Genomic DNA, 143863 nt, shown 5'->3' with positions numbered 1-143863 from the left:
AGGAGAGGGACTCATAACGAGGTCAAGGACACATCATCGATCGCCACATCATAAAGCTGACTGGCAAAGAGAAAAAGAGGGGGGGAGCGAGAGAGCGGCGGGGGTGGCGGGAGGAAAAGGGGGGGGGGGGGGGGAGAGAGAAGGGGGGGAGAGATGCCGCGCGGCTGTGGAGGCGAGGGTGGAAAAAGACGGGGCAGAGAGGGGGGAGAAGGAGGGGTGGAAGGGGGTTAGAGTAGAAAATAAAATTACCAGAAAGAGAGAATGAAAGAGGGGGGGGAGAGGCACGGACAGAAAGAGGGTTAGAGGGAAATTGAATTAGATGGAATCACGGCTGAACGGATGAATTCTGTAATAGAACACACAGAGGGTAACTGGCACCAGTCCTCCAATAGTGGTAACTCACTCCCTGTCTGTCAATCAGCTCCCACCCTAAGGCAGAGGCTGGCTTCCCGCATTCATCTGGTAATCCCAACCCCTCAATTCTCCACACCTCTCTCTCTCTCTCTCTCTCTCTCTCTTATACCCAGTCCATTTTAACTCTTTCACCCTCTCTTCCACTTTCCCCTTGTTTTCTTGCTGCTGTCTAAACGCTAAATGATCGGAGACGAGGGCGCACCGTCACCGCTTCATCTAAACTCCTGCTCTAAAAATACACTCCTCCCCGCGGAAAGGGTTAAGTCGAGGACGCCGAGAACTGCTACTTTTTCATTAGACTGTATTATCTGTCTCTCTCTTCCTCTGTCTCGCTTGCACTCGTCGCCCGTGACGTCGGTGTCACTTTCTCCTTCTGTCTCTCTCTCATCCCACTTTCATCTGAACCTTGTCGAGAAACGGTGGAGAAACAAGCGTTGCGTTCAGTTCCCCCTCCGCCTAATTAATTTTGCTGTGTTCCCCTCCGCTTTCGTCTTGCATGTTCATTAGGTGAAATGTTCAAATGTTCCTTCTCTCTTGGTGTCTGGAAGAAAGGGAAGACTTGGCGCAGCTCGGGCTTTTATCCCCGCCGTCCGTCAATTTCCCCCTAGATTATCCTAAGGCGACGTTCGGAGCTGAAGTTTTTCCGCCCTAATCTGTGCTTTTCCCTCTGTTCCCTCACTTCCTCTCTATAGGACGCCTGTTTCAAGGGAGATCTAAATTGGCAGGGTTGTAATTTTGTGAGCAGATAAATGAGTGTGAGAAGAGATAGGAGGGGTGTTGTATAGAAATGGGCTTCCTGGCGCAGAGTGATCCCTCCAGGCCTTGACGCAGTCATTTAACTCTCTCTGATATTCTCTCAGCATGGACTTATTACAGTCTTTTTCCTCCCCAAAGTGGAAACTAGTCTGCTAACTAGACCGTGGTGATTTGTACACGGAGAACTCAGGCAGGTCGTGAAGCTCAATTTGATTGAGTGACGTTATTTGTTACGTGAGTTTAAACAGTTGCCACACTGCAGGATCAATAGATTTGTCACTGGTGGTAGACGGCCCATTGGTTTGTGTACACAGTGATGGGGCAGCCTAGGGTTGGAAACCACATGGTTATATTTCAAGCTTTTGCAATCCAAATAGAAGGTTTAACACACTTCACCAAGTGAAATAGAGCACAAAGTAGGTGGTTTTTAGGGTGTACTATATTACCCAGCTGCTACCACTGGGCCCCATTCCAGATGAAAAATAAGTGTCTCCAGGCAGGCCACGGGTTTTCCAACAGTAGCTGTGTGTAAACATCCGCTATGTCCAGAAGCATTAATCTAAACCGAGATTAAAACCCAACCAAAAACTTTGAAAGACCGCTGTGATTGGTTGATGGCTATTACCCTGCGTTGTAGCAGCTAAGCCCATAATCAAGGCGAACATGAACAGATAATCTCGATATGTCTTTGCGGACCCCTGCCCACCAGCTTAATCCCCAGATTTAGAATCTCAGATTCGGAATCCTGGATGATTAATCCCATATTGTGGATGTTGTTCCCTGCAGGGGACCCTCCGCCGGGTGACCTTCTCAGTAGTCAGCCAGCCCCAGGACGGCGGTTGCTATGACAGCGGCCTGGAGGACTCGGGGACGCCGAGCAGCAAGAGTTCATCAGGGCCACGGCTGGGGGCCCTGCCGTTACCGGAGGAAGGCTATGAACGGACCACACCGGAGGGCAGTGTGGGGGAGGAGGAGCATGTGGAGAATGGTAAGGACACACACACACACGTGCACGCATACAAGCACACACACACACACACACACACACATACATATACACACAAATCAAAGTGAACAACCAATAAAATTCACATAAATCCAATGAATTGAAAGTGAACTCACAGAAAAGCAAGGTCAGGAGGCTCCAAAATACATGCGCCAAAATACATATTTTGTTGCTCAAGGCTGTATGTATACTGTGAAAGGGTGACACGTGTTGTTTACACACACACGCACACACTCAGGCGCACACACACACACAGTTACACTGAGACCCTGACAACAAGAGCCCTCATTGATGTTTTTCATGTGCTTTAGGCAGAGCTTTCTCTCCTGATGTGATAGGACTGCGGTTTCTAGAATTGAGCAATTACTGTGTGTGTCTTTATGTGTGTGTGTGTGTGTGTGTGTGTGTGTGTATGTGTGTGTGTATAGGTGTGTGCGTGTGCACGTATATGTGTGTATGTATGCGTATGCGCACATGTGTGTGTGTTTGTGTGCGTGTGTCATGTGATGTGCTTTTGAATACTAGCAAATGGGTGAAGGTATGTTGTGTCAGTGCTTTACACCTGGCCTTGGCTTCATTGTGCTGAAGCCCAATCAGTAATCTTCCCTTTCACCAAAGAAACAGCTTTTTCCTCTCTCTCTGGGTTTTTGTGACTCACTTCTCAAGGATGGAGAGAGGCAAAAAACACATTATTTTTTCCTTTCTTTTTTATTTTCTTGTTGTTTTTTTTCTTCTTCTCTGTATAAGGCCATGTCAGAGCTGGAGCAACAGCGGTCAGTCGTCATCAAGGTCACCGCGTCCTTGGTGACTGACTGTACTTCTGTGGCTGTAAATCTTCTTCAAGTAAAGGGCCGAAGTGTTTGTCATGGTCAAATGGAGAGGACTTAAAGAGAGAATTCATCATTTGTGTAATTGTTTGTTTGGTTACATCTGGTGCTGGTTAGTGTGTAGGCAACAAAATCAGAATCAGTTTTCAGAATGTGGCTCCTTTTGAATGCTTCAAAAATAATTCATTATTTAAGTTTAATGCAACTGAAGCTGAATTTAGATTGTGAGTAGATTTTTTTCAGCTGCTCAGGAGATGAGGATAGAATGTATTAATCAATACCTTTATATCTAGTTGCATAACACTTGCACCCTTCCTCAAATCTCTATTTCCTCTCTTTATTGTTAACTTTTAATTCATCTCTGTCCTATTAACACACACACATAACATGGCCTGCTGTAAGTGCATCGTCAGTTTTTGCAATTGACAGAAAAGCCACACATACCTCATCTATCATCATCATAATTATTGCATCCATTTTCCACTGTGTCAATATTATTTTGTAAAAGATTGGTTTACATAAAGAATCATCACTGACCTTTGACACTTGACCCTGTAAGACATCAGCATCTGGTCTCTGGTGGCCTCACTAACCTCTAGCTCCAACACCCAGGGGATGTAATGGGGCCAGTGTGGAACTTAATCCCTTCCTTACATGTGAAGATCCTTAGAAATATGTCATTCAAAGTTATGGTAATTATCTTATCTTTGACCTCGTTAGTCATTTGGTTTGACCTCACCTCACCTTTCATCTAATGCTGACCACTGCTGGGATTTGTAGGAAACATTTGTGTGATTTCACTGAAATCAGCAATTTCTGATCCATTTTGTTCTAACAGCACTTTGCCTGTCTCTCTTGCTCCCTTCAAATTTAATCTTTTCCTTTATACCCTTTATCCCACATCTTCCTTACCCAACATTCATCTCATCTCCCCTGTCGTATTCTTTCACCCCTCTGCTCTCTCTTCCTACTACTTTGCCCCCTTATCTCCTTCCTTCTATCCCTATCTATCTAACTTTCTTTCTCCTGTGTTTGTCCTACACTCTTTTCTCTCTCTCTCTGTCCAGATGCCAGACAGTTGCCAGACGTAGCTCTGACAGGAAAGTGTACCAGGGAGTGTGATGAGTTCGGCCACTCGGACACTTGCTGGATGCCCGTTCGCCCGTCACCTCGCCAGCGCCAGCGCCACGGCAGCGACCCCCCGCGGCTCTCCACCTTCGCACCGGGAGACGACAACAATAATCTCCGTGGTAATGACCAAGAGAGCGACAGCGAGAGCGCCGGCAGCGCAGGGAGCTCCGAGCCCGGGGTGGTCGTCGGCGGAGGAGGTCAGAGGTTACCCTTAGCCAACGGGGATCCTCTCGGCACCCTGGGGAGTGGAGACCGCAACAGGAACATGGGCGACCACAACCGTAACCTTCTGAACCGGAAGATGACCTCGGCATCCTATGACACGTTTAGCAGCGCAGGCTTTGGGAGGCGCCAACAAGAAGAGGATGGAGGGGAAGGCCAGAACCCGCCCGAGGTCATACCACTGACGCGGACAGGAGGGGACTACAAGACCACGTCCTGCCTCACGTTGTCACGCCGCGAGGTCTACCTGTGACGGCCCTGCGATGGAGCGACCCGCCCCACCGCTCCCTTTTCACAGAAGGAGGGATCGGTCCGTGCTGGGTTAAGACTCTACTGGCAAGAGTATGCAGACGTCAAGAGAGTGCACAAGGCCTTTTAAACCTGTGAAGATGTGAAAACGTCAGAAAAGACGTTTTCCAAAAGTCATATATCAAATTGGAACTTTTGGATTCTGACTAATATTTATAGGAACTTAAACTTACGCGAGTGATGGATCAACTCTTGGGAGCGCTCAGACCAGGAGTACTTTCTAACCTGAAGTCTTTTTATAGCTACTAGTGAAGGTTGCCCATGGGCAAAGATCCTCTTATGCCGATGTGGAGGAGGACAACTTCATCTCCTCATCTTTTTACCTGAATCCAATGCATGCCTGACCTCCTGCCATAGGGGGATCTGTGTGAAGAAAACAGAGATGGAGTATGACTAAATGCTGATGCCATAAACGCCTCAGCACAAATGAAAACTTTCACTGAGGTTACAGCAAGCATGATTTGGACTCAGCTGGTGAACCAGATGCTGAAAAACCGTTGTGGTCTTATCCAAAATGGATGAAAAGAAGTGACGGGTCATTGATTGAGTTATTTGGATCTAATTCATACCAATCAAACTTTCTTATGCCTAATCAACACTATAATAACATGAGGCAAGGATATTAACCAATCAACATAAAACTGCAAAGACCGTGAGAATCTAAGTCATAAACAGAATATCAAAGTACCAACAAATATGGCCTCTGTACAATAACAAAAAAGGAAAAAAAACACACTGATCTCCAAAATCAGGCGTTTTTTCCTAAAAATGCATAGTGGAATCAAGAGGAGAAAAAAAAGACTTTTTTACAGTAATCAACTGTAACCATTCGGAATACAAGGTCCTCATACGTTGTCAGTAGTGCCACAGTATTCCAGCGTGTGTGAAAAAATAATGTTAATAATGTTGATCTTTTTGCCTTCTCACCCAGTCTGTATGTACTGTATATATGTGTGTACTGGAAAAAATGGCAGTGTTATTGCTCAACTGCTGTCCACCGTTGCAGAGCACGCTAAGGTGCTGATTTCATTGCTCGCCTACAGTATTCTAACAGATGCATCCAGTGTTCATGTATCATAAATGTTCCTTCACACACACACACACACACACACACACACAAGCATGTAAACACAACTCATACAGTGCATTTACAGATCATGAACATACATACGGCCACACAGTTTATGACATGATTTAGTGGCCATGTAACATAAAGTATATAATACCTTGCATTACCATATATACAGAAACATTAAACACACACACATACACATACACACACAGTGCACATAAAGCACATTAAAACATAAGTACAAACAGAAACCCACATACAGTACAGATATACGCAACTTCATATGCACTATGTGTGTATGTGCTCTTAATCATAATTTTAACATATTGCCTCTCATAGAACTAGCTGTAGCATTTTGCCTGCTCCCTCCAGCCAGTATTTAAACATGAAATGTATTTAAATAATTATTCATCTTTCTGACTGCTATGTGGGGTTACATTAAAGGGAATTTCGATGACATCTATGTAATGATAGACATTTTCGGAATATGAAATATTCCACATACTGTAAGTAGGACTCATAGAAAAACCAAATTTCTGTAAAAAAACAAAAAAACAAAAACAAAAAAGGACTCTGCATGAAAGAAAGATAATGCTAAATTGTTTTGTTTTTTTAAAACCACACGCCTTTTTGGATACTACGCCTATTTGGATACATGTGTACTGTATGTGTGTGCTCATGGGGAAAGGGAGATAATGATGGGAGCGAGGGAGTCGGCTTCAGTGGTTCAAATTGTTCCTGCTTTATCAGGGAGAGAGGATAGGGTAACCTTGGGCCTTTCTTTCAGTTTCCAGTGCCTGGATCTGGCACGAAGGGTGCCGCAGGCTGAAAAAAGAACACAATGTAGTGGGAGCGTAGAGTTCTGTTGCTATCCTTTTCACCATACAGTGCCGACCTGAACACGCCCATACTGCTGTGCTGGCCCACACAGATAACAGACTCCTTCTTCACATTTGTCCTTCCCAGCAGCTACAGTATGACTCCAGACACACTCTGCTGCACTGGGCTGGAGGGTGGGTGTGGATCCAGGCCAGCACATCTTAATTCCCATCATCAGTGTGTGGTTCAGTGGTGTGATAGGGATAATAGGGTTAGGTCGTCCCAGTAGTCTTAATGAGTTTCCTTTCTCCTCTCCTCCTCCCTTGATCTGCACTGATCTCATTAATGTCTGGATAGGGGAATGTAACACTGCTGAAAATTGCCAGTGAGTGTGTTTCTTCATTTGCCTGGTTCTTACGGATCAGATGAGGAGGAGGAGACATGCCATGTTAAGGAAGCACTGTAATTTAGGTCATAGATCCTTGTAGAGCATAGAGTCTAGAGCCTATAGAGTTAGCCAGCAGCTGTTGCGTTTAGTACACACCAACACTCAGGTAAGATGTGCCACAATGCTTAACCTACTAACTAACTACCCTGTGGTTTTTCTACATGGCCACACACACATTCACACACTGTTGCTGCTTCTCTCTCGCTTCACACAAACACAATATGTTGTGTGGCCACAGTGGTATTGTGGTGACCAGGAGTTGGGTGTACCATGACCCCTCCATTCATTATAGCCAGTGGTAATTCGGGTGATAAGTGGGTGTACCCTATGGGGTGGATATACTGTGTATACCCTCAATTACACTTTTTTGTGCCCAGCACTCTTTGTCTTGGTTTGGCTCACTGATCCACTCCCAAAGCCCCCATCAACCCTACAAAGCCCCAACATGGCTGTTGACTGAGCTCTGTTACTGGTGGACTGTGCTGAGGATGTACCAAACTCAAGGCCTGACATACTGAGTTATTCTATTCATGGAGTCTTGTAGATGAAATCTAGCGTGAGATCAAAGGGATTGGTCAACTGATCACAACACAGGGTCTGTACACTGAGAGACAGACATACACACACACACACTCTTAGTCATTAGTCTTAGTTTGTAGGATAGGTGTGTCTCAATCCCTTGACTCCAGAGAGGTCCTGAAGAACTGAGGCCAGTTCATAAGTTTTGTGAGAGAGACTCTTGATACAACCCTGCCTCTTCAAAGTGGCAGATATTTCTTCAGACTGCTGTTTTATGGCAGTTCCATTATGGCACCTTTCAAACCCTCAGATGGACTTGGGGGAACCTGCTGTACATGAATCTGTGTGGGTATGTATCTTTTTTTATACTGCACGTTTAAACAAGAATATGTTTCAGTCTACTGCAAAACAGAGAGGGGAGACAGAGAAAGAAGAGTGTAACGTCTGTGATCTATCATCCACTAGTCAAGACATTTTTAAAAATGGACACTTCAAGGGACATCAAGTACTTGTCGTCCCCCTCCTGCTGTTACCATTATAGCCATGTACAGATAAAACTACGCTGTAGAACAGAGAACTGGGAAACCATAACAGACAATGGCATGCTTAAGGTCTTCAATTCTGCACTTAAAAAGAAAATGAAAAAAACTTTTATTTTTATTTTCTCTTCTTTGTTTTCTTTTCTTGTGGGGCTGGCTGTGTTTTTGCTGCTCCCTTCCTGTAATTACTTAATGAACTAATTGCATTTGCTATGACGAGGAAGAAGGGGAGTTGTCGACGAATGGTTTGGTATGAAGATGAATCATGTAAAAGTTTGACTTTGACATTAAAAACTTCAAACACTCTTGTGTCAATATGTCTTCTTATTTTTTTTTTTTATATGAGGCTATCTACTTTGTCATTCCCTGTCTCTTAGCTCTCACACAGTAGACACTATGTTAAACAACCTTTTCCCATTACACAACACTACAGCAGTTAGGGCACATACAACAACAAAGTATTCAGTATCAAGCATTCATCAATATCAGTTTCAGATGACCAGTTATCAGACAGCCAGTCCACGCACATCAAACACTTTCAGACAAAATCAGTTGTGATGCTCACCTATTCACACCAGCATTTTCACACCCTTATCTAAAATGATCCACCCAGAGAACTAAAATACTTCCATTTGACAGGTTGACACCCTGATCACTCTTAATGTAGTTATGCAGTAATATTAATTGTCACCTGGTTAACCCCAGTATTAACTAGAATGTCACTCTAAATACCTCTGTTTACTACCTGTAAAACGCGCCACAATCCATCAATTCTAAAAAGTAAATTAGAAGTGGATCCTGCAATAAGAAAATTTAAAAAATGTGTAGGTGATGCAGAGTTAGACTTAACACAAAATGGTTCTGAGGTATTAACTACTGGCAAGATTAGTGTGAAGGACTCTAAATGTCAAAAGTCATGCAATCCTCATTTCATTGTCTCTAGCATCCAACATTGACACCATGTGGGCATAAGTTAGTATTGCTTCATTTTTATTGTTCCAAATGTTCATTCTGTACCATTATGAATATTATTTTGAGCTGTTTTCCCATGAGCCAGTTACTATATCTTATCATTTGTCTAAAGATTCACCTTAATTGAACTAAAGTAAATTATCAGCAGATACAAATACTGTATATGTTTCCAAAATGCTGCTAATATCGCTGAGCAATACCTACATTATCTTGCATGTTCAGTATAACAGCCATTTAGTTTAAGCCCACAGCAGGAAGACATGGCTGCCAGTAAAGTTTATAGCTCAGCATGTGATAAGGCCTGGCTAAGATTCGACTGTAATGAAATACAATGTGACACAATCTGGAAAATCATTATTTATGGGTCTGAGAGAGCTCTAGTCATATTTCAAATTTTAAGGAAGAGTAAAATCAGATCTAAAAAATGGATAATGGATGGATAATATGCTTAGGTGTGAATCAGAGAGAAAAAATGAAGAAGCTGTGGCTTGTTGAATGGCTCGCTGAATGTTGCTATGCATACTATTTTCAAGGCTTTTCAGACTATCTTAGTAGAAGTCTATGGTAGCCATGCATTTAATGTAGAACAAAACTTTAACATCAACCACTATCAAACCAGTGTTCACTATCAACCAAGTCATTTTTACATAAGACCAGGCAGCTGACATGCACTTTGTACAAATGTGTACAGCATCGGTTAATGCTGGCAATCATTTTCCAAACTAATACAACTCAATATTCAGATCACAGGTAGAGGGCGCAATGAATTAAGCTGTTTGAGAGAAGACTTGAATCTTAAGTAATCTGCCCAGTGGAGGAAACATGTTTAAAATACAGGAGAAAAAACTACAAGAATGTAGCACATTTCATTTGTGGTGATTATTTGATTCTTTGTTGAAGAATTTTTAACTGTTTTTCAATTAAAATATACTGTATTTGTTATTGTATCGTGTGATGGCCACCAACAGTATACAGTATATGTTATTGAGCTTTAGATGGAATGTCAGTTCATGGACTGTAAGGCCATATAAGCTGTTTGTATCCTCAGTATCTGCAATTAGCAAAAACGACCACAGTAAATTGAAATGACAATATTTGTCACATTCTTTAAGAAGCTATTTTCAAATAAAAATTGCTTTACAAATTACTGACTGTGGTTTTAGGTCTTCTGGTAAGAATTGAGTGGATGTTATTATCCCCAAGGGCGAAATTGTTCTGAAGCCTGCAATAAAGTCATAAAAAACACACATCAAAGTAAAACATTAAACCACGCAATAAAAGGTATTAGCAACCTGCCTTGACACATCAACAGCATCAAGTATCAAATCAATCAAGGTCCAACCATAAGTCACACCTTTTAAGTAGGGACCATAAAAGGCTTTGTACATAAATCACATGGCTTCACAAGATAAATGGACAAGAAGCTGTTTGTACTGCAAAAGCTCAAACTCTTTTAATTCAATTCCCACTGGATATACCCACATTGTATTGATTTTGTAAAGGCAGAGGGAGATGCTGAGAAGGAAACAGTTCTTTTTTCAATGAACATTGTGCTTAAGTATAATTTCGAATTGCCTTCATGTTAACAGAGAGATGACCTTGGGCTTACTATCATGGCTTCAAAGTCAACTGACATAATCATATAACATGCTGAAATTTCTTGCTTATCCTGACATGAGGAAATGTGTCCAGTCCAGTCAATTAACATATAGAGCAGGGTGCTCCAGCACTCTCCAAAGAAACATTCAACATCACAACTGTTGAGAATACAGTCACAGATCTGATCAATTCTGTCAGAGTGCTGTGATCTTCTGTTCAGGATACCTTTGCAGCAGAGCGGTAAACATTCCTTTTCTCATTGATATGCCAATCTGCTAAAGTGAGATTTGGTCCTCCCTGTCATCCTCCATCATCCTCAATCATGTTTTTTCATCTTTTCATGGCCACATCAGCCTGAACTCATCACAGCAGTACCATCAGCATGAATTCCTGGTGAAATTGCAGCAAATAACATAAAAACCAATACACTGTTTTCCTGGTAAAGGTTTTTTTTTCCAAATATGTATAAACCTGGTCAGAGTTTAGCTTAGTATTTATTCAGATGTACTTGCTCTGAGAATACCATATTTTATCATTGCTTCTGTCACTGAAGCAATGAATCGCCTTTTTTACATTGACAATCAGCGAGGAAGGTGGTATCATACACATTAAAATTGTCTAACCCCCAACTGCAACCCTTTATATTCACCATAGACAAACAATAAAAAAGAAGAAGAGTTATAATGGCCATTGATATTGCTGATTGGTTTATGCCAAATTTCATTGATTGGACTCAGCTGTGATTTTTTTTTATTATTTTTTTTTATCAAAATTGGGTTATCCACATGTCCCTAATCTTTAAATGTCACTCAAGGGAGCACTCTTGGTCCACTGTCTTCTTATTATATGTTAATGACATGAAACCTCCAGGTTCTCGTGACCTCTTTCTTTATGCTGATAATTCTGCATTACTTACACACACACAAAGACAAAAGTGTGATAGAAGACACCTTGAGTTCAGAGCTTTTGAAATTCAGAAGATGGTTAAGTGACAGTAAGCTGTCTCTTCATCTTGGGAAGACCAAGTCTATCTTATTTGGATCTAAGATTAAATTTAAGAAATCACCTGGTTTTAAAGACTTAGGTGATACATTGATTACTGAGAAGGTATGGGTACATTATCTTGGTTGTCATTTAGACAACATTCTTTTTGGAGTGAGTATGGCACACAAAGTGCTTTCCAAGATCAATAACCGGGAGACCTGCCATATTAGGGAAACCCCCAAATACTGGCGACAGGAACACCATTGGGGAAAGTAACCTCTTACATGTCGCCACAAAACCATAACGCATCATTAATTTATAACCTTATGACATTAAAAATTGACAAAAACAAATTGGGGCTCTGCTAAAAGACCATAATGCACTTACTTCAGACGAATTCACACCATATGAGCCTATAAAGAAATATAGATGCTTTTTGGACAAACGATGGGCAACAAAGACGCTATTTAGTTGTAGACATTCTTCTGACACGAAATATTATTATTAGAGGGATTTCTAATTTGCTGTAGACTAGGCCTGGAAATCAACTGAGTGTAAAGGCAATTTTTACTTTATTTCACCACTTTGCCATCGAAGTCGGCATTCCCCACTGTCTCCAAAATGTGCACACACATGGGTCAGTTTCTGTAGCTGTACGCACATTCTCACCACAAGTGAGCTTTTTTTAATAATCTGTGTGAAGTAGCGCCTGCCGTCCATCGCTAACCCGTCTAACTTGAAGAATACGCAGAAATGCATAGAAAAACAGAATTTCTGTGGCGCCTGCCATCTCCACATTTGCATACATTGCAGGAAAGAAGGAATTTCTATCTGGCTAACGGAGACGCATCGATGTGGCCAGGTGTAAATGGAATGCGGATAAATCATATCTGGATACTATCCGGATAAGGGACGCATGAAATGACAAGTGCAAATGGGGCCTTAGTTTCATCAATAAACAATCAGCAGCATTCAAGATATTGTATTGTAAGGCCATCCTTAGCCCAAATAGTGCAATTTTTAAAAGGCCTACATGAAGCAATGACATACATCATATGTCCCTAAGTTTCATTAAAAAAAAAGTAAAGTCAAAGATATTGTGTGACAATTATATTGTATACTGTATAGACAACTACACAATAATGAATAAACATTGGCTCAATGGCATCCAAAATGTTGTGCATGATGGACGAACAGATGGACGGACAGATTGATGAACAGACAGGGACTGATCCATAGTATCCATATATTATCTGTTAGGTTAGGTTAGGTTATATAAAATGAAGCATCATGTGGGGTTGATGTTTCCTCCTGGTGGAGCATCAAGCTGCTCTGACCTCCTCATTCAACAGTGTGGAAGTCTGTGGCTGAAGGAGGACACATGATGGACACACTCACTCTCACACACACACACACACACACACACACACACCAGAGTTAGTTATGATTCTACTTCTTCTTGAATCTGCAAAGGCACATACATGATAACTATTACAGTAGCTGAAACACTGAAGTTCTAACAGTAGCCTATGTATTTTGCTACTGACACTAGCCTGTAGCATTACTGCACAGATTCGGCAGAGGCTTCATTTGGCAAACTACTAGCAAAGCACTAATGTGACGCTAAGGTTAGATAGCTTTTAAATAGCATTTTAAGATGTTAACAACAGTTTACAAGCTTAGCTAGCAAATATCAGCTAGCTAGCTAGCTTCAGGCTAGCTATAAATAGCTGATCAAACTAAGTTGGATATTCACATACAAAATGTAATAAACTGTCCAAAATCATGTCTCCAACATAGTGTACCATTGTAGTATGTTTGTCCAATCCAATGTGGGTAAACGTAGCCTCTGTAGCAGCACAGCAAGAAGCAGAGAACAGTGCAGGGAAACAAACACACCTCAAGCTAGCGCCTGGTGGTACGCATGCTCCCTCTAGTGGTACGCGGAGGAATGTCCGAAATATTTTTTAAAAATGAAATAAAATTTATTTAAAAACATATAATACTATCAAAATACTACTAGGAATGAAAATACCTTAACCAATTGAAATGGGATTTAAAATTTCCTGTAATATTTTTGTTTCAAAACAAAATAAATGTTTGCACGCGCTACTACCGGGAGTAGCGCGTGCAAACATCCACGATTAGCTACAAGCTAAACTGTGATGGCAAGATAGTAAGCGGAGGTAGCTAAAATGATGAATGGTTCAAAAACACTGCAATCGTGGCTCCAAACGGGAACTGGAAGAGAAGTGCGGATCAGGAGGAGAATATTTCAAGCAGCCCTGTAGAAACTGAAGTGGACAACAGTGAACTGAGCACAAGTGGCTACTTCAGCAGCGCCAGTGAAGTCTCCACAGCACATGCTAGCAGCAAACAGCGCAAAACAGTAAGGAAATATGACTCGAGTTACATAAATTTGGATTCAGCTGGAGCGGGACAGAGGAAGAGCCCAGGCCACAGTGTGTGGTGTGATGTTCTTAGCAATGAATCCATGAAACCATCGCACCTCAAACGGCATTTTACAACCAAACACACAGTGCTGAAAGACAAACCAGTGGATTTTTTTCCAAGAAAACGTGATGAACTGAAGCAGTCCAAGTCCATGATTCAATCCTGTGTTACACCCGTAGCCAAAGCACAGGAAGCTTTGTATCATGCCAGCCTCTGCATAGCCAAAGCCGGTAAGCACACAACTGGCCAACAACTGCGTGTCCACCATTAGCCAAAGAGATGACACACATCATGTGTGGGGAGAAGAACTACAGCCGAGCACATATTCCAGCTCCTGAACGCGTTTGTCCAAGAGAATGGACTAGAAAAAGTGTGTTGGAGTCTGCACGGACGGCGACCGGGCTATGACAGGTCGCCACAGCGGAGTAGCAGCTTGAATTCGCAAGGTGGCACCCGAGATGCGATGGACTCACTGCAGCATCCATCGCGAGGTGCTGGCGGTGAAGAAGATGCCTGATGAATTGAAGTCTGTGCTGGACTCGGCTGTGAAAACTGTGAACTTTATTAAGGCCCGACCGATGCATTCTCGCCTGTTCCATGTGCTCTGCGATGAGATGGGCAGGGAACATGTCCAACTCTTGCTTCATACGGAAGTAAGGTGGTTATCAAGAGGGAAGGTGCTTTCGAGGCTTTTCGAATTGCACGGAGAGGTCCAAATGTTCTTACAGGACAAAAGCTTCCCCTTATCAGATGTTTTCGAAGATACTGTGTGGCTCAGTCAACTGGCATACTTGTCGGACATTTTCTCACGTTTAAACAAACTGAATTTGGGACTACAGGGACTCTCCATCAATGTTTTTGATGTGCAGGACAAAATCAACGCAATGCTGAAAAAGATGGAGTTGTTCAAAGTCAAGGCAGGTGATGTTTCAGCTTTCCCCACTTTGGAGAGTTTTCTGTCTGACAACGACCTGACCCTTGATGATGGAGTCAGGGACAACATCGTTGCACACCTCGTCTTGCTTGACAACAGTTCCGCGAATATTTCCCAGTGATGGCCGAAGCGAACAAATGGATGAGAAACCCGTTCAACATCGAAACCTCTGAAATGCTGAAGGACTTCACTGTTGGTGAGCAGGAGAGTTTAATAGAGTTGTCTTGCGACAAAACATTGAAGTCTGCTTTCAGAAAGCAGTCGTTGTTGGACTTTTGGATAAAGCAACACAGCAAATACCCTGCGCTTTCGGACAAGGCCGTGCGCTTTCTCCTTCCTTTTGCGACCACATATCTGTGCGAGAAAGGCTTCTCTTCACTTGCCGTCATAAAAACGAAATACAGAAGCAGGATGGATGCTGAGCCAAACCTGAGACTGAAGCTGACCTCGATTGACCCAGTCATCGCAGGACTGTGTTCGCAGAGGCAGGCGCACCCTTCTCATTAGGCTTATGTAAGTTGTCAATAGTCACCAACATGCTGTGTGTGTGTGTGTTTGAATGAAGTACAGTTGTTATTCTTCATGTTCTCACTTGCTGTATGTGTGTGTGTGTGTGTGTGTGTTTGAATGAAATCCAGTTGTTATTCTTAATGATCTCACTTGTGTGTGTGTGTGTATGTGGGGCTGCCTCTTGCGTTGTATGAGAGTTGTATGGAAGAGTTTAAGTGCCAGTTCTAGTGCTACCCCTTTGTACAGCGTGGCTGTGGCTGACAAAAGTCAACAATAAATAATATTCTTATTAGGAATAAATTTGCCTCCTGCGTGAACTGTGCGTAGCTGAATAGGGTAGGCCAATACGCTACTGTATTTTAATGTCGGTCATAATAGTAGTACTTGGAGAGCCAAATATTTTCTGAGGTGGTACATGGAGTAAAAAGTTTGAGAACCACTGGTCTAAAGCATGTGCCATGTAAACGTGATGTCCTGGGTTTGAATCTGGTCCAGTACCATTGTTGCATGTCTTCCCAGTCTTTCCTGTCTCTCTTTACTTTGATCTGTCCAATAACGGCAAAAGTACCAAAAACATACTCTTAAAAGAAGAAAAATGAATGTCAGAGCTGTGATATAGGATTTGGCGATATTCTGAAAGACAACAAAAGCTAAACAACTGTTTTTTAATTTGAATGAAGACCAGCAACACACATTAAATGTTTATATGCTTAGTTGAAAAAGGAAACAATCTATAATGGTTGAGCTATTCATCATAGTTAAAGAATCCTCAATACAAACCTAAAGCCTAAACTAATGGGTAGCCTCAGCACCAAAAATGAGAAAAAAAAAAAAAAAAAATAGTAATGGGTGTATGCTGTGCTCCCTCTTTAATTGATTGACTATTGACACAAATATCGATAACAGGCAAGTGCTTGTATTTGCTGTATTTTGTGGCTGTAAGTTTTGTTGACATTAGTAATATTTGACAACAATACAGTAAAACAGACCAATGTGATATGCAATGGGTTAGAATGCTCTAAAAGCCTTGTTCTCCATCTACAAATCAAACTCTTCAAGAATGTAAGCGAAAATTTCCCAAATTTATCTGGCCAAAAAATCCAGATTGGGCATTTTGTTGGTAATTGAAACTGAAATATTTGGTTCAGTGGTCAAACCTATCTTATGTAAATGTAAGGTGCTATTTAAAGCTCTAAACTGACTTTCAGATCTTTCAAACTTTCAAAACAGTCTTTGTGCCTGTAGACTCATACATGTGTATTGAAACACTTGGGTATAGCTCTGAAACCCTCACTTTAGTATTGATTTACCATGTTCTGTGTTTCAAAACCAAAATATTGTGTTTAAAGTGCTCCCAAACACTGATATTAGTGTTTCAACTTGAGCCGCACCTAAACACCAATCCTAGTGTTTCAATGGCTACATAGCACTGCTCATGGTGTTTCAGAACCTGATAAATGCTGTCTCCTTATTCCCCCTTCTAACACAATGTGACAATATATTATCATGTGGAGAAAAGGTAATTAAATAGGTTTAAAATAACCAGGCTACTGAAAGATGAAAATCAATACAACCACAGTACATTTTAATAAAGTGCAGGAAGTTAAACAGGAACAAATCATGCACTGTTGGTAATGTAAGCCTCAACTCTTCAGTGTTTAGTCCATTCTACAGTGCCACATTAAAATGCTAATATGATACTGTCACTATTGTAGACACCATCAGTGTCTATCAGTGACACTATCAGTGTTGTCTGGAATTATCATTCCAAATAAGACAGATATAAACCTGGCCATGTTACATGGCCATACAGAGTAGCTGGGCCCAGCTCAGAGATGCAAAGAACATAAGGGGACATCAGCGATAGAAGAGCAGCACAGCTGCCTCAGTAATTTGCCTGGATGCACTCCATTCACTGTGGGTCCCATAGCCATTCCAGTCAAAGGAAGTGAAGTCTCCACATTGTAATGGTGCAGCCTCAGGGAAGTGTCCTCCTCCACCAATACAGAACTATAAAAATACACATACACAGCCTTGTGTTATATTGTTGATATATTTGCAAAGACATTCCTCTGTCTTACATCAGTTTTGGTGTAACCTTAACCCTCAACTCCTACATGCCTAACCTTAACCTAATTTGGTAATCAGTACAGTTGTGAGGATTTCAGGACTTCAGTAGAGTTTAATTCTGTACACACTCACCTACACACACACACACACACACACACACACACACAACATGCATGCACACAAGGACATACTTTTCTGTTGTAATATCTGCCATTAGTGACCTACTGCAACAAAGTAGTCACATAAATTGACTCTCACATGTTCAATATGGCATCCTGTTGGTCTGGTCCCAGAGCAGATGGCAGTGGCAGCACGCTCAGTGTTGATAGCTCTGAAGGTGATGTAGCCTGGGGTAAACTGACCTGTAGGAGAAGCACAAAAAATACTTTTCAGATTCAGTCTAGGGCCTGTATGTTTTTAAATAAAGATGCTCGAAGCTAGATACAAAGAGCTTTCACTGGGCAGATCACATGAGCACAGAAACCTGCACATTACTACAGTGCATTAGTACACATTTTCTCAATATTGTACCAAGATCACAGCTGAAGACAAGAGCACCCCATAGGCTATCTACTACACACAACATGATCATTTTAAATTCTATTACCTCTCGCATTGGGTCCATAAAACATCTTTGTGGTCTCTGTATTTCCATGATCATATATGATAGGGAAGGATGGTCCATTGTTGGTGAGGCAAGACCCTATATTGTATCTCACTGGGTAACGCTTTACATTGAAAAAAGAAATGTTAGTACTATTTTCCTACAGCAATCACAGTGAAGCATTGAGAGCTATATAAAAATTACACTCCAAGCATTAAACTAATAATAACGCCAATAACTGTTTAAGTGTAGCACTTTTACCAGTATTACTAAGTGCTGTAAAATAAATGGGACCAAACCAAGTGGACCTTAACAATATAATATTAACAGGCAATCAGCTGTAAAAGAAAATATATATATATATATAAATATATTCAAAAAACAAAGCTTGTACTACTGGCTCCATCCAGGCCTGCTCAAAAGAATAGAAATACTGCAGTTTAAAGGAATAGTTCATCCAGAAATGAAAATTCAGTCATTATCTACTCACCCCCATGCCAATAGAAAATTGTATAGTTTGTTAGTCCATACAACAGTCCCGGAGCTTCCCAGTTGAAGTATGTTGTGGCGGTCTCCAAAACAACTGAAGTTGCTGGAGACCTATCTTCACAGTTCAAAAAGTAACCTTGTCAACATGTGTTAATGAAATAAGGATTCTTCAGGTTTCTTCAAGGCTTTTTTTAATCACTAATGTTTGATGTCCAAATACAAAGTAATTGGTTTAAAACAGTATTTCTACCTATTTTCAAATTTTGAAGGCTAAATGGCCAAGCCGGAAGTCTTGTTGCTGCTAATTCGAGCTAGTGTTACCTATCGAGGCCGGGGTGTGCACAAATGTAACGTATTTTGAAATCAACAGCTAGAGTGGCAGTTTCAGCTAAATAATGGTATAAATGTTGGTCAACTGCCACACTGCAGTTGTTTTGGAGAAAGCTGCATTGTACTTCTTCCGGGGATCTCCAGGACTGTTTTATGGACTAACAGAGTTTACCGATTTTCTTCTGGCATGGGGGTGAGTAGAAATTTATCCCTGTTCCTTGAAAAAAAACCACAAAAGCTCAAGCCTTGCAAGTCAACTCAACAGTTCATCTAAGGTTATGTACAAGTGGAGAATGTATTGATGCACAGTAGATCTTACTGAAAAGAGTGTGAAGAGGTTTCCCCCATATGTGGGTAAGAAGCGGCTGGCTGTGTGGTACCGTAAGATGGCTAAGCTTCTCCAGTTATCCAATGGGCTGTTGTTGGGAACATGCCACACTGACATATCTTCTGCCGCTAAGTCATAGTAACCAGGATTCTGGGAAAGAAATGGAGCAAGTGAAGCAACCTTCCCTGTGTACTTTTTCTTTCAACTGCAATTCAAGCATTGATGTTTTTTTTTTCCATGAATTATGTTAACCAAAATGAAATCAGAAAAACACAAGATTATTTAGTCAGGAACCATCTACTGTACCTTGAAGTCATCAGAGGTGGCACTTTCTGCCGTTCCAAAGATGTTTCTGTTGGCCCAGTTCCCATCTCCGTGTGGCAGATTAACGTTGTTACCCTGCTGGCTGGACCAGCGGTCACCCAGTGTACATTTGCCATACATGTTGTTCTCATGTACGCTCGCCACCAGGGTCCAGCCACCGCCTGCAGTGGTCATGTCACAGAAAGTCTGGTAGACCGTGCCATGAGCAGTGGTCAGATAGTACAACCCATCTAAAGGAGTGAAGACATGGATGAGTGTGCAGTATTTTGTGGCATGAAAAAGATATAACTGACCGGATCAAACACCTAAACAACAACAATGCAATAACATGAGATTACTGCACCTGTGTTAACACTGGATTCATCTTTTAGTTGTTTGCAGCTTCTGGGTGCAGCACCTGCACAGAAAAGGTCAGATTCTGATTCATGGTATTCTAGCATCACCACCCTGTCCACATGTACAACAAGTGTTTGTCAGCTCAGTCTAAAAGGTAGGTTTCTATTACGATGTGTATTTGTATAAAACATAATTTAATGATTACAAGCAGGAGAGCAGACAGTATCAGGGAAGTTATAGAGATAGATGATGAAGTGCTGTAGGTTAATGCCTTACCTGACACATGGTGTATGGTCAGGGAAAGGACAAAAAAGACGATCCAAATTGCCATGATGACTGAGGAGACCAAAAACAAATCTAAATATCGGTTACAACATTCTGACCCCACATTTAGATGTTTCAACATTATTTTAACTTTACACTGCTATATATACTAAACATCAGTTTGATCCAATTTTGTGTGACTTACCTGGATAAATAGGATACTCAGACAAAGACAAACCAGAGCTTTCTGTACTTGCTCTTCTTCTCGCTATACTCTGTATTGTTCTCTGACTGATGGTTTATCTAAGAATGGTAAAAAACGAAACAGTGGCAGCATATGTTGTCACACCACAACTCTCCTCCTGTGGACTTTTCCCAACTCACCGCCCAACAAATAGGAAGTGGCCTGACACAGTTGTAAAGAACAATAAAAGGCAATATAATGAGGAGTGTAAATGTAAAGTAATAATAATAATGATAACAAGAAGGCAATATAAGAAGGCTTGTAGTTTGCAAAGGGCAACAGAAAATACAAAACAACTTTTCCTGATGGCAGTCAGTATAGTCATTTTGGTGAGAAACCATTGCATGTGTGTCTGTATGTCTCTGTGATGGAATCTTTTTTTCCCATTCTTTTTTATTTTTTATTGCACATTATTACAAATAACAATAAAGACAAATAACAACGACAACAACAATCAACCCACCCCCCACAACAGTAAACATAGATGCAACCAAGCAGACAAACAAACAAAAACAAAAAAACACAGCTAAGTAGCCTAAGTATACAGAGTATACAGGGTCAGGTATACAGGGTCAGGTCAGAGTCTCTCTAGGTACGACCACAAGGGTGACCATGTCCTCCAGAATATGTTTGATTTCTGATGCAAGTCATAAGTCAGTTTTTCCAGGGGTAAAAAGATCAAGGCCTGTGACAGCCACATACTTGTAGAGGGTACTTGTGGAGTAGACCATAACAATGGTATACATTTTTTAGCTAGATAAACCAGAATATTTAACAAACACTCTGTGTCTTTGTCAAAGATCGTAACTGGTTCATACAGGCTTGAACTCATAACAAATTGTTTTCCTATAATGTTTTGAATGGTTGAGTGAACATCTTTCCAATAACTTTGGATCTTGTCACAGGTCCAAAATGAGTGGATAAGAGTACCTGCATGATCATAATAGCCTACTTTGTTCTTCTTGAGAGAAGAACACAAATGTTAATCCATTTCATTCCCATACCCATTTTTACAGTCTAGGCTACTTGAAAATGTCAGCGGTATATATTGAGGCCTGTATAATCCCACAATTACTTACTCTGTGGCATTTATTGTTTGGTTATTTTATTATTTTCTGCTATTTCTATTGATTCTTTTTATAATTATCACTACCTTGATTGGCAGAGTAGAGCCAATCAAAGCAGAGCCAGTTGTCAGTTACAAGGATGGACATTTATCTTGTCATGATTTGTTGAATCTTCTGTTTGAACTGTGTTGAACTTTGCCTCTTCCACTCTGTCTCCATTTCACAGTTTCCCTCTCTCTGAATAAAGCAAAGTAAAACACAGACATAATAAAAATGTTTTTCAGTGCAACATAGAACAGTGCTTCCTGCAATGCAGCTTCCTTGTTGGAGTGAAATTACTTTAAACTTCAGGTACAAAGTTTGGTGTAATGGTGCAGAGACCATAAAGTTTTATGATTGAATAATATATCTGTTCACTTCAAACATTCTTGGCTGCAGTAACTATTTTTTTTTTTTTTATTGCAAGGAAAATGTACAAAACAATGTAGGGAAAGAGTAAACCAAAATACAATAAAAATCAACCAACAATGGTGGATATGTAGTTGTAGCACAAAAGAAAATAATAACAAATACACACAATCAAAATTTCAACACAATAATCACAAAGGCACAAGCAAGGTATGAGAAATTAGGCTGCAGTAACTATTACTAATATATTACTAATGCAGGAAACATACAAGATAAAAGACTCTCACAGTATAATGGCTGCCACTGTATTTTGTGAAGATAACATCTGCAGGGGAACAGTTTTGGCAGAGGGTTGAGGAAGTACAGTTCTGTTTGCAAACACGTGGAGTTGATGGAAATAGCATGAGGGGAAAAAATTTAAAAAAAAAACATGATCCAGTCCTGATTATGGGACTCTCTGTAATGCTTGATCTTTGGTCTTTGTCTCCCTCTCTCTCTTCATAGCTTGGTTTATTTTTAGAGCAACTTGGTTTTGGTGGTATGGAGGGTTTTAAGGGCCGAAACTAAATATATAAATACATAAATAATGATATAATTAAATGCTTAAATAAATGAATAAATATATAATTATATAATAAAATGCTTCAATAAATGAATAAATAATTATGTGATTTAATGCTTAATTGTCACCATAAATAAATCACAAATTAAATGAGACATCAAATTTATAAATGTTAAATTTATTTGTATATTTATTTATTTATACATTTATTTATGTATTTATTTATTATATATTTACATTTGTATATGTATTTATTCATTTGTGTATTAATTTATTTATTTACTTATTCATTTATTCACACATTTATTTATCTATTTATAATTGTATTTATTACTTTAATTTATCCATAGTGTAACTTGCTGCAGCGAAATAAATAAATCTGTTAACTTCATCCATCAAAAGTAAGGGGGCGGGTTAAAGCCTCTGATTGGTGAATGAACAGTATTACAGACCCAGCAGGCTTAACCAGTCGATCGAGCTCTCTTTGATCGAGCTATGAGTTGTTCAGCTACAGCCTACATATCTACCATTGTAGCACACAAGATTTCATTAAAGCCAGGGTAGGCAACTTTATTTTACTGTTATTTGGCCAAAATGTCATATCATTATCATTAGATTAGACACACCACGTATGAACAGTGAGGCAGGAAAGACCGCTTTCAGTTTTTACGCTCCTGATAGATGGAATATGCTGCAGGACTCTCTTAAACTGGACCGATTTGTTTCTATGGAAAATTTCAGGGCGCTTTTAGAGGATGCATTATGTGGAGATTGCACGTGCTTCTCATAGTCTTGTTGTTATTTGAACCTGGGAATTTCATGTGATTTTATATTGTTTTATATGTTTTTTCTGTTTTTTTGTATTTTTTGTTTTTTGTACTGTAATGTTTGTAATGTGTTTTTATCTTGTGCTGTAATCAGGGCGTCCTTGAAAAAGAGAGCTTGCTCTCAATGGCCCTCCCTGTATAAATAAAGGTTTACATACATACATACATTATGTCATATACCTCCCTCTATCTATAATTCAAGCACTCTGAGAGAAAATCGGGCCTCTATGTCTGTCCCTGGCTCTGTTATCCTAATCGCCAAACTCACAGCCATTGGCCAAAATCTCACAGCTCACGGTAAGCCTCAACCAATCAGGAGAGCTCTTCCGGGGTGAGTGTTGCTGCCCCTCATGCGCGTTCCCAGCCATTGCTTAAAAGCCGACCTGCTAAGCTACAAGTTCAGTGATAGCGAGAACGTCTTGAAGACGAATGCCCAGCTTGCTGAATTTCTTCTGGACAGGTAACTAGTTATGTTATTTTGCTATATTATCTAGCTATTTTATCTTGTGGTGTGACTTATATACGTTGGTAGTAATAAGTGGAAACTGCATAAACAGGCGCAAGTGTTTGGAACGGCTTTGTGTTAGCAAGTAGCCTGGTAGCACATTTGTACGTCAGCACAGTAGCATTGGTTTGTGCTTTTATTTTGAGTGACCGTGCTCCATTTTTAATAATGTAAACAGTACGTTGTAATAGGTAAGCAGCTGTGCTAGTTAGTAACAGCTAGTCAATGTAGTAGCAACTTCTTGGCACTAAACAACTGTTTTGATGTCTTCCAGTCAGGATTTCGGCCACACCACAGCACTGAGACTGCCCTTGTTAAGGTCGTCAGTGACATCCACTTAAACACAGACAGCGGCAGAATTTCAGTCTTAGTATTACTGGGTCTCAGTGCTGCATTCGACACGGTCGACCACAACATATTACTAGACTGACTGGAAAACTGGGTGGGACTTTTCAGCACAGTACTAAATTGGTTTGAATCCTATTTAAAGGACAGGGACTACTTTGTGTCTATAAGTAATTACACATCTGAGCGGACAAAAATGACATGCGGAGTTCCCCAAGGCTCCATTCTGGGGCCTCTTCTATTCAACATCTACATGCTTCCACTGGCTCAGATTATGGAAAACAACAAAATATGTTACCATAATTATGCAGACGACACACAAATTTACATAACCATATCGCCAGGGGACTATAATCCCATACAACGCTGCGTAAGTGCATTGAACAAATCAATGACTGGATGTGTCAGAATTTTCTTCAATTAAACAAAGATAAAACTGAAGTAATTGTTTTTGGAGCCAAGGACGAACGATTAAAAGTCAGTGCACAGCTTCAAACGGTAATGTTAAAAACCACAAACCAAGCCAGAAATCTTGGAGTAATCATGGACTCAGACCTGAATTTCAACAGCCACATTAAGACAATTACTAAGTCAGCCTACTATCACCTTAAGAATATATCAAGGATTAAAGGACTTATGTCTCAGCAGGATTTGGAAAAACTTCCATGCGTCCATGCGTTTATCTTCAGTAGACTCGACTACTGTAACGGTGTCTTTACAGGTCTCCCAAAAAAATCGATCAGACAGCTGCAGCTGATTCAGAACGCCGCTGTTCAAATCCTCACTAAGACCAGGAAAGTGGATCACATCACTCCAGTTCTGAGGTCTTTACACTGGCTTCCTGTCTGTCAAAGAATTGATTTCAAAATACTACTGTTGGTTTATAAAGCACTGAATGGTTTACGACCAAAATACATTTCTGATCCTCTGCTACGTTATGAACCATCCAGACCTCTCAGGTCGTCTGGGACAGGTCTGCTTTCTGTCCCCAGAGTCAAAACTAAACATCGAGAAGCAGCGTTCAGTTTTTATGCTCCACATATCTGGAACAAACTCCCAGAAAACTGCAGGTCTGCTGCGACTCTCAGTTCTTTTAACTCAAGGCTGAAGACTTTTCTGTTTGCCGCTGCCTTTTATGACATCAAATAACTATTCATCTCTCACACTGCACTGTAACCTTTATTCTTGTATTTTACACCTGTCCTATTCTATTTTAGCCTATTTTTTTTGGTTTTTATTCTCTTTTATTCTCTTTTATTCTTAGCTCTTTAATTAACTTTATATCTCTTTGCCTTTTATTTGAATTGTATCCTTTTCATTTTGTCTCTGTCTTTGCTTTTAATGTTTTATGTAAAGCACTTGGAATTGCCCTGTTGCTGAAATCTGCTATATAAATAAACTTGCCTTGCCTTGCCTAGCCTGCTGGTAGAGACAAAGCTAGCAGAGCTAGCACCATAGCTGGTTAGAAGCAAAAGCAAAGACAAACCGATCTGTACCGGGAAGCGAGTTTGAGCAGCTACGTTGTGAGCATGTAAAGGATGGGCAAGACGTTAGAGTACACATTTGAGCCTTCTTGAGCTGTCCTGGGTCTAAACGATATCAGTGAGGGAAACCGCTGAGATTCCAATAACTTTCCGTGCTACATTCACTCAGCCTGAAGCTAAAGGAGGTAGCTGGTGAATGTTGCTGTCTGTAGGTTCCTGCCATTACAGTTATAACAGTACAGCCTGATGTTTTATATTATTTTGCATGGTAGTCGTTACTGGAAACTCCAATTCTGGCCTCTACATGAATAATCCCCTTCCATATGGCGATCATTCATACGGAGGTGATTATTAGCCGGAATGCTAACGCCATCCTTTGTCTAGGTAGCGATATCGATCTAGCTCACTTGCACAGTTGTAATTTCAAGGAAACTAATTTAGGTTACAGTAACACACCTGTCATTACGATGCTTTAGAGTTTGTTTTTTTTAACGAGCTACATGTTTTTGCAGCTTCGAGAAAGATCGCCTAATAACATCCACTCCCCGGAAACCTGGATTGCAGACCATGGCTGCGCCTCCTGCTTCCACGATCCCATCAGAGACTCTCTGACAGGTGAGCATAACTTGCTGGCAGGCTAAGCTTTGCTAGCCCTACCACTGCATTGCATGGCTTCTTACATAGCTTTGAAAAATATGCTTACATGTGCCCATGTTTGTACTGATATGTACTTTTTCTGTAATTTGATGTCATACCTTTTTTTTTTTTAACAGTAACAATTTTAGTCATGCTTTTGATTGTTATGGGGTTTCCATGAATACTGTAAGTTCACATTTCAGAGATCAAAACCCTCTCAGTGAAATTCTGCTGTCAGATATGTAATTCATAAGTAAGTGATGTAAGTGGTGTACACTTAGTAGTAGTAGTAGTAGTAGTAGTAGTAGTAGTAGTAGATTACTAGAGTACACTACTGTAGTAAGTGATATTCTTCAAAAAGGGCAAGGTCCACCACCATACAACATTGTTCCTGCACAAGATGGATGCCGTCTGCACAGCGGGTCCTACCTGACCCTACTGAACACTAACCCAGCTTTGGAGGCCACACCTTGTGTCTATCTTTGCACACTCAAATTCATGCAAAATCCATTATTCAGTCTTACCTGGCACTGCAAATATTACTGTTTGAGGATTTCTTTTTTTTTTTTTTGTATGACAAATTCATTGTTTTTTCTGTACGAAAATCAGTTTCAGTTTTGTAAGTGTTATTTTGGAATAAAAATAAGATCCTATACCACATGTCCTGAAATGTCATCTTTCATGCATAATTAGACTTACTGAAATAACGTTGGGTATTGTGTGTGTGGTTTATGCTGTGATTGTAAGTGAAAGGCAGATATAAATGTCCTCATTTATTACAAGTAAAACCAAACATGAAACGATACAAAAATGTACATAAAATGTGCAAATGCATTAAGAATTGCAGTGAAATTATATTGTATAAACCAAATTGCAGTACAGTAATCTTGCATAGTGGTAGTGCAAAACAGCAATTATTGCAATTACACCCAACTGTAAACAAAACCTACATATTGTCCATGTAGATCAGGATACTTATTATGGATTCTCCAGGCACAGCAACTGGGAATCACAAGCCTGTGTCTGTCCAAGTGTTCAATACTACCACACAACAAATTGTCTATAGGCTGCATATCGAAACTGTTATGTTCCCCTGGGTTAGGAAGGTCAACAACGGCCCAGATGTCATCCCATATCCTCCTGGCGAGGCGAATGTAAGCATCTATGTGTGGTAGCATGGAGACACAAGAGTCCGGTTGTTGGCCACAGCACGTCTTCTCCCTATCTGTGGGCATCTCCCGCAGACGCACCAACCAGGTGGTTGTGGGACACGAGGGCCTGGCAGAGGGAGAAGAGGAGCAGACGAGGAAGATGAGGCTTGGGTCCCGTGATAGGCACAGCTCAGGCTGTTGGTTGACTGCCTGTCTCTAGCAGGACCTCTGCTAATTCACCCTCTTCCCTGTCCCCTGGTCCGTCCAATATGAGCACCTGATGTAGTTGGCACTGGAGTGTAGTCATCGTCAGAGCCGATGCTCTCTTCTTAGAAGCTCTAATAATTGAGAAAAGTTGTTACTTTATGATATTCATGGCTATCTAGCTTTGGAAATGTTTACAGCTAGTTTCATTGTTTATATTGGTAATGCTATCGTAATCTAGCTAACGTTAGCTCGCTAACCTACTTGGCTGATATACAGCCTATGAGGAAAATTCTTTCATTTATCAAACCTTTTTAGCTTACCAAGCATAATTACACTCATTTCTGACCTAATATATAGCGTGGCATATATCTGTGAGAAACAATGTTTTTTTTTTGTTTTTTTTTTACCAGCGTTTCTTCTTACCTGTGAATCGCACATCGATCAGTAGCTCAGTTCAGTTGACAGGCAAACTCATGAATGTGCATGAGGCTCCTTTGGGGGGAGGCGTTACGAACGAGTGGGAGGGGTTACGGGGCAGAGGGAAGGAGCAGAGAGGCTGTGTATGTTCAAATTATACCTCTGTCTTGCTCTTTTCTCCAAAGTTGCCTACCCCAGCTTTAAGATCTGCACCGGGTGCTGCCATCTTGAATTAGGCAAAAGCAGTAGATTCAAATTGAACCACCTGCAGTAGATTCAAATTGAACCACCAATCGCAGGGCAGAGTCCGCCCTCTGACATTTGATGGATGAAGTTGACAGATGTATTTTGCTGCAGCAAGTTACACTATGGATAAATTAGTATTTCGTATGCAGTATGTATTAAATAAATAAATACAATTATAAATAGATAAATAAATGGGTGAATAAATGAATATGTAAATAAATAAATTAATATACAAATGAATAAATATACAAATGTGTAAATATACAAATATATATAAATGAATAAATAAATAAATACACAAATAAATTGAACATTTATATATTTAATGTCTCATTTAATTTTTGATTTATTTATTTATGGTGACAATTAAGCATTAAATCACATAATTATTTATTTATTCATATATTTAAGCATTTTATTATATAATTATATATTTATTACGCATTCAATTATATAATTATTTATTTATTCATTTATTTAAGCATTTTATTACACAATTATATATTTATTCATTTATTTAAGCATTTAATTATATAATAATTTATGTATTTATATATTTAGTTTCAGCCCTTAAAACCCTCCATATTGGCGAACTTATTTTAGTGTTGATCATAAAGAATGTTTCACTAGTTTATGCAAATTTGTGATTCATTAAATGTCACCATAATTGCATTAGACTTAAAACCCTTTTTTTGTCACCCATTCTTTTAAATAAAAATAAAAATATGGCATGTATTATTTGCCAAAATGTACATTTCCCTTTTGTATCCTGATGGGAAAAATGATCCATGCAAAACAACCAAAAATTATAATCATCAATATATAAAATGTCAATAAATTGTCAAAAGTCATCAATATGTAGAATGATCACTACAGTGATAATCAAATTAAATCTGTATCAATCAGTAACTAGTCACAAGAAGAATAATCAATTGTTTGATAGAGAAGATGATAACAACAGAAAATGATTGAATCATAACAAGCCAAATCTGTATCACATAAAGATGTCATTGACTCTATGTCTAAATACTAGAAATCAAGAAAATATAAAACTATAAAAGGTAAATCATAAAAAGAAATGCAAAAGTAAATAATTAAAAGTCTTTACAACCATGAATTAATAATGCCAAAATATGAATAATAATTCAAGATGTATATTTAAATGTATCAAAAGTCAAAACTCAAAGAACAAGCAAGCAATAAGTACTCTAAGAAAGTAAAAGAATACGAAAAGTGACAGAGTTTCCCTCAGCATTCAGTCAGATGTCCCAAAGTCAGCAAACTTCAGGGGTTTTTATACCATAAAACCACAAACCCCTATGACCACAGACCATGCTTTGTCTCGCTCTGTCTGATGGAAACTTAACCTCCCTGCTCATATCACTCAGTGGAGCCCGCAGTGACATCTACATTCTAAGAAATTCTGTACATTGGATGTCTGGCCTGAACATGAACGCATTAATTGTCATCAGTCCTGCAGCTAACCCCTAAAATGAAAGGTTCTTTCTTCATATGCTGCACTCTAACGACGGCAATGCAGTCACCTGTGGCTGACTATTTTAGCTAGTCAGCCAACAAGAAACCACATGGGTGCCTAGTGTCATCATCATCTGTCACAGGCATAATACCTGATTTGACATCACTGATTGGAGTGTGGCCAGAAGTGCAATATGCTTTAAAGTTTCAATAAATAGACAGCAGTGCAGCAGCAATTTTCTATCCCATGTGATTTGTTGTTGATTTATTTGTTAATGGAGAACACCATAAATGTGTATGTGGTTAAGTGGTTAGCATTGTCAATCATAGGCTGAAGTATCATAATACTTCTCCCTTTAGTTAGTTTCGCAAAACCATAATAGGAGTTTGGCTCAGTAGGTAAAGCATCAGCCTCTCATGTGGAAGACTGTGGGTCAGGGTTCTTCTTACGCTACTCTTCTTCTACGCCTCTTCCCTGTACAGCGTGCTGGAAAACGTTAGTCCTGTCGGGGGCTCGCCGCACAGAGAAGAGGCGTAGAAGAGTAGCGGCCATTTTTAAGACATGCATATGAAAATAACTGAGACAAGCCACACACAGGTGAGATTTTATACTTTATTGCAAATATTTTTATGTATGTATTTTTAATATGTTTTACTCGTGTAACAGAAAAGGGTTCAAGGATTTCAGAAAAGCAACATGTGTAAAATACAGGAAATAAAACTAAAAGAATGCAGTTGTCAAAAATAAATATTTATAATATATAGAAATTAGCTTGATTGAGCTGGCTGTAATTAGTATTTGTGGTGATCATCGTTCAATTAAAATGTATTTGTTAGTAATAATTCAAGGTGATGGCTACCAACAATCTCACATTATAGAGCATTAGATTAAATGTCAATTCATGGATTCTAAAACCATATAAGCTTTTTTTGTATCCTCATTATCTGCAATTAGCAGAAAGAACCATAGAAAATTTAAATGCCAATATTTGTCAGATTCAGATCTATTTTTAATCAAAAAATGCCTTACAAATTACTGACTGTGGTTTTAGGTCTTCTGCAAAGAATCGAGTGGATATTATTATCCCCAAGAGGAAATTGTTCTGCAGCCTGCAATAAACTCATAAAAAACACAAACTCAAAGAAAAACACATGCCATAAGACACACCTTTAAAGTAGGAACCATAAAAGGCTTTGTAAATAAATCACATGGCTTAAGATAAATGGATAAGGGGCTATCTCTACAGCAACAAGCACAGATCCTGTACAGACCCACGGCGTGTGTGTTCAATTCTATGCACTGCAGCACCGCAACACGGTTAAATGACCTAATTCCACTAACGTTACTAATACCACAAGATGATGCACCTACTGTTAAAGATTATAGGGCAGTGAAGACGAGTTACTGTCTGCAAATCCCCGTTACTAACTGTGGAAAGTTAAGTTTCACTTTTGTGAACACACACCGGCAGACTCTGTGGATTGATTTTTATGCTGTTGGTCTGCTGTCTGTACTTCCAAATTACAGACATGATGTGATGCACACATCAAGTCCATTAGAGATCGATTTAGATCCATTTATAAACAGCGACCAACTTTTGATTTTGTGCCTCTCTATGGGAAACACCTCACCTCCTCTAGAGGCCATCTGACAAAGTGCATCATCTCAATAAGCGTTACTTGCACGGCCGAATAATCCAATGGGCATTCTAGGCACGGGCCCAGGGGTCCACGCGCACTTGGGGGCCCAAGCAGCACAAAAAAAAAAAATTACAAGAAATGTTTTTAAATTTGAATTTCAGGTCATGACACCATATATAACCAATCAAAAACACGCTCATGTTTTTTTTTACCTAAACAGAATGATATAATTGGTCAGGTGTGGAAACCATGGTTACACCCCGCCCCGCTCTCCCCTACGCCGCCGTCTCTAACCGACCCGACCGTTCAAAAATGAATGAAACAAGCAGAAGTGGGTGCAGCAAACAAAAGAGAAAACGAGAAAAAGAGGAGAGGGAGGTGTCACTATTAAGAAGTGCACCATCTATTGACACATTTTTTGTTAAACGAAATCAGGATGAAAACGTTGTTGTTAACATTAACAACGTCGTCCTGAGGCTAGCTGTAGCAGCAGCAGCTCACAATCGCAGTGGATTTACGAGGCATCTGACCTGGCATTGTGGGGGGAAATCAACGAAGAGGCTCGCGTTGTCCTTTCACAACCGGACTTGGACTTTGAAGAAGTTGTGACTGAGTTTGCTAATAGGAAAGCCCGGAAGTAGTCTTTCTAAGGGCAACTGGAGAGAAGAGAGGTGAAGAGGAGACATCAGACAGACAGACAGACAAAACACAGAGACAGGCCCTGGAGAGCAAAGGAGGGAAACAGGAGAGAGACAGTCAGACAGGAAAGAGACAGCAACAGGTGTGTGTGTGTGTGTGTGTGTGTGTGTGTGTGTGTGTGTGTGTGAGGACAACCTACATGAAACATAGTATTATCATTATGAAAAAGCAAAAAAGCTCTGGCTGCTTTATTTTCCATTTAATCAGATACTTTAAGGCTTTTAGTCAAGTTGTATTGTAATGGTTACTTTCAATGGTTACTTCTCATTTTCCAATGAGGTACAGTGCTCTCCATAATGAATTAGAACTATTCCATATGCCCGGTATGCTATGTCTAATTTATTAAAGAAAGAAAAAAAGCCTGACATCACAAAATGGGAGATTGGGTTAGATTTTGGTTGACCTATGCCGTTTGCATCCTTTTTTTATCACCAGAAGAGGACAGAGGAGGAGAGTAGAGGAAAGAGGAGAAGAGGAGGAGATCGTCAGACAGACAGACACAGAGACAGTCCCTGGAGAGCAGAGGAGGAGGACAGGAGAGAACAGGACCAAAAGAGCAACTGGAGAGAGGATAGGTGGAGATCGTCAGACAGACAGACAGACAGACAAGACACAGAGACAGCCCCTGGAGAGCAGAGGAGGAGAACAGGAGAGAGACAGTTAGACTGGAAAGAGACAGCAACAGGTGTATGTGTGTGTGTATGTGTGTGTGTGTGTGTGTGTGTGTGTGAGGGCAACCTACATTAAACATAGTATTATCATTATCATACCAAACCAAGTTGGCTAGGGGCCCATCAAACATTTGTGCCCAGGGGTCTCTAACTTGATGATTCGGGCCTGGTTACTTGACTGACTGAGTGACTAACTGACTGCCTGACCTGAATTTGTCTCGTGATGCCCTCGTACCATGGAAAAAAAACAAGAACTCTTTTAATTAAATTCCCAGTGGATTTACCCACTAGATGTGCATTGTATTGATTTTGTAAAGACAGGGAGATGCTGAGAGGGAGACAGTGTCCTAAAATTTTTTATTGCCTTTACATGAGAGAGAACCTTGGGCTTGGAACCTAGCTTATCCTGACATGAGGAAATGTGTCCAGTCCAGTCAATTAACATATAGAGCAGGGTGCTCCAGCACTCTCCAAAGAAACATTCAACATCACAATTGTTGAGCAAACAGATTTGATCAATTCTGTCAGTGCTGTGTTCCTCTGTTCGGGATAGCTTTTCAGCAGAGCGGTAAACATTCCCTCTTACACTGCTATGCCTATCTGTCGGTTTCATGTCTCTTCATCTTTTCATGGCCACATCAGCCTGAACTCAACAAAGCGTGAATTCATGGTGAAATTGCAGCAAATAACATGAAAACCAATACACTGAGTTTTCATAAGAAAGTGTATCATTTACCAGGAAAGAACATTTTGAATATGTACATGTATATAAACCTGGTCAAAATTTAGCATAGCATGTATTCAGATTTACCTGTTCTGGAATTACCATATATTATCATTCGTTTTATCATTAACATTCATATTCAGTGAGGGCAGTGCTATCATACACATTAAAATTGTCCAACCCGAGTTACTGTCTGCAAATCCCTGTTACTAATTGTGGATTGTTAAGTTTCACTTTTGTTTTCACACCGGGAGACTCATAGATTGAGTTCAATGCTGCTGGTCTGCTGTCTGTACATCTCCAAATTACAGATGCACACATCAGGGGCATTAGAGATTGATTTAGATCCATTTCTACTGACCGACTAGTGATTTCCCTCTCTCTGTATGGGAAACACTGCATCGCACAGTCAAAAATGCCCTCTAGAGGCCATCTGACAAAGTGCATCATCTCACTAAGCATTACCTGACTGACTGAATGATTGACTGACTGACTGACTGCCTCACCTGAACTGAATTTGGCTTGTGATGCCCTCGGCTGTGCCGTGGGAAAAAATGAGACAGATGAACAGAGCAGCAGAGAGGAGTGAGACAGATGAACAGAGAACAGCAGAGGAGTGAGACAGATGGACAGAGAACAGCAGAAAGGAGTGAGACAGATGAACAGAGGACAGCAGTGAGGAGTGAGACAGAAGAACAGAGAACAGGAGAGAGGAGTGACACAGATAAACAGAGAACAGCAGAAAGCATACAGTTGAACAGAGCCCAGCAGTCACATCAGTCAAAAAGGAAGACAAGGGAGAAATAGAGACCATGGGTCGGGGATGAAGGGAGTAAAAACACCAGGAAGGTGTCCAAATCCATGGAATTCAACAGCGGACAACAAGTAGTCCAAAAATATATGCAGAAAAAGAGATTATCTCACTTCAGTAAGCAACAATAACCAAACATACAATGTCATGCTGGTCACTATATCAGTGAATTGATATTGATGTTGTAAATTGTTTGAAAAATATTTTCAAAAAGTTGTGTGTTATGATGCAGTGGGGTTTTAACAGAATAAAACAGATTATGCTGTTTTTGAAACGTGTGGTGTGTGCCTTTATACTACGGTAAGGATGTCCTTATGGTAGTAATGTAAATAGATGATGACCTGGATTAGTGTTGTCTAATGATGTCCTGTGTCCTCTTCATACAGCGGATGGTATAGATTTCTGACAGTTGTGGTAGATCGCTGCCCTTTATTCTAGAAGTCTGTCTAATAACTCTGTTCAGCCGCTTCAGATCTTTTGCAGTTATTGGTTTTGGTTGTCATACCAAATTTCTTGAGACATCTGCGAAAGCAGAGCCTTTGTTGAGCTTTCTTTTGTATACAGTTGGTGTTATCAGACCAGGTAAGAGAGTTGGTGATCTGTATTTCTAAGAACATATATGAGTTAACAAGCTCCATACCATTGATGGTTACTGGAGTGTGGCTGGCTTTATTCTTCCTAAAATCTATGATGATCTTGCCTGGGTCCAGACCTTTGAATCCGCCCACTCCACCGAGCTGACTGATTCTGGTCTGGCATCGTGACATGAAACAGCGGTTTCTCGGTTGAAAAATGATCGGTCCAATGAGCGCCCGGGGGGACTAACGATTAGCCAATCAGCGCCACGGGCGGGACTAACGCCGTTGTCAAGCTGTTGTCAAGCTGTTGTCAAGCTGTGCGCCGGAACCAAGGAGGAGTAATAACAACAATGGCGACCGCTGTAGACAAGATAGACACTGCTATCGAGGCTGTTCTAAATCGATTAAAAGTACCAATTACTTTGAAATCTGAACAGCACTCTGCTTTGAAGGCATTTATTCAAAGGGGAGATGTTTTTTTTGCATTAGTGTCGACTTAAAATGACATTAGATTCAGGCGGATACGATGGTCTCTAGTGAATTTGTTAGAGTGGAGGCAATGTCAGACTGAAGATGGAAATGGAGTGTAACGAGTTGACAATTCTGTCTGATATCAGGCAAATGATGATCTCTTTAGTTTTGTCAGTGTTGAATATTCAGAGAGATTCAGTTGATTTGGAGAAATAGAGGGCGCAAGAAAGAGACCAAAGTCACACAAAACAACAAATTGGGTTATTTAATAAAAAATCCTGATAACCTTTATCCAGCCCCACTCACACAAGCACTTCCCATCACAGAATTTCCTATTCCATACACAACTTAAAGGGCAACTTAGCCGATTTTCAACCAGCTTTGTATCATTACAATGTCAGTAGTAGATGCAAATGAACAATGTTTAACTTCCCTCCATGTTGCCTGCAGCCAGAGCTCCCATTTCATTTGCCGGCAAAAGGACCCCGGATGACACGTTTTGCATCATCCGGGGTCCTTTGGAGCTCGGCCTTAGACTACAAACTACGTTTCCGCATTTTCTGTAGTGGTGCCTTCAAGGACAGTAAAATGTGGGTCTCCCAAAACACTCCCGTCCCACGCTACGCTAGCGATAGGGAAAAGCAGACACTGATATATATTACTACTAAATACTTTAAAATATCAGTATATTTGGAAGAAAACTAGTTTGATGATACGAGGCTGAATATCGTGCTGTTGAATCAGACACAACAGAGTCTGGAAGAGGAAGCGACCACCGGACTGGAGCAACGTTTCAGCCGCAGCTAAGCTAAGCTAAGCCAAGCTGCTAAATTTCTCCGTGATTCATCCAGAAGAGCTGAATCTAACACAAAAAACAACTAGCTATTAATGGCGGAGCGGAGATGTGGCGCCACTATTACAACTTATGAGGCCGAATATAGAGCTGTGGAATCAGACAAAACAGAGTGTGGAGGAGAGGGCGACCACGGGAGCTGTAACAGCGTCAGCCGGGAGAGACGCGCCCGCACCGGGGGCTGAACACCTGTGAACGCCCGGTGACGATCGTCAGGGGGACAGACAGAAAACTCCGCGCTGCAACAAACTTCACGGTGCTTTGGTGAACCTGACTTTGTTTTCTGACAGAATATTATATCGGACTTTGCCAACTCTGAATACAGAACAACAGCGAACCGCGACTGTGTTAACTTGACCTGTAACTTGCGGCTACATCCAACGGCACCGTTCAGCACTCTGTAAGTTGATCCACATAACGTAACTGACTCCAGCGTGCTGGTTTGTTTTATGATCCTTTGAAAACGGGTGTGATTTATCCAGACTTGATAAAAAACATTTTGTAAATGAAGATAAGCCTCAGTAAAGAGATATAATGCTGCTTTGTCTCTGCTAACTTTGTCTTTGGTGCTACACTGACCGTGAACACACCGTCAGAGTCAGTGACGCGCACAATGCATTCTGGTTGTTGTAGGATTCCCCCTTAAGAGCGATATGGGGAATCTACAGCCGTTTTCTCAGTTTTCTCTGGTCATAGGGCTCCAATTTCAAAAATTATTGCACATTTCTACTACATGGGTGACCTAGTTTTAATAAATCATCATATTCACAGCAGTGAAATAGGCCTTTAAGTTTACAGTATTTCATAGGTATAAGCATGTGCTTTCTTATATTTGAAAATCTACAAATAGAACATAAATATAAGCTATACTATTATACGTCACACTTTGTTTACACAAATGATATAATGAAAATGATTAAAATACATATTAAAATACCATACAACCATACAAGGCCTACATATTCTGCATACTTTCAGGTCTATTTATTTCAGGATATTGTAGACTACTGCGATGGCCGCTGCTCTGCCTGTCAGTGTGTGTTCTTGTCACTCTGCTGCAGGTACCTGATTGGTGGAGTGGCGCATTGGCTGATTGGGAGCACCTGGGCCCGGTGTTCCCAAGGGTTTATAAGCTGGAGACTCTGGCCTCACTTGCTCTCCCTCTCTGCATCCAGCTTGTTTGGTTTTGTTTGACTTTGACCTGTCCTTTTGCTTTTACACCTACAACACCATACCCCTCACACATGCACTCACCTACACTACTGACCTTACTGATTTTCAAGCCATGTGCATCCTTTGTTATGTTAGTTTATATTATTTACAATAAATGTTTAACTTTTACTTGTATTGCGCATCCGTCTTCCCTTTTTATCATGGCCTTATGGGCCAGGTTACGACACCACTTACATGTTATTGCCACATTACTGTAGTGTTGCTAGCTATTCCTTGTTATTCCTTGTTCCTTCTCTTGTGGTAGAGACTTTTATGTTGTATTTCATTTTCACACATTGTAAACCATGACAAAGGGTGTGTGTGTGAGTTTAGTGACCTGCCCTCAGTGCGAGGGGGAGGTGGACTGTTCTGATGGTGAATTGTGTGTTGCTTGCCAATAAAGACACACGTTTGAGTGACGAAGATATCTCTATGTCTATTCTTCTAAATAATGACCCACCGATTGCTACATTGGTGTCAGTGGGATCAAGATGGCATCTACCATCACCAATATAGAAGAACTCATCTCATGTCTTGAAGCGAGGGAGATCATCACACGCCTCGAAGCAAGAGAGAGAAGCGGCAAGAGAAGTCACCAAGCAACCAAACGTCAACCGGACGGCGGCAAGAGGAGAGCGGCAGAGGACGCCCCATCCGCCTCTGCTCCCGTCATCCACCCTTTACCAAGCAGGCCTCAGCAGAGCAGAAGATCAAGGAGATGGTCGAGGTAGGCATCATAGAGCCTTCGAATAGCCCGTGGGCAGCCCCAGTCGTCCTGGTCAAAAAAAAAGGACGGCATACGACGGCACAATAAGCTGTCTCTTCATCTTGGGAAGACAGAGTCTATCTTATTTGGATCTAAGATGAAATTTAAGAAATCACCTAGTTTTAAATACTTATTAGGTGATACATTGATTACTGAGAAGGTATCGATAAATGATCTTGGTTGTAGTGTAGACAGCACTCTTGTAAGTATGGCACAAACAGTGCTTTCCAAGATCAATAACCAGAGTCACTTTTTGGACAAAATTTCCAAGTTCTTGGACACTGGAGTCCTAATTCACTGTCAGTTTGATTATGCTTGTTGTTCCTGGCTCACCAGTACCCCAAAGCCTTTGAAGGATAAACTACAAACCTCTCAAAATAAGCTGGTCAGGAAAATTTGAAGCTTCCCACCCGCCCTAATTTAGATTTTGGTAAGGTTAAGTGGCTTAGGGTACAAGAAAGAGTCAGCCAGATAAAAATGTGTCTTATTCAAAATGTTGTTTATGGTGCGGTACCCAGTTATCTTTCTATTTTAAATGTGTCAATCAAGGGTTAAGGTTTTAAGGTTTTTTGTGGAACAGGAAAGGTGGGGCAGGTGATTTGGATGGGGGGCAAAGGGGAAACCGCTATATCAACAAGAAAATACCTTATGTTGTAGCTTGTCGTGATAGTTTACATCAAATTTACCTGAATAAAGAAAGCACTAATGAAGAATGAATGCATTTTTACATGTTGTTCTAAAGTGTCTTTTTTGCTAAATTTTAAAACAGAAAATACAATATCAAAATTTTACCATTAAATCACATTTATCCAGCTTCCCATTGAAACTGGGGTTACCTCATTGTAAACAGTCAGATGGACCCTTATAGCATGTGCAAAACCCAGAATACAATTTCTAATCGTCCATGGAGTTTGATATTTTGCATTCAGAGTGCCACAGGGTTGCAGCAGGCCTTGTTGAGCTATAAAGATTTTATGACATAACAGTTTTGGGATGTCCAAACTTTGATTCTCAGTACCTCAGAACTGCACTCTTCCCAAATAAAACCTTCTAATTACAAGCTCATGAATTCCTCTTATTCCTCTTATGACTAGGATAACGGGCTTGTAGATGAATAGCATAGCATGAAGGTGGCTGATCTTAAATTGTTAACTTGGAATTAAATCCTCAACTTTATAAGCAATGAGTTTGTTTTTTGTGGGGGTATTTTTCAATTTGTTATATTGTTGGAACCTTAAATTTTGTAAACCGCATGGACATTCATCTGTCACAAGCCTGCATAAGTGACAGACTTGACTTCATAATATGGCTCAACATGGACACCAAGTGGACAAAATTGAGTATTACAACCTGAATATTGTGCTTGGCCTGTATGGCCTTCCCTTGGCTGACTGGTAGATACTTGGCTTCCCACTTCAGAGATCTGGACTCGGATGTAGTATGTTTTACATTCACTACCCATGTTACTTCCTATTCACCCTCTACACCTCGGACTTCCGCTTCAATCCAGAACGTGCAACCAACAGAAGTTCTCTGATGACTCCTCCATTGTCGGCTGCATCACGACGGACAATGAGGAGGAGTACAGAGAGCTGGTAGAGAGCTTTGTAGGTTGGTGCAACAACAACCACCTCCAGCTCAACATCAGGAAGACCAAGCAGCTGGTGGTGGACTTTTGAAGTAAGTAAATTTTTATTTTATTCATAGTAGCAGGAAGCCCACAACCCCTGTCACCATCCAGGGAGAGGAGGTAGAGATGGCAAACTCTTATCAGTTCCTAGGAGTGCAGCTCAACAATAAACTGTACTGGTTGGACAACACTGAGGCTCTACAGGAAAGGACAGAGCAGGCTGTTCTTCCTGAGGAGGTTGTTCAATGTGTGCAACAGGATGCTGCAGATGTTCTACCAGTCTGTAGTAGCCAGTGCACTCTTCTCTGCTGTGGTGTGCTGGGGAGGCGGCATCAAGGCAGGGGAAGCCAGCAAACTGAATAAGCTGGTGCAGGACGGAGCGCCTCTGGCGTTCCTTTATGCCTGCAGCCATTGGACTATTCAACACCATCAGCGACTTCTGTGTCAGTTAGTCAGCCATGACCCGCCCCCCCCACCCCCCACCCTAACTGGCACTAATGACTTAAACTCTTGACTATGTTGCACATAGATATTACGTACCCCCGTATTTGCACTGTAAGGGGATCAATAAAGTGCTATCTTATCTTACCGATGGAGGAAACACTGTCTACACATACTACTGCAGAATTATGATTCATTCTCAGACTGACTTGGTTAATTTCATTCACTTTCTTGCATAGCCTTATTAATTAGGTTCATAACCTGCTGCTGAACAACACATTTACAGTCATCAGATAAAAAGAGAAAAGATTTAAATTTAAAAAGATTAAAATTTAGATTTAAAATAACCAGGCTTCTGAAAGGAGAAAATCAATACAACCACAGTACATTTTAATAAATTGTATGAAGGACAAAAAAGAATCATACATTGTTGATAATGTAAGCCCAAACAACTAGTTCACTCTACAAAAAACTATAAACAAAATCCACTAGACTGAATTGAAGAGTTGAAGACGTTTCCCCAATCAAACCTCCATTCATGTGACTAACGACTCTCACATGACTTCACACCTACAGAGGTTAAATTCCCTACCACTCAGCAGAACTGCTGAAGCTTCTAGGATGAGTGGCAAAACATCTTCAACTCTCAATTTTAAGTTAAGTGGATTTTTTTTTTCTTTTACATCTTGCTATCTGGATGACTGAATTGAACCTACACAGTTCACTCTACAGTGCCACACTTAAGTGCTAATATGATACTATTACTATTATAGACGCTATCAGTGTTGTCTCAAATTGTAATTCCAATTTAGAAGCTAAGAGATATAAACCTGGCCATATTGCATGGCCATACAGAGTAGCTGGGCCCAGCTCAGAGATGCAAAGAACATGAGGGAACATCAGCGATAGAAGAGCAGCACAGCTGCCTCAGTAATTTGCCTGGATGCACTCCATCCACTGTGGGTCCCATAGCCATTCCAGTCAAAGGAAGTGAAGTCTCCACATTGTAATGGTACACCCTCAGGGAAGTGTCCTCCTCCACCAATACAGAACTATGAAAATACACATACACATACACAGACTTGTGTTGTTATATTTGAGACAACATTCCTCTGTCTAGCATTACTTCTGGTTTAACCTTCACCCTCAACCCCTACATGTCTAACCTTAAAGGAATAGTTCACCCATAAATGAAGCATCGCGTTAGTTCATGCAGGACACGGACGTCACGCGTTGCTAGTCATCTACCAGCTGATCACCACGCACACCAATCATAATCCATTCTCATAACAAGGCGGTCTATTTAAATGGCCTCCTCCTACACTGATTCCTGCTTCACAACTGCTGCACACTCTGCTGCTTGGTAAAGCTTTATGCTACTGCTGCTGTTACTGGTCATGCTGCTGCTCCTACCTGCTACAAGTTGCCGCTGGTCGCGCTGATTTCTCGGGCTCAAGATGTCTCATTTTCGTCAGATGAAGAATCTCTAGAGGCAGCACCATCGGCCTCCAAACCCACTGTCGCAGCTCCTATCTCGCAAACTACAGTCTTATAATACCGCTTCAAGAAGGCATTGTCCAGGAAAGAATGGCGTTTGCGCGACTCATCCCGCCGCGACTCTCGCAAAGGAGCGATAGTCCGAACTCTGATTACGAGCCGACGGCCGGTCATAATATCAGCTCTCACTCGGTCGTGAATGTCCGCTTCAAGCCTGGAAACTGGTCTTTTCTGCCAGCTTCAACGGCCATTAGACCCCACCGCGGACCAGGGCCTTCCCATGGAATTTCATCGCAAGCAATGACGTCATGACGCCGATAAGGATGCTGGGAGTTGTAGTTCCCATTGCTCCACTTCACCTAAGCTATTTGCATTGAATATTTGCTCTTATCATGGTGCAAGCATGCATCATTATGGCTGGCTGGCTGAGCTCCATTTTCGATTCAGTGTTGCTGTGTATTTAAGCATAATGCTGACATGCTGCTGCTTAGCTGGGATTGTAAGGTTGTACTACAATTGCTTGTTGCTTTACATGAGTCAGAAATAGTTAAATGCAGCTCATTTTAGTGAGAAGCAATTTTGTTTTGGGGGATTTTTGCGCTCCTCAAAGAATCTCTCCCTTATATTCGACTGGACTCTTGATATTGTCTCAGCTCAAAGCATGAGTGCATATAGCCTAATTGATACTATTGCTGTCATCAATAAATTGCATATGTCATAAGAGATGCTGCATAAGGTGGTTGACTGGGTTTCACTGCTCTGATTTAGGTAGTATGACCTCACACGGGATGCATGCCTGCATCCCTCCCAAGAAGCAGTAGGTGATAGCTGAGGTCTGCAGCAGGCTTGCTGCTCACATAGATATTTCACATAACCGTAGTACGTCCTCTTTCAAGGTGTATCTTGCATCCTTGTTCTTTAATATAATGAATTTCTGAGGTCTGCAGCAGGCTTGCTGCTACACATAGATATTTCACATAACTGTAGGATGGCCTCTTTCAGGATGCATGCTTGTATCTCTTCTCTGTAACTCTGACTTACAACTTAGCAGAGGTCAGCAACAGCATCGTCTGGTGCCACTGCTTGAGGTCTGCAACAAGCTTGTTGCTACACATTGATCTTTCTATTATTGATCAGCTGGTAACTTACTAAGAATCGTCTGCACCAGTTATGTTTGGCATATGGTTCTGTGGTTTGGGGGATTTGCATGGCGCCCCTGCTATACCTTCAGCATGCTTGCTGGGTAAGCAGGGAGCTGCTACAGCAGGGCCATATCCGCCAATCATAACTGTATTACCTTTAGTTGCAATTAATGGTTTTATCTTGTGACTAAAGTGTTCCTGACTGAAATGAAGCATCGCGTTAGTTCATGCAGGACACGGACGTCACGCGTTGCTAGTCATCTACCAGCTGATCACCACGCACACCAATCATAATCCATTCTCATAACAAGGCGGTCTATTTAAATGGCCTCCTCCTACACTGATTCCTGCTTCACAACTGCTGCACACTCTGCTGCTTGGTAAAGCTTTACCTCCACCTCCCCAGCCTCCACCTGTTATAGTCTATGCAGTTGAGCCCACGGTGGCTCTTAAGTATCAGCACTGCTGAGTGTTGCTGCTCCGGCTCTGCTCTGTATTCTTCCATGGGGGATTTGAATGGCGCCCCTGCTATACCTTCAGCATGCTTGCTGGGTAAGCAGGGAGCTGCTACAGCAGGGCCATATCCGCCAATCATAACTATCTTGTGACTAAAGTGTTCCTGACTGAAATGAAAATTCTGTCATCTACTCACCCTCACTTCACCTGTGTTTCAACTGGCATGAGGGTGAGGCGATAATGACAGAATTTTCATTTTTGGGTGAACTATTCATAGTAGTCATATTATAGCTATGAGGATTTCTGGACTTCACAAGTAGAGTTTAATCCTGTACACACTGACACTCACCCGCACACACACACACACACGCACGCACACACACAAACATGCATGCACACAAAGACATACTTCTTTGTTGTAATTTCTGGCATTAGTGACCTACTGCAACAAAGTAGTCACATAAATTGACTCTCACATGTTCAATATGGCATCCTGTCGGTTTGGTCCCAGAGCAGATGGCAGTGGCAGTACCCTCAGTGTTGATAGCTCTTAAGGTGATGTAGCCTGGGGTAAACTGACCTGTAGGAGAAGCACAAAAAATACTTTTCAGATTCAGTCTAGGGCCTGTATGTGTTTACATAAAGATGCTTGAAGCTAGATGCAACAAGCTTTCACTGGGCAGATCACATGACCACAGAAACCTGCACTTACTACTGTGCATTAGTACACATTTTTTCAATATTGTACCAAGTTCACAACTGAAGAGAAAAACACCCCATATATGCTACACACAACATGATCATTTTAAATTCACTTACTTCTCGCATTGGGTCCATAAAACATTGTTGTGGTCTCCGTATTTCCATGATCATATATGATAGGGAAGGATGGTCCATTGTTGGTAAGGCAAGACCCTGCATTGTATCTCACTGGGTAACGCTTTACATTGAAAAAAAAGAAATGTTAGTACTATTTTCCTACAGCAATCACAGTGAAGCATTGAGAGCTGTATAAAAAATACACATCCAAGCATTAAACTGATAATAATGCCAATAACTGTTTAAATGTAGCCCTTCTACCTGTATTACTAAGCTGCTGTAAAATAAATGGGACCAAACCAAATGGAACTTAACAATCATATCAACAGACAATCAGCGATAACAAAACCATCACACATTCAGAAAACAAAGCTTCTACTACTGGCTCCATTCAGGCCCGCTCAAAAGAATAGAAATACTGTAGCTCGATGTGACAGCAATGTTATCAGTACAACATAGACCAAGGCCAAGTACTGATGAGGTACAAAATGCTTGCCATGTCAACATGTGTTAATGAAATAAGGATTCTTCAAAGTCTTTTTTTTTTATCTCAAAATTATGTAATTGACAATATCCAAACACTTCTTTATTCAAATTTCCCAGGAGATAAAGCCACCATATAGCCAATCTCGGCACCCATTGTCTATCGATCTGATGACAATTAGACTCTGGGGGCGACAGCCAATATTTTGGGGTTTCTGGTGTAGCCAGCGGACATCTGGGCCAAGACTTCCATCTCTTCTGTGCGCCGGTCATTGTTTACAGTCCGATTAGCAACTTTAGACGCGAGAATAGAGTTGGAGTTGAGAGATGACGTCTCATATGCAGATATCTGTTTATAGAGATTAGCCGAAATGTCGTCTGGACCTAAAACACCTATAAAAACTATCGATGTTTGTGTATTGTGTGGAGAAACGTTCTGACTGTAAACAATGACCGACGCACGGAAGAGGAAGTCTTGGCCCGGATGTCCGCTGGCTACACCGGAAACCCTGAAATATTGGCCGTCGCCCCCAGAGTCTAATTGTCGTCAGACCGATAGACGATGGGTTTCAAGATTGCTATATAGCCAACACTTGTGGTTTAACATTGTAATTTGGGATTTTAAAAAGCTTTCCTTGATATTTTGTGGTACTTCATTTTTCAGAATACAACTTCATTACTATCGTAACAACAAAGCAACGAACCAACAACATCAAAAGTCATAATATAAAAAAATGTTTGCAGTAATGTCTATTTTGAATGAAATTCAAATTTACTCCCCGATCACTCCTTGAAACAAAAAAAAACACTCTAGGCTTCCAAGTTAACTCAACAGTTCATCTAAGGTTATGTACAAGTGGAGAATGTATTGATGCACAGTAGATCTTACTGAAAAGAGTGTGAAGAGGTTTCCCCCATATGTGGGTAAGAAGCGGCTGTCTGTGTGGTACCGTAAGATGGCTAAGCTTGTCCAGTTATCCCATGGGCTGTTGTTGGGAACATGCCACACTGACATATCTTCTGCCGCTAAGTCATAGTAACCAGGATTCTGGGAAAGAAATGGAGCAAGTGAAGCAACCTTCCCTGTGTATTTTTTCTTTCAACTGCACTTCATGCATTGATTTTTTTTTCTCATGAATTATGTTAATCAAAATTAAATCATAAAATCACAAGAGACATGGCCTGTCACGTGACGCGGGACGGAGATGGCTGCTTGAAAAGTTTGCTCTGGGTGACATAGCCAAAATATCCTGAAACTACATTTATTACAAGCCTATTTATATAGTTTTTGATACAAAAACATAAAGGATATCAGACCAGGCAAAGAGTACACCTGATATTAAAGAGCTGAGAAAACTGCGTTCAACGACATCACAGACTCCTCAACTTCGAACACTGGAAGGCCGCGCCCGCGGTGCCAATAACGGAGCTTACTAAAATACACCATATGCTGGAAAAAATCTCCAATGAAATGGCTGAACTAAAAGAAATTTCCGCAATCGCTCACACTGTTTATGAGAAACTATCCTCAATTTTAACCCGGATGAGTGAGGTGGAAGAGAGAGTTAGCCACATGGAAGACGCCCACGACTGGATGAGTGCTAACCCAGCTGCGACCAAGTCAGACCTCCAGGAGCTACATGACAAATTGGCCATGGCAGAAGATAGATCTAGACCCAATAACCTTCGGTTTGTTGGCATAACAGAAGGAAGAGAAAAGGGCAACACAATTGCATTTCTCAGTGATTTCCTGCCATCAGCTCTGGACATTGACCCCCCACTTGGAGGATTCGAAATGGACTGGGCACATAGGATTTCTGCCAGCTGCCAATCCACACCTATGAACCGGGAGAAGCCCAGAACTATTACTGCATGTTTTCTTCGATTTTGTGACCGGGAAAACATTCTGGAGGTGGCCAGAAAGAAGAAACGTGGTTTGGGAAGGCAGGCAGGTGATGATCTTCCCAGACTACTCAAGAGAGACCCAGATGCGTCGGGAGGCATTCAACCAGTGCAAGAAGGCCATGCGAGAAAGAAAGATGGGTTTCAGCATGCTCTACCCTGCACTGCTGAAGATCAACACCGATGGCAACACATCCCGCGTCTTCGAAAATCCTGAGAAGGTGATGGAGTACATTCAGAGGCTTTAACCAGCTTGTTCTATCCTGAAGATGGAACATCCTTGACTGAGAAGGTGATGGAGTTTTTGTAGAGACGTTAATCAGTTTGTTTAAGTTAGTGGGAAAAGATTAAGAAAAGGTTTGGTATAAGGCCCAAGATAACTCATTTAACTTTACTTTACAGGGCTGTTTGAGTTATAGGTATACAGCTTACGGACAACGGTGATTTTCATGTAATATTTTCCTTTTCTCTGTCTGCAATCTTCTATTTTATACCAGGATAATATTCTGTGAGTGAACTGTTCTTCAACTTGGACGTGGTTATCAGTATTACAGAGACCGGACAATGTAGCCTACTTATAATAATCAGTTTCAGCTCTGATCAGTTTCAGATGGACTGGACATTTATGATGAATAACTGGACAGTGATTCTTGTCTAACTTTGGTTATTTCATTTGCTTAGGGTAGGCCTCTCATGGATGGGGCTAATGTCTTCTCCTAAAGGCTATTAACAGGTATTTGCTGTGTTGCCTAGAGGCAGGCTCAGGGAGCCACTTTGTCTACTGTCATGGACTTATAAGGTTTATTGGAAATGGTAAGCCTATGTTTGTAGGTATTGTGTTATGTCGTAGCTTATGTTTATGTACAACCCCCCTCCTTTTTTTCTTCTTTTACTCTGTCATGTCAAAAGCCGTGGAAATTCAGTCAAGAATTATGGCCCACACCCATTCAGATGACAAATAATAGTTGTAATGGCGGCTTATAAGAAGTTGTATTACTCCACTTGGAATGTGAACGGTTTAGGGAACCCAATTAAAAGGAATAAAGTGATTCATGACCTTAAGACAAAGAGACAAGACATAATATTTTTTTACAAGAGACACATCTGTCTCTACAGGAATCTGGAAAACTATGTAGGGACTGGATTGGACATGTGTTCTTTAGTACAGGGTCTAGTAAAAGTAAAGGGGTTGCTATATTAATTAGTAAACATATACAGTTTAAAAGAGATAAAGGATGATGAAGGTAGAATGATTATAGTTCTGGCAGACATTCAAGGACAGTCGGTGATCCTGGCTAACATATATGCGCCAAATGGGGATGACCCAGCATTCTTTATAGATTTGGAAAGCAAACTGCTTGGGACTGGAGACGTCCTGGTTATTCTAGGAGGAGATTTCAATATAGTTCTAGATCATATATTGGATCGTACTGGTAGCTCTAATCACAGTAAACCTTTAAATTCAGTATTATTAAAAGGAATATGCAAATCCCTAGGCCTGACTGATGTATGGAGGATAATACACCCAATAGAAAGGAATTATACCTTTTACTCTCATGCCCATCAAGTTTATTCAAGAATTGATATGTTTCTTATTTTACATTATTATATTACTTCCTGCTGTAATGTCCTGTGGAATTGGGAATATTCTGATTTCAGATCACGCTAGTGTCACCTTAGACATTTCACCATGTCAGGAAATAAGACGATCACATAGATGGAGATTCAATTCATCCCTCTTGCAAGATTTAGCGTTTAAAGAGAACTTAGAGCTCAAACCAATATGTACTTGGAGCTCAATCTACCATCAGCGCCCTCTGCTGGTATTGCGTGGGAGGCATTGAAGGCCTTGCTAAGGGGAATTATCATTCAGCATGCTTCATATAAAAAGAAGTTAAACTCTACTCAGCTGTTGCAATTGGAGGAGAAAACAGAGACTGTTGAGACTAAATTACAGAAGAATATATCTGCAGATGAACTGAGAGAATTGACCCAGTTAAAATATGAATATAATTCCTTAATTTCTAAAAAAAAAAAATTAATTTGCTATGTTCAGGGCTAGACAATCCCACTTTGAATCAGGTCATAAAACAGGTAAATTATTAGCGAGATATATTAAACTTCAATTCATCCATTGCGGCAGTGAGATCTCCAGGAGGAATAATATTCAGAAAAACACAACATTATTTAGTGAGAAACCATCTACTGTACCTTGAAGTCATCAGAGGTGGCACTTTCTGCCGTTCCAAAGATGTTTCTGTTGGCCCAGTTCCCATCTCCGTGTGGCAGATTAACGTTGTCACCCTGCTGGCTGGACCAGCGGTCACCCAGTGTACATTTGCCATACATGTTGTTCTCATGTACGCTCGCCACCAGGGTCCAGCCACCGCCTGCAGTGGTCATGTCACAGAAAGTCTGGTAGACCGTGCCATGAGCAGTGGTCAGGTAGTGCAACCCATCTAAAGGAGTGAAGACACAGAGGAGTGTGCAGTATTTTGTGGCATGAAAATGTCTGGTAACAAGATGCAGCTGACCGGATCAAACACAAAAACAACAACAATGTAATAACATGTGATTACTAAGGTTGCACTGTGTTGTGCACATCACTTCACCTGTGTTAACACTGAATTCATCTTTTAGTTGTTTGCAGCTTCTGGGCGCAGCACCTGCACAGAAAAGGTCAGATTCTGATTCATGGTTTCCTAGCGTCACCACCCTGTCCACATGGATTACTAGTGTTTGTCAGTTCAGTCTTAAAAATATGCCTCTATTACAATGTGTATTTGTATAAAACACATCATTTTCGTGATTACAAGCAGGAGACAGTATCAGGGAAGTCAGTAGAGATAGATGATGAAGTGCTGTAGGTTAATGCCATACCTGACACATGGTGAACAGTCAGGGGAAGGATAATGAAATAAATAAGCATGATGACTGAGGAGACAAAAAGCAAATTTAATTAAAGCTGCAACCTAGCAGCACCCACTGACTACGAGCAAACAGAAATCAGTCACAGAAAACAATATTGTTGGCGAGCGGAGCAATAGCTTTTACGCACACAATCCACTACACTGTATAGGCCTATAAAACACAGCATAAGGGCCCCAAACCAGCAAATTACTTCACACATGTACACACAAACACAGGGAGGGGGGACTGTGTGTGTGCCCAGCCTGTGTATAACACAGAGATTCAGCAGAAAGCGAGGAGGGGCTGTGTACGTTCCTCCAATTGTTTGTTCTTTTTTGTAACGGAAAAACAAAAAAATGGACCATGGTTTTGTTTTTCTGTCTTTAAGTTAGTGTTAAAAACATGAAACAATGTGTATTTTTGTTTTCGTCTCTTGCTTTCAACTCTTATTTGTGCTGACAACACCTGTTGTTGTTGGACCTTTTTTTCGTTTTCTTGTTAATCAGATCATCCACGCCAAGACAGAAATAAACACACAACACACTAACTAAAAAGCGGGAAAACAAAACCATGATCCGTTTTTTTCGTTTTCCTGCTTCAGATATAACAAGACTAAGAGTCTAACAGTCCCACGGCGTATTTTGTGGAAGCGTCTCCGCCGGGAGTCGAACTCGGGTCTCCTGCTTGACAGTCTGCAGTCTAACTCCCTGCGGGCCACGTGACTCATAAAGTGGTGAACAGAGCGACCGACCGACCAACCAACAATGCTATCTATAGAGCTCCTGCTGTCGCGGGGCTAAAAAAGAAAAAACAATTGACAGAACGTACACGGCCCGAGGAGCATAAAACACTGTGCTTTTTTCAGAGAAAACACAACAGAGCCCGACCTAAGCCCGAATTATTGTCCTTATAACAATGTGTTTTTGTAACCGTACTGACTAATCTATGCTGACAAAAATTGTTTTTGATCGTGAATGTTTTAGTTTCAGCTAGACTGAGCTGGCAGAGTTCTGTTTTGTGTAAAAGATTTAGAATTTATTAAGTTTGCCGCTCTCATGCACGCACATGAGTTACGGGAGAGAGAGAGGGGGTAGAGTACTTTCAAATTCTTGCTAATTTCTCCAAAGTTGCCTACCTCAGCTTTAAGTCATTTCTTTTTATGAAGACTAAAAAACTAAGTTGAACTTTGGACTGATGGTGGTGTTAGAGCGGTTGCTGTATTAACCTCAAAATGTGTACTTGCATTTCTTGCACTCTATCGATGTGCTAATTTTTGTAAAAATTGACCAATCAGTGGGCTGCCATAGACCCCCATTGCAGAAAAAAGAATAAGAAAGAAGGCCTACAATAACAAGAGGGTGCTGACACACCTTCGTGCTTGGCCTCTAAATATCAGTTACACCATTCTGACCCCAGATTTAGTTGTATCAACATACTTTTAACTTTACACTGCCATATATGCTAAACATTCATTTGTTCAACAAATTGAGATTATTATCTGCACTCTTGGGCAGGACTGTCAACAACCATTTCTTGATTTAATTTAGAGACAGTTTATATTTAATTTAGGGACAATTTCTTGTGACTTACCTGGCTAAATGCGATACGCACACAAGGACAGACCAGAACTTTCTGTACTTGCTCTTCTTCTCTCTATACTCTGGATGGTTCTCTGACAGATGATTCCTCTAAGAATGAGGGAAAAACCGAAACCGTGGCATAATATGTTGTCACAACAAAACCCTCCTGCTTTGGACTTTTCCCAACTCACTGCCCACCAAACACAACATTAGGGAGTGGCCAGCCATGGTGAATTATACTGTGACTTTCGGTGAAAGTCCACATACACGGTGATCTATCATACACATGCGTGTACTTCAGTGAGCTGAAGACTGACAGTGAATTATTTAGGTCAAAGCACCAGAAACTTCCAGACTGTATACAGCAATAACACAATAACACAAATCAATGCAGGCCTAAACACAGTGGCAGCCAGATATTTGGCTTACAGTCACACACAAAGCTACACATAAGATCAAAAATGGTGTTGCTACATTTATAACATGATTAATTACATGCTGAACATCCTGGAAGTGGAAACATTTCCAAGATAACAAGCTGAAAACTATATAAAAACTATCTTTTAACATGTTCTAACAAGTTGAGTGTAGTCCTGCCATTCATATATAATTACAAAGTAGGAGCAGAGAAATTCAATATTTTATGAAAGAGGGTGTGAAAGAATAAATAACATCCCAATAATGTAAACCATTAAAGTAATAACAATTTGCAGCTCATCAAGAAGTGATCTAGTTAGCCATGTAGCCATCGGCCTTTGCGATCAAAAATGACCATAGGTTAATAGTTTGACTTTGTGGAAGACCAGTATGTTTCAGAGCCATATTTATTTGAACCAGAATATACTGAGAATGTCTATACTAAGGAGCTGCTACTTGATCCCTTAGACTTCCAGCAGTTGACCTAAGCTTACCATTCCCATTGCTTCAAACTGCATGCTGAGACATTAAACCTGCAATAGGCAATTTAAGACCCTATAACCAATCCTGAAACTAACGTGTGCTATGTGGAGATTTCTTTGAGACATAATGATATAAACCAATATCCACACACATGGGCCAGCTGTGATGTGTTTTCACTCTTATCTAAAGCTTGTTGTCAAATTCTGCTCCAGAACAAAGCTTCTCCTACTCCATTCAGTAGCTTTTAATTTTTTTTAAACTAACTTGTCTCCTCCTTCACTGTTTAAAAGCGGCGCTCATCCCCTCCCAGTCCTGAAAAAAATTCTTGTAACGGCGGAATCAATGAAGCGAGCGCGTAAACTTGTTAAACTAGTAAACTTGCTACCTGCCTCTTCATTTGTCATGAAACCTTCAGCGGGAGAAAAATCTGGCAAAGCGAGAGTAGTAACCGGCGACACTTCTCCGTAGGGGTACGTTTAGCTTAGCTATTAGCCTTTATGTACGGTTTGCCCTTAAGGGTTTCTGTAGTTCAGTAGTTTTGCTGTGCTTTATTTACAAATGTGTTGTGGTTTCTGTCACCCTCTAGTGGTCAGAAAATCGCTTATTGCTGCTTTAAAATGGCATCCACAAGTTCATCTGATTCTGGGTAAGTAGGAAAAATAGCTAAATCCCTTTAGGTTACTATACAAATAAAAATTATCAGGACAAAGTGATGCCTCTTTGTAACATTTTAGAAACACCAGTTACAGGAATTAGTAAAGTAAGGCAGTGCTGATTGGCTCCGTTTGCTTCTGTTTTCTGGAAAAGTTTTGTTTCATAATTAATGGCAGTTATTTTTCCCACAGTGCAGCCGAGGGCATCACGAGGCAAATTCAGGTCAGGCAGTCAGGTACAGATGACGAGATGACGCTTTGTGAGATGAGCCTCTAGAGGGCGTCTGGTGTAGTGGTGATAGGTATTAATGGTGTCTGATATCAATATAATTTAGAGTTAGCTTCAATTAGAATTAAGAACGGGGCACCAGATAACAGACAGCATCAACAGGTCTCATCTGAAGGAGTGAACTCTCGGCATGTTTGAATTTAAACCCACACAATGAGCACATAAGGTGACTTTATGCAAAATAATATATTTATTACTAAACTAAAGCACACTCAATAATCAGGTAAATACAAGTGAATATAGTACAGTATATACAAGCGGTATACCTATGAATTGTGATGAATCAATGGCAATAGGAATAGATGATCATGTGAATATACAATACTGATAATTAAACCAATATTTTAGCAGACACAATCATGGAAGATGAGCAGTGGAAGACATGAGTCGGCAAGATACGAATAAAGGGGCGACAGTATAACTATCCGGAATACTGACTCAAATGAATCTGAATAACTGAATGGTTAGGCTACTATAACTATAGGGAGCCGTAATAAAGTGTGTGAGATGTGTGAATGTAATGGAATAGCTATGTGTGATGTATGATATGATGCCCAGCGGACAATGATCAGTACATACGACACCAGCAGAGGTCCGGAGGGAGATGAAGCACGCTGAGGCCGGGAGGCTGTGAGGAGTCTCGGCTCGACGAGGTGCTGGAGGATGAAGATCCAACGTCTGTTCAGTTGATCTCAGCAGGCCGCAGCAGAGTGAAGCACGCAGGCTGGAGCACGCAGGCTGCTGGACAGGGCTGTGGGTCTCAAGGCTAACGCCGACCCACTCTGGAGGTTCCGATGATTCTTCAGAGTTAAACTCAGCAGGATAGCTGATAGCGAGGTTGTAGCAGGCAGGACACACAGACACACGTGCTGGTGTGTGTGTGTATTTGTCAGGCAGACAGGCAGGCAGCAAGGCTCTCTTCACTGTTTCAGATGAAACAGGCTTTCTACTTGGCTTGTGATGATGATGCAGTTGAGTCTGTCTTTGGAAATGTGTGTGTTTGGTTTTGTTGTGATCAGTTGAGGGGTGTGTGCGTGTGTATATATATTGTATTTGTTTTTATTTTTCACATATATTATAACAGGAGCCAGAGTAAGAAAATGAAAAAAGGTAAACAATCAAACAACAGAGGAGATAAAAAGAAAAAGGAATAAATTAGTAATTAAACACCTAAAAAAAAGGACAAAAAATAGATAAATAAAAAGTAAAATAAAATATGATAATGCAGCCAGACTAAGATGTCAGCCTATATAATATCATGAAGGAAGTTACATGTGAGGCAGAAAATAAGTTAAATTAAGTAGCAGGGAGGCAAACTCTTAGTCTGCTCTATTTATGTGATTAATAATTAGGCCCCAAATCTTCTGACACTTTTTATCAGTGTCTGACTTGCTTCAGCGTGTCTCTCAAGCTGTATAGAGAAGACCATTTCATTGAGCCATTTACTGAAACATGGAGAGGTGGCAGATTTAAATTCTTTAAGTATTATCCTCTTTGCCACTAACATGCCAGGCATTAAGGTCTGTTGTAAAGGATAGGGCAACTGGAGAGAGGCCTCAGAGCAACCGAACAAAGCCATTTCTGCATTAGGTGTGGTCACAATGTCATACATTTTGGCATACCAATTAAAAATATCAACCCAAAACACACAAATGTTTGTACAAAACCAGAATGTACTGTATGTGCTAATGTTCCTTCAGAGGAAGTGCATCTATCACATATATTAGATATATTGGGATACATTTTGTTGAGTTTAGCTTTAGAATAATGAAGTCTATGCATAACCTTAAACTGAATCAGTTGCAATCTAGCATTAATTGAGCATGTATGAATCCTCTGTAGACTATCCCTCCAGACCTCCTCTGATAGCTCTACACCAAGGTCTGCCTCCCTGGCTGATTTGATGTGACTGGATGATACTAAACTAGAGAATAGGGAAACAAATTATGACACAGATTCTCAAAATAAGTAAAATTTTGCTTAAGGAAATGTCTAACTTGTAAGTAACGAAAAATGGGCTCGAGGAAGACAAGCCTATATACAGTCTGTAAACTGATTGCAGTTCTGTATAGGATGCAAAATGTTTATCTATATACAGGTCCATGATAGTGCTCAATCCCTTTTCCTTCCATGTAATAAAGGCCTGATCATATTGAGCTGGAGCAAAATTATGGTTAAAACAAATGGGGGAATATGATGAGAACTCTGGGACTTTGAGAATTCTCTTAATTTGTTTTAGTATCTTAATAGAATTTTGTAGCAAGAAATTTTCAGTGACTAGATTAACTGGATAGTCATTAGTGCAGTACAGTCTAGGCTTCTTCACGTGTTGAAAATGTGGGCAGTATATGTTGAGACCTATATAATCCCACAATTATTTATGGTCTATGGCTTTTATTGTTTGATAATTTGATTATGTTCTACTATTTCTATTGCTTCTTTTTATATTCTAGTTGTGTGCTGATATTCTATATCCTTTTCCCCGCTGAATCATATTACCTTTGCCACTGCAACAACCTAATTTTCCCATGGGAATCAATAGTTTCATGTTATCTTAGGCCCCTGGTCCAAGGGTTTTGTTTGTTTTGTGTGTGTGAGAGAGAGCGAGAGAGAGAGTTCAATTTCAATTTCAATTCCATTGAAACTTTAAACTGTCCATTATTTATTATAATCTTTATACTTTTTAAGATATATGTCTTTATTGCTGTTACTACCACCAAGCTTTGTACCCTGTTGATCATACCCTACTGTAAATTATTGGAAATATTGTTTGGCAAAAGATACCTTATTTCTTGGTTAATATGTCATCAGGTGATTACATCTGGGTTACAAGGATGGACATTTGTCCTGTCATGATTTGTTGAATCTTCTGTCAGAACTGTGTTGAGCTTTGCCTCTCCAACTATGTGTCCATTTCAAAGTTCCCCTCTCTCTGAATAAAGTAAAGTAAAACACAAACATAATAAAAATGTTTTGCAGTGCAGAGCAGTGCTTCCCGCAATGCAGCATCCTTGTTGGAGTGAAATTACTTAGAATTCAAATTCTAAGTAATTAGAAAAATGCCTCGACCTGTGGTGATGCGTCTGTGACCGTGAGATCCGACGAGACCGGTGCGAGATTCAAGATGGCAGCCCCCAGCTACTAGATTGCAAACACAACTACTACTTTTTCCCACAAAATTTTCTGTACCCTATCAACTGGAATAACACAACTGTTCACTCTGGAAGACCTTGAGGACTACATTTTTGAATGTTTCAACCGACTCTGTACCATGAACGACACGAAAAAGGCAGAGACAAGGACAATTTCACCTCCACACCAACCACCAAGAGATGCCGGCAATCCGACTCACAGCTCCGTGGACAAATCATGCTGTAATAAACTCTCTGGACTAGCTGCAAGAATAGCTCTTTGCGAAGTGCTTCACAAGGAATTCCAGCAGCTAAGCGAAAGCCTGGAATTCAGCCAGGAATAACTAACCACACTGGCTAAAGAAAAAAAATCCCTCCAACACTCCGTTACCTCGCTCACAACCCAGCTCGCCTCCGTTGCTAAAGAAAACAAGGACATGAAAGAAACCATACTCGATCTACAATCACGCAGCATGAGAGACAACCTCGTTTGTTCCGGTATCCCAGAGCGAACACAGGACGACAACCCAGAACAGCTGATACAGGAATTTATGACCACTCACCTCAAAATCTCCCCAGACACAGTAAACAACATTACATTCCACCGACTACACCACATAGGAGCAAAAAACCCCGCAACCAAATGCCCACGACCCATAGTAGCAAAATTCAAACATTTCAAACAAAAACAACAGGTATAACGTCACGGCAGACAACTGAAAGGCACGGACTATGGAATTAATGACCAATTCCTCCAAGAAATCATGGACAGATGTAAAATACTACTCCCAATCAGAAAACAGAACATGCAAGAAGGAAAAAAAGCAGCCATTTTAGTCGATAAGTTGTACATTGATGGCAAACTCTACCAGGACAAAAAAAAACCCTGGCTATTCTAGCCCCGCTCACCTCCCCACCCCAGCATAATCACTCTCTCTTTCTACCCCTTGACCCCCTAGTTCCTCTCTGTTCACTCAACGATACTGACTTGTATTTATGCAAACGCACCTTGGTTTCACCAGGCACCTTAGCACTTGAAAAAAAAAAAAGATTTTCATGTGAAATTTTACAGTTCATGTCTTTGTATTTTATGTCTTCCTTTTTTGTTTTTTGTCTACTCCCTTTCTTTGTCTTTACTTTCTTTGTCTCTCTTCTTCATACCAGACCCCCTCATCCAAAACATACCCAAGTACTATATCGCTGAGGGGACCCATATCTACCCATTCTCTCATGTACATGCACAAACACACACACACACACATATTCCACTCATGCTCCGCACCTATGGAAGAACACTTGCCCACCCATCTACACACAAACATACCCAGACATATATGTGCATATGCCCATACATACACACACACACAGACATGCACAAAACACAAAAACCATTAAAACAACAGATTCCCACATCCTGTATTTGTATACTTTATTATCCCCGTGGGGAAATTTGTCCTCTGCATTTGACCCATCCTATACACACCCTAGGTGCAGTGGGCAGTTGGTCCAACTCCAGTTCTTTTGTCAGTGCCTTGGTCAGGGGCACTAACAGGAGTATTAACCTTAACATACATGTCTTTGATGGTGGGAAACCGGAGCACCTGGCGGAAACCCACACAAACACGGGGAGAACATGCAAACTCCACACAGAAAGGGCCTTGGACAGACCGGGGTTCAAACCCAGGACCATCTTGCTGTGAGGCAACAGTGCTCAGCACTGAGCCACCGTGCCGTCCCCATGCCATCTCCATGTCACCATGAATTCACTTAAATTTGTAACTTGGAACATCCATGGAATTGGTTCACAGGCAAAAAGACTTCAGGTACTCAACCACATAAACAAATTACAAGCAGATATATGCCTTTTACAAGAAACTCATACATCCGAATCTGACTATCATAAATTAAGAACACCACAATTTAATCAAATCTTCTCCGCCCATTTCAACTCCAGGCAAAGAGGGGTAGCCATTTCAATACACAAAAACATCTAATTTGTTCATAACAACACCATCACAGATCCTGAAGGACAATTTATCATAATAAATATCACAATACACAACAGCCCAATCACTATTGCATGTATCTAAGGCCCAAATAATGATGACTCATCCTTTTTCCACACCTTTTTCACCTCTCTCTCCAATCTGTCTGACTCCCCAATAATAATCGTAGGAGATTTCAATACAGTTATGAACCCATTATTAGACAGGTCTAACAATTCAAACATTACACGTAACTGCCAATCCACAGAAGCAGTTAAACAGTTCATGAGTGATTTTGGTCTTGGCGATGGTTGGCAATTAAAACACCCGACCACTAGAGAATTTTCATTCTTTTGACCGGTTCATCACTCCTACTCTCGCATTGACTTCTTTTTAACCAGTAACTCAATTATTTCCAAAATCGCAGACATACTAATACACCCCATTACCATTAGGGATCATGCTCCTGTCTCCCTCACCTGGAATATCAACCATTCTCGCAAAATTAAATCGCCATCTCCCAACAGATGGCGACCACCAAAAGGTGCATAGCTGCCTTGTGGGGTGTTGTCAGACATGGCGGAGATCTGTGCTCTACTGAGCACATTTTCTAACAGAAAATTTTATATAACTATTTATATATATATTTTATATATTTTAATATATAAATATAATATAATATATATATAATATATATATTTAATATATTTATATAACTATATAACTAGATAAATATATCTATTTTATAACAGGACTATTATTATATACATTCACTTTACATTCAGCTTTTCAAGTGTCTCCAACCATAATGAACCATTATAACCTCAAAATACTATTAGTGACACTACTTAACCATAGTGATACATACAATAAGATAGCTTTTCAACTGTACAGTTTCTTCTTGTAACAAATATCAAACTTTTTAACCATCATGAACTATGACCATTAACCTTTTTTAACCATAAATTATGAGTAAATTATTTTTTACCAGCTTCTCAATACATTTTAAATATGACCGTTAACTTTTTAACCATGAATTATGATTCAATTTTAACCAGCTTGAGCTTCTCAACCATGAACTGAACACACTGCATGCATAGCAGTACGTTTTTTCACATGGCTCATATCCTACGTGCAACATCTAAGTGCACATCAAAGTACACAACTTAATATTACACCATCATGCACAACCAAAATATGGTTGTAATAATATGATGACACCGTTCACATTAAATTGAACAGGTACAAAATAAAGTGACTCATTTGCATTAAATGCACAGAAGAGAACACTACTCTACGGAAGCCGAGAACGGCCGTGCTTGCAATTATTTTTTTAATGCTGTTATCTCGAGATCACGAGTTATTTCGTTATCTCGAGATAACAAAGCTTGTTTTCTCGAGATAACGGGTTAATTTATCTCGTTATCTCGAGAAAACAAAAGACAAATTTCTCGAGATAACAAAATAATTTATCAATTATATAATTTATCAATTTACTACTCTACCAGCAAAAGTGCATTTTTTTTATGCTGTTAACTCAAACCAAGCTACCTTTTTCATTCAGTTTAACAATACACACATATTTATTTAAGCAATATTACACTCGAGGGTGTGCTTTACCATCATTATTGGCACGACAGTGATGCGGTCGGGACCGAGGCGCTTGTGATGCTTACGGACCTCGGCGACCGCACCACTGTTGTGCCAATAATGACGGTAAAGCACACTCTCGAGTGTAATATTGCGATTATACAACAGTTACCAACAAAATAAAAGATATAATCAAAATATATTCATATTGTGGGGCAATTCGCTCTCAAAATAAAAAACTTTTTGCTAGTGTTATCTCCGTTTCCCTGGAAATACATGGGGTCTAACTAATAACTGGAAAACAATCAGTCACGTCAGTAGACTCCTATGTAATGAAACGTAGTTTACTACTCCAGCAAGTAGGCTGACCCTTAGTAACGACCTAGCAACAGAGACAATTTCTAGTCCCTGTGGAGTCAGCCTAACCCGACTTGCCAGATGGTTTGTTACACAGAACCATCTGGGAAGTCGTCATTGGAAACTGTTTGGAAAAGGGCAGGCACTTTCAAAAAATACTTGGCAGGTGATTGGATGAACCATCTGTCTATCACCGTCTATCACAGGCTAACTTCAACCAATCAGATCAACGAACCATATAAACAAACTCTTGCCGAAGCCGGTCGGGAGAAGAGCGAGAACATCTTTTCCATCCAGAAAAGCCTTCAGTGCCGTTCTTTGCTCTTCTTTCAATGAAGAAATACTTTCCAGTTCAGAAATAACTGATGTTATAGCAGCATCTACGCTAGCCTCTTTAGGAGCCGCCATTTTTGTGAACAAACAGTCGCTTCTCGCTGTCGCCACACCTAAACCACGCCCCCAGCTGCCCTCATAGGACGCTGATTGGTCCGCACCGCTGTGGTTCGGCCACAAACGCATAACTTGAAGCCTGGCAAGATGGATTCTCGCGTGATTGTGATCTCGCGAATCCAGCTGCCTCGCAAGGTAAGAGTCAGCCAGCCAACTTGAGCTAATGCTTTCTAGAGATTGTGGGATTTCCCAAACTGAATAAATACCACACATATAAACACAAAACTGCCTTGCTAGCTCAGTCTTGTTGTAACTAAGATATCTGCTGAAAAAAATAATTTTTCCATGGACAGATTTAGCTACTACATCCGCAAACTTTAAATATATATATATATATATATATATATATATATATATATTTAAATATATTGTATGATAATATATGGCGGAGTAATATTTAGTGATGAGCACGGCTAGGTGTGCTGTCATGCTCATTTGATCACGTCCCGTTCCCATATATGGGGCACTAAATAATTTTTACTTCATTTTTTTAAATTAGTGTTTAAAGTCGGCAATAGTTCTTTCCTCGCGTAATCATATTTTGATCATGAGTGATGAGGCTTCGCGGACCAATCATCACGTGCTTCCCGCTAGACCAATCAGGTGGCCGCTTTTTGGAACGACAACAGCCAGGATCCAAGATGTCAGCTCTCTTGTCATCAACATCGAGTAGTGAAGAAGAAGAAATTACGGCCAGACCTCCTTCAAAAGTGCGTAAAAAGGATTATAAACAATGCTATATGCATCTCACGTCCATAAAGAAAGAAGAGGCAAAGGATTTTACACGTAAACGGTGGGATACATTCAGAAACAGCGTCAAACGGTGGCTTGGCTTGCAGGGTGAGAATCAGAGGATAGCGGAAACATACAAACATTGTATAGAAATCGAGTTTGACAGTGTTCCCGAAGACGCTGGGTTTCACTCCACTTGCTACAGGCGTTTCATAGACAAAAAGCGCTTGGATGCGGCCGAGAAACGGGTCACACAGTGTTCTGAAGCTCAAGATGCGCCCGGAGGCGAGTCTGTTCCATCGGGTAGTAGCTCAACAAGTGAATGTCCAAGAAAGAAACTTAGGTCCAGGACGGGCCTGCCAGTAGCTTGTGCTGGACCTGTGCTTCCTGCCTTATGCATAATTTGTAAGAAAACGGACAAGTACATCACTGTGGCAGGCAAACGCCAGAAGGACCATCTGTCACAGGCAGAAACGTTGTCAGCAGGTAGGTAAAAAAACAAAAACAAATTACACACACACACACACACACACACACACACACACACACACACACACACACACACACATAATTACATCATTTATTTAATATTTATTGTACAGTCAGAGTCAGATAAGCATTGTTTTGTATACAGCTACAAGTACATATACATCTATAACATACAGTATAGTAGAGCAGGGAGACTCTGCATTAAGACTCGAAGGAGTCGCCACTATTGAAACAAAATGACCCGTGTGTTGTATTAATTACATTAATAACATGTGTGGAAGGCTAAGATGGAAAATAATTTGTGCAAATGATAACTAGGCTAAACAGTGTATGGATCCTTCTGGACCAAGTAATTATGACAATAATATTTTGATTTATAAGTTGTTTTATCATATATACTACATGGATTGCACTGACAGCGTAATAAAGAGGGAGCACTGTTTTGCCCATTAGGGTAATAAAATAGCCCCCTCCTTTTTTTATTTAAAGGCCAGTTGCTGAAAGCTGCCGAGATGAAGGAAGACACTAGCATTCTTGTGCATATTCGAGACAAAGACTGTGTGTCCCTGGAGGTGCGATACCACAAGTCCTGTTACAGACAGTACACCAGGTTCTTGACAAAGTCTACTGCAACAGTTACTGGGACCTCAGAAGAAGAACAGTGAGTTATTATATTGCATTATCAATTAATAATTAATAATTCCATCACATTATTGCACATTTCAAAAGTAAACCATTGATCATCTACATAGTCTGTATATTGTTGTTGTTTGTCTGTAGACACAATCTTGACTGCACAACTCTTGGCACAGTAACTCAATATGATAAAATGTGTAGTGGTGCGTGAAGGTAGAAGAAACTAGAAATAAATGATTGCAAGGCAGGGGGTATTTCATCAACCACTTGCAATCGGATGTATTTTCTTTCTGAAGAATAACTAAAAAAAATCTTCTCAAATCGCTTGGTCAATTGCTTTTGATTAAATTTGCTACTATTTATACTATATTTAAAATAGAAGCCATTGTGAAATAGTTATGGCACATAAAATAATATATCTTTTCCATTCTTAATGTGTTTTCTTTTCAGAAATGAGCCAACCTTCGATACCAGCTACAAGATCTTCTGTGAGAGGATCATCCGCCATAGAATAATTGTAAACCAAGAGGTGCTGACAGTGACCCAGCTCAGAAGGATCTTTTTAAATCTTGTGAAAAAACATGAAGATCTTGATGCTTCAAACTACAGGTAATTTAAATACTGTGAGTTTCTTTGGCAACTTTGGAAAAAATATTTATGCAGAACAACTTTTCAATTTTCTTTTTTTCTCACAAAAATGGCAAAATAATACAAAAAATAGCTATATGGATTTCACATTTAGGGACATTTTGCAAATGAAAAACAAGCACAGATTCTGTACTGGCCCACGGTGCTCTGTTAAAGATGTGTTGACGACTGCCTGCCTGACTGACTGCCTGAGTGACTGACTGACAATGCCTTGTGATGCCCTCGGCTGTGTCTGAGAAACTCACATATTTATTTGTTAAGATCAAATTGTCTGTCAATATGTAAAAAAAATTAAACCAATTGCTAATATTTCAAAGATGACCATGTTAGAAATTCAATCTTTTGGTATCAGTATGCACAGGGTTATTTCAGACCCTGAAGTGGGTCTCTACCAAATCCATTTAGAGGTCAGCTGAGCATGGACTTTTCAAGCAATCGTATTTTATAACATGTAGAAGCTGATGCATAGTGTATTTTAACTAAAATAAATCTTTCACTCTATTTTTATGTTGCAGGCAGGATAAATTGAAGAGGAGGTTGACCCGTGATTTCCCCCAGTTGGTGTTTCACTCCCCCAACAAGCGCAACATGTGTGAGATGGTTTTTGTTGAGACACTGTCTGCAGATAAGTTGATAGACAGGCTACCTCAAACAACAGAGTCAACTGAAGTAAGCCAAACTGAAAGTGACAGCGAATACACCCCAAGTACAACAGCTGGTCCGCAAAGACCAACTTCAGGGGCCTCTATCAATACTACAGAGGACACAAGGACACTTTATAGTGCAGCATTGATATTAAAGATGCTTCTATGTGACTCTCCCGGTATGACATGCCCATGGCCGCCCACGTCAGATGATTTAAATGTGACCGAAGCAAAATCTGTTGTGCCACTCGAACTGTACAATCTGATTTCCTGGATTATAGGTGCAACTGAGGAACCAACACTGGCCCGCTATGTTGATATTCCAGATGATTTGAACCTAAAAGTTATATCTATTTGTCAAGACATAGTGTACCTCGCGTCTAAGGGCCGGCGGCAGACACCTAAATCATTGTGTCTTGGTCTAACTGTTCGCCATTTAACAGGTTCATCACAAATCGTGACACTTCTAAATAGGCTAGGGCATTGTGCATCATGGGACACAGTTGTCAGTCTAGACACTAGCCTTGCCCAACTTCAACTAGTAGAGGGCAGAGACAAAATACCAAAGGGATTCTCAAAGAAGGCACCTACAATACTTGTGTGGGACAATATCGACTTTGGGGAGGAGACACTGTCAGGTCGTGGAACGACCCACCATACAAATGGGATTATGCTGCAAAGTTCTGTAGTTGAACCTGTGTCAACAACAAACAGACAACCACTACAGAAGGGAGTTTCCTCATTCAAGGCACCCCCTAGCATCCCTGTAGAACAGTACCATCAGTCTAAAAGACAAGGGCCACAGAACTTGTTTCATCATGAAAGTATTCCATTACAGGCGGAAACATACAGATTGAACACTGTGTCTGCTGCACAAACTGAACTGGCATATGTTTTTGTAAAGTCCATCGATGCTGAAAGATGCACAATCCCAAGCTGGACAGGTTTCCATACATTGCTTCAAGGTGATGGCACTCTGCAAAAGTCAGCACTGTATTATCTTCCAGTCATTGAGGCTTCACCGACAGAGATGTCAACAGTAAACACAATTCTGAAGCGAAGTGTCCAAATTGCTGATCAGCTAGAACTGGACCATATAGTGTTAGTTTTTGACCAAGCTATATACGCCAAAGCTCAGCAAATTCGCTGGAAAGACAATGACTTTACACAGCGTTTAGTGATTAGACTAGGTGAATTTCACACATGCATGTCCTACCTGGGTATTCTAGGAAAAAGGTTTGGAGATGCAGGACTGCAAGACATACTCATCGAGTCTGAAGTTGTTGCCCCAGGATCCATCAATGGGGTGATCAGTGGTCATCACTACAACCGCAGCATGAGGGCACACAAACTTTTGTATGAGAGTCTGCAACGCATCAGGTTTATCACCTTCTTAGACTCTTTGCCACCAGAGGAGAGAGATGAGTGTATGGATGTCATCAATGAGATCAAATGTGCATTCCCAGACAGAACAATGGATGTTTTGTGTGCAAATGAGAAATTTGACAAAATGTGTTCAAAGTATGCACACTTTGTGAAAAGGAGAAGTGCAGAAAACCCAACGTTTGCCTTCTGGAGTTCGTACATCGACATGGTGCAGATACTCCTTCTGTTTGTGAGAGCAACACGAGAATCGGACTGGCAGCTTCACCTGTCAACAGTGCGCTTGATGATGGCATGGTTTTTTGCTTACGATCGTGTCAATTATGCAAGGTATTTACCTTCATACTGGCTGGAAATGGTCAATTTGCCCCTCACACATCCTTCTTGCCACAATGAGCTCAGTGTTAAAGGCCAGTGGACTGTCCAACGTCAAAGTGTCCATGGATTCGCCTCGATTGCTTGTGACCAGGCTATTGAGCAAACATGCAACAGAGATTCCAAGACAAAGGGTGGTTGGACAGGGATAACACAGAATCGAGCTGCAGTGTATCGCTGGATATTTTCGCAACATGAAAGGGCTGCCATAGCAAGACAATGTGAGTCAATGGCAGGTAAATCTCCTGAAATACGAAAACGAAAAGATCTTGACAGCACACGAATTCATGCTGATGAAAAGGCTGTGACCAGAATAATTTCCACCCTAGATTCCATGCTGAACCCTTTTGACACACACCAAGATGGCATTGTGTGTCTTAGCTCTGGGACAGTTGCAGCTGAAGAAATCAAGAAGGATTTGCTTGCAGCTCCGGAAAAGGGGGAAAATGCTGTCAAAGAGTTTATGGACCAAAGACTGTTATCACCATCAGTCGACATATTCGCTCCCATCAAAGCACAAAAACTGAAGACCTTCAGTGACCAGGCAAAGACAAAGAAGAAATCTGCAGCAGGCAAGGAAGTGATTCTGCGTGCTGACAAGAAGCTATTCTCCAGACTACTCGTCATAGGTCAAAATAGAAAGATAGACCTGAAGGAAATTCTGTCCTACTCCTTGGGAACTGTTTCATATCCTTTAGCCAGTGCTGATGGTTCACTCGCTAAAACAAACAAATCAGCTCTTATGGATTTATTGGAGACCAAAAGTGGAGACTGCTTAGTTGACAAAGTTCCGGCAGATGGAGCTATTCTCTTCGATGGCATGGCAGTCATTCAAGCCATTCGGTCCATACCAAGTACCTTTGGAGAGCTCGCCGAGACCATACTGCAGTACATAGTCAAGCTTGCTCTGAAGCACAAGTGTACACGGATAGACTTTGTGATTGACCAGTACCCGGAAATGAGTATTAAAAATCTAGAACGGTCACGTAGAGCTGGTGGTGGTACACAAGTGGTGCAAATTTATGGACCGGATCAGAAGACACCAACACAATGGAAAAAGTTTCTATCAGATGGAACAAACAAAGAGGCACTGGCAGAATTCCTCTATGTTACGTGGCGAGATGCTGATCTTACCGCTGTGGGCAAGGACTTAAGCTTGTACATAGCACATGGAGAACTGTGTCACTGCGTGACTGTAACGGAGGGTTTACAAACTCTCAGTGCTGTTGAAGATCTGACATGTGATCATGAGGAATGTGACACCAGGGTGTTTTTACATGCACAACATGCTGCACAGGAATATCAAACTGTAGTCATCAAGAGCCCTGATACCGATGTGGCAGTGATTGCTGTAAGTCTGCAGACAGATTTACCATGTAGGTTGTATTTCTTCACGGGAGTTGGCAACAGAACGAGGATCATTGACTTAGCTATGGTGTCATCAGCTCTTGGCACCAGTGTGTGTTCTGCACTTATTGGGATCCATACCTTCTCAGGTTGTGACTCTACTAGCGCCTTTTATGGCAAGGGCAAAAGAAAGACATTTTCTGTTGCCTGCGAGAAAGAGGAATACCTGACTGCATTTACAAATCTGGGTAGCAGTTTTAACCTGGACCAGTCTACCTTTGAACTACTTTGCAAATATGTGTGCCACCTGTATGGCCAGTCATCTGCCGAAAATGTGAACGATGCAAGATACAAAGCATTCTGCATGGCATCGTCAGCTTTGCCAGAACTATCCATGCCCCCGACAAGTGACGCCCTGTACCAACACTGCAAAAGGGCAAACTACCAAGCAGCAATAATGAGACATTCTCTGAAAGGTATAATGTGTGCCCCTTCACCCGTTGGCAATGGATGGCACCTCGAGGATGGGGAGTTAACAGTGACCTGGATGACTAGAAATCCTGCCCCTGAAAGTGTGTTGCAGGTAGTCCACTGCAGTTGCAAGCAAGGCAAATGTGAGACAGGAAGATGTTCCTGTATGTCTGCAAGACTGTCTTGTACTGATTTATGTCGGTGCCAAAATTGTGCAAATGTTTCCAAGGAAACAGAGGAAAGAGCTACATGGGATGATGGCTCTGATGATAGTGATAGGGATGATGGTGATGAGTAAGAGACACGCTGTATTACCCGGGAGATGGGCCGCACCATGGCAGTCTGCGTGGGGCACAGGCTGCTGCAGCTCACTGAGGAGGGCGTCTTGGTGGTTTCTGATCTACTGCTTCAGTCTGCAATTCTGCCATGTGGGACAGGACCGAACCCCCCCACGGAGTCACTGGATTCGGACTGCAACCACGGAGATGGGCGCACACCGTAGACAGCAGGAGTGGAACCACAGCGGAACAGGTAAGTTGTTGAAGGAGGAGGAAGGGGAGGAGGAAGAGGGATATGGAGAAGTTCTTCGTGCTGATAGGTACATTTTGGACTTTAATAACATGTATTTTTTTTAATAGTTTCTGCACTGTAAGTGACTTGGCTGTTGTCCTTTTCTCTCCCCTGCAGGGATTTGGGATCGAGAACACCTGGCTGGTCGTCCGGTTTCTGGATCGATGCACTCAGAGGACCCCGCCAACCTACTTATATGTGAGGCAGTCAATACATTTACTTTTTTTTCACAATCGAACCCACAACCTCAGCATTGTTAGTGCCATGCTCTATCAACTGAGCTACAGGAGCTACATTGTAATGAATGTAATAAAGGATTTGGAACAGGAAGGAATTGTCCATTTTTGGCATTATTCAAAATTAAGGAGGGTGGGGTAGCATTTTGATTAATTTCAGCCATCTTGGGCCAAAATGTGCATTTTTTTTTCTTCCTCTGATTACACAGGTGCAACTGAAAATTTTGATGTATAAAACATCAGTGTTTTGCAAAATTTACTATGTGTATGTTTAATTTTGCTTGGTGCCATCACTGAAGTTGAAGCGTATTTTCTACAAATTTGCCATATTTCATGGTCTAAATTCACACTTGAGCATACTAATGCACCAATACTTGTCTCAGATGTTTAGGTACATGTATAAATGTCAGTTTGAGAGATATTTTGTGTTGCTAAAATGAATATAAATGAAGTTACAAGCAAAACCAGCAGCATAAGATTTTCGTTTTTTTTAATTCACATTTATATACATTTATGGATCGTGACAAAAAACTGCAGGATATTTTGCGGAGAACTTTTAACACAAAGTCCATAAGGGTGTTGTCTATGCAAAAACGCATTTAAAAAGTAGTGCCCAGGTGTGGGAACGAAAATCACTTTCTAGCCACTTTTTCTTAGTTCACCTTATGGCCTATATAGCACTAATGCAGGAAACATACATGGTAAAAGTGCAATGGCTGTATTCTGGGAATAGAACACCTGCAGGGGAACAGGTTTGGCAGAGAGTAGAGGAAGTACAGCTTCTTGCAAACAGGTGGAGTTGGTATGCAGTTCTTCTTCATTCCAAACAAATTATTGATGTGGAAATGGCATGAGGAAAAAACAACATGGTCCAGCCATCATTGTGGGACTTTGTTCTTTGTCTCTCTCTCTCTTCATAGCCTGGTTCATATATAGAACATCTTGTTTTCAGTGATCTCATTTTAGTGTTGATCATAAAGAATATGTTTTATGCAAATTTGTGATTCATTAAACGTTACCACAACTGCCAAAGACTTAAAACCCCTTTCTTGTCACCCATGCTTTTTGCCTTACTAAAAATATCTGTGTACTGGGATATTAGACTAATGTTGGACAGTAAAGCCTCCAGTTCTTTGAGGAATTAAGGAGGTGGAAGTCTTCTTCATTCCTTCTTTCTGCACTTTAGAAATTCCCAACAAGGATTACTGATCTGGTGATTTGGGTGGCCACGGAAGGAGTTGGACTGGAACGTGTTTAGCAGTGTATAAGGAGGCATTCTTCTTTGGCCCTTATAAAACCATGCAGAGCAATCATCAGACCCAATGACTCCCATGGCTGCAAATACTGTTACAGATCCACCCCATGTTTAACATTTTGCAACAATGTGGGTTGAAGGCATCCTTTAGATTTCACCAAAAGTAAACCCATCCACATGCAGGGAAAAGGGTGAAAGGCGACTCATCAGACCATATTACTTTTTCCTTTGCTCAGGGGTCCAGGTGTTGTACTTCTTACACCAGGTTATGCCTCTTTGTGTGCTTGGATCCAGCTGTCATAGATACCAGCTTTGTGAAGCTCACAACGTACATAAAGTTTGTTGATTCAATTCTGAGGGAATTTGTGAGGCCGTAGCTTTGTGGTGTTTAGCACCTATCCTGTTATGTGGAGGCGTCCTGGTGACTCAGTGGTCTAAGGCTTGTGCCATGTAAACGCCACATAGAGATGACATGCAACAATGGTCTGAATTATCTAATTCAGAAAGAAGGAAACTTTGAAAATGGAGTTGAAAATGTGATTCATTAAATGTCACCACAATTGGATGTTTAGAATTAGGGCAAATTGGTAAATTAACGAGCTGGGATAGGTTCAGCTCACAGTTTGTTATATTGTTGGAATCTTAAATTTTGTAAACTTCACATGGACCTTCATCTGTCTCAAGCCTGCCTGAGTAACAGGCTTGACTTCATAATATGGCTCAACAAGGACACCAAGTGGACAAAATTGAGTATTACAACCTGAATATTGTGCTTGGCCTGTATGGACTTTCCTCAGCTGACTGGTAGTTAGGGTTAGCCAAGCTCCTACAAGAGCTTTGCTAGAGATTTGTTTCTGTTATTCCTTTCCTTTCCTTGTAATAGAATTAATACTTACATCTAAATAACCTGTCCTGTCCTTTCTTAGCTTAACTCTAAAGTCTTAATATCTGTCATTGCCTGTGGAGAGAAATCTATCAGACGTATTTATATACATGTATTTATATCCTCACTTGTGTGCTATCCTGGTGCATTTATTTACTTTTAGACAGAAATTGTTGGCTCATTTTATGGTGGTTGGACTAGTGCCAGATGATAGGAGCTGTACAGTTTTCTTACACATCTTTAGCGATTGCATTGTCATTACTTTGCAAAACTTAGGCCAGTTCAGAGTTTACTCCTGTGTTGGATAATAAGTAGCCTAGGCCTACTGTCTTGTGGATTAACTTATGGAATTGCAAGTAAACTGTTTATACCATTTGTACTTTTACCTTTCTGCATCTGAGTGTCTGAGGTGAGGCTACTATGTAACCTGTTACTCTGTAACGTTAATCAGTGAGTAAGGTGTTGTTTCGGGATAACAAAGCACCACATGACAAAGTGTCATGTCCTATAAATCACAATTCAAATGGAAGCTTCCTGCACATCATAACAATAGTTGTCATCTTCTTTATGAAAGCCATGGGCAAATTAATATATTAAGTAAATTAAATTAAATTGGGTTTATAATTAAATTAAATCATAAACCAGAAAGAACTCAGAAATTTGCAAGAGAAAACCTCAGAAAAACTTGGCTGGCACCCTAACCCTTCAGTCAAACTGTCACAGCTTGCATAGCCTTATTTATTTTGTTCCTAACCTGCTGTTAAACAATCCTACTACAGTTAGCAGTTAAACATATATATTATCATGTGGATAAAAGGTAATTAAATAGGTTTACAATAACCACACTACTGAAAATGAAATCAGTACAACCACAGTACAGTTTAATAAAGTGCAGGAAGATAGACAGGAAAGAATCATACATTGTTGATACTGTAAGCCTAAACAACTAGTTCACTCTACAGTGCCATGCTACAATGCTAATATGATACTATTACTATTATAGACGCTATCAGTGTTGTCTGGAATTATCATTCCAACTTAGAAACTTAGACAAATATAAACCTGGCCATATTGCATGGCCATACAGAGTAGCTGGGCCCAGCTCAGAGATGCAAAGAACATGAGGGAAGATCAGCGGTAGAAGAGCAACACAGCTGCCTCAGTAATTTGCCTGGATGCACTCCATCCTCTGTGGGTCCCATAGCCATCCCAATCAAAGGAAGTGAAGTCTCCACATTGTCTTGGTGCAGCCTCAGGGAAGTGTCCTCCTCCACCGATACAGTACTATGAAAATACACATACACAGCCTTGTGTTGTTACACGTGTGGAGACATTCCTCTGTCTTACATTAGTTCTGGTGTAACCTTAACCCTCAACCCCAATATGCCGTAAACTAATTTGGTAGTCATAGTACAGTTGTGAGGATTCCAGGCCTTCAGTAGAGTTTAATCCAGTACACACTCACATATACACACACACACAAACATGCATGCACACAAGGACATACTTCTTTGTTGTAATTTCTGGAATTAGTAACCTACTGCAACAAAGTAGTCATATAAAACTGACTCTCACATGTTCAACATCGCATCCTGTTGGTTTGGTCCCAGAGCAGATGGCAGTGGCAGCACGCTCATTGTTGATAGCTCTGAAGGTGATGAAGCCTGGGGTAAACTGCCCTGTAGGAGAAGCACAAAAAATACATTTCAGATTCAGTCTAGGGCCTGTATGTGTAAAGTTAAAGGAACACTTCGCCATTTTTTTTAACCTTATCTCCATATGTCACTGGACCGATCACATGACCACAGAAACCTGCACATAACTACTGTGCATTAGTACACATTTTCTCAATATTGTACCAAGATCACAGCTGACGACAAGAGCACCCCATAGGCTATCTACTACACATAACATGATTTTAAATTCTATTACCTCTCGCATTGGGTCCATAAAACATCTTTGTGCTGTCCGTATTTCCATGATCATATACGATAGGGAGGGATGGTCCATTGTTGGTACGACAAGTCCCTACATTGTACATCACTGGGTAACGCTTTACATTGAAAAAAAGAAATGTTACTACTATTTTCCTACAGCAAAAACAGTGAAGCATTGAGAGCTATATAAAAATTACACATCCAAGCATTAAACTAATAATAATGCCAATAACTGTTTAAGTGTAGCACTTTTACCAGTATTACTAAGTGCTGTAAAGTAAATGGGACCAAACCAAGTGGACCTTAACAATCATATTAACAGGCAATCAGCTGTAAAGAAAAAAAAACAAAACATCATATATTCAAAAAACAAAGCTTGTACTACTGGCTCCATTCAGGCCTGCTCAAAAGAATAGAAATACTGTAGCTTAAGGTGTGACAGCAATGTCATCATTACAATATAAACTAAGGCCAAGTATTGATGAGGTACAAAATGCTTGCCATGGCAGACTTTAAAAAAGTGAATCTGATTGTGGGTCACATTGTCAACATGTGTTAATGAAATAAGGATTCTTCAACGGCTTTTTTTTTTAAATCACAATATGGTGTACTTGACAATATCCAAATACTTCTTTATCCAACTTCCCCTGGAAATGAAGCCACCTTATAGACACCACTCCTGGTTTAACATTACAATTTGGGATTTTAAAAAGCTTTCCTTTTGTGGTTTTTCATCTTAAAAAAAAAGAAGCATTTTTAAGAATATAACTTCATTATTATCTTAACAACAAAACAATTACATCGAAAGTTTGCATTAATGTCTATTTTGGACCACTTAAGAGTCATTGTGAGAATGGAGTAGAGAAGTGAAGAATATATTGATACACAGTAATCTTACTGAAAAGAGTGTGAAGAGGTTTCCCCCATATGTGGGTAAGAAGCCGCTGGCTGTGTGGTACCGTAAGATGGCTCTGCTTCTCCAGTTATCCAGTGGGCTTTTGTTGGGAACATGCCACACTGACATATCTTCTGCCGCTAAGTCATAGTAACCAGGATTCTGGGAAAGAAATGGCGCAAGTGAAGCAACCTTCCCTGTGTATTTTTTCTTTCAACTGCACTTCAAGCATTGATGTTTTTCTCATGAATTATGTTAGTCAGTCATGGGTTATGTTAGTCAGGAACCATCTACTGTACCTTGAAGTCATCAGAGGTGGCACTTTCTGCTGTTCCAAAGATGTTTTTGTTGGCCCAGTTCCCATCTCCGTGTGGCAGATTAACGTTGTTACCCTGCTGGCTGGACCAGCGGTCACCCAGTGTACATTTGCCATGCATGTTGTTCTCATGTACGCTCGCCACCAGGGTCCAGCCACCGCCTGCAGTGGTCATGTCACAGAAAGTCTGGTAGATCATGCCTTGAGCAGTGGTCAGGTAGTACAACCCATCTAAAGGAGTGAAGAGACAGAAGACTGTGCGGTATTTTGTGGCATGAACATGTCTGGTAGCAACTGATTGGATCAAGATCACCTAAACAACAACAATGCAATAACATGAAATTACTGAGGTTGCACTGTGTTGTGCACATCACTTCACCTGTGTTAACACTGAATTCATCTTTTAGTTGTTTGCAGCTTCTGGGCGCAGCACCTGCACAGAAAATGTCAAATTCTGATTCATGGTATTCAAGCATCACCACCCTGCCCACATGTACTGCTAGTGTTTGTCAGTTCAGTCTTAAAGGTAGGCTGCTTTTATGATGTGTATTTGTATCAAACACATCATTTTAGTGATTACAAACAGGAGAGCAGACAGTATCAAATAAGATAGCAGAGGTAGATGAAGTGCTGTAGGTTAATACCATACCTGACACATGGTGAACGGCCAGGGGAAGCATTACAAGAATGATCCAAATTGCCATGATGACTGAGGAGACCAAAAGATCGGTTACAACATTCTGACCCCAGCTTTAGATGTTTCAACACTGCCATATATGCTAAACATCCATTTGTTCAACAAAATGAAACTATTTTCTGCACTCTTGTGCAAGACTGTCAAAAACCATTTCATTAAATTAGTTATTAGTTTAGGGACAATTTCTTGTGACTTACCTGGCCAAATGTGATACACAGACAAAGACAGACCAGAGCTTTCTGTACTTGCTCTTCTTCTCACTATATACTGTACTGTTCTCTGATGGATGAAGAATGAGGGAAAAGGAAAATGAGGCATTATATGTTGTCACACCACAACCCTCCTCCTTTCCCAAGTGACTGCCCAACGAACACAACATTAAGGAGTGGCCAGCCATGGTGCAAATTATACTGTGACTTTCAGTGAAAGCCCACAGACATGGTGATCTTTCATAGGCTACTGTGCGTACTTAAGTGAGATGAAGACTGACTGTCACAGTCACACAAGAAGCTACACATTAGATCAAAAACGGTGCTGCTACATATGTAACATGATTAATTACATATGTGTGGTGTAACGTCTTGACAGTGGAAGCATTTCCAAGTTGATGACAAGTTGATAACTATATAAAACCCTAACTCTATAAAAACTATCTTTTGCATCAATGCATTTGACCAGAGGCTGTGTTCCAGGTTGACTGTAGAAGTCCTGGCCATTCATATACATTTACAAAGTATGAATGGAGATAGTCTATATTTTATAAAAGATGGTGAAAAGAAAAATACAAATTGCCTATTACAGCTGTAATAGGCATAACTAATAGCTGTAATAACGTCCAGATAACACAACAAACCATTCAAGTAATAACAATTTGCAGCTCATAAAGAAGTGATCCTGATAGCATAAATTTCCACCAAAATAATCAAAGCTGATAAAACAAATTCCTGATTACATTACATTACATCACATTACATCATACTACAATACAACTATTACATTATATGAGTTAATTACAGAACATCTTAACTGAATATAATATATATGTCATCCATTCAGACATTTGACACTTTTGCAATGTGCTACATCTGAAAAGTAAGTAAATGTGCATGGAAGAAGTGTTTGGTGATCATTTAAAATGATCTATTTTGCTAATATGAATACTTTGTCTTCACTCCTATGAAAAAGTAGTTTAAGTTACGTTTTCCCCCTGACAGACACAACATAATTTTTAAATCATTAAATATTTTTGAATTGAATTTTGCCAGAACGGTATAAAGTGACATAAATCAAAATTCATTGCAATAAAGTCTTTTTAAAGAATTATTTAAATCATAATCCGTAAAAGATGTTCATTTAATGCACATTGTAATGCAATTGTTTTGCTTCTGAAGCAACACATTTCTGTCTTACTTCTGCTCCTTATTACCTCCACCAAGGAGGTAATAGCAGTATGTTTGTGTGTTTGTCCGTCTGTCCGTCCATCCATCTGTTGGTAGGATATCTCAAAAAGTTGGCCACGAATTTGCATAAAACTTGGTATAAAGGTTGGTTATGGGCCAAGGAAGAACAGATTAACTTTTAATGTTGACTGGCCAAAAGCGGCGTGGCGGTGGGTATGGCATACCACCAAAAGGTGCATAGCTGCCTTGCGGGGTGTTGTCAGACATGGCGGAGATCTGTGCTCTACTGAGCACATTTTCTAGTTCTTCTTCCAACCAAAGTTTATCATGTTTCCAATTCCATTTGAAATTTAAACTGTCCATTATTTCTCCCTTAAATAATCTGTGTACTTTTTAAGATATATATTTTATTGCTGTTATTAAAAATGGAATTGATATGTAGATATTACAGACTCCCTGTAATACTCCGTATTTTGTCTTTCTTTCTCATCACAATGTGTTTCAGGTTTTGAACACCTTGGTGGTTGCCATATCAATATATTGCAGCAGGTGAGCAGTAAATTGAAGAATAAATGGTATTGTAAGCTTTGCACCCTGTTGATCATTGTAATCAAGTTACAAGGACATTATCCTGTCATGATTTGTTGAATCTTCTGTCTGCACTGTGTTGAACTTTGCCTCTCCAACTATGTCTCAATTTCAAAGCCCCCCTCTCTCTGAATGAAGTAAAATAAAAAACAAACATTACACTCTCTTTTCAAGTACAACGCCACCAGGAATAGTGCAATGATGTAGACTCTTTAACGTTTTATGACTGAATAATATACCTATTCATTTCTTTATAACATTGTACAAAGAGAAGTCTGCAGTAGCTATTACTAATCTAGCACTAATGCAGGAAACATACATGGTAAAAGACTCCAAAAGTGCAATGGCTGCATTCTGGGAATAGAACACCTGCAGGGGAACAGGTTTGGCAGAGAGTAGAGGAAGTACAGCTTCTTGCAAACAGGTGGAGTTGGTATGCAATTCTTCTTCATTCCAAACAAAGTTTTGATGTGGAAATGGCATGAGGAAAAAGCAACATGGTCCAGCCATCATTATGGGACTTTGTTCTTTCTCTCTCTCTCTCTTCATAGCCTGGTTCATTTATAGAGCACCTTGGTTTCGGTGATCTCATTTTAGTGTTGATCATAAAGAATATGTTTCACTAGTTTATGCAAATTTGTGATTCATTAAATGTCACCATAATTGCCAAAGGCTCAAGGCACTTACCTTTCTTGTCACCCATGCTTTTTTCCTTACTAAAAATATCTGTGTACTGAGATATTAGAGTGATATTGGACAGTAAAGCCTCCAGTTCTTTGAGGAATGAAGGAGGTGGAAGTCTTCTTCATTCCTTCTTTCTGCACTTTAGAAATTCCCAAAAAGGCAGAGGTGGAAAGAGTACTGACAAATCCTACTCAAGTACAAGTATTGTTACTTCAGTGAAATTTAACTCAAGTACAAGTAAAATTACTAGTCCAGGAAATTACTCAAGTAAGAGTAAAAAAGTAGCCTATTTAAAAGTACTCAAGTAAAAGTACATTTGCGTTACTTTAAAAATGTTTTATATTTTAAGTATCCTGAAAACAAACGCCCATTGCTCCGAAAATACACACTCTCCCTGTAGTTAGAAAGATTCATGGCCTGCAATCAGTCGGCCCTGCCTCCTAATGTTTCATACCTTGTTCACACTGAATCTTCCATCGTTTCTCAAACAAACAGAAGCACATGGCTAATTATTATGCAGAATGACGTCGGACCTTCCCGGGTGCAACGGAGGAAGCTGGCTGTCGGACCTCCCGGTCGGATATTTACTCTAACAATCCTATTTCCCTGGTTGGAATTCTGCAGCGTTCCATGCAGCAGTGATATTACGATGGTAGTGAGGCTTAATTCCCTAAGAAGAACAATCTACGCACGTTTTCTTCATGGACGCACATGGTCTGATGTTTGGAGCAGCCGAGTGGTGTAGTTGGTAAGTTACCGGACGTCAGTTCCGACAGCCATATATATACACAGATGCTCCCAATCAACCGGGGGAAAGAGGGTGGGAAACATTAGGAGGCAGGGCCTCCAATGGGACATTTTTCGGACTGTTGGGGTTTCGGAATAATGGGCCGTCGGAACAATGGGCAGTCCCCAACACACACCTTGCTAATTATCTAGCCTAGCTAGCTAGCTGGATGGGTGTAGCCTGAGCTGCTAGCAGCAGCAATATCAGAATCAGATCAGATCCATCCATTTTGCTATGGCTATCAGCCGTGTCAAATGAAACTGAGATTTCTGACCTAATGTGACGATGGGGATCATTACAATTTTGTGGATCGTCTACGCCTGTCTAATTCAATTGGCCAGTCTGGAGCGCAATTTAATTTCATTGGCCACTGCACTAACGAGCCACCAGTTGCGCCCTAAATGCGGAAGTGATTCAGGAACTGTTAGCGAGCAGTCCCAATGCTACCGTGCTGTTTTCATAGTGCGGTGTGCAAAACAAAAATCTGAATTTACTCAGTAACGGAATGTACATTTAGAAGTAGCGAAGTAGAATATCTATTATTTAAATTACTCGAGTAAGAGTAAAAGTATAACATTATAAAAAATACTTTAAAAAGTACAAATCCTCAAAAAAACTACTCAAGTACAGTAACGAGAGTACTTGTACTTCGATACTTTACACCTCTGCAAAAAGGATTACTGATCTGGTGATTTGGGTGGCCACGGAAGGAGTTGGACTGGAATGTGTTTAGCAGTGTATAAGGAGGCATTCTTCTTTGGCCCTTTGTAAGGTTTCTGTGGTGGAGTACCCCTTACATACTGCAGGATAGCAGCGGCTGCTGAGATGTACCACGAGGAGGAAGAAGCACAGCATCCACTCAGACGTCAAGTTCATCAAAACTCTTATTTACTGCACTTTTGACATGGCCATATTTACAAAGACAAAACAGCAATACAGAGGGACAGGGATTCCCCTCTACCCACAACCAGGCCACCCGACAACTGAATACCCCCCGGTATATAAATGCCCTGAGCCCAACCACTGTAAATCCCAATAGGGCTGACATTTACAAGAAAAGCTGCAACAATATATACCTATGTTAAGTACTTAACATTTTATCTTTACACACTCTTTTCCAACACCATATAAACATTTACATTTTGCCCAACTATACATTTAACCCCTAAACAATCAGACACAATTTAACTCCCTTACAACCTCCCCCCCCCCTCTCCTCAGTCCACTTGGTCTCCCCCCAATAAGGCTGATTGAAATCACCAGGGCCTTGTCAGCAGCACTCTCATGGGCGCGCCTCCACGACAATGCTGAAACAGGAAGTACACCTCAGAGAGAGAGTGGATGATCAGAAACAAACCCGAAGCACAAACAGAAACATCTCTTGAAAATAATCCAGCTAATGCATTAAACTAAATAGGATCCATCTTTAGTAAAACACAACACCAAAAGAATAAACAAAAGAATGAAGACTTAGTGTCTGAATGTATACATATACAATGTATGGAAATATATGTGTGCATAGAAACGTACACCTGTTTAGTGAGGGGCTGCATGCGGATCCCTCACATTTCCCTCCCCTTCGAAAGGCTCGCATTCCTCGATGCGAGACAGGAAATCAGCCACTGTGTTCTGCTTCCCTGGCACGTAACGAATGTAGAACCGGTAGGGCTGCAGGGCCATGGACCATCCTGTGATGCGGCTGTTCGTGTCCTTCATTGCCCCCAGCCACTGGAGTGCTCTGTGGTCCGTCTCAAGGGTAAACTCCGTTCCCAACAGGTAGTACCTGAGACAGTCAATCGTCCACTTGATGGCCAAGCACTCCAACTCCACGGTAGAGTACCTGGTCTCCCGGGGGAAGAGTTTCCTACTGATGTAGGCCACCGGCTTCCTCTCCTCTCCCTCTCCTTGCAGAAGCACCCCGCCAATCCCCCTGCGCGATGCGTCTGTCTGGACGGTAAAGGGCAAGTTGAAGTTTGGGCTCTGAAGCACTGGCTCCTGGCACAGAGCTTCTTTGAGGTCCTGGAACGCCCTCTCCTGTTCCTCTCCCCAGACAATGTTTTTCTTCGCTGTACTGGTGAGATCAGAAAGTGGTGCAGCCCTGGCTGAGAAGTTCCTGATGAATCGCCAGTACCACCCCACCAAGCCCAGAAAGGATTTGACCTGTCTCCTGGTAGTTGGCCTCTCTCTTGCTCTGACTGCCTCTACCTTGTCTTGCACTGGCTTGATGACACCCCCGCCCAGGATGTGACCCAAGTACTGGATCTCCCGCTTCGCCAAAGCGCACTTCTTGGGGTTGATTGTCAAGCCAGCCTGCTTGATCCTCTGAAGAACCTTTTCCAGATGGGTGAGATGCTCCTGCCACGAGTTGCTGTAAATGACAATGTCATCAAGGTAAGCTGCACAGAATGATTCCATACCTGACAAGACCTTGTTCATCAGCCTCTGGAACGTGGCTGGAGCGCCATGAAGACCAAAAGGCATCTTGGTAAACTGCCACAGTCCATGGGGGGTCCTGAAAGCAGTCAGAGGCTTCGCTGCATCAGTAAGGGGGACTTGCCAGTAGCCCTTAAAGATCCAGCGTGCTGATGAATCTTGCTCGGCCAACCTGCTCAATGAGATCATCCAGCCTCGGTAATGGGTAAGCATCGAACTCAGACTGTGCATTTACCTTTCTGAAGTCAATGCAAAAACGAATACTCCCGTCCTTCTTGAGCACCAGGACTACCGGGCTGCTCCATTCACTGGTGGACGGCTCTATCACACCCAGCTCCAGCATGACCTCAATCTCCTCCATCAGCACAGGGACCATCCTCTCTGGAATCCTGTACATTCTTTGCCTGACGGGAGTACTGTCCTTCAAGCGGATGTCATGTTCCACCAGATTCGTTGCTCCTGGCTTCTCCTGGAAAAGATCTGGTGGAAGAATGGCCTCCAACTCCTGCTGCTGTGTTACAGAGAGATATGAGAGATCAAGTGAGGCAGAAGAATGACTTGTAGGTGTAAACTCACCCTCGACATCATCCTCCTCTTCCACTGCCCGAACGAACAACTGCTGACTGGGTGGGGGTTCCCGGGTTTTCCACTCCTTCAGCAGATTGATGTGGAATGTCTGCTTTGGGTTTCTCCTTTCAGGCCTCTCAATCTCATAGGTGGTGGAGCTCAACCTCCTGACAATGGTGTATGGCCCCTGCCATTTTGCCAGCAATTTGTTCTCCTCTGTTGGCAGAAGCAAAAGTACCTGCTGTCCTGGTTCAAAGGACCTCTTCCTGGCCGCTTTGTCATACCAGGTTTGCTGTTCACGCTGGCTTCTCTCCATCTGCTTCCTCACCAGCTTTGTCGTCTGCTCCATCTTCTCCCTCATCTTTAGAACATAAGCGAGAATGGTGGTTGATGCTTCGCCCTCTTTGCCAAGCCAGGACTCCTGGAGAACATCAAGGGGACCCCTCACCTGCCTGCCAAACAAGAGTTCAAATGGCGAGAACCCAGTGGATGCTTGGGGCACCTCACGATAGGCAAACAAAAGGTAAGGTAGCCATCTATCCCAGTCCTTGCCATTGTTGGCGATGAACTTCTTCAGCATGCTCTTAAGAGTACGGTTGTACCTTTCCACCAGACCATCAGTCTGGGGGTGGTAAGGGGTGGTCCGAATACCCTTTATGCCTAACATCCTGTAGACCTGCTTAAGAGTATTTGATAGAAAGTTAGTTCCCTGGTCTGTTAGTATTTCTGAGGGGATTCCTACCCTAGAGAACAACTGGAGTAGTGCATAGGCTATCTGCTTAGCAGTGATGTCCCTGAGAGGGAAAGCTTCAGGATACCGGGTGCTGTAGTCACACACCACCAGAATGAAACGGTTCCCTGCCTGTGTCCTTTCTAGTGGCCCCACAATGTCCATGGCTATTCTACTGAAGGGGACCTCCATGATTGGAAGTGGTTGCAGTGGAAACTTAGGGACATTCTTTCCCCCTGACAGCTGACACACAGAACAAGCCTGGCAGTAATCCTGCACCTCAGTATGAACACCTGGCCAATAGAACCTGCTGGCAATCCTGTCATAAGTCTTTTTGAACCCCAAATGCCCTGCCCACGGAATATTGTGGCCCAGTCTCAGCACCTGTTCCCTGAGACCTTGGGGTACAACTAACCTCTCTGTCTCAGACTCCCCAGACTTATGATAAAGCAAGCCCTTCCTCAGGACATAGCCCTCCCCAACAGAATCACTGGCTGCTTCACCCTCTTGCACTGGAACTGCTTGCTTAAAAGCACCCTGCAGTGACTCATCTTGCCCCTGAAGCTGCTTAAAGTCACCCGGCAAGTCAATGCTACACCCCTCAGGATCTGATAAGCCCCCTGACCCCACTCTTATGGTTCCTGCCATTTTCTCCTGCCTTCTCTGGCCCTTAGTCTTTCTTACTTTTGCAGGGCTCTCAGTAGAAATGTCACACTCAAAATAAGGCAACTCTGACAAAGTGTTTGGCTCAACATGAACTGGACTTTGAGAAACCTGCTGCTGGCCTTGCACCACACCGTCTCGTTCAGCCTGGCCCCCAGCACTGTCTCTGTCCCTTACTACCTGAGCCTGCCTCTGTGACCTTGTTACCACATAGACCGGCTTACAAGATTGGACTAACTCCTGCAGGATAGGAATATCTTGGCCCAAAATAACCTGATGGGCTAGACTGTGCACTACCCCGACGGTTAACAGGTAAGTCTGGCCTGCCACTTCCACATACACTGCTGCAGTAGGATAAATTCGATGATCCCCATGAACACAAGAAATGTCAAGGCCGGGACCCCCCAGCTGGCCCTGGTCCCTCAAAACAGCTGGGTGTACTAAGGTCTGCCAACTACCTGTATCTAGTAGTGCGTGAGCTGGCTTCCCATTAATTTTAACCTCAGTTATCTGCTGCTTGCCTTCACACTGAACCTCCTCATGCCCTGGTCGGGGCACAGTACAAAAGTAGGCTGGCTTGGCTTTCCTGGAAGGGCACTCTGGCTTAATATGTCCCTCCTGGCCACAAAAATAACAAACAGGCGGCTTTGCTGAAGGTTTAGGCTTACTGGGAACTACACTTTTCTCCATGAATTTAGCTGACCCTACCACTTGACCTGGACCACCGCCCACACCATACCCCACAGACCTACCCTGCATGACACTGGACTTCTGTTGTGGGTCGTACCGGAAAGCCTTGGGTCCCCGTCTAGCTGCAAGGAAGTGCTCCTCCAGCTCTGCGGCCTCTCGTGCTGATTCTGGATTGCGTTCTTTGACCCAAACTCTGAGATCGGGTGACAGGGAGCGGTAAAACTGTTCCAGGATAAGAATCTCACCAACCTGTTTCTTCATCTTCTTCTCAGGCTGCATCCACTTCTGATATAGATCTTTGAGTCGGTTGTAGAACTCTCGCGGGGTTTCGCCCGGCTGAACATCAGGCTCCCTGAATCTCTGCCTGTAAACTTCTTCATTGATTTCATATTTTGTTAATATGGCCTCTTTCACCAGTTTATAATCACATGAATCCTCAGCAGCCATAGCCACATACGCAGCACGGGCCTTGCCAGTTAGATGCGGTACCAGTCTTACCGCCCAGTCTATCTCGGGCCACTGGTAAGCCGCTGCTAGACGTTCAAATGTGGTTAGATACGGTTCGATGTCATCCCCCTCCTCCAACTTGGGAATCGCCGACTGAGCCCAGCCCCTCACTGCTGGCTCATTCCTGGTAGGGGACTGAGGAACTGGTGCTGCCTGATGCTGTGAGGAAGGTCCTGGTTGGGGCTGTGGTTCACCCCTCTGCTGCGTCTCTAACTCATCTCTGAGGCTGGTGACTTGGACCTGCACCTGCCGCCATCTTTTTTCTTGCTTGACAGTCTCCTTGTCCCACCTTTCACTCAGATCACTCTGGAACTGAAGACATTTCTGCAACATGCTGACCATGGAGTTCATATCTGCTGACACCAGTGGCTCCTCCCTGGACTGCGTAGCTAGAGGAAACCCCCCTGTACCACCCTCCTCCAGGCTCTCCACCGGTGCAATTTCCCCCACCTTGACCTTTGACTGAAGTTTCGGCCCCATGCTTGCTCCTTTATTGTGTACACTCAGGATGGTGACGTCGCATCCCACTTCTGACACCAAGTGTAACGGTTTCTGTGGTGGAGTACCCCTTACATACTGCAGGATAGCAGCGGCTGCTGAGATGTACCACGAGGAGGAAGAAGCACAGCATCCACTCAGACGTCAAGTTCATCAAAACTCTTATTTACTGCACTTTTGACATGGCCATATTTACAAAGACAAAACAGCAATACAGAGGGACAGGGATTCCCCTCTACCCACAACCAGGCCACCCGACAACTGAATACCCCCCGGTATATAAATGCCCTGAGCCCAACCACTGTAAATCCCAATAGGGCTGACATTTACAAGAAAAGCTGCAACAATATATACCTATGTTAAGTACTTAACATTTTATCTTTACACACTCTTTTCCAACACCATATAAACATTTACATTTTGCCCAACTATACATTTAACCCCTAAACAATCAGACACAATTTAACTCCCTTACAACCTCCCCCCCCCCTCTCCTCAGTCCACTTGGTCTCCCCCCAATAAGGCTGATTGAAATCACCAGGGCCTTGTCAGCAGCACTCTCATGGGCGCGCCTCCACGACAATGCTGAAACAGGAAGTACACCTCAGAGAGAGAGTGGATGATCAGAAACAAACCCGAAGCACAAACAGAAACATCTCTTGAAAATAATCCAGCTAATGCATTAAACTAAATAGGATCCATCTTTAGTAAAACACAACACCAAAAGAATAAACAAAAGAATGAAGACTTAGTGTCTGAATGTATACATATACAATGTATGGAAATATATGTGTGCATAGAAACGTACACCTGTTTAGTGAGGGGCTGCATGCGGATCCCTCACACCCTTATAAAACCATGCAGAGCAATCATCAGAGCCAATGACTCCCATGGCTGCAAATACTGTTACAGATCCACCCCATGTTTAACATTTTGCAACAATGTGGGTTGAAGGCATCCTTTAGATTTCACCAAAAGCAAACCCATCCACATGTGGGGAAAAGGGTGAAAGGCGACTCATCAGACCATATTACTTTTTCCTTTGCTCAGGGGTCCAGGTGTTGTACTGCTTACACCAGGTTATGCCTCTTTGTGTGTTTGGATCCAGCTGTCATAGATACCAGCTTTGTGAAGCTCACAACGTACATAAAGTTTGTTGATTCAATTCTGAGGGAAAGGCCGTAGCTTTGTGGTGTTTAGCACCTATCCTGTTACGTAGAGGTGTCCTGGTGACTCACGGCCACTCTAGACAATGCTTGTGATTCCACCAGACGCAGATTTTTGCCAAAAGATTAAAAGCGGTTTTGGACCACATTATCGATGAAACCCAAATTGGTTTTATGAGGCATAGACATATATCTAATAACATCAGGCTTGTGCTGGACCTTATTGACTATGCTGATCTTTGCAGTGATGATAGTTTTATTTTGTTTCTAGATTTCTGCAAGGCATTTGACACACTTGAACACAACTTTATATCTCAGGCCTTGGAGAAATTTGGTTTTGGTCCTTACATTTGTGCAGCTATCAACACTATGTATAAGAATGCAAATTGTTCAATTAAACTGTATGCAGGCACCTCTCCTAGATTTGACTTAAAACGCGGAGTCAGACAAGGCTGTCCTGTCTCGCCTTACCTGTTTCTGATTTGTGCTCAATTACTCTCTGACTTCATTAAGCTCAGCCCCCTGAAAGGTATCACAATAGCTGAAAATGAGATCATAATTAGTCAGCTGGCTGATGATACCACTTTATTTTTAAAGGATGCTTCACAGGTTTCAGTCGCCATTGATACTATTAAGACATTTTCTAGTGCCTCTGGGCTCTGTTTAAATATCAGTAAGTGTGAGCTGCTCGCCCTCAAAAATTGTAATGTTTCCTCTATCTCTAACATTCCTGTGAAAGATTCAGTCACTTACCTTGGAATTGTTATTAACAAAAACAAAGACACTAGATGTTCTTTGAATTTCAACCCCATCATAGGAAAGGTACAGAAAAAACTAAATTTATGGCTTCAAAGGGATTTATCCCTTAGAGGTAGAATTTTGCTATCAAAGGCAGAGGGCATATCCCGACTTACTTATGCAGCCTTATCTCTAGATGTGAACAAACAGACCTCTATGGCCATTGATAACATACTTTATAATTTTGTATGGAGAAACAGAATACACTATGTTAGAAAATCAGTCTTAATGAACTCCCATGAACATGGTGGCCTGAACTTTCTTGACTTTTCCACCCTTAACAATACTTTCAAGATAAATTGGATTAAACAGTTTCTTAGAAACCCAACTTCAATTTGGAATTTTATCCCTAATTACTTGTTTTCAAAACTTGGAGGCCTTAAATTTGTTTTACTTTGCAGCTACAATATTGAAAAAATCCCCTTAAAATTGTCAAATTTTCACAAACAAATGCTCCTTGCCTGGTCTTTACTTTATAAACATAATTTTTCCCCCCACAGATACTACATCTGGAACAATAGAGACATATTATATAAACACAAATCGTTATTCTTGGAAAACTGGTTTGTCCATGGAATTTGTCTGGTTAATCAGCTCCTCAATTCTAGTGGCGCATTAATGTCATACTCCGAACTTCTAGACAACTATGGTATTCCTATACCTCCAAGGGAATATGCCTTAGTTTTTGATGCAATCCCTTCTGGTGTCTTAATGCTTCTTAGAAACTCAGTAGCATCAGAACTGACTTTACTACCACTGGATCCTGTTGTTACTAGTGTTGGTCGGATCTGTTTCTCCTCTAAAAAGTGCAATAATAACCGTGATATACGAGCTTTATTTCAAAGAGAAAGGGTCTCTGTTCCAAATGTAGTCTCTTACTGGAATAATTTTAATTCAGACCTGAACTGGAAGAAAATCTGGTGCTTACCTTCTAAATATATGGTTATAAATAAGGTTAAGGAAGTGTCTTTTAAAATGATTCACCGTTTTTATCCCTCCAAGATGTTTCTACAAAGATATAAAAAGGACATTGAAGTGGACTGCTCATTTTGTCAACTGGTACCAGAAGATATATGTCATTTATTTTGGTCATGTCCCCACTCTTGCATTTTTTGGCAAGATGTTTGTACATTCATTTCCCACTGTATTGATTCTGAATTCTCCCTTTCCTATGAAAATGTATTGTTTGGTTTTTTTACTTACACTTCTACCAAAGCAGATAAATACTATATCATCAATTTGATTCTTTTACTGGCAAAATCACATATTCATAAAGCTAAATTTTCCAATCATAAACCATCTTTTTTAATCTTTGTAAATGAAATCAAACAATACATTTCTACAATCCTATATTCTAAAAATAGGAAAGCTATTAAAACTATACATTTATGTACCCTGTATAACATTTTTGTAAACTGATTTATGATTTCTGTCAGTGTTCTGATCCCCTGGCTTTACATGTTTGTTTATTTATTTGTTTACCATGCTGTTTGTTAATAAATGAATAAAAAAAAAAAAAAAAAAAAGATTCCACCAGACGCGCCGCAGCGCGTTTCAGAAGCGTCACAGAAGCGGCTCTCCGCTCTGCTCCGCTAAAAATACGCGCCTAGTCTATTTTTGACGGAAGCCGCGTCGAGCCGCGTCAAGCTGCACAGAGCAGATCGAGCTGGGCAGGCAGACACAGGAACGGTAGAGCATCCGGTGAATTTTCAAAATAAAACACCCTGTGCAGACTCCCGATCGTATATCACATCATCTACGTTATAACCGAGGAGAAAAGGAGAAGAAATGCAAGTGTTCTCCTCCTGCTACAGGCACTGTATGTGAAATATAGATACGAAATAATTATGAGGATGAATGTATTTTTAACAACTAAAACACAGCCACAAATCTTTCATCCATGTCGTTCATAACTGGACTTAACTTTGTCTGTAGGCACAGCACAACAAAGTAGGAAATAAAAATAAACAGACAAAAAAAGAAACCATTTAACTACGTAGCCGCGTAGAAGCGTAGAAGCACAAAAATCAAGGAAAAATGACCAAATCAGCAAGTTGGCCAGACAAAACGCTCCGCTCCTGAAACGCTCCCGGTGTGGTATGAAGCCGTGCAGAGGACGGAACAATACTGCGTCGCAGCCGGAACGCGGCGCAGCCGCCCCCTGTGGAATCCAGGCGTCAGTGGCTTGTGCCATGTAAACGCCACATTCAGGGTTCAAGTCGGGCTCGGGAGCTTTGTTACATGTCATCTCTAAGTGTCTGTCTATCCCTGCTGGAGAGCTTTGACTCACGACCGCTGTTCCTCTTTGCCAGTGCAGGTTGTGCATGTTTGACACATTTTGTCGTGACTGATACCTGCAATTTGGGCACCAGCTATTTGGGTTCTTTTAAAAATACAGTGTGATTAGATTACATTCTGATTTTTATTATAATTATCTTATTCAGAAAGAAGGAAACTTTGAAAATGGAGTTTGCTCTGAATGCAGAGCCACTGGAGGTATGTGGGAGGCATTATGAGTTGTCAAAGCAACACAAGGCGAATAAACTCTCAAACAAGTATTGGTTTTATTGTCATATTTCACAACAGTCAAGTGTTTATTGATCATTAGTGATTCCATTGGAGACACCAGACAACAGCAACAAAACAGAGTGGCATAGAAACACTAAATGTACCATAACCAAGAAAACACCCAGAATTAATCAGATCAAATAAATCAGTTTAAAAGGATTCTCAGTAAATGTGTAAAGAAGAACAGTGGGAGCTGAAGCCCTTTTACAGCAGTGAGTTGAGCATGTTGTCACAACAAAGATCTATTTCTTGCATGAGTGATTGGCAGACAACATAACTATCACACACATCATAATTCATTTTCTTTGAAACTCTATCATGTAGGTACAGTAATGTTCAAAGTGGAAATTGGTTTTGCAGTCTGAGACCACTACTGTGTTTTTTGTATTTGTTTTAACTGCTCATCTGCTTTAGTTGGTTCTCACTTTATGGGAGTTTATTGATACATTTGAATACAGTATGTGCTATTTGATGATGGAGAGGAAGTTGCATTGCTTTTATTGAGGTCATGTTATAATGAATGTGCTTGATGAATAGCTGGCTCTATCCACAGTGAGTGTTTTATGTGTTTAAAGCAAACATTTACCAATATAAGATTAGTTACAATATTTCTGTGCTGTCCAATACAATGTCAAATGTGCCTTGAATAAAAATTTTGTGTACCTCCGCTGTAACAACAAACCACAAGTAGTGCAACATCTAAAAACATGTCCATGCAATATGTACAACCAACCCACTTGAGCCACACTGAAAACAGATATTGCAAAGATGTTGAAAGGAGAAAGCCGTCATTTCTTCAGCTGTCCACCAGAGGGGTGGATAGAAGCACCATGTCTGATCAGACCCATAAGAGGTGAGATATGATGAAGAAGGAGGAGGAGGTCATGCTCATGGAGGAGGAAATGACAACATTATGATATTAAGATATTACGCTGGGTTCACATTTGGAAGGGGTCCAACACTGGTTCTGTGTGTGTGAGTGCCCGCGATTCTGAGTGAGTCTGTGAGTTTTCAGTTAGTTTGAATGAACTGGTTGATTGTAAGAGTAAAGCATTCTCTTCTTGTACTGGAAGCGTTAATGTGCAGCTGATGTTTCTTGGTGACTATGGACTCAAGGCAAGGTGATAAAATCATAAAGGTCTAAAAGAACGTCTCATTTTGTGGCCTTGGAGTCATACAGACCGTTGTACCAAAAAATACAAAGATATTCATCCGTGCCAGTGTGCTCACACTCTCAGTCATACACACACACTCACACACACTCAAGAGGTGAAACCCCAACCACACTTTGTGCACAGTCAAGTGTTCAACCAAGGCTGGTGATGTTAGAGCGACCACCAGGGGGTGCTACAATGCGGTGGCCAGAGCGACGTGGGATGTTGTCATCAATCTGCGCCCCTGAGAAATGAAGACAATATGATGTGACATTTAATTCAAGTGTCAGGTTTTTTTTTTCCAGACCCTCTCTTGTATACATTCTAGTGTTCTTCATTACAACCCTCCTTTTATTCTAGCTCATGTAATGCATCCTAATATCCCAGCTCCAACCAACATCAAAAGTATCCTCAGACCTTAAAAATGACAGTATGTGATAATATAATACTCTTACCTGATAGGCTGAAGTTGGACTGATGAAGATTGCGTATTGGTGGAGGTTGGTGAGAGGTGGGTGAGGTTTTGGCTGATGGGGCGGGAGTGATGTATTTAGGGGTGGCAGGGACGTCATATACAGGGCCATCATACAACCCACGAGTAACACCTTGCCTGCCCTTCAGCTGGATAGTAAACACACACAGACAGAAACACAAAGCATACTTACCAGTCACACTTCAGAAACAAAATGACGTGTATAAGATTAAACACCTTAACACAGGACTTTTCTGTGGCTCATGTTGTTGTTTTCCTGGTATCACTTTCTATTTAAATGACAAAAGAATGCAACTGTACATATAGCTGAGGAATATATTTTGTAACTAACATTGGATGTTTACTGCCCACTGAATCATACTAGGGTAACCAGTTCTTAATTTGTGCCGGATCTTGCCAGAACAGGATCCGGCACCTCACGGTTTTGGACTACCTGCATTCCATATGTCAGCTGTGTGGACTATTTTGGAAAATTAGACAAGGTAAGCATGATTTTTTTTGTTTGTAAACATGTTAGCATATTCTGTAATCTGTTAGGTCTCTGCTGGGACGTAGATGACTGCGAAACAGAATTTTTTTGGAGTGCTGACCTGTAAGTCCCACAGTTAAATATGTGGACGTGCACGTTATGTTGAGTGTCCAGAAATAATTGGTAATAACATGAGAATTGGTTGACGTGAAGGGCTGTAAGCCACATCACTGTGGGCATTTCAAAACCAGCACGGTCCAGCTGAGTGTCGCGTTTAGGCCGACTTCTAGCTGCACCACGACACGTTTTATTGCATTATTCGCTGACATTGTTTCCTATATTCAAAATCGATATCCTATGAAAGTATTTGTATTGAATATTGATGTGTAACTACTTGAGCCAGAATTTCTCTGGTAAATGGTTGAAGCCATTGCAGTTTCCTTTATGTATGATTAGGATGTCTCATAGTAGCCTATGTGGCCATTTTTATGTTGTGCACAGTGCAGTTATATCTTTAGTCTACTACTTGAAGGGCAGGTTTTTAAAAATGAGCATTATGTAGCCTATGCAATAATCAAATATTGTTATAGGTCCCCAGTAGTCGGAGCTCTAGGTCATATAGTTGGTCATTTAGTAATGTTTAGGCTGTTATGTCTACAGTAAGCTGTATGGCTGTACTGAGCACCACCGTGCCTCCAATGCGCATGCTGTCTTGATATGTTCTGGAACCTTTTCCCTCCAGACCGACTCACGGGAACACCGACCACTTGGTGGTCCGGGACCTCATCATTTACAAATTAAGCACTGAGGGTAACACTTTTTAAACATGACAGGGCACCGCAGTGAAATATTGCTTTATAAGTGTCCGTCTTTAAAGCCACCTATGTACTGTACCTGGTTCCTGAACTTAATGCGCTGGTAGGCGTAGCCCGGGAAGGGCTTGCGGGGAATGAAGCGGCCAGTGCCCTGCTGAGCCTGCAGTGTGCCTTCCTCATATACCAACTGACCCTGACTTAACACCAGCACCGGACCTCCACGGCACTCCAGACCCTCGAAGATGTTGTATTCCAAAGCCTGTGTGGGGTGGGATACAAGCAATAAAGAGAGAGAACAAGATGGAGAGTAAGAATATAGGATTTAAGAATATAGGATTCATTCTATTTGGAACTGTGATTCCATATGCTGTATGCTGTACATTTTCAGATAGCATCATTGCATCAGGAGGGTGGAATGGACCAACAGAGGGAAGGAGAATGAGACAGAAGACTTAATAGGTGCAGTAAATTGCAGGCAAATGAGAAAAGTGGGGATGAATAAGTGGGGGAAAGGCTGGAGGCATATAAGGAGAACGACAATGTGAATATAGGGGGATGGGCAGAGAGGTGGTAGCACAGAATGGGTGAGGGGTGGAGAAGGATTATAACCTAAAGCCGGCACCAGTCTGGATTAGGGCCTTTGAGAGTGGCAGAGCAGACTGAATACATTAACCAGTGTTTACCATCTTCACTGTATAATGTCACATTGCTCAAAGAAAAATTTCACCTCTGATACCATTGTCCTGAGTTTGAATTTGCCTTTTTCTGTCTTCAAAGTTCAAAGATAAACCTTACAATCACCTGCCAAAGAGCATTTCAGCATTGTTTATACATATAACCTTTACACCTGATGGTGTTTGTAAGTAATGTCACCACTGCACCTAACCAGTATGGTATCATATTGCTGACAGTAATTGCAAGCTTGGCTGAATATCAAGCTGCAGTCTGACTTAGAAGTACATTCTGGGCTTCTCTCTACCTCCTCTGATCTCTGACTTGGTCTTTTATCCCATTTCACACTCTGCCATCTCCCATATGCAATACTTCCTGCGGTCCCTCTCCTCCCCCCTTCAATCCTTCCTCTGCCTCTCCTCCCCCAACCGCTAGCTCTATATTTATAGATGAGTTGAATTGTCTCTCACTCCATTCTTATCATCATCATCCCTCCTCTTACTCCTTTAAGAATTTACCCCTCTTCCCTTTTCTCTCACCATCTCTCCTTTCCCTCTCTACCCCTTTTCACTCCCAGCCTTTCACTCCACCTCTCCTCTCCCCTCCCTCCTGCTACCCTGTTTCACTCTTTTTGTCCTCACCGACTGCTGAAGTTTGGCAGTGATGGTTTTGATTCTGTCAGGGTCCCAGATAACAATGTCAGCGTCGGAGCCCACCGCTATCCGGCCCTTGCGTGGGTACAGGTTGAAGATTTTGGCCGCGTTGGTAGATGTGACTGCCACAAATTGGTTCTCGTCCATCTTCCCCATGGCCTGGGAGATAGAGAAGTGGATGTTTAGAATGGTAGATGAAACAAGCAAATGTACCACACAAACACATACAGTATAGCACGCTCACAGCGACAAAGACGCACACACATACTCAGCGCTCACCACAGCCTTGTCCCAGACGAAGCCCATCCTCTCCTCCACCCCGTTGGTTCCCTCTGGGATCAGGGTGAAGTCATCCTTACCAATGGCCTTCTGGGAGACATTGTACGCACAGTGTGCGCTGCCCACCACCTGTAGGTCCCCACTGTATCAATGGCAACACAATAGCAGGAAAACATCAGTATACCCTTTATATAGCATTGATTAACCTGTCAAAGGTAATACTATCCCTGCAGATTCTTGTGAAGTCTTGAACTATAAAATACGGGCAGCAAAATCTTTGTGTTCCGATGATCAATTGAAGGATTCTTGGCTGCAAAGCTCAACGGAAGACAATGCCCGCACCCTGGAAATAATGACCGACACAGAAACAGGCATTCCCTCTAGCAGCCACCAGGTGTCCTTGTTGAGCAGCATGGTGTTGAATTACAGTACCAGTCATGTATTGGCCTAGGGCAGACAGGCCACCCAGCTGAGCCACTCAGAGTGGTGCAACACAGCTGCAGTACCATTCCCTGAAGGTTTAACTACACCACATAAAGGCACATTGCATTACTGACTTTCCCCTGTGATATACAATAGGATGAATTTCATACTTTCATCTACTCATTTGTTAATTATAGAGATTATTATGCGATAGTGAGCCATGGGATCATCCCCACTATGCCATGAGAGTGGTTATTATCAAAAGAATAGGCCTCACTGAAATGTTTCAAAGAGTTGTTCTTTTGTTCACCTCTCCGAAAACTAACCTAAAAATATACCCTGTCGCTTCAGCAGAAGCTCAAAGACAACGGCAGTGTCGCACCACCGCTGTGACAACACGGACCCGCCTTGAGGAGCGAGGGGGGAGCAGAGGAAGAGACGAAAAGGGGAGAGGAGAAGAGAGGAGGAGATAAGAGAGAAGAGGAGAGAGGAGGAGGAGGTGGAGGGGAGCACTTGGTAGCCAAGGCAACAGATGATGAAGGATTCTAGTTCCTGTGCTATTTATGGAATCGGGGACAGTGAAAGGTGTACAGCAGGATGCTCTCTCTGTGTATGGATGTGTGTGTGTGTGTGTGTGTGTGCGTGCGTGCGTGCATGCGTGCATGCGTGTGTGTGTGTGTGTGGGGGCTGATCCAGTGCACTTTGTCCATTATTTACTGCAGTATGACATTCTTGTACTCATGAATTAAAACTTCAGTCACTCTTAATAATATACTTTACTTCACAAATAGCTGTGGCTTCCAAAGGATTATATAGTGCCTTTGCATTGTCGAGTCTCTCTCACCTTTTCTGTCTCGCTCACTCCGTCTCACTCTTTCTATCCCTCTCTTCCTTACACACACACCTTTTCTTTCTCTCCATCGACATGTATCTTTCTCTTTCACTGATGCTCTCGTTCTGAGTAGAAGCAGGTTTGACATTGTGCATTACACCAGCAGGTGTTTGTGGTGTGAATACCAAACTAACTTCTGAGGACAGACAGTGAGACTTAGATCCTTGCAGGTGTCTCCTTGGATATCATGGAGCTGATTTGCATTTCACATTGTGCAGAGGCTATATCAGTGATTTAAGCACTTTGACTGCCTTCATACTGCATAAATGTGATCAGAGTTTCACGTGTTCCAGTATTAATGAAATATTCTCTGTTCATTAATCAAGATTTAGCAATATTTACACAATTTTTCCATAGCTTTATCATTACATAAAACACTATGGGCTAGGTTATAACAAGCTCCTGGTTCCTGTTCACCGCTCCCTACATTACAAGACGCCCTGGGCCGAAAAGGTTTCTATACCCCTTGTATGCAATAATGGTCGAGTTAAATCTTTGCCTCTCTATAGAACTGTATCTTACCAGGCCAGCAGTGTGTGGAGGTGGTCTGGGGTTGTGGGGTCAGGACTCAGAGGCGGAGAAGTCACATAGGCAGCTGCCTTGGCCCAGTTCTTGCTCCAATAGTGAGAACCGTCAGCGGCCAGGCTAGCTGTAATTGGCTCCCCAAAAACTACAGAACCTGTGGAGGAAGATAGTGGGTGACAGGGAGGTTGAGAGTTTACCAGCTATGCCAACAGAACATTAAATTGACACCGAAAGAATAAGTGAAAGAGAATCAGAAAATTATTAACTTGATGTGCAAAGTTGACCAGAAATAGGAAGCGGATAAGAAAATAAGAGCCGACCTTTCCTCCGGGCCTGGGTGACAGTGTCGGCTGCACTCTTGCTCATCACCTTGGTGATGTAGACAGGACAGTTGACACGGTTGCCAAGGGTGATGGCACGGAACACCGCCTCAGCCTCCAGCTGCATGGCAAGAAGAGAGGAAACATTCAAGTCTATAAAATGATGAAGGGATGTATGGATGAATGGATGGATGGATAGATTTAGAAGGGGAAAGAGAAAATGAGATCACCTCTTCAGGACGACTCAGAGGATGGCCTTCAGGCCCAGTGATTCCCATGCCGAGGATTTTCCTCTGTTCCTAGACCACAAATAAAAATATCCTTTATTGTCTTCATCATCATTACCACCACAGCCACCATTTCCATGAATCAACATCACCGCTTCCACTATCACTTATCACCCTCACTTATCTTTATCTGCATCATGGTTTTCACCGCAATTGTCCCCAAAATCATTATTATCACCATTATCATCAGGACCGCCATCCCCACCACCACCACCACTATCATCGTTGCTGTCATCAGCATCAGCATTATCACCGTCACCACTTTAATCACCGTTACATCATCATCATTAGTATAATCATGGTCAGCAGCCACGGTGGCCTCTGATAAACCTGTCATCCTCAGCAGCAGCATCAGCATTAATCCTCTCGCTCAGAGCCGCGGCGTTATGTAATATCTCCACTGCAGTGGACACTGTAGGGCAGTTGACACTCTTCAGTGAGAAACAAAAATAGAGGGGGTTCGAGGGCGCCTACCTGAGCAATCAGGTCTCCGTTCTCAGCATGAACTAAAACCACAGCACCCAGCTCCTTCAGGAAGGAGAAAGCCTCATACAGCTGTGGGGGGGATGAGTCAGAAGGAGAAAGATTAAGGGAAAAAGGGAGACAAAGACCAAGACAGACACAGAGACAGAGTTTTGAAGAGAGGACGTGTGAGAAGAGAGGAAATGTATAACAAGGAAAGAACAACGAGAGGCTATCATTTCACATGCGGAAATATCTGTGTCCTTGTGTCATTGTGGTTTTTAGTGTCCCATGTGTGCCATTTGTGAAGATGATAGTGTGAAACCAACCTGAGTGTCTGTCATCTGGTACACATCCTTATACGCCATGTACACTTGGAAGGAGTTGATACCTGACAGAGGTGGAGAGGGTGGCGTTCATTTACTCACAACAGGAAGGGGGAAATGGAAAAATCAGAAACATGCATTGCACAGTCAAATTGTGTGACCATAGCTAAGATAAAGCATAAAGTTTCAAGAAATTAAATGTATGAAGTCAAGATTATAGCCAATTTCAAATTTCAAAATCCAAACCTGCCCTATATGTCTAAAGCGGGGTCAGCATGTTTTTGCCAAACATCTAAGCCAAGACTTACTCCCTTGTTTTGTATTTTCCCCAAAACGGAAGGCGACTTTTTGCTCAAAACAGATTACAAGAGAATTTCACACACTGCCACCATGACAGCACAGTAATGACAACAATGGATTTCCACTGTGCCTCCAACATAAGAGGATTCTGCACTGGGCCAAATTGTTTCTAAGTCTATCCCTATTGTTCTTCTGAATTGGGACCAAAATAGGGATGGCTATGGAACTGAAACCAGAATTACATCAACCACCACAGCTACAAAATACTACAGAATTACCACAGACTAGACTGTACCTTTCTCCTGCACCAGCACCTCCAGTTCCTCTTTGACGCCCTCATGCCACTGGGGGATGTCCACGTGGAGGGAGTAGTCGCAGCACGCCTTCCTATCTGCAGCCTCCTGCCAGCGCTCAAACGCCTCCAGCAGGCTGTCCCCCGGCTGTGGGCTCACATGGTCAACTGACAGGGGGCAAAGGTCAAAGGTTAGTATGGGATGGACTGTGCGGGTGACTAAGCTTTGGCATGCTTGAATGCATATGTGGATACATTTGTGTATGTATGTGCGTGTGTGCTGCCGAGTGTGTATACACGCAGCCACACTCACTGATCATGGTGGTGCCCCCAGCCAGCGCAGCCTTGGTTCCCTGGAGGAAGTCGTCAACAGGCTGTGTGCCCAGGTAGGGCTTCATCAGACAGGTGTTCACATCGATCCCCCCCGGTATCACCATACGGCCATTAGCCTCGATCACCGTCACGCCCCCCGGAACTACCAGGTTCTCCCCCACCTGCCTGCCGAGGATCGAATACAGACATAGAGAGAGAGAGAGGGGCGGAGGAAAGGAAGGAGAAAGGGAGGAACGGTGAGGCAGAGATGTAACCGGGAAAGATGGAGAGAAGGAAAGTTGATGGGTGTTGGCGCAAAGGGGTTGTGGAGGATGAGGGGACAGAAAAGAAGAAAGGAATGAGGAAGTATGAATGCGGACAGGTTATTATCAAGGTCATTATCGACAAGAAAATATAAAGAAAAAAGAAAAAAAGATATCATGACTATGATATATATCTGTATCTCTGTGCCTCTGTGTTTCTTTGACATACTGTATTTTGCTCCTTATATACGCACTTGATGAGCCCATCCTCGATGTAGACGTCCGCATACAGAGACTGGTCATCATTGACCACTCGCCCTCCTTTGATCAACAGCCTTTCACTCTGCAGGGGAGAGGGATAGAGGGATGGAGACAGGGAGGGAGGGAGGGAGAAGGAGAGGCGGGTTGTTCTCAGTTATGACATTTCAGAATATTGCACAATCAGTTATGTAATGCATGACATTTTGGCAATGCTATGACCAAGTGCAGAAATGTCTAATCACAGAAGTGGCGTGCATGGGTGGGGTCTCACAGCAACTACTATTAATCCTATATCTGCCTCCTCCTCTTTTCTGCATTCAGTGTAGAGCTGCAAACCAGTACATGATCAGGTTAGCAGCACAATCAAACACCGAATAGTTAGAAGCACAATGATAAAAGAGGCACATGTCTCTGACACACTACAGTACATGCATCCACACCCTCTCCCGCCATGGAGGATGCCTGGCAACTGCACAAGGAAGATGTTAGGTCTCCATGGTAACCGTCGATCATCCATGGTTCGAGATGACGGTAGCTGACAACCCTGCTGAATACTTGGCTAGCCAATAAGGATGCTTACAAATGGAGAGATTTGAAAACATCAAAGCGCTCTGGTCTTGAAGATGGAGAGTTTAGCTCTATGCATTCCTTTATATCTACCCCATGAAATCTAACACCTAGTCATGTCAATGCTTATTGCATTCAGCTTTTAATTTGGCCCTTCAATACTTTGGAATGAGAGAGGAGGCATTCTGTGCTGCAGAATGCACATTTCAACATAACTAAACAGGGATGCTTCCCTTTGCAAGAACCCAGTCCCAGTCCTCTGTGTTGTGTTGTGCTGTGCTGTGCACGTCATTGTCTCTGGACCCTGTGCAACCCCTGTTCGACCGTCACATCGCGTCATATCAACAGAGTTAATCTCTTTGACAGGCGGCGTGATTACACAACCCTGTCCAACCCTGGGCGAGAAGACGCGCTCGATTTGACGCACACTGGTCGAGAATCGTCACCTCTGTCTGTGTCTTGGTTCTGCTGTCTCACACAGTAGATGGGCCTTCTGCTCTTTGCCGCCACACTAAGAATTTAATCCCCTCTGCCGGCATTGGGAGCAGGGATTTGCAGACTAGCGGAGAGCCTCTCCGGCCAATGCGGCCAGCCAGGCCGGGTCTCTTACCGTCAGATGGGGGATGCTCTTCTTCCCCTGGTAATTGGTCCCAGACATGCTCTCTCTGTCGCTCTGCCCCCAGGCAGTCAACGCAGAAGCGGGTAGCGGTGACTCCGGCGCCCTGCGCTGCGTTCTGCGCCCCTTTGTCTCCCCCGATGTGTGTTGGTTATTGTTTCCGTGTGTATGTGTGTGTGAGAGAGATTGGGAGAGCGGTGGATCCGCCGCCGTACGGCTGCGCCAGGAAGCGTGGAGCGCGCCTCACTCACCGGGCAGAGAAAGGCGGATAACGAGAAACTGTCGTGCGTGCGCGCGTGCGAGAGAGCGAGCGTCTATTTTGTGGCGTTCACGGCACGAGAGAGATGGTGGAGGATGGAGCGCGCCCCCCGCACGTGAGAAGAGAAAAACAATACAACGAGGGATGCCTGTCTGTCGCTGTTCAATTCAGCACCAGGGACTTTAAGATGAGTGTCTGTCTCGACACGCTTCAAACATTGCCATGTTTTTGGAGTGGTTGTTTTGTTAGAGCCATTTAGACCTAGGTCAACACGTAGGATGGCCAAACTGCAATGCAGCACAAAAGTTAATCATATATGCAGACAGCATCAGCCTCAAACATATCCTGAAAACGTGTTTAAGAAATAAATCACTAAGGCGTCCAGTTGTTTGCTGCGTTTATAACACGACGCCAACACACAATTTTTAGCGTAGGCCTAGCCTATTATTATTTTTTCAATCAATAATAATTAAATAATAATAATTAGATGTTGCTCTTTTCGCAATAGACTATAGCTCTTCAACAGCAGCTAAACAAAGTGGTTCCTAAGGTGTGAGCGTTTTGCTGTTATGGCATCAAATTAACTGTTAAGCATGCACAGGTGTGCATTTATCGAGTATTTTAACGGCTTCATACGTGACTCAGGCAATCAGAACTGCAAACGCCACAAAGAAGAAAGCCTGGAAATGAAATCTTCAGCCCTACCTTCCCGTTTTGGTTTTCCTTCCAGGAGGAATATTTGACCTCAACACCGATGCGTCCGTCGTCCCTTTCCCCGGGCGAGCTGACCGGTGACCCGCCCCGGGCCTCGCTGGGCGTCTGGCTGGTGGGGTCACCAGCGTCCAGGAGCCTCTCCCGGCTCCCACTCCTCGGGGTGCGGCTCCCCTTTCTCCCCACCGCGTAGTTGTCGAAGTCTATGGTCTTGCTTTCAAACGCCCCCTCCACGGAGCTGAACATTCCGAAGGATTTCCGCTGGCTCGGCCCGGTGGTGATCGGTCCCGCCAGGTAGACCGGCAGCTCATCCTCCCGGTTCCACTGCCTCCTGCAGTCGGACATTGTAACTTCCACGGCAGACGAGGACTTCCTCCGAGCCGAAACGATGGAGACAGCCTCGCTTGTTGTCGCTTGTGTTATTTCTAACCGGGTCACGGCCAGTCTCGCCTCTCAGGCAGCCGCTCTCAGACACGGTGGTGCTGTGAACTGTGAAATGCAACTCTCTCCAGGCTACCCAAAGATGCTGCTGCCTGTTCGCACACACGCGCACATACACACACACACTGAAATGATGCAGTGCTCCAGATTCGGCTGAGCTGTGGAAGGAGTGGCGGAGTGTGTCAGAGTGAACTAGTTTTGATGTGAAGCATTAGCGCCGCAGGAGCCCAGTTAGAGACCACATGCACAACACATACACAAATAGAGAGAGAGAGAGAGAGAGAGGGAGAGAGAGGGGGGGGGATAGTCTCTCTCTCTCTCTCTCTCTCTCTCTCTCTCTCTCTCTCTCTCTCTCTCTCTCTCTCTCTCTCTCTCTCTCTAACCCTCCATAAAGTGGGGGATGGCACTATGCGTGCTGAGCAGGTCACAGCTTCAGTGGATTAAAGCAGCCAGTCTCATCTTTTAACCCACATCTGGAGGACTAGACAGATTGATAAATGGCCTGTTGTGCCTTCAAAGTTTCCTGCTGCTGTCATGGGTGGGGATCGCTTGTCGCTTCCAAAACACTGAGGCCTTGACTGTGGGTATCGAATATGTATTGGGTGAAGGCTGCAGCAGGTGCTTTTTATCTCCAATGACCTCTATGGTCACGGGATGTTTGCTGATGCGACCAGACATTAAAAGTTGAATTCTTGTTCCAGCAGCGACAGACTGTCCTTATGATGGAGGGAGAGAGAGAGAGAGAGAGAGAGAGAGAGAGAGAGAGAGAGAGAGAGAGAGAGAGAGAGAGAGAGAGAGAGAGAGAGAGAGAGAGAGAGAGAGTCCAATGGAGACTGCGGGCGCTGTCTTTTCAGAACCTCCGCACGCGGACAGCTCCCACAGGAACAATGCCAGTTCCATCAGCAACATGAAACCACAGAGGGGCAACAAATAGGATGTAGGCTAGTTCTATGAGGATACCTGTTCTGTAACATACATACATGTACTTCACATCATATTGATTCAAAACATACAAAAAATGCATTTGTACGGTAGGGCCTACATGACATTTATTCGAAACATCTGAACTGACCAAATACATTTTGGACATAGGCCTACTTGTCAGTGTTGTCAACAGCGCATAGGAAGATAATATTCTTTCAGTGTCCATAATATATTTATAATAGACTTATTAATGAACGTCATCTGCATAAATAAATACATTTCTGCTCCATTCTAGAAACAAATCTGTAAACATATTCGAAGTTGGACTAGATTAAAAAAAAAAAACTTCAGTATGGGCGTGTGCTTTAATCCAAGAAAAGACGGCAGCCTTGGCCTGGTGGCAATGGTTATTCTTACCGACTGCTGCCATATGGGAGGGAGATAGACTCGATTAAAGGGTATATGGCTTTTGACCTGGAACCTCATGCCGATAATCTACTTAAATAGTGCTTACATTCTGACATAGGCTATGCCTTTATCGCAGTTGAAATAAACGCAGACCACTATTCAGTCAATCACTTAGCTAATAGCTACTATCTTTTTTTTTTTACTTTTAGCATGTTTTGACAAATGGTTTGTTTTGAAAATACAAGGTAGGGCTAGGGGACCGAACCTGTGCACAGACCTCATATGAAACGCTTGAATGAAAGAGTTAGTTGTTCAACTCCTTCGCCAAAGCATTGATTAGCCGTCACAGGTTTACCACGCCGGTACGCTCTCATGACCAATCAGATAAAATTTTCATCTGATGGGCATGTAGTACCGTCTATGAGAGGAGAGTCTATTTTAAGAGGGCGGGCTGTAAAGCTGTCGTGTTGTTTATGGACCAGAAACGGAGGAGTTGATCCGCACAGTGTCTCTGGTTTCGCGGCGCTGTGCGGAGTGGAATGGACCCCAGCAGGGAAATCAGTCCCAACTTCTAACTTCAAAACGACATAAGTTTATGTCTTGAAGAAATCTGCGAAGTTAGATCACAAGTAAGGTTCCTCGATGTTGTTTTATTGGCTGTTCTCTTGGCCATGTGTGCAGAATATACAAACTTGGCATGAAATCAGAGTTCCCCCATGTTTGTATTGAAAGTCCGTGCCTGCATGACGAAGCAAAGCACTCAACGGAGTTGAAACACTTGGCTTGAAATATAATACCAACATATTAGATGACACTAACTGTAACTTTTCCTCATATTTTGCTTTCAAACTTCATTAAATGTTGTAAGCCAGATGCATGCTCCCTATTAACATTTGCCATTTTGTTCCTTTTTTATTGCATGTTATGGTTATGCTATTAAAAATGCTATTTCTTTTAGATGTTGACCTACATATCTAGAGTAGGAGTGGCGCAGTGATGTTTATCTTCCAGTCAGAACTCATTCTCCTTTCCTTTCAAGGAGAAGGTGTCATATTTTCGGTGTAGGAAGGGGGTAAAATGTCCAGAGGAGTGGGTCTCTTCACAGAGAGTTGACACTCCCCACTGCCCAGCTGTGCCTCCACTTTTCACTTACTTAAAAACCCTCTACTTACTTTCCTATCATGCCAAACATTGCTCTGCAGTGTATGGTTGACATTAGTTATGTGATATATTTTTTCTCATCCTTTTTTTATTCCAGGACAGATGGAGATGGATCTCCCATCTGTCAACACTGAGGGGTCATGCCCTGTCCTGGACGGCCCCTCTCTGCCCGCCCCTAAACCTTCCCAGATTCCTCCTCCGCCCGTCTCCAATAACCCCTCTCCTGCTCCCCCTCAGCCCTCCACAGAAACCACCACAGAACCCACAAAATCCACTCCTGCATCCCCATCTCCCACTTCTTCACGGCCCTCGTCTTCCTCTCCTCCATCTGCTCACTCCATCCCTTCATCTAAACCCTCACACCTCTCCTCTTCGTCCTCAGTCTCTAAAGAGATGAATTCCTGTCCCCCTTTAGGCAAATCTAAACCTGTGTCTCCTGCTACAGACAAAATGCCACTCGTTCCTTCTCCTTCCCATTCTTCCCCTCAAGTCTCCAAATTTGCACCCTCTCCCACACTCACCCTTAACCCTCCAGCAAAATCCCCCCTTCGTGCTCCACGGTAGCCTCCTCCACCACTGCTACCACTGCCGTCTCTTCTTCTCCCCCTACCACCACAGCCCCTTCCGCTTCTCCCACCGCTCCCGCTAAGCGCACCTTTGCTGCCATGGCCAAGCGGGTGATAGTACAGGAGAGGCTTAGAAAAGCGAGGAGGAGGATGCCAAAGCTGAGGAGGAAGGTAAGAATGTCCAGAGAACTTAAGACACAGAACACATCACAGTGCGGTGAGGTGACTCCTTTTTCTAACACCTTCCCATGTAGCAGAGTAACGCTGCCCTTGGGCAAATATCTCTCGTGGCTGGAATTGAGATTTCCGGCTAACAGAGAGATGTTTGAAGTCCTGTTTGGGAGACCAATGGCACTGTTTGATGCTTGTTTGTGACAGGTGAGGAGCTGCGTGGGGACTTGCCTTCCCCATTGCCACTAAAGATAGGCAAGCGCCAGATAGCTGGGAGAACCTGTGAGAAACGGGACGTAGCTTGTTAAATAAATAGTATTTCATCAGCAAGATATGACCCAATTCATTTCATATTAGAATTACTGCGAGCCTTTTTAGGTTTGTTTTCTATAGCTTCCTGAACAAAACAAACCGTCTTCTGACGTGACAGAAGTGGAAATTCACTACATTTCACGGCAGGAGATTGCTGTAAGTGAACCCAACAAATTGCACCGGTAAGAGGTTTTATTGACTGTGACATTTGAAACAAGGTTACAGGCAAAGAGGGTGAACCCCTTTGCTTAAAGGACACTGGGGAGGCAGTAACTGTTGTGAAACGTTATGCAATCAGCAGGTATTAGTGTGACATAGGAGCTTGGTATGGGGTTGACAGAGTTCTTGGCTTGGGATATCTGCATAGACAGACAGATGCACAGACACTTTTAAAATGCACACACTATCCACTCCACCTCTGACTTCTTGTCATTCTCATGTTACCAGATATATGCCAGTGGGATTCATTTATAGCTGGCTGTTAATATGTTCGTAGATCACCATTAGGTGACACAAGTTTGTGATGAATCAAGGGGCAGCAAAGACATTATCAAATCCCAATTTAACTGATTGAGTCTTCTGTTACAGTACAAGACAAAAGGGTGAGGACAGAGACATGAAGTGCATTTTTGAGAGGAATTTTATTTCATAACGATTACTTTTCAATTGCTTCTCCTCCTCTCCTCTCTCTCCTCTCCTCTCCACAGATGAAGAACCTGAGGAAGACTTGTCCTTGGAGCAGTTGGAGGAGAAAGCCAAAGCTGGTGATGCCAGAGCACAGACCCGTGTGAGTAAAACCACACCCACACACACACACACACACACACACACACACAGACACACACACACACACAGACTGGCACTTGGCACTGTTGTGTTTTCGGTCCCACTGGTTGACAGAGCACTCCGTCTGGTCATGAGCGTGTGTGCCTATTTTCAGCCGCTTGGAAGATGATACCATGCTTTCAATATAATAACCCGATAGAGTCACACACTCACACATCATTATGAACACTATGACAGTGTACTACAGTATGCACTCAATCCACGCACTGAATTCATGCTCGTAGTATTGAAAATATTTACACACTCTATTCCCTCTCCCCCTCCTCCCCTCATTCACACGTAACAAACGCAAGAGAGGGTGTTGGAAACAGAAAGGGGGTTGGGGGTGGAAGATGAGCCCAGGACTTTGCATATAACACCCGCCAGCTCTGAAAGGGTAAATTCCTGGGGGTTGGTTATGTGCGGTAAGCATGTGTCTCTGACCCTTTCATGTCGTATGTCATGTATGTGGACATGCCATGCACCTATAATAACTAGAGGGGTTGTATGTAAGGTAGCATGTCAAAATATCTCAGAAAACATGCACATGTAGTGAGAATATGTCAGACACACCAATGCTATCTCACAAGTCGTAATAGATATGCTATAGGCCTACAACTCGAACACACAGAGTCATACAACTGGATCAGATGTTTATTGTTATGTTTTTAATTGTATTTGTAAGTATTTAGATGCTTTAGCAACACTGTCCAACATAACAGTTCACATTAACATTAACATTCATGCCAATAAAGGCCTAAGTTTATACTTGCTATTGTATATAACATGGACGCAGACAGGAAGATACTATGATCCCATAAACAGAGCAAGTAAACATACCCACACACACACACACACACACACACACACACACCAAATACAGATACAGCTATCCCCCCCTACAAACATGCACATTTGATAATAACTGTGTGAGAAAGGGAGCTAGGGAAGAAGGTAGTTCTGAAATGACAGTTAAGATTAGAAAGCAGTCACCTGATATGGCCCTAGCGCCTCTGCTTCCCCTGGGGAGGGCTGTTGTTAGTCATGACGGAGTGTCTGAAGGCCACAGGGGCAGGGAATCATGGGTTGTGTAGTTCTCTGCCTTCAGTGGGTCTGTAATAATGTAGTAACTGCCAGACACAATAACTTGTCAAAATGTCATAAAAACGTCCCTCTAAATGGGTATATAAGGTTTATGTAAGAAATTGTTGGTGTAACATTGTTTAACAGATGATATCATAATAATATTTACAGTAAGTTACATCCCTTCTGAAGTAATAATCACCAGTTAATGTAAAAATGTGATGTTATTACATTAATATCCCAGAATTTATTTATTAATAGTTTACAGGTTTTATTACTTTTTCAACCCGATCAAAGGAGCAGTTTATTACATTTTGACAAGTTACATTAGATGTCTGTTATTGTATTATCAGTTGCTACAAGGTCTTATGGAAATGACACCATTCCAATAGTTTTCAGCTTTTGTGGACTGTCAGGCCCTACTGTATGCTGTACTTTATGTCCTATTATGTTGACCTCGTTTAAAGTTACACCAAGGACAAACTAGCTGAATTTTGACTGATTAATGATCCTCTCGTCTCATCTCCTCTCCTCTTCTCTCCTCTCCTCTCCTCTCCTCTCATCTCATTTCTTCCCTTCTACTACATTTTAGTTGAAGTAGGTGTATCAAATAGAACCCAAACCTTCTCATCTCATAACTGCTCTCTCTCTTCTGCGTTTCAGCTGGGTCAACACTACCTGATTCTGGCTGAAGAGAAGGACGCAGAGCTGAATAACGGTCTGGCTGTTAATTGGCTGATTGAAGCGGCTAAACAGGGAAGAAAAGGTGCAGCGAGACTACTACAGCGCTGTTGGATCCACAATAAAGGTAAATGTTATTGAACGCAGGAATGTGTGAGCATCTGTCTCTGTTTGTGGTTATGTGTATGTGTTGGTGCTTACCTCCTTCTCCTATGTTTTTCCCTATTAGGAATCACTCCAGAGAACGAGGAGGATGTGCGCAAGTTGTCGACAGAGAGTAAGTTTGAGCAGGCGGTACGTAAGGCGGCCATGATGATGTACTGGAAGCTCAACCCAGACAGGAAGAAGAAGGTGGCTGTGGCTGAGATGCTGGAAAATGTCAGCCAGGTCAACAGCACGCAGGGTAGGACACACACACACACACACACACACACACATATTTACATGCAAGGGTAAAAACCCCATCAACACCATATCGAGTAATATATGCATTGTGTCTTGTATGGACTGCTTAGAATGTTGCTGTAATATGTATATTGCTGCCAAATATATCATATAGTCCCTTTGTGATTTCTCACAGTATTTGCAGCTACCATAGTGAGTATCACATTACATGCAGGCATCCAAGGGAATGTTTGGCTGTAACTCAGTGGTGCTGTGGTCACTCCTCACCAATAGGTGGCACCACAAGCAGGATTCCCGGCCCGACCTCAGACCAGACCCAAAAAGTTTTAGAGAGCATGGTCAGCAGCGAGTGTAAGTATCTAGGGAGAGAGAGAGAGAGAGAGAGAGAGAGAGAGAGAATACACTTTGTCCTCTTGTGCTGTTTAATCCCCTGCTTTGTGTCCCCTCAGCCGGTCAGTTGGTGGACCTGGATGGCTTTGTTGAGATGACTAAAAAGTATGCACAAGGCATCGTCCCCTCTGTGGCCCAGAACAGCAGCCAGGACACGCCCCAGACTAAAAGCCCTACAGCCCAGAGCAATGGCAAGAAGGTAAAAGACCCAATTAGCAAGATGAGAAATGATCTGTCATCGTGAGAACACAGACGCAATTCTTATTCTTAATTACAGCAATTCAGGCTAGTGTGTGTGTGTGTGTGTGTGTGTGTGTGTGTGTGTGTGTGTGTGTTTTGGTGCAAAAGACTGAGCTGATCCCAGCAGGAGGCAGGAAGACCAACAGGACTTCTTGGAGCTTGGGGCGAGGTGGGATGATGCTGGACACAAAACGCAGTGGGGCCATAAAAAGAGCCATGGACATGAAATCACACTTAATGGTATCTTACTTAAATCTAATTACACTTCCCATGGCATCATGCATCATGTATTCAAACTTCCTGAAATGTTGTGTTAATTTCCCCAGTCTCTCTCCATCTTTGTCTCTCTTCACTTCAGGTGCTGCAGTACCCGCTCCATGCCATCGTTGAGATGAAGGAGCACCTCGTCGATTGGGCGTCGCGGGCCGGCGTCCAGTGGCTGAGCACGGTCATCCCCACGCACCACGTCAACGCACTCATATTCTTCTTCATCATCAGCAACCTGACAGTTGACCTGTTTGCCTTCGTCATCCCTCTGCTTGTTTTCTACCTCTCCTTCATCTCCATGGTAATCTGCACTCTGCGTGTCTTCCAGAGCAGCAAGGTGAGTTTTGTTTTGTTTCGTTTTGTTTTGCTCATACCCAGAGTTTTCTCTCTAGGTATGAGCATTATGAACATTACATTCTAAAGCACAAATGGTCTTCTTAACTGAACAATAAATGTACTTTTCCTATGTTAAAATTTGTGATCTCATTCAAAGTTAAGTGTTATTCTATGGCTAGGCTTTATGGGTAGGATTGCTTAAAGGTATCATTTTTAAACATCAGTATGTCATTATCACATTAATTGTGATACATTGGTATAATTACTGTAAACAAATCCAACCACGGTCAAGACAATTCTAGCCTCTATCTCATGTTTCTCAACACTTTTTCTATGAACACTGCTTCCTGACACAAAGAGGATTTTGCTGCTTGTCCCTTCTCCCACTCCTTGGCGTCGTTCCACGTGTGTTTGTTTTTCTTCTTCGGGTCAAAGGTCTTCTCTTTCCCCTTACTGAAGAGGATAACATGTTAGAAGTGATTTTTCTATTTGCCTTTCACTTGTTTCACTATCTGCCATTGGGAGAAACTCTGAAAGCTTTTTCTTTTGCATAAAGCGAAATCCAGCCTGGTGGCACACAACATAAAATGCAGTGTAGAGTCAGTATGGTCTGCCAGTCTTCTCTGCAATGGTCCTGTTTGTTTACAGTAACTATACTAATGTCTCAAAATTGATGGTAGAGGTGATAATGATTGATTTTAACTGATATTAACATGCTATACCATAGATTTTTTCTCAGCAACCTCTTTGTTCTTTTGACCCGCCCTCTGTTTCTCTCCTTTGGCTTCCAGACTTGGGAGAACTTCAGTGCCCTGACGTCCCTACTGACACGTTTCGAACCAGGACTGGATGTGGAGCAGGCAGAGACCAACTTTGGCTGGAACAATCTAGAACCATACCTCTATTTTATCCTGTCCGTCTTCTTTGTCATTTTCTCCTTCCCTGTAGCTGACAAGGGCTGGATCCCCTGTTCTGAGCTCTCCACGGTGGCCATCTTCTTCACTGCTGTCAGCTACATGAGCCTCAGCCCCACCGCTGCCACGTATGCACGACGAGCAATGGTCATAGAGGTCAGCACTGGCATAATGTGTGTTTAAGCCTGTTGTGTTTATTACAGAGGACACAGATTTATATACTGTACGATCGCAGACAACTACAGTAAAATCTACAAGTAATACATTGTTTTTGGTGTTGCTTCAAATTCTAATGAAAATGCTAAGTATCCATTTCTTTTCCAGGTCGCATCGTCTCTGTGTGCCCTGACCAGGTTCCTGCCAGAGAGCATGATGATTCGTTTACTAGGACACACCTTCACCACTCTACCACTGGGGGAGTCAGTGGTGCTGAAGCTCAGTCTCCCCTGCCTGCTGTATGTTTACCTCTTCTATCTGTTCTTCAGGTGAGCAGCGGGGGTTTGGGTTGTTGAAGGGTTTGGAACTGTAGTTGTTTGACTTATGTCTATAATTATTAAATAGTTAATTCTCTCGCAAATATTGCTGGTGAGATTGCTTGCTTAACTGTGAACACACTGAAAACACTAGTTCAGTCACTGTGCTGCTTTTCAGTGGGTTTTAATTTCCTCTTGGGTACTTTTGTGTATTCATATGTTTATGCCTTCTGTATGATTTACACTTTCTCCTTCTCCCCTCCCTTAGCATGGCAAGGATGCGTGGTTTCCGGGGGACCTACTGCTTCCTGGTTCCCTACCTAGTGTGCTTCATGTGGTGCGAGTTCTCGGTGGTGCTCCTCCAGAATTCCTCCGCTGTGGGTCTAATCCGCACCTGTGTGGCCTACTTCCTCTTCCTATTCGCCCTGCCCGTGCTGGCCTTTGGCCTCGCTGCCATGCTCTTCATCCAGCTCTTCAAGTGGTTCCTAGAGCTGGAGCTGACCAAGGTGATCGTGACCCTGGCTGTGTGCGCCATCCCTGTCACCCTGCGGCTCTGGACGCGGTTCAGCATGTCCATCCTGGATGTGTTCCGCTCTCTGACGCACCGCGGCGCAGTGAAAGTCATCTTGTTCTGTATCTCCATGGTGATCTTGTTCTTCTGGATGTACGTGTACCACTCAGAGGGATTGAAGGTGTACAACTCCACCCTGACCTGGAGGAAGTATGGCCAGCTGTGTGGGCCCCCTGCCTGGCAGACCAAAGGCATGGCCCAGACACAGGTCTTCTGCAGCCACCTGCAGGGACACAGAGTCACCTGGGCCGGGCGCTTCAAGCACGTCCGCGTAGCCGAGACAGAGAACGGGGCGCAGTCAGTCATCAACATGTTGCCATTGTTCATGGGGGACTGGCTGCGCTGCCTGTACGGAGAGAAGTATCCCAAATGCGAGCCAAGGAATGGCACAGCTGCGAACCTGACTGCCGATTTCATTGCCAACTCTACACCTGCTCCTGTTGCTGTGCCCATGCTACTGCGAATACAGGAGGAGGAGGAGCTGTGCCAGCTCAAGCTTCTGGCCAAGCACACGTGCCACGTCAAGCGCTTTGACAGCTACCGCTTTGAGGTGACGGTGGGGATGATCCAGGATGGAGGTGTGGAGGCAGAGGACCCAGCCAGGGATATAGTCCTGATGGCCAGCCATGAGTTCAGGCAGGTCCTGTTTAACCTGGACCCTGGTAATATGGTGGAGTTCAGCACCAAGTTGGAAGGCCGTCTCGGGGCCAGGGCTCCGGCCTTCGAGTTGAAGGCCATCCACTGTCTGGACTGTGTGTCTTCACTTTTGACCGGAGGCAGGCAGGTGAAGATAGAGAGGGACTGGAGACGCACCACGCTGAGAGCCCTGAAGTTTGCGTTTGATTTTTTCTTTTCTCCCTTCCTGTCGGCAAAAATCAATGTCTGAGAAGAGAGACAGTAGAGACAGTAGAGACACCTAATAGAGACGACATTACAAGTGCACAAAATCTACACTCTATAGGCAAAGTTGATAGACGCTAAAGGTGAATTAACAGTGACTTGCTAGAATCTCTTCAGGAAGCCATTCTATTTTTTCTCGTGAGGTGGCTATCATGTTACCAAGGTAACTTAGAGTATTGTTTACAATTTGATCTAACATGGATCTACAACTCATGCCTGTGTGTACAGCGACATTTCATCAAGCTGATATAATGACATCTGGCAAATGTTTCCATATTTTCAAAAGAGTACTTCTTGTTTGTGCATGAGTTTACTTTTATCAAATGTGATTTGTCATATTTTGTTTTGATAGTAAGATGTTTCCTTTTTAGTTCGTATACTTCTTAGGCACCAATATTGGCTATCCTTGAGACTCATTGTCATAACCCCTCACTTTAATTCTTGGAAAAGTATAAAATAAAATTAATTCTGTATGCAGGGTCATGCATTTCAAGAAGTTGATTTGTGTGATTCCAGTTAGAGCTGGAGAAGCCTGCATTTCGGTGGTGACAGATGATATGCAGGGAAGCTAATGTTGAAATATCAGATGCCAGATGAGTGAAATATCACTTTAATGGAATAATATCAGAACTGCTGCTAGTGTATTAAGGAACTCTTTATAAGTGAAATATGTTTGCATGTACTGTATGTGAGCATCTATGTGTGTGTGTGTGTGTGGGTGTGTTTACATTAGTGCATTTGTATAGTATGTACGGATACCTATTTATTTACAGAGTCTAATTACAGAGATTGTGTGACAGAACAGTATTTCATTATGACTCTGCAATCTAAGGTTTGCTTGCTTTGTGGTCTTAATACCTTGTGGTCTTAATAATACTTTAAGTCAATAATCAATTTTCCTGTTATCTTTATCTGCAGTGCCTTATGTTAGAATATAAACTGACAAGCATCCAGAGAGACAAAATTATGTATTGAACCTTTTTTTTTTATTATCATTATTATAATTTTTTTAGGTCAATGACACTATATTTGGTATGCTCACAAACCTGTCAGGGTATGCAGCACTAGTCTCAGTTTTGCAGTTTCTGGTACAGCACCATTCAGGCAGCAGCACCATAGACGTCATGGTTCATGATGGGTCTTACCATCTATGGTGTTTTGTCATTTAACTAACCTGGAAGGTGACTTGCAAATATATATATACATATTTTGTATTTTCAGGTAAATCCCCAGTCTTCACAGCCAAGGTTGAGTGTTCCTCAGGAAAAAAAAAATAAAAACAGCACTTCATGTGTACAGTAATTCATACATTTTATTGGGGTTTGTCTCACTGCCTATAAGCCTATAGCAACACATTTGACGTTGTTTTATCCATGTTCATTCCGTAGATATAGTGAGTGGCAGTAGTGAGAACATTTCAAATTATATGTTTTGCTTCAGAGTAGAGAGTGCCTTGAGATTGTCCTAAATGCCATGATAATTTAGCCACATTTATAATGCCAAAAATGAATGTCTTACATTGCAACTTTGCTTTTGTTGAGGTGCAGCAACTTCACAGTGATTGGGTTATGAGCACATACAACTTAGTGTATTGTGTGATTTAAAATTTACATGAAATGCCATACATGTGAACATTATTGAGCCGTAACCTCTACTTACCTGTGAGTGTCTTTGATGTTGAGCCTGCATACTGTGAATTTCAGTGCCTTCTTGTTCTAGTGATGGAGATGGGGGGCATGCAATGACAATTAAAGTATTTGTCTATGAAACAAAATGTCCGTTTTGGATGGTGTTATCAGGACACAATGGTATTAAAGCAAAAACAATACCTCATGTTAAAGGAACACAATATCGAAAAAGAGATATAAAAGGATCCAACACAATTTTTTTTTCATATTTCATATTATTTTATTAATGCACATTCCTTTCATTCACCTCATTTGAGTTATCCATTTTTGTGTTGTTAGATTTGTCTTTTTCAAAGTATGATAGATATACACGCTAGTAGCATTGGATAATGGCAACATGCTGCTGCTGCTGCTGCTGTGCTCCTGAACACAAACCCTCTCACTGGTTGTATGTGGTGGTGGTTATGATGTGATTACAACTGACTCGCTCTAAACTACTGCTCACCATTGAAGGACAGAGCCCTGGAAGTTGTGTAATGCATTAGGTGGCCTGTCACTATGGAAACCATTTTCCTGTGTGTTGCCATCATCATGCAGTGTTTTTGTCATAAGCTCTTTATTTGTTGGTTTGGGTAATGGTGATGATGTCACGACTCGTATTTTGCTGTGTTGTACACTTGGTTGAACCAATCAGTGCCGGACTGTGGCTGCATTCAACAACACTTTCTGACAATGGAGACTAAAGCAGAAACATAGTTGAGGCCTGCAGTGTAAATGTCTGTGAACACTGAGTTTATAACCAATAGAGGTGAAAAAGAGAGGAGACAGCAGACAAGTGGAACAGAGATGATAATGGTTAGAGAGTAAGACATAGTATTAAAGTTAACACTTTCTTTTTTTCTTGGGGTTTAAGATTTACACAGTGAACTGTTGTTTATCCATTAGACAGAATATTTGTAAAATTTGGAGATGGTGAAAAGGGACTTGATATACTTTGCACATATGCACTGATTCTGTTAATCCACCTGTTACAGACCACTTATTAAGATCTTTTCAATTGGATCAATGGCCAAGGTCACTTGAAAACAAAGCACTTCACTGTAAACAACCTTATCTTGAGTATCTCAGTCACCCAACTCAGACCAATAGAGACATTTAGACCTTTAGACCTTAATGCTGTACATCCTAGGCTTTCATTGTCACCCCTAGAGTAGCATACGGCACTGTGTGTATATTGACATTAAGAACTTCTGATATGATAAATTCACATGACATTACAGATTTAATGCTAAAGACATTGTCAGCAGCAATGTCCCTAATGAGCTATTGCATTGATGATTCCCTGTCCCACACCCTCAACACACTGGACACAACGTTAATCACCAAAACTTTGATTAGCTGAATCAGGGGCCTCATTTATGAAAATGTGCTTTTATTCCATCTTCGACTTGATTGTAAGATAATTTCTCAAAATGTGGTCACACATTATAAAATGAACAACGTTCATTTTAGTTTGGCGTAGCTCAGCTTCATGCACCTAATATGAATCACTTATGTCTGTATTATATTTAAATCACAAAACAACCTCAATTTGACCATATGTGAGCGAGCTCGCCATCACCCTCAATTAGCATAATTTGCCATGTAGACAGACAATAAATAGGCCTTGACACAACAATCAAAAACCCAATACTGGCCTAATACACAGCAAAACAAGTGTTGATTTGTGCACAACTCATCGTTCTCTCAAACCAGCAAGACCTATGTGCTGCTACAAGGAAAAGCTCCTAAATCAAGTCTGGACCTGGAATAATGATGGCTGCTTTTCCACAACCTTTCCAAAAATGAGGTCCCAGGTTCGTTTGCAGTGTACTAGACAAAGAGCCTCTTCTACCCTTTAGCGCTCTGGGACCAAAATTGGTGCAGATTAAAAAAAAACATGGAATATTTACAATTAACAGTAGGAAGTGTGTATACATTTATGATATCTGTAGAAGGGGAGCTCATGTTTTGGAGTGGGAAAACTGCTGCACTGTGTTTTTGTGAGTGCTATTATTGCAAGGTGAAAAGGGCAACGATTATGAGTCATTTATGCGTGCGTTCTCCAAGAGCACTGCTCCTAAGGAGAGGAAGTAACATGGTTCAGATGCTGTTGTCACCCAATAGAGAAAAAGCTTCAGGATGTTGTTGAGTTGCACAATAAGACCACTCCTAATATTCTGCAATTGTGAAAAAAAAATGCTATATTTAGATGCATTGTCTGGCAAAGTCACTAGTCACACACATCCGCTGTCCAATCCGCTCAGGACAGTTATCCAAGAGGCATTTAAGTTTTATAGCATTAGTCAAGCCTTCTTCATTGCTACCCAACACACACCCTCCATTTTGTGTCAAAAGGTACCAAAGCACATCAGTGAGGAGTGCAACATTGTGTGGTCAACGCAGATGGAGAGGTGTCCCTGCACCTCTATACTGACCCTACAGTGGGGCAGGAATACAAGCATCCTCGAAAAGTGTGAGTAGAGTGGGACCAAAAGCATGTCTCGATGGATACAGGACCGCAACAGTTCATCTCAGTGTTGGAAAAAACACACTTTCAGATAACCATTGTTACATAATCCAATAATTTAACAATCTTGTAGATCGCTTCCTTCATCCAATCTTTGATCGTCATAACACAGATGTTGTGTCTCAATATGTGTGTGAAACAGCATTAGTGTGTGTAAATACCCTTCAGCCTCGGCTTTGACTTCATCCTCTTGTAGAAGGTCGCACACTGTCCATCCATCAGTAACACATCCGAATATATTTGAGTCACCCTTCACGTCTTTGTGACAGCTTGATGAAGGCAGCGCGTGTCTGTCTCTGCCACTGTCTATGTCCCCGTCCCTGTCACTGCGCCTGTGTCTCGGGGTTGACGCGATCCTGGAAGATGTACAGGTTGTTGGTGGCCGCTATGGCGATGATGTTCTCGGCCGGGTGCCAGGCCATGTGTAGGATTTTCTTGGTGAAGTCCAGGCTATCTACGCCCACGTCTCCGCGGCGACGCTTGCCGCCGGTGTAGACGCGTCGCGTCCGCAGCACGGCCCGAGGCTTGCTGCTCTCCCGCCACGCCTCCAGGGTTACACCCCGCCCCGTCTCCCTGTCAAACATCCGGAAGAAGCTGTTGTACGCCCCCGTCATGATCACGCTGAGGAGAGGACAGGAGAGGAGAGGGGAGAGGAGGAGAGGAGAGGAGAGGAGAGGAGAGGGGAGCATGATGGGGAGAGGAGGTTACATTTAGGAGGAGAATGTATGAAGAATAAAATGTACATGGTGTCAGGTGTAGAGGATGAACAGGGAGAGAGGGAGGGAAGGGCGAGGAGAAGGAGAGGAGGAAAAAAAATTGAAGGCGAGGGGATTGATTTGACATCTGCAAAGCTTGTCTCTGGGATTGATTTAAATGTCGGATAAAGGTGGAGGCGGGGGACTGAGGGACACGCTGCGAGAGCAAACTCACACACTCCTCCTCCTGTCTGTGTCACACACACTCAAAGACATGTTCTCCCCACACTCTCTCTCTCCCACAGCCACTTACCTGTCTGAGCTGTTCCAAACACACTCAAACTTGTCGAAGATGCAGTCATTCTCATAGAGGGAACACAGCTTACTCCTCAGGTACTCGTGGACCTGGGGATGAAGCAGACAGACAATCGTACTTTCTGAGATTGATTCACTGTCACTAAGCACTGTACAAGATGTCCTGGTGACTCGCAAACGTAAAGTGTATACCAACTACAGATTCACATTCTGGCTTGCTGTCACATTACTCTCACCTCGTTCCTGTTACTCTGTGTAGGTTTGTGTATCCTGCACATGATACCAGACTGTATATAGACAACACATGCAGAAGAGGTTTGCCAGCAAGTCAGACAACCTATTGCATCACCTTCATAGATAGTAGGCCAATATTTGACTACAACTTGATAGGCCTAGATACGATTTGATAGGCCTACAGCATTAACAAGGCAGACAATATTCCAACATATAACTAATAGGCCTAGATATGACTTGAAAGGCCCACAGCATAACCAACACAGGTAATGTGGCTGTGCCATCTGACCTGGTAAGTCTCCACAGGGCCCTTGTCCATGTTGAGGTCCCACACCTTGGCGGTAAGGTAGTCCCTGGTCAGCAGGTAGCGCCCGCTGTGGCTGAACTTGACATCCGACACGGAGGAGATGATCTCTGAGAAGAAGGACCGGCTCCCTGGGTCCTCAGGTTCCTCAAACACTGGACAAAGAGAGAGGAGTTATGTGTATTTCAGTGATTAATGGAATGAAGCTGCTGAAACACCAATCCTTATATCCTTAATATCATTAACAATATAAACAGAAATACTTCAAATTTTTATTTTCAAGACAGTCATGGAATAAGCTCAGATCAAAATAACATTGAATTATCATAATTACAAGTATCATGCATTCTCATTGTAACAATCTAATAGATGGCATGTAGCCAGCTCTACAGTCTCTCCAACACGCTCACGTTTGGTGTGTTTGTCACAGAGGGCGGAGGCTCTCATGTCACAGAGGCGCAGCGTGCCCTTGCTGCTGCTGTACACAAACAGGTGGCAGTGCTGAGGGTGGAACTCTGCCGCAGTGATCACCTCCGTCAGATCCTCCATGTTGGCCGGCTTGATGTCCACAATGTCTGAGAGGCAGGACAGTCAGGGACCATACACCACAGAAATCCCTCCTTACCTGGCACCCGTTACTACTGCAGGATTTCCCTCGTCTTGGGAGGAAGGACACCCCGGAACCACATGCACAGGAGGGCAGAGGGAGGCGGCAGATGCTTTTCAGTTTTAAACAAACGTTTCATTTCTCTGCTGCACATGCTCTCCATGTTCACACCTCAATTCTCAATCACATCCAAAAATGCCCCCCCCCACACACATTCACACACACACTCTGCTCCTCTCTGTGTTTCTATTTGTGGTAGTCCTGTGTGGTTCAGCAGAGAGTGTACTGCTGAGAGTGAATTATTTAAGCTCTTCTTCCATAGATGTTTCTCTGATTTTCTAGGTCAGCTCCCATTTAAACGGGAAATCACCAAGTGCACTCCCTCCGACACTCCCACACCCGGTGCTGGATACACACTCAGTACACAGACGATACACAGCACTCTCATCTAAACATACACCCATACGTGGTCACACACATGTGTTTACATTAAATATAGATTAAAGATTAATTCAGATCAGCAGGAATGTAAAGTATATTTCTATGTATATTTCAAGAGGCGGGATAGTGTGTGTGATAGTTGTGTTTGAAGAACCAAGGCCCGGATTTAAATATGTGTGGCTTTGCTGTCCACAGTGGTTCGCTCACAGAGATGACAGCGACATTAACTGATAACAACTAACAAATACAAACAATGTATCCCTTAGTGGCTGTTAATGCTGGATTCCTAAGGTATATATTTCTTTACAGGAGCATGTGGTATGCATATACTGTAGGTAGACTTGTATGTGGCGCTGTTTGTGTGTACACTTAAACAGCATGCCTTGATGTATTCAGGTCATGCACACTATGGACAATATAGGGTTCAGTGTGCCCTTGTTTTAGGAAGAGGAGTTTAGGAAGAGGATTTTTTTTTTTTGCTCCAAACAAAAGGCAATGAATTATAAACCAATGTAATACATTTTGATGTATATGAATTGATTTCAGTGAATGTGAATTGATTCTATAAATATTACAGCATACTTTCATTTGTCTTTAAAAGAAGGTTCAGCTACAAAGACTGCACTCTCCTGTTTGATCTTTGTGCCTGTTCCAGAAATAGATTTTTACTTAAAGATTTATATGTAATATTTTCACATGAATATACTGCTCTTCCATAAACCATAAAGGATAGCGCTAATGATTTGCTTTGTGCTTCCATTTGGTGCAGTTTTGATCCCCTGTGAAATCTGAGCAATCTCCTCTGGAAGACAAGTAAGTTGGGCCCATTGCCCATGAGCACGATTCATTTCCAAATCATATAGAGTAAAATCCTGTGTGGGATGCCTTAATAAACTAAACTAAACCAAATGCTAGCTTGGTCAGGAAGGATACTGAAGCTGCGGTCAGTGATGCCTAGGTGCCACATGTTGATGCGGAGGTCGTCAGCGGACAGGTAGGTCTCCCCGTCGCTGTTGACTGAAATGGAGTTGACATGGTAGGTGTGTCCGTTAGAGAACACTCGCCTGGGACGGACCTCCACCATCAGATCCGTAGGTTTTAGCACCGGCACCTGAGATGGAGGGATGGAAGGAGGGAGAAAGGGATGACAGAAAGAAGGAAGGAAGGGAAGAGAGGGGTGAAGAAATAGCGTGAGAGAGAGAGAGAGATAGGTATTTAAAGAGAGGGATGTATGGGAGAGAGCAGAAAAGAAGAACAGAATCAGAGGGAGTGAGAGTCAGGGATCATGAGAGATGGAGAGGGCAAAGGCAAACACCCATTTTGCCGACTGATCTTCAACATGATACATATTTGACTGAACGAAATAATGTGTGTGTGCATGCGTGTGTGTGTGTGTGTGTGAGTGAGCCATTGAGTGTGTGTGTACCTGCAAAGAGGTGACGGTAGAGATGTCCTTGATCCGTCCCTCCTCATCTTTCAGGTTGTATCCCTCTGGTCTCTTGTCTCTCTCACTCACCTTCCACAGTTTAATGGTCTTATCTGTGACAGGCAGTGGGGTTAGCAGATCAGAGAAAGTTGAATACAATAGCTACAGACAACTTGCAACTTCCAGACTTGCAACTTCCTGTAGTTGGAAATTGGTACCTGGGACACAACACAGATGATATAGTGTGTTTTAAAGGACAACATTATTATGTAGAAATAATGTTGGTCATAATTGTGGGCAGAATTACCTATCTTTATTGCCTCAAAATGTTATCCCATGGACTTTAGGGCAATGGGCATCTAATTCTCATCAGCAATATTATGAAAGTGTAGTGGGAATTTAATGTTTTCATAATGACTGGGTGGTGGCAGAGCGCAGTCATTGTACCCCTAAGTGCAAAATCCAACGACAAGCTCAATGTGACTTTACCTGAGTGGAAAAGATGAGGCTAGGCCTAACATAATGCTTTGGATTAGAGGTGGTGAAGTTTGTATTCACACCACGGTCAATGACGCCATTACTTATCAATCAAAATTCATGCATATTCATGGCTGGTATCTCATTGCACAAACTGGACACATGTCTTACTCTTTGCGCTTCTCCTTCAACTGAAAGTGGACTTCTGGTTGATCTTCTGCTGGAGGTAAAGATTGCCGTAGTTAACTTTTGCATTCTCACCATTGGTGGAGAGGAGGAAGTGCGCCGCATTCTGCTGTGGCAGCCATCTGATCTTGTTGATTTTCTCTTCTATCTCTAGACTCTTCAGGTAGTCAAAGTCCGGCTCGTGGCTCTGGAACGTGCTGTAGACGTTATACTCCCCGGAGTCCCCCGTCTCCCCCGCCTCCTCCAACTCCCCTTTAGACTGTACAGGGCCGATGGTGAGGAAAACACAGCTCTGAATAAACAGTTTTATGTGCATAGATATACTACAAAGAACATGCACTCATACAAGGTGATAGGCAATTACACAATGCACTAAGTAGGGCATAGATGTAGACAGGACAGTAACATACTTGCATGACAGTACAGTAACATACTTGCATGTTGTGGAAAAAGAGGTGATTATGGCAAGTTTTACATACTGAAACACCTCCCATGACTGACCTCAGTCTCTCTCTGGAAGATGACCACTCGGCCCCCCTTATCCCCTGTGGCCAGCAGGTCCCCTGTCTGGTTAAACTCCACTGTAGAGATGACATCAGCTAGGAGGAAGGGAGAAGAATGGAAGTGAATTAAGTGGGATAAATGGTCAGGGGAAAAAAAGAAACACAGAGTTGTATGGAATAATGAGAAAGACAAAGAGATGATAAAATAGAAAGACAGAAAATAGAGTAGGCACAGAGAAAAGAGAGAGAGAGAGAGAGAGAGAATGAATAGAGATAGACAATAGGAGATGTGGGAGGGTGAGGGAATGAAAGAGAGAGTATTGGATCAATACAAAGTATCCCTTTCAGTAAAAGCGGAACAACTCTTACTCATGATGCTTGGGCCTGATATAGATACACAGTCAATGGGTCAGGAAGATAACCAACAACAATCCTCCTCGCTATTAGGTCAAATCATACATCATCAAACACTTGGTAGTGGGATTTCAATCTTGGTGCCCTGTCATAGTGAGAAAAAGACTTGATTTGGCCACTTCAAGAGCGTTGTGAAATTTAATGCTCTATCAACAATGGATGTCTCTCACTGAGTGGTCAGCAGGCCGTGTAGTGATTCATCTAACTCTAACCCGTACACATCATCCATTTTGTATACCAGCAGCCCAGGGATAACACACCCATGAAGCTGAAATGAATTACCCCATTATTATTGTAGCATTTTACCTGATGCCATTGAGACAGCAACAACAGTACATGGTCTATCCTACCTTCGGTGACGTAGTCTCGCAGGAAGCTGTGGTTGATTTTGGGGCTCTCAGCGTCCTCGCCCATCTGAAGCTGAGGGAGGGTGACCCGCCAGCGCGCCCGTCCTGAGGGGAAGGGTCCAATCCGTGCTCTCTCTCCCCACCCAGCCTCCGCCCATGCTGCTCGGGCCTAGCGGAGCGGCCTGGAGCAAGGCATCCTGGGATACCAGCCGGCTGGAAGGAGAGGTGTGGAGAGGAGAGGAGAGGAGAGGGAGAGAGGGATACAGAGGGAGAGGAGAGAGAGAGAGGGGTTGAAGGATTACAGGGAGAGAAAGGGGAAAGCGAGGAGAAGAGGGAAGGGAGAGGATAAAGGGATGCGGGAGGATATGTGGAGAAAAGAGGTGGAGTGAGCGGGGGGTGACAGGGAGAGGTAGATGGAACGGCTGGCGGGGGAAAAGAGGGATGGGAGGGAAAGAGGAGGGCTGTGATTAGGCAGACTCTCAACATATACCCACAGCACGCCAAAGGTGTGACCTCTGTTACACATTCACACACTCATGCACACACGCACGCACACACACACACGTGCAGACACACAAGGCCTAGTCAACGCTGAACCAAATCCCAGAGCTGGAGAGTGGAGAAAAACAACAGGCAGGTCCACCAGTCCGTGTGTGTGTCGGATGCAGAGAGGAACAGAGAATATCAATCCTTGCGTATGCATTTGGAAACAATTACAGCATGTAAAGGATGTCACTCTGATAATATCCACTGCAGTGTTTCCTCTGTGTAGCTCCGGCAGTGGTAGGAACCGTTCCCAGGGTGTGGTAGTCCTCCCTGCCTAGTTTCCAGATCCCTGCTCACACACACACACACACACACACACACACATTTCTCAAATAGATAGTCCTTGACGGGGAGCAGAGGAGAACGCAATGTCTTGCCTGTGCTGCAGGAGGGAGGGAGAGAGGCCTCAGCACACCTACCAGTCTGCCTGCTGCCGCTGCCGCTGTCGCTGCTGGTGTGTGTGTGTCCTCTGCTGCGGTGTGCCTGAGCAGGCGCGTCTGTCGGTTGGAGGGAGAGAGAGAAAGGGAGAGAAAGAGAGAGTAAGGGTGGTGGTGAGAGGAGGATAGGCAGAGGAGGAGAAAAAGAGAGAAAGAGAGAGAGAGGGATAACGAGGAGGATGGAGGTCTGCTGCCTGCTGATGCTGTGGAACTGATTCTGTGCAGCATCCACTGTGTCATGGCAGCCTCCTCCTGGTTCGGCCAATCACAGCACGGCTGCCACTGGCGGATCCGCCCACTGCAGGTGATGAGGAGGAAGAGGCCAGCAGAGGGAGCAGTTAAGACAGTGAGAAAAATAGACACTGTTGAAGTTCAGAATGAAATCTAAGTTATTAAAGAAAGGATTTTAGGAAAAAAATATAATAGAATCTATCTTTAAGAAGGAATTCACACTTTAACAGATTAAAATCACTGCACTCAAATACACACACACTCACACACACAGATTTCATGGCTGCTTTGTGGTTACTGATATAGGTATTTGTCTCAAGAGCATGCACATATGCAACAGCACCCTCTGGCGACTTCAGAGGCTTGCCAGGGCCAACGATTGTGTAAAGAGTGAAAGTACTAGAATTTATTTCAGACTATAAACAGTCTGCCAAATCTGCTGCTAACAAAATGCAAAAGATTGATATAAATGTATGGTATCATGGGTCATAGGAATAGCCTACCGAACACCAACAAAAACAGCCTCAAATATGGGCACATAACTTAAACTTAAGTTTTAGATTAAGTCTATCTGAAGTCTATCTGAAACTCTAAAGGTTAAGTTTACATATTATCTGGAAGCACTGGGATAGAAAAGACCATATAACCAACATGTAAACGGTAAACCACATGTAAATACGTTTCTGAAATACTAAATTATTATTAATTATAATTTAATTATTATTATAAAAATAAAAAAAATATTGGGATTTTAATTCTGCAAAAACATTAATTTTCTGAAAATATATCCTGAAGTTCCCTGGTTCAGTAGGCCTACACCTTGTACAGTGATTTCAGTCTAGCAGCTATAATGTATTACAACACTGCTCTAAAGGTTTCTGACTCTCTTCCAAAGCTTATGGAAAACCAAGGAAAGAAGGTGGTGCCTGTACAAGTCTGTCTTTACCCTCTAGAGTATCTGAATCCTGCAGGGGCTTTGCCTGCTGCCTGTTAAAGCAGTGATTACTTGCTCAACAGAGCTGAGAAAAGAAAAGACAGAACACACTGGGACACCTGAGGCAGACCATTGGCACCACATCAACTATGCACAATGGAGATATCATTATAAATATGTATGGATTTGTTTGTCTTGTAGTTGATAGTTGATCAATAAAATGATGTTGTCATTTGTCATATTTCTACATCATCTTCCATACCAGCATAGACAGGAATCTGCTGCTGAGGTTCCTCCACTGTCCTGAGACACAGCAGCCAGGACACACAGCTCAACCTGCAAGACTGTGAGGTGGAGGACAGTGGACTGGACCTGCCTGGGGTGAGAGAGGAAAGACAACAGATAACTTGGATTACAGTCATATTCATGGTTGATGCCTGTTTCTGCACTCTGTTTCCCCCTTCGGTAGCAGCAAAGCCCTCCTCCTGCAGCTGGTGTCCCTGGTCCCTGTGGGCAGTGAAAGGGACACAGTGAAGCGAGCAGAGTCCCTGTGTCGAGCTCTGGCTGGAGAGCTGGACCTCAGTGAGACCAGACTGGATCAGAGGGCCTGTGGAGCTTTGGCCCTGATACTGGAGCTTTCTGAAGGGCTGACAGAGCTGGACCTCAGTCACTGTCAACTCACTGACCAGCTGCTACAGACGCTGATCCCACACCTGCACAAAGCACAAGTCCTGGAGTGAGTCCGTTAGAATGGAGTTGTGTGTGTGACGGACTGAGTGAGAGAGAGAGAATGAGAGTGTGAAGGAGGGAGGGTTAAGGGAGAGAGAATAACTAGAACACTGTTTTGAGTCTTTTCATTAAGGCAAAGCTGACTAACTTTAATAATGACTTGCTGATTAAGTACGATAGACACAGAAGAGCTGGTTTATCAGTCACTAATGTCAGCTTGGCAATAAATGTTCCATTTGTCCATAAACTATATATATAGGAGGAAATATTTACTTTTGGGGTAGGCTGTACCCCAGAATCTACTCAAATAGCTATAGCCTCCTTCCCTTATGAAAAATAAGAAATTTGACTATATAGTGTGACTTGTTTTAATATTGTAATATTACAGGAATGTTATTGTGATACCATAGGAGATACTGTGAGAAATTAAAGTATGATTAAGTCACTTGCTTGGTGTGTTGCCCTCAGTCAAAATAGTAGGGGAGAATGGGGATGGTTGTAACACTTTTGGTTTCAGCATCTATAAGTCAGTTTTTTGTGCTAGATCTCTCAAACTTTAATACAAACTTTAATACAATACTGCCTTCTGTCTTTAATAATTGTTTTCTTGAGTCTGTATAGGAAAAAAAATTACAAAAAGGAAACAGGATATTGTTCCTATAGATGCCACAGGCCAGGTTTTCAAGCTGGTAGAGACTAACGAGTCACAAGTAAACAAAATCATCAGCTCCTTAAAAAGCTCCAAAAGTAGAGATGTTTTCCAATTTGACACTATGTTTGTTAAATCACACCAAAATATTTTAACTCAACCCATTGCGCATTTAATTAACTTGTCCTTTAAACACAGCTCCTTTCCTGATGACTGGAAATGTGCCATTGTTACGCCTATTTTTAAATCTGGAGACCACCTTGAAGCCAGTAACTATAGACCAATAAGTATACTACCAGTACTTGGCAGTATACTGCAGTTTGGCTTTAGAGCAAATCATTCCACTGAAACTGCTACCTTGCACTTAAAGCAAAATTAAATCAAGGCTCGATAAAGGAGGAGTAGTTGGTACTGTATTTTTAGATCTGCGTAAAGCTTTCGATACAGTCAATCATGATGTTTTAATATCGAAACTCTCTAAATTTAACTTCTCATCTAGAGCACTGGCATGGATGTTTTCATATTTATCTAATAGGATGCAATGTGTTAAGGTTTGTGACGCACTGTCCAGTAAAATGAAGTGCACAATGGGTGTTCCACAAGGGTCAGTGTTAGGTCCCCTATTATTTAGCCTTTATATTAATGATCTCCCTCAACAGTGTCATGATGTAGAGCTGCAAATGTATGCAGATGGCACTGTTGTTTACACACATGCAAAATCAGCTGAGTTAGCAGCTGCCAAGCTAACAATTGCGTTGGATAGGATCACACATTGGCTTGATCAATCATGTCTGAGTCTAAATGTAAACAAGACAACAGGTATGTTTTTCTCTAAAACCATGGTACAACCTCCTAACGCGGATATTCTCATCGAAGGTGAAAGGATTTACATAGTCGCTGATTTTAAATATCTTTTATAGTATCTTGTACTGATACTGGATCCAAATTTGAACTTGAAACATGTTAAAAAATATGGTTAAAACCATAAAGTACAACTTAGCAAATTTTAGACATATTAGAAACTGTCTCTCTCTGGATGCAGCCAAGATATTTATACATGCCATGATTCTTTCCCATATGTATTATTGCATTACATGTTGGGGGCAGGCTGGTGAAACAGCCATAAGACCTCTTGGGTCCTTATACAAACAAACTCTAAAAACTCTGGACAAAAAGCCAATGCATTTCCATCAGTGTAGGGTACTGGTGAAATACAATTACTGAGTTTTGAGAATTTTAGATTATTTTCAAATTTGTGCTTGGTTTATAAAATTTTAAATGGTTTGGCCCCTCCTCCACTACGTGACTTTGTGTATACTTGCTCAGTGGATTCTGTTAGATCCTCCAGAATATCCTCTATACGAGATTGTACCATACCATTTCGCCGCACTGCATTTGAGAAATCAGCTTTCTCTGTAAAAGCCACAAATCAGTGTAACACCCTGCCTGACGATGTGAGGAGCTGCAGCTCTATCAGCACTTTCAAAACCAACTTAAAAAGTCTGTTAAAAGCTGCTCAGCTCTGTTCTCACTGACTTTAATATTCTACCATATGGTCTTCATGACTTGCTTTTTTTTTTTTTTTGACAAGCATACAGTTGTGATGTTCTTTTTTGTATAACTTTGTATGTTGTTTTTACTCTGTACTGTTTGTTACTGCGCTGTTTCTTTGCTTTGACCTGCCAAGGGACTACAGATGCGAATTAGCTTGCAGCTATAATCTGGTACGGTGCATCAAATAGTGACATTTATGTGTGAACTGTACATTATCCCTTTTAAATAAATAAATAGATAACTAAAATAAAATAAACAAGTCTCTCCTATTTGTCTACCACAAAAATAGCCCTTTAGACATCTACTACACAATTATAGACTATGTGAGGTAATTCCAAATACAAAGAGGCTAAAATTATTTCAATTAACTCCTAATTGTGTTGTTGCTGTTGTTGTTGTTGTTGTTGTTGTAGATGACGGGCATTGTCTATATGGGGGCCACATGTTTTGGTTTCATAACTGGGCCAGCCTGGGCATTTTTATAGCCCACTGAGGTTTTAATCGGTTCCCGCCGAAGAATAAAACTCAGAGAGGTGTCAGACCGGCTAAATAAAGGCTTTGGGATTACCTTTACGCAATCCTTCCCACATGCTCTAATAGACATCTCTCTGCTTCTCTATCATATCAGTGTAGGCTGCCTCGCTCGTACCACCGCATGGCTGGTGTTGCTGTTTCTCAAAGATAACGCGGCGGGCGCACAAACTGAGTTCAATCGACCTATTTTCGCTTAATTTGAGCGAAGGGATGCCCGGCCTCCACTCCGAAGCGCTGGAGTCCATGGAATCGGGCAGAGCGACTCCCGGGGCATCTCCTTTGCCGGGGACAGAGGAGTCCATTCGGAGGGAAGCAGAGACAGACCCGCCGATGGTGACGGGCATCGGCTGGTTCTTCTCCCCGCTGTGGAGCCCCCGCTCCAGGACGCGCCGCTGGGGGTTTGGAGACCTCATGGAGAGCGGCCGGGTGGAGGCATGGATGGATGACCACTCCGACTTTACGCGCGCATACTTTTTACGCAGAGCTTCAGCGTAAGAGATTTTTCATCGCAATATCATTTTCCATCTCATTCAACTGTTGTCAAAAGGCTCGCTTTGGAATTGAAAATTGAAAGGAAATAAGCGCATAGATGAGCTTCCCCAAATTGAAACACTAGCGGAAGACCGTATGGTAAAATGAAAATGAAAGTTATGGTACTGTAAGGCGCTTTGGACGAAAGTGAGCACCAAATGGCATATGTTAATGTAGCTCTAGAAAGCTTTGGAGACGTCACTAAATGCTTTGTCATCCACTTTATTTACACTACAATGTTTTCCATGCTCCATGAGTCTGAGTCATGCCTTCCTAGCAACTCAATATATAATGTAATCTCTGTGCTGTCTTGACTGTGGCTTCAGGGTCAGTGGTCCACAAGTGGAGCTGCCCAGACTCTCCAAGAGCAGCTCGGACCACATGCTCAGGACGGCTCACTATCGCAGGGACCCCTCCTTCTCCACCTCCACTAAGGACAGACCTGAACCCCAGGCCTCCAGTGCCAGTGCCCCTGAGTCGATGGACCGCCTAAGTCCAGATACGCCGGGCAGTCGCTCCCCCTGCTCTCCCCGACCCTCCATTTCTCCTTGTCCTCCCCTTTCGCCTATTTGCCTTAGCACCCCCCATTCTCCCCAGCTCCCATGCTCCTCCTCAAAGAAGAAGATGACTGCAGCCTGCGGGCAAGGTGACGGCTGCCCGTGGATGACAGGGCTCCTGAGAGGAGGCCTCAGCTGGATGGGTTCTGTGGCAGAGCTCTGCCAGGGGGCCCTCCTGCACGCTGGGGAGCTGGTGGCACCTGAAAGCTGCTCCCTCTCTCTGGTAAAGAAAGATCGGGGTGGAGGGAGCGCCTTGGAGGAGGTGGCTGCCCTGACAATGTCGGGGTGCGTGAAGCGGGACAACCAGGCACATCTGGAGCCAGTGAAGGGTATCATGGGATATGTATTGGCTACTGGGTCTCCAGTGAACATAAGAGAAGCGTGTCAGGTAAAGCTCTGCTAACACACAAGACTCTAACCCTCTTGTCATTACGTTCTAGGGCACAGGTGGATATTTGAACTGAGGAATGAGTTATGCATGCTAAATGAGTCTCCTGCCTCCGTCTGTTTTTCCTGAAGTTATTTCATTAGGTGATGTTGTCATGGTTAGGCTGTCATGTAGTGCGTGTGTGTGTGGGGTAGGGGGGCGGTTAGGGAATCCCTGATGACGTACTCTATGCCTTTAATCCTTTTAGAGACTTCTGCCACTGATTAACCTCTGATTATTGGTACAGTGTGTGTCTCTCTCTCTCTCACCCACACACACACACACACATACAGAGAGGGAAAGACAAAGACATCGTGGCACACTAAACAGCTTAGAAGTGCCACCCGCTCCACCCGCTCCACCCGCTCCTTTTCCTCGCCACCTGTGTGATTAGGAATCAGTAACCTAACCTCCTGGCAGAGTTGGATGCTGGGTAATCCCCAGTCAGCGTGGGTGTGGATGGGCAGCTCCTAATAGCCTGTGAGCCAGTGAGGTTACAGAGAAACGTGGGTATTCCTGGCCTGCTTTACCTGACACAGATGATCAGTCAGATGATCATTAGCTGTGCATAAGGGTGTCAGCTGTTCTCCCTGGGGTCCCACTAAAACACAATATACATCTGAAACATATGCACAAAGTTTAAAACCAGGATACAATACAATAAAAAATTACCACTTTGTCATGGGCCACAGCATGAAAGACAAGTAGAAATATGAATAAGGTAAGTCACATTTGTACAGCAAATAATGATTCTTACATATCAAAAGGCTAAGGACAAGCTCAAACAAACAAAAGTGTGAGTGAAATACATATGCATGGACACAACAGTATAAAGTAAGTAGAATTAAAATCGAGCATTTGACCTTAACTCATAATCAGATGTCTTCTAACCAGTTTTTTTAAACTACACACAAAAAATACAAAAAAATACACTGAAATTACACACAAGTGTGACCGCTGTTAAAGTACTACAGAAACAAACTGTCTCTTTAAATTGCTTATAAATAAATGTCACGTTCTCTGTAATCTGCCTCTTCAGGATCCCAGATTCGATGTTGATGATGATCAATCACCAGGTCCTAAAGTAAGGAGTGCTTTGAGTGTGCCCATCCAGAACCACAGGGAAGAGGTAACATCACCTGATCATTTATCACGTAACATGATATTGTATCATAGCTCATTTGGGCTTCTGCTACTCCTCTGCCACACAGCTTGTTACGTTGTCCTCACATATTGACTGCTACATTTCAAGATGTGGTGTTTTCTGCACATGCATCTCACTTAATCAAATGTATAAATGTAATCATGTGCCACTTTTAATGAGAACAATGTCCATATAGCAGAGATTCTAACATAGAGCATACAACAATATAACATGTCTCTTTTTTGTGGACAGGTGGTCGGTGTCGTGGTAATGATCAACAAGACAAGTGGCAGTGATGGAACGGACTCTCTGTTTACTGACCTGGATGAGAAGGTGAGGGAGGGCGAAGCCATGATGTTTGATACCTAATTAGACTGAACTCTAAGTAACAAATTGCAACTACTGCAGTTACTGTACTAGAGTGGATTTTATGACTCCTGCAACTTTTTGGAGTATATGCAAAAGTCTGCACTGTAGTTCACCTTAAGTAACATTTAAGAACTTTTTTTTGAGTATGTTTTATTGTATTGGTGACAGTAACAGTACTTATTGAGTAAAAATGTTTAATTATATTTCAGATCTTTTATTTATTATTGATTTCTAATTTGTGAATCCTACTATACAATGAGAAAAACTCTGTCCGTCTGTCTGTCTGTCTGCATCCATTTTGCTCCTCAATGGGTTGGCCAATCAATCTGAAACTGCACATGGGCATTGAGTATTGGCATAGGCAGGGACTGACGAAGCAGATTTTTCCATTTTCCCAAATTTACGCTGTTTATGCACATTTTTGGCAAGTCTGCACAGAGTTGTGGTGCGCACATCCCCGGGTATGGACTAGTTAATTTCTAATCTGAGAACTGAGCTGTCTGAAGGCAATGGAAATGAGGAGTACATTTCTATGGAAATCTGAAAAGGAATATCTTTCCTTTCCTTTCTCTCTCTCTCTCTCTCTCTCTCTCTCTCTCTCTCTCTCTCTCTCTCTCTCTCTCTCTCTCTCTCTCTTTCTTTGTCTCTATCTATCCATCCATCTATCGATCCATCTGTTTGTCTGTCTGTCTCTTATGAATTTGTGTTCTTGTATCTGATTGGCCAGGTGCTGTCCAATCATATGGGCGTGTTGGGGATGGTCCTGGATAATGTCCAGCTGTATGAGAGCTCAAGGCAGGAGGCCAAACGCAGTCAGGTAACACTGCTGGACATTATCATGAAAATCACTGCCCCTTTTTTAATATCATGCTGTGTAGTGTGGTCACATCATATTATCTGCTGAATGTATTTCTTTTTTTCTATGTGTGTGCGTGTGTGTGTGTGTGTGTGTCAGGTCTTGATAGAGATGGCACAGGTGTTGTCGGGGGAGCACCACTCCTTCGAAGTTCTACTGAGTAAGATGGCTGCGACCATCATGCCCTTCACACATGCTCAGTACTGCACCATCTTCATCACTAAGGAGGAAACCACAGTAGTGGAGGGCCAGGTGTACCATCCTGTTGGATTTCTTTTCTTTTTTTAAAAAGCTATGTATCCAATCCTACCTAACGTATGGTATTTCTGATGCTGGTTTTAATTCAGGACTCCTTCTCCTGGGTGATCCACATGGAGTGTGAGGAGCTCGGACCAACCTGCCAAATCTACAGAAGGTTCTGCCTGCTAGATGGATAAAGTCCATGAATGATTATTCCCTGGTCTATAGATATGTCAGCTCACTGTCAAAGGCAGTGTTGATGGACTGTAGCTTTACACCAGCCAAATTGTATTTCTTTTTGGTCACACACAATGTTGATACTCAACTTCCTATCAAGTGACTTTATTGTGTATCTACAACTACAGAGTTTCACTCATACTGGTGTAAAAGGTAGGTGTGAATAGATATTCAATGTCTGGGCTAGGGTTAATCTTAGGGTTGGGGTTAATGTTAGAAATAGGGTCAGGTTAGGTTTGGGGTTCGGTTTAAAAATGGGGTTAGGCTAAGGTCAGTGTTAGGGTTCCATAGTTTGTAGAGATGCACCAAATAGGCAAATGAACATCTACTATTTGTCATAGTATATACAGTAGATAGTTGGGTATCAACATTGGACAACCCAAATAAAGTGTCACCTTCTTCTTCTTAACACCAGAAGTAAATGGTTCTATATCATTTGTATATGTTTTTCAGGGAGCACGACACCAGCGCTGTAGACCCAGCATATGCCCTTCGAACACTGGTCACCATGGAAACACTTAATATGTCAGACGGCTCTCAGGAACCAATAAGGAGTCTGATCTGCTGCCCGGTCAGAAATGAGAGGTCTGAAAGAGTCATTGGTAAGTCACTTGGATGGCGATGGCCATTTTGCTTTTGTACGGTGGCTATAGGTACATAATTAACACACACTAGTCTCAATGACAAAGCGCTGTATACTCATGGTTCCACATCACAAACTCTAGGTATTACTGTAAAGTGCCATGACACACAGACTAAAGATCAGACACCTCACACTGGTCTGCTGTCTTCTATCCCTCTCTTTCTTGTCGTTCAGCTGTGTGCCAGTTGATGAACAAACAGAGCAGAGACTCTGATGAGATGGAGGCCTTCAACAGATATGATGAGCGCCTCCTGGAGGACCTGGCGGTGTTCTGCGGCCTGGCGCTGCAGTATGCTCAGACTGTCCAGATCACTGAGGAGCGGAGGGCCAGTATACAGGTCACGCAGGAGGTGGGGAGGCTGCCTCACGCCATTAGTATCACTCGCTTTAGCTGAGTAATAATGAATTAAGTGAACATACTCTGCTTTTTATTAAATATATATATTTATGTTGTGTGTGCTGCAGGTTCTTGCCTACCACATCACTGCAGCAGAAGAGGAAATCCAGGCATTGCAGGTGATCACTAACTTTCCTCCGGGGGAAATGATTTTGCCCCTCTCTGACCTGCTTCTCTCAGTCCATCATGTTTCTTCTCCACCCCTCCTCTCCGTACCTCGCATCTCTGCCCATCCCTCTTCCCTTCAGTTCTTGTAAAAACCCACCTCTTTTCCATTACCCTTCTTCCTTCACCCTCCCTGCTTTTTTTTGGCATCCCTGGGCGGGGGAGTGGAATCACCCTGGGTTTTATTTCTGCAGATCAGATTAACTGGCTTTAATGCTAACGGTGCACTGTTACCCTCTCTGCTCAAAGCTCTTGATTAGCTGCTATCACTGCCTGCAGGTGGCAAAGGTGCCGGTGACCTCTGCCCATGTTAAAGCTAAATCTCTTCCCTGCACTTCTGCTGCCATGGAGTGGGAGAGAGGTAGAGAAAGAAAGTGTTGTCCTACCACGTTAGAGAGTGTGTGTTTCAGTGGCGTTTTATTTTTCTGTTTTTCAGGAGGCTGCCATTCCCACTGCGGAGTCACTGTACATTCTAGACTTCCACTTCTCTGACTTTAGCCTCCCAGAGGAGCTCACCACACAGGCCACTATCCGCATGTTCCTGGACCTCAATCTGGTGCAGGATTTCAACATTGACTACAAGGTAGCAGATCTGGTAATAAGTATGGCAGCGCTATGGTAAACTACATTAAACCACCTAAATGTGGACAAGAGATTAGTGCCAGCAGAGACGGTATTTGAATTTCATAAATCTTATTATTATATTAACTATTTGTAGTAGTTCCAGTATGCTATCCAAGATTATTGGGTTGAATGTTTGCTCATTTGCTTTTCCTGTGTCCCTGGAGGTGTGTCTCAGAGAGCTCAGTCCGAAAGGAAAAGAACTAATTTGAATTGAGAAACATAACATGCATAACATATAAATCTTTTGGATTTTTAAAATTTAGCAGTTCAATATGAGCATGACAGATTCTAATTTGTCAATATTATCAAAATGTTTGCACTCTTGACTCAAGGCTTACCAAGGAGTGGGCCAGGTGCGAGAGGCCAGCATAACAGTCCAATGTAATCAGAAAAAGCCCGCACACTGACAAAAGCTATTGAGGCTCATTAGATGCAAAAATAGATGTTTTATTTACATAGTGAAAAAAAGTGACTAAGTGAGAAAAAAGGTGAGCGTTTCAGTCCTCAGACCATCATCAGCACTACTTCCATGTTTTTCATGTTGGCTCTAAATAGGCAACCAGCCTATTGGCAGTAGCCAATAGGAATGAGGCTGATGGGTGAAATCAATCAGTCAATCAGCCCATTAAGCCATATTGTGGCCAAGAGGCCTACAAGGAAATACACGCAACCCATACAAAAATATATATACAGATAATCAGATTAAGAATAGATCAAACATTGTTATACTATCTACTAAGAAGAAATACGTTGGCTTATAGAAGAATGTCAGATACAATTCACATACAGGACTTACTCTTACTCTACTTACACTTACTCCATGAATACATATTACAATAGGCAGCTATACAAGTATACAAAATATTCTAATTCTAATTTGTGCAATTAAAATACAATCTCTGCTGTCACAGATCTCTTTCCATATCTAACCTTCAATACAATGACAATACCAAATGGTGAAGTATGTTCAGTTCAGTTAGTAGATGTGACAGATGAAAGGATATAGTAGATATACTAAAATTAAGTTTTATAATGTAGCATTATAAATACAAAATGCATGCAGGTATAAAAGGTGCTCACATGTTATGAATCACAGACATCTTGACTTATAATCATCCTCAGATCAATGTTAAGTGATTGATCCCTATTTAATTGATCCCTATCCTGTGCCCCACCCTGTGTCTCTCCACCCTGCCTGTCTCCATGTCTCCAACACTGCTCACTCTCCTCCTCTAGAGTCTCTGCCAGTGGGTGCTCAGCGTCAGACGAGGTTACAGGAACAACGTCCCGTATCACAACTGGAAACATGGGCTGAGCACTGCTCAAAGCATGTATGCTATGCTCATGGCCACAGACCAGCTCCAGGTCAGTGTGTGTGTGTGTGTGTGTGTGTGTGTGTGTGTGTGTGTGTGTGTGTGTGTGAGGGGGAATAACATCCTTCCTAAAATGTTAAAGAGGCATCTCACTCGAATTCTAGTTCCACAACAAATCCAAAGACAACATTCAAGATTTGAAAGCCGGAAAATTGGACATCATAACTTTCCTCAGAACTATTTCAGCCTTTGCATATACTAAACTTTGTGTGTTGACTTTCATTTACATTTACAAAACTACAATCATGATGTAATTGTTTTCAGATTACCTGGGAGAGGATGGAGAAGTTGCAGAAAGACATTAATCTTGCATTTGATATTGATCATCTTTAATTTAAATGTTGAACTTCGGCTGCTCTGAAGTTTGATTGCATTCCCCTTAAAAGTAACAATAATGGGTGTGTGTGTAGAAAGGGTTTCTCTGAAGGAAGTGAAGAGTCATTCAGAGCCTGCAGGGTTATTCTGGTGCAGAACACTCTTAATTATTTGGAATAGGATTAATTTCAGACCTTCACAAGACCTCTTAACTGCTTTCCACACGGATCACACACCATCCAAGTAATTCTCTCCATTTATGTAACCTCTGCCTCTCACTTTCTGGAGCCTACATTCACTGCCCATAGTCTTCCAAGGAAGTCATATAATCACCAGGTTCCTTCATTACATCCTAATGGGGTTTTAGGGTGTAGGGCTTATTCAGATTTATTAGAGCACAGTATGAATACCGGTGTCACTGGGTTGATTCCAGTTCCTTGGGTTTCAAAGAAAAAATGAATTAACCTCCTTTCCACCGTTACATATGAAAACATAGCAGGTGCACTACTTTCTCCTCTCTAATTTTACCATGGAGGTCAATGACGAAATTGGACAGAAAATAATCTACTGTAAAGTGTGCGCTCTGTCCTTGACTCTGAACAAATTCAATGTGAAAACTGCAACAGTGCAGAAAATGAAATCGGTTGAATACTTTTTCATGCCGTTGTATGTAGAGAGAGGGAAATAGCTTTCCTCCTCTCTCTCTCTCTCTCTCTCTCTCTCTCTCTCTCTCTCTCTCCATCCCAGAATATTTTTTCACGTCTGGAGATCTTAGCGTTGATGATAGCCACTCTGAATCATGATCTTGACCACAGAGGATTCAATAACTCCTACATAGAAAGGTAAACAATCTTATTTACAATTTACAATTCATAAGCTGTAATATTTCAAATTGTAGTCATTTTATATTCCTCAGTCACTGCCCCATGGTGTTCACCTCAAATTAGTATTATTTCTCTGTCTCTCTCTCTCTCTCTCTCTCTCTCTCTCTCTCTATCTCTCTCTATCTATCTCTCTCTCTCAGGAGTCATCAGCCTTTGGCTCAGCTGTATGGCCACTCTTCTCTTGAGAACCACCACTACAACCTGTGCCTCTTCATCCTCAACAACTCAGTGAGACCTCATCCATTCATCCTTTCATTCATTCTAGCCCTTCCATCCATCATTTTTCCCATCAACCTATAAATCATCTGTGTATGCCCTCAAGCATCAGTATGTGTTTAATTCCTACTACCTACTAGACCATCTGTTAACCAATTCATCCTCCGATTTTTTTCATCCAGTCAGTTGCACTCCACCTCTGCTAAGATTTATATCATTCCTCCGTTGCTCCACAAGTCGCACCATTTCTCTGTGTCTGTGTCTGTGTCTGTGTCTCTCACGATTCTTTCTCTCTCTCTCACTCTCTCTCTCTCTCTCTTTCTCTCTCTCTCTCACTCTCTCTCTCTCACTCACTCTCTTTCTCGCTCTCTCTCTCTCAATTCAATTCAATTCAATTCAATTCAAAGGGGCTTTATTGGCATGGGAAACATAAGTTTATATTGCCAAAGCAAGTGTGAAATAAAAACAAAAATGTATGTACAATAAGTAAAGATCTACTAGAATAAAGAAATGTGTAACCAGAGCTGTGTAACATTGCAACATTGCAATCAAATATATAAATAAGAATGGGTAAAATTAACTTAAAAATACAAACAGAAAAATTGTGATTTTGCTGTAAAAATTTTTTATATATAAATATCTCTCTCTCTCTCTCTCTCTCTCTCTCTCTCTCTCTCACTCTCTCTTTCCTCTCTCTCTCTGTCTCTCTCTCTCCCCCCAGGGGAGTCAGATTCTCAGCGGTCTCTCTAAGGAGGACTACAAAGCTCTGCTGCCCATGATCAAAAGAGCCATCCTTGCCACTGACTTGACTGTCCATGTGGAGTATGTTATACACAGTATGACATAATGATCACTTGATGCCCCAATAGGTGTATATCAGGAACTGAGTGAGTGAGTGAATCCTAAACTCTGATCTCCTTGTTTTTGTGTCTGTATTTTGTTTTTTAGGAGGAGAAGCGAGTTCTTTTCTCTCGCTAAAAAAGGCGTGAGCTGGAAGAGTGAGAAACAAAGAGAACTGCTGAGGTGAGCGTGTGTGTGTGTGTGTGTGTGTGATTGCGTCGGACCAGGGGCACTCCCTTATAATGTATTTTCCAGAGAAGTTTATCACAGTGACATTTGCAGACAGTGTTTGAGCACTGATTCTCCCCACAGGTCGATGTTGATGACAGCCAGTGACCTCTGTGCCATCACGAAGCCTTGGCCTGAGCAAAAAAGGGTAGGCCTCCTCGCACGCAGGTGCTCATTTCAACACACACTTCACACGCAGACCTACTCACTCTCTCATCGAATCGCTCAATCGTGAAAATGTGAATAAATACCTTTACACCACAGTCTTAACCTCACTCTCCCTCCGAAAAGATTGCCAGCCTGGTTGCCATGGAGTTCTTTGCACAAGGGGACAAAGAGAAAGAAGAGTTCAATATCAAACCCATTGTAAGTTCTGCTGGCAGGGTTTTATGTCATTATTACTCACCATGCTTTGGATTCATAGGATCAGTATATGAAAATAGTCATATATCATACTGGGCAGAATCACAAGTGCATTTCCAATTGCTTTAAACAAATTCAACAATGTTTTGCTCATGTCTGGACATGTGTGAGGGGAGGAAAGTTGAAACGGTGCAGCTGTGACAGCCAGTTTACTGTCTCTTCTCACCAGGATGTTATGAACAGAGAGAACAGCACTCGACTGCCACTCATGCAAGTTGAGTATATTGATGGGATCTGCCATCCGCTCTACAAGGTGTGTTTTTGTTGTTGTTGCTGCTGCTACTGCTGGTGCATGTGTGTGGATGTATGTATGTGGTGTGGCATGTGTGTGCATCTCTATGTATGTTTGTGGGGACAAGAGGAAGACCGCAATAAGGCCCTTATTGTTGGTCTTCCTCTCTCTCTAATTTCCATCCTTCACTTCCAACACTCCAATCCTCTCCCTTTCTCTTTCTCTCTCTCTCTGTCAGGCTCTATCGGGACTGTTTGACACCTGCTCCCCTCTGCTGAACGGTTGTGAGAAGAACAGAGAGCACTGGCTGCATCTTGCTGAGGAAGGAGAGGAAGAAAATGGGGACGAAAACGAGGAAGAGAATGAGGAAAAAATAGTGAAACTGTGACAGTACATTTAAAAGAATGAGGAACAGGGAGGAGGAGAGGAAGGGAGCATAAGTGGACGGGGGGATATCTTTGCTGTGTGGCTTTGGAGGCAAAAGGCAGGATTGGCAGAGAGTAACGCTGTGAAGGAGAGAAAGCTTTTTCCTGAAACTTAAACCTACAGTTCCTTCATATATGTAGGAACACTGAAAGGTGTTTGTACTGATGTGTCTCTTTTTCGTAGATGGAGACAAAATTAAGGCAATTGAAGCACTTTGACTGACGACTATTTCAAATCTGGCCATCCTATCGTTTTGACTGCAATAAAAACATGCCTGTGTATCAACTCCATATTTAATGTCAGACACAAGCAGCCTATCAACTCTTAGGACCAGTGTTGTTCACAAAGCCTTATATAAGTTAATCTTTTTTTTTTTATCTGAAAGCTGCTTAAAATGGCACATGCCTTCTAAAGTTTTTAGTACATTGTTTTTAGTGTTTTTGTTTGAATTAATTTTAAAGTTTCTAACCGATATTGCAGTTTCAGATGAACATGGTGGAAATAAAGGTTACAAAAAACTCTTTGCATCGTTTTGTCTGTGGAGCAACTATAAAAAGAGGAAATCTATAAAGAAAATGAATTGACGTTCTGGTACTTTATCACCCAGAGTTTTAATCACCCAGAATTATTGTAGTCCTGCCTTGCACCATACATCATTACAAGTCAAAGGACTGATGTAATTTAAAAAAAAAAAAAAAAAAAGAAGGAAAACAAAAAACAACCAACAAAACCTAAATTAAGCAAATTTTCTAAATTTTGAAAAATATTATAACACAAATAAAATCTGTCTGAGGCTGTGTTACTTTACATTAGTGTATGAGTACATAAATTAGGATTATTAAGATTTACATCAGTTTCAAAGAAGATGTGTAAACTCAATCACAAAATTCCCATGTTGGTGTCGAGGGGCTGCAGTTAGCACGCCAGACCTTTAGGGGGCAGTGGTGCGCTTTAATAGGGCGCAGTTTCTGCTGCTTCTGAAGCGCAGAAGAAGACGCCGACAGACGGACAAGAGGAAGAATATGACAGGGCGCGCGAAAAGAAAACCCAAATCTATTCAGGTAACTTTACACTACTTTGCCGACCTATGCCGGCCTGAAAAAATGTACATTTTACGTGTGGTTTTACCAAGCAAGGGAGTTTGCTGCGTACGGTTTTATTGGTGGAAAACAACTTCTGTGTAGCGCTACCGGTAGAAGTGTTTCGCATGCTGCCTGGACAACGTAACGGTAGACAGCCGACAACATGGCAGCAGCACTGCTGGCTAGTGCCGCAGAGCCGCTTGGTCAGTAACGTGGGTTTACAACGCATAGCAATCAGTTTGTACATTTTCACATTTTGATGTTATTACACACTGCATAACAACGACGGAGCTGAGGCGTGGCTTGCCGGTTCACCGAAAACAGTCTCTTCTAGCTGCCGTTAAGTCTGGTGCAGGGAAACGGACGAGTGCCTTGATTTGACGCATACTCTGATGCCATGAGACGGCGTGAACTGGGATTATGATTGCTTGTTAACAAAGGTTACTTGTCAGAATAGTGTTTAGAAAGGTTTTTGTTCCCGCAGATGGCAGGGGGCGTTGTTCTGCACGGTCCTTTTCACAGCTGCCTGCCCGGTACAAAATGTGAAATGTAGAACACCAGCCTCAGCCGGGCGTAGGGGCGAGCAGCTAAACTGGTACATGTACAGTGACCCAGTTGTTTCTCTTACTTTCCTCAGGGGTCTGGGTCAGGCAATGGGGCGCTGAAGAAAGCCCGTCCTGATGAATCCACAGCAGTGCCGTTGTCAGAGGTGGGTTCAGACCAACGGGATGAGATGGTGCAACTGTACAAGCTTCAAATGCCAGAGGATCTGTACCACTTCTGGGACTTCTGCAAGGGGCTTTGTCCTGACAACCCCCGGGGTATGCTCTGTACACATCCTATTCATCTAGTTACAGTGGCACTCATAATACAGACTGTGCACTTGACATCTAATCCCTCTCTCTGTTTGTTGACATCAGAAAACCACTCTTAGCCCACTCTCTTTAGTTCTTAATTAGCCAATGGATGGATGCACCAACACTCTTTACTGCTCCTTGTGAAAAATATGTGCATCTCATTGATCTCAGTATCATTATAATATTGTTTTGATGCGTCCTAATCTCTAGGTGCGCTGGTAGACACACTGGGTTTGCGGCTGGTTGGTCCTTTCGACATTCTGGCAGAAGCTCACAAAAACTCCCAGAATCCTCAGCCTAACTTCCACCTTCATTGGAGGTATTTTTATGACCCTCCGGAGTTTCAGACCATCCTTCAGGGGAGTGGGGACAGCCAGCACCACATGGGCTATTACAGGTATAGTACACACACCGTTTAGCAATCTCACAGTTCTGTTAAGGTGTTTGAATTGTGTTGAATCAATTGGAAATACACTCTCTGGACCGGCCAGATTGAGAGAACATAGCATAGAGACTGACTGTACGCAGTTAAAATAATGGTAACTGTAAAGGCAAAGATTCAAGATGCATGTATACGTCCATTCTATATATGACTACATGATTGTGGGTAGGTCATGTCTTTTGAATTTGATTGTTCCTGATTCTTATCTTATCAGAGACACTCCAGACACCCTTCCTTCATTTGTTGGGGAAAATGATGCCAAGAAGGGCTGCAGTATAACACAGATGGGGGACAACGTGTTTGCAGCTGTCCAGTGAGTACTGACCACCACGTAGACTTGGGCTGATCTACTAGGGGTGCACCGATCAATCGGCCACCAATAAATCGGATAGCATGATATAGCTGGGTAGGCCTGCAATGAGGGATGATTGATTAAGGCATTCTTATTTTTCTCTGTCTCTCCTTCCACTTATGTCATCCTCTCCTATTGTTGATCCCTTTGTCCACTCCTCCAAAAGCCTGTACCTGTTGAAGAAGAGGAAAGAGAGGGGCAGCCAGAAGGCAGGGGGGGAAGCCTTGGGAAACTTGGAGGCAAAGCTGAGAGCCAGGGCGGAGACTCTGGGCTTCTCTCTTGAGCAGAAGACCAAAGGCATGAAGCAGAGGGACAAGAAGGTATCTGACACAAAGGAGCAAAACGTTTACTTGTCTATATGGTTTTAGGGCCTCAGTCGTCAAAAGATGTGCTAATGTCAACCTAATATGTTGCCTTGTGCCCACCACTGTCATTTTATTGCATTTGAGAGGACCATTTCCACTCACTACTCTTATGCAGCTTTATGTTGATTGAAGTCATGTGCACAAAACACTGATTTTATAGAAATGGGCCATGGGCCAAAATGCTCACACTGGGTAACTGGAAACCTCTTGTCCCATCACAGGTGGTCACCAAGACGTTCCACGGTGCCGGCATCGTTGTGCCTGTAGACAAGAACGATGTGGGGTACAGAGAACTACCAGAAACAGATGGTGAGCTCACGCACATAGTAAACTCTGGTGTTTATTATTATGGTGGTTTTGCCACTTTTCTCCTCATATATCATCTCCCTACTGATTGTTCAATTTTGATGTAGGCTCAGTATTTCATTTTGAAATGGAATGTATTTTAACCCCTAGTGTAAAACACAAAATTGAATGTGTTGTGAAGACAAGTTTCACAACATGTCAAAGCAGACAAATGTTGAGGATAGTGTTACAACTTGACAGTTAATTATTGATGTGCCTGTTTAACATATTCTTGTTGTATTCAATACTGTTGCTACAATTAAGAGCCCAGAGCCCAAAGCGATGTCTTAAAATTACTTACTTAGTCTGACAGCAGCCAATATAATAGTATGAAACAGAGAAAAGCAAGCAAATCTTAGTATTTGTGAAGTTGTAACCAGCAAATGTGTGCTATTTTAATTTGATGAATGACAAATGATTAATCGATTATCAAAATTACAATCGATGATGATTGATTGATTGATAAAAGGACTAATTGTTTCGGCACTCATTTATTCTAACCAAACCACTATTGGCTGCTGCAGGAAATGTTGAACATATCACTTCCTGTGTGTGTGAGGGTTTTTCCCAGGAAAGACTTAAGATGTTGCAGATTATTATTGTAATACTCCACATATATGATATGCGGAGTATTACCTAACCATTTCTGTATACCTTTAAGATTATAAAGTCCATTTAATGTCAGCCAGGTAACGTATGAAATATTTGTCTCTTTCCCGCCCGTTGTCTAGCTGGTCTCAAGAAGATCTGTAAGGCTATCGCTGAAGCGCGGAATGATGAAGAGCGGGTCAAAGCCTTCGGACCGCTCCAGGAGATGATCACTTTTGTTCAGTTTGCCAACGATGAGTGTGACTACGGCATGGGTTATGAGCTAGGAATAGACCTCTTCTGCTACGGCTCCCACGTGAGTCTCATAAAGTGGTGCACATTTGCACACACACACACACACACACTCTTAGAGGTTCGATTGCGTTATGGCCACTGTCTTCCTTGCTTCATTACTCAAACACGCACAATAAGTAATCTTACATGAAGGTTTGTTTGATGTCCCATTCACAAATGCAAGTTTCAATGGATGAATCTCACATCTCAAATTGTTCTCAGCATCCTCCATTTTGCATAAGTCTCTTGTTTAGAGGCATTGTAGGTGCTCTTTGGTTTGTGGTTATTTCATAGAATAAAGAAAGGAAAGATAAGACAATCATCGCAAAACATTGCCTAACAACTTTACTTCAAGTGTCTAGTTCAAATGAATACATAATAAAATGATTAAAGGCGTTCATCTTTGGGCCATACAACAGCATTCAACAGAAACTGATAAGATTGTAGTTGGACGTAATCCATTATTCATCTTCGGTTTCCTCTCTCCCACCAGTACTTCTACAAGGTGATCAGGCAGCTTCTGCCCATGGCCTACAGCTTGCTGAAAAGGAATTTGTTTGGGGAGATCCTGGAGGCCCACCTCTCCAGCCGCTCCCGTGACAACCTGGACCAACTCTCTCCCCAGTAAAAGATTCAGAAGTAAATTTCAGTTCTAGTTCTTATAAGCTTTTCCCACCATGAGTTCTTGTCTTGTGTCATCTTATGTCGTTTGTCATTGTTAATGTGTCCTGGTGGTTTCGGTGCTGCTGTCATTGATTGGTACCAATTGAATTATATCTTGTTTGTGAAAGGTAGATATCTAATAAAGTATAATTTTTATATTTTTAACATGTCTCATTCATTTGTATCTGAGATTATATCTATGCTATATTCTTCATCTAATGGGTTTTACAGCTGTAGACTATACTGCATTGCCTTTCTGACGCATCAGTTACATTTGCAGACGTATGACACTGATAAACAAGGCAGAATTACAAAATGCTACGCACAGAGTGGAGGTTGGTGGCTCAGTCAGGGATCTCTGTAAAATGTTTTACACTAAAAAATGTATGGATATTAGGTCTACTATAGGTATTCTAGACTAAACCTATATGGACTGGCCTAACTGAACTTATGTAATATACGATAAATGGATAGTCAATCTGTTCACTACAGGAAACGTATGTTTATTCACTTGCATTTTGTTGTTGCAGGTAATATTTAAAAAAAAACCCAAACAAACAGGGTTCTGAGGACAGTGTTTTTGTTTTGAGTGTATGTTTTATCATCCAGTGGAGACAGAGGGCAGTGTTGGATATCCATGACAAGTCTGGTTATGCCTCAGACGCTAGTTCAGGGAAGGATGAGTCACCACAACCCACCATTTGACATGGGGTCATTGATAAAAACTGAATGCTGACAGAAGAAAGGCTGTCACCTGCATTCTATTATAGCATTAAAACTACAGGATCAAATCTGGGCTGACTTGGGTTAAGGTATGGTGCCCATGTAATGTTTCAGGTCCAGCTGTCACTGTCATTGCTATGAATAAAAGTTCATGTTAAAGCTCAAACGTATTATCATTTGAGGATGACGATCTCCCTTTTGTTTTCAGTGGATCAGATTTAAGTTGTAGGCTACGTTTTTTGACAACACAGACTACAGAGTAGGCTATTGGTTTTGTTTCTTTATCTTTCTGAGAGTGGAGTGTGATCTCAAATATTGATTGACTATCCTAAACCAGAGGTAGCCTATGGTACATGCAAAATCTTTGACCATTACCATTACATGTGAAATGATTATGGCTGACGGGGCCAGCCAATATGGAGTAGCCTATATCCACCTCTTTCTCCAGTCATGTAACTGCCTAATTACTGGTGACGTGTGTTTAGGTCACAGTATAGGGGAGACCAGGTACAGTTGTAACAAGAGACGGTTGTAACACTTTGAATTCCTCCAATCAGAAACAAGCCGGAGTGATGACACTCACTCTGCATATGCCCAGTTACATGTTGCCTTCCTGCTCTTTTTTTTTTTTTTTTTAAAGCCTCCTGGAGAAAAATTATAATAAAAAGTTGTTTATTTGAGGTATGAAAATGACAAATTGTTAGCTCTGTTTTTACCAATAGTTTGTTATGTAAGTGAAATGAAAAAGATGCACTTGCTTGTTCTTCCACTGGCCTC

The 143863-nt window shown here is 42.2% G+C and overlaps 9 protein-coding genes across 12 annotated transcripts; 4 read left to right on the top strand and 5 right to left on the bottom strand.

Moving 5' to 3' along the window:
• Window positions 1-1956: 1956 nt before the first annotated feature.
• On the top strand, window positions 1957-4609 carry LOC139656264 (protocadherin 18-like; the record flags this gene model as incomplete). Its single annotated transcript, XM_071533779.1, has 2 exons — window positions 1957-2158; window positions 4071-4609. Coding segments are annotated over 2 exons (741 nt in total), but the record flags the coding sequence as incomplete, so codon positions are not given.
• Window positions 4610-17372: 12763 nt separating this feature from the next.
• LOC139656263 (intelectin-like) lies at window positions 17373-20327 on the bottom strand. Its single transcript, XM_071533778.1, has 7 exons — window positions 20273-20327; window positions 20004-20057; window positions 19643-19890; window positions 19328-19486; window positions 18193-18313; window positions 17844-17947; window positions 17373-17525 (listed from the first exon to the last, which is right to left on the bottom strand). The coding sequence occupies exons 1-7, from the start codon at window positions 20325-20327 to the stop codon at window positions 17373-17375; spliced, it is 894 nt and encodes a 297-aa protein (XP_071389879.1).
• Window positions 20328-40486: 20159 nt separating this feature from the next.
• On the bottom strand, window positions 40487-51217 carry LOC139656258 (intelectin-like). Of its 2 annotated transcripts, XM_071533773.1 has the most exons (8): window positions 51132-51217; window positions 49512-49565; window positions 49244-49297; window positions 48843-49090; window positions 45619-45777; window positions 44247-44367; window positions 43904-44007; window positions 40487-41384 (listed from the first exon to the last, which is right to left on the bottom strand). In XM_071533773.1, exons 2-8 carry the CDS (start codon window positions 49558-49560, stop codon window positions 41232-41234), a joined length of 888 nt encoding a protein of 295 aa, XP_071389874.1. In that variant the 5' UTR covers window positions 49561-49565; window positions 51132-51217; the 3' UTR covers window positions 40487-41231. The 2 variants fall into 2 exon arrangements, with proteins under 2 accessions (XP_071389874.1, XP_071389875.1); XM_071533774.1 differs by lacking the exon at window positions 45619-45777.
• A 19783-nt stretch (window positions 51218-71000) lies between these two features.
• On the bottom strand, window positions 71001-74326 carry LOC139656257 (intelectin-1a-like). The gene is made up of 8 exons (XM_071533772.1): window positions 74188-74326; window positions 73943-74002; window positions 73673-73726; window positions 73277-73524; window positions 72981-73139; window positions 72078-72198; window positions 71721-71824; window positions 71001-71429 (listed from the first exon to the last, which is right to left on the bottom strand). The coding sequence occupies exons 1-8, from the start codon at window positions 74306-74308 to the stop codon at window positions 71277-71279; spliced, it is 1020 nt and encodes a 339-aa protein (XP_071389873.1). The 5' UTR covers window positions 74309-74326; the 3' UTR covers window positions 71001-71276.
• A 15049-nt stretch (window positions 74327-89375) lies between these two features.
• Window positions 89376-99765, bottom strand: crmp1 (collapsin response mediator protein 1). Of its 2 annotated transcripts, none has more exons than XM_071533769.1 (14): window positions 99415-99765; window positions 97261-97349; window positions 96745-96929; window positions 96435-96599; window positions 95843-95904; window positions 95526-95606; window positions 94995-95063; window positions 94765-94885; window positions 94442-94598; window positions 92605-92746; window positions 92314-92484; window positions 91080-91259; window positions 89679-89844; window positions 89376-89467 (listed from the first exon to the last, which is right to left on the bottom strand). In XM_071533769.1, exons 1-14 carry the CDS (start codon window positions 99763-99765, stop codon window positions 89376-89378), a joined length of 2031 nt encoding a protein of 676 aa, XP_071389870.1. The 2 variants fall into 2 exon arrangements, with proteins under 2 accessions (XP_071389870.1, XP_071389871.1); XM_071533770.1 differs by lacking the exon at window positions 99415-99765 and adding an exon at window positions 98445-98492.
• Window positions 99766-102462: 2697 nt separating this feature from the next.
• wfs1a (Wolfram syndrome 1a (wolframin)) lies at window positions 102463-110474 on the top strand. The gene is given in 13 exon segments (XM_071533777.1): window positions 102463-102785; window positions 102890-103056; window positions 103059-103091; window positions 104111-104190; window positions 105975-106119; window positions 106222-106395; window positions 106671-106748; window positions 106847-106991; window positions 107129-107267; window positions 107386-107631; window positions 108422-108700; window positions 108869-109029; window positions 109286-110474. Coding segments are annotated over 13 exon segments (3159 nt in total).
• Window positions 110475-115008: 4534 nt separating this feature from the next.
• ppp2r2ca (protein phosphatase 2, regulatory subunit B, gamma a) lies at window positions 115009-120701 on the bottom strand. Its single transcript, XM_071533781.1, has 9 exons — window positions 120638-120701; window positions 119872-119969; window positions 119446-119629; window positions 118708-118820; window positions 118215-118392; window positions 116644-116808; window positions 116219-116388; window positions 115694-115785; window positions 115009-115306 (listed from the first exon to the last, which is right to left on the bottom strand). The coding sequence occupies exons 1-9, from the start codon at window positions 120699-120701 to the stop codon at window positions 115009-115011; spliced, it is 1362 nt and encodes a 453-aa protein (XP_071389882.1).
• A 5757-nt stretch (window positions 120702-126458) lies between these two features.
• pde5aa (phosphodiesterase 5A, cGMP-specific, a) lies at window positions 126459-137337 on the top strand. The gene is made up of 20 exons (XM_071533776.1): window positions 126459-126739; window positions 127106-127724; window positions 128803-128892; window positions 129160-129240; window positions 130004-130093; window positions 130232-130369; window positions 130480-130547; window positions 131063-131211; window positions 131427-131602; window positions 131718-131768; window positions 132251-132397; window positions 133675-133803; window positions 134874-134968; window positions 135151-135238; window positions 135948-136048; window positions 136175-136249; window positions 136379-136442; window positions 136586-136660; window positions 136887-136970; window positions 137188-137337. Exons 1-20 carry the CDS (start codon window positions 126459-126461, stop codon window positions 137335-137337), a joined length of 2751 nt encoding a protein of 916 aa, XP_071389877.1.
• A 1012-nt stretch (window positions 137338-138349) lies between these two features.
• hpf1 (histone PARylation factor 1) lies at window positions 138350-142489 on the top strand. Of its 2 annotated transcripts, none has more exons than XM_071533785.1 (8): window positions 138350-138436; window positions 139095-139278; window positions 139525-139711; window positions 139971-140069; window positions 140275-140428; window positions 140695-140782; window positions 141550-141722; window positions 142194-142489. In XM_071533785.1, the coding sequence occupies exons 1-8, from the start codon at window positions 138398-138400 to the stop codon at window positions 142326-142328; spliced, it is 1059 nt and encodes a 352-aa protein (XP_071389886.1). In that variant the 5' UTR covers window positions 138350-138397; the 3' UTR covers window positions 142329-142489. The 2 variants fall into 2 exon arrangements, with proteins under 2 accessions (XP_071389886.1, XP_071389885.1); XM_071533784.1 differs by having other exon boundaries at window positions 138398-138430; window positions 139086-139278.
• Window positions 142490-143863: the final 1374 nt, after the last annotated feature.

The sequence above is a fragment of the Centroberyx affinis genome, unplaced genomic scaffold, assembly GCF_046629955.1.
Source record: "Centroberyx affinis isolate AG114_WGS23_722 - 3 ecotype Tasmania unplaced genomic scaffold, CSIRO-AGI_Caff_v1 ptg002428l_1, whole genome shotgun sequence".
Taxonomy (NCBI): Eukaryota; Metazoa; Chordata; class Actinopteri; order Beryciformes; family Berycidae; genus Centroberyx; species Centroberyx affinis.
This window is presented reverse-complemented; position numbering and strand designations above follow the sequence as displayed.

Bases quoted from the DNA above. Each gene is read 5' to 3' on its own strand.
- hpf1 (XM_071533784.1), top strand. From the start codon at position 138,398: ATGACAGGGCGCGCGAAAAGAAAACCCAAATCT. The intron at 138,431-139,085 runs ATTCAGGTAACT...TGTTTCTCTTAC, and splicing joins CGAAAAGAAAACCCAAATCT to TTTCCTCAGGGGTCTGGGTC. The intron at 139,279-139,524 runs GTATGCTCTGTA...CCTAATCTCTAG, and splicing joins TTGTCCTGACAACCCCCGGG to GTGCGCTGGTAGACACACTG.
- ppp2r2ca (XM_071533781.1), bottom strand. From the start codon at position 120,701: ATGGGCGAGGACGCTGAGAGCCCCAAAATCAACCACAGCTTCCTGCGA. The intron at 116,809-118,214 runs GTATCCTTCCTG...CCTGCCTCTCAG, and splicing joins CATCACTGACCGCAGCTTCA to ACATTGTGGACATCAAGCCG. The intron at 116,389-116,643 runs GTGAGCGTGTTG...CTCTTTGTCCAG, and splicing joins CTGTGACAAACACACCAAAC to TGTTTGAGGAACCTGAGGAC.
- pde5aa (XM_071533776.1), top strand. From the start codon at position 126,459: ATGCCCGGCCTCCACTCCGAAGCGCTGGAGTCCATGGAATCGGGCAGA. The intron at 132,398-133,674 runs GTAGCAGATCTG...CTCCTCCTCTAG, and splicing joins ATTTCAACATTGACTACAAG to AGTCTCTGCCAGTGGGTGCT. The intron at 134,969-135,150 runs GTAAACAATCTT...TCTCTCTCTCAG, and splicing joins AATAACTCCTACATAGAAAG to GAGTCATCAGCCTTTGGCTC.
- crmp1 (XM_071533769.1), bottom strand. From the start codon at position 99,765: ATGTCCGACTGCAGGAGGCAGTGGAACCGGGAGGATGAGCTGCCGGTC. The intron at 95,064-95,525 runs GTAGGCGCCCTC...TTTGTGGTCTAG, and splicing joins ACGGAGACCTGATTGCTCAG to GAACAGAGGAAAATCCTCGG. The intron at 89,845-91,079 runs GTACAGTACATA...TTTACTATCCAG, and splicing joins GCATTAAGTTCAGGAACCAG to CTGAAGGGCAGGCAAGGTGT.
- LOC139656257 (XM_071533772.1), bottom strand. From the start codon at position 74,308: ATGCCTCATTTTCCTTTTCCCTCATTCTTCATCCATCAGAGAACAGTA. The intron at 73,525-73,672 runs GTGAAGTGATGT...TCACTCCTTTAG, and splicing joins TGAATTCAGTGTTAACACAG to ATGGGTTGTACTACCTGACC. The intron at 72,199-72,980 runs GTAAGATTACTG...TTCAATGTAAAG, and splicing joins ACCTCTTCACACTCTTTTCA to CGTTACCCAGTGATGTACAA.
- LOC139656263 (XM_071533778.1), bottom strand. From the start codon at position 20,327: ATGGCAATTTGGATCGTCTTTTTTGTCCTTTCCCTGACCATACACCAT. The intron at 20,058-20,272 runs GTAAGGCATTAA...TTTTCTGTGCAG, and splicing joins GACCATACACCATGTGTCAG to GTGCTGCACCCAGAAGCTGC. The intron at 17,948-18,192 runs GTAATAGAATTT...CTTCTCCTACAG, and splicing joins TTATGGACCCAATGCGAGAG to GTCAGTTTACCCCAGGCTAC.
- LOC139656258 (XM_071533773.1), bottom strand. From the start codon at position 49,560: ATGCTTATTTATTTCATTATCCTTCCCCTGACTGTTCACCATGTGTCA. The intron at 44,368-45,618 runs GTAAGATCTACT...TTCAATGTAAAG, and splicing joins ACCTCTTCACACTCTTTTCA to CGTTACCCAGTGAGATACAA. The intron at 44,008-44,246 runs GTAAGTGAATTT...CTTCTCCTACAG, and splicing joins TTATGGACCCAATGCGAGAA to GTCAGTTTACCCCAGGCTAC.